This window comes from Ursus maritimus, unplaced genomic scaffold (assembly GCF_017311325.1).
Source record: "Ursus maritimus isolate PB19 unplaced genomic scaffold, ASM1731132v1 scaffold_14, whole genome shotgun sequence".
In the NCBI taxonomy this organism is placed as follows: Eukaryota; Metazoa; Chordata; class Mammalia; order Carnivora; family Ursidae; genus Ursus; species Ursus maritimus.
In genome coordinates, this window is record NW_024423786.1 from 62,737,735 (window position 1) to 62,878,193 (window position 140,459).

General features: G+C 48.4%; 4 protein-coding genes and 1 long non-coding RNA gene across 10 annotated transcripts; 2 read left to right on the top strand and 3 right to left on the bottom strand.

Moving 5' to 3' along the window:
- Window positions 1-10,839: 10,839 nt before the first annotated feature.
- Window positions 10,840-30,401, bottom strand: LOC103660505 (myosin-3). Its single transcript, XM_040630041.1, has 39 exons — window positions 30,034-30,401; window positions 28,784-28,927; window positions 28,240-28,396; window positions 27,744-27,771; window positions 27,079-27,187; window positions 26,414-26,506; window positions 25,645-25,708; window positions 25,468-25,566; window positions 24,623-24,726; window positions 24,399-24,537; window positions 23,908-24,026; window positions 23,675-23,824; window positions 22,777-22,947; window positions 22,371-22,677; window positions 22,190-22,260; window positions 21,511-21,598; window positions 21,305-21,422; window positions 20,780-20,903; window positions 20,554-20,690; window positions 20,214-20,469; window positions 19,787-20,029; window positions 19,520-19,696; window positions 19,264-19,409; window positions 19,093-19,183; window positions 18,273-18,662; window positions 18,044-18,170; window positions 16,861-16,979; window positions 16,492-16,688; window positions 15,925-16,108; window positions 15,083-15,248; window positions 14,676-14,800; window positions 13,814-14,122; window positions 13,490-13,693; window positions 13,281-13,406; window positions 12,225-12,395; window positions 12,028-12,132; window positions 11,769-11,864; window positions 11,523-11,660; window positions 10,840-10,991 (listed from the first exon to the last, which is right to left on the bottom strand). The coding sequence occupies exons 1-39, from the start codon at window positions 30,235-30,237 to the stop codon at window positions 10,965-10,967; spliced, it is 5,823 nt and encodes a 1,940-aa protein (XP_040485975.1). The 5' UTR covers window positions 30,238-30,401; the 3' UTR covers window positions 10,840-10,964.
- Window positions 30,402-49,890: 19,489 nt separating this feature from the next.
- LOC103660506 (protein SCO1 homolog, mitochondrial) lies at window positions 49,891-64,171 on the bottom strand. The gene is made up of 6 exons (XM_008688123.2): window positions 63,835-64,171; window positions 62,703-62,793; window positions 59,719-59,916; window positions 58,861-58,953; window positions 54,889-55,004; window positions 49,891-50,813 (listed from the first exon to the last, which is right to left on the bottom strand). Exons 1-6 carry the CDS (start codon window positions 64,117-64,119, stop codon window positions 50,679-50,681), a joined length of 918 nt encoding a protein of 305 aa, XP_008686345.2. The 5' UTR covers window positions 64,120-64,171; the 3' UTR covers window positions 49,891-50,678.
- Window positions 64,172-64,210: 39 nt separating this feature from the next.
- On the top strand, window positions 64,211-76,649 carry ADPRM (ADP-ribose/CDP-alcohol diphosphatase, manganese dependent). 4 transcript variants are annotated; one of them, XM_040630045.1, is made up of 5 exons: window positions 64,265-64,279; window positions 65,003-65,192; window positions 71,007-71,624; window positions 72,511-72,627; window positions 75,952-76,649. In XM_040630045.1, exons 3-5 carry the CDS (start codon window positions 71,024-71,026, stop codon window positions 76,260-76,262), a joined length of 1,029 nt encoding a protein of 342 aa, XP_040485979.1. In that variant the 5' UTR covers window positions 64,265-64,279; window positions 65,003-65,192; window positions 71,007-71,023; the 3' UTR covers window positions 76,263-76,649. The 4 variants fall into 4 exon arrangements, with proteins under 4 accessions (XP_040485978.1, XP_040485979.1, XP_008686244.1 ...); XM_008688022.2 differs by lacking the exon at window positions 64,265-64,279 and adding an exon at window positions 73,223-73,382 and having other exon boundaries at window positions 64,483-65,192; window positions 75,952-76,087; XM_040630044.1 differs by lacking the exon at window positions 65,003-65,192 and having other exon boundaries at window positions 64,211-64,279.
- A 2,027-nt stretch (window positions 76,650-78,676) lies between these two features.
- Window positions 78,677-91,178, bottom strand: TMEM220 (transmembrane protein 220). 3 transcript variants are annotated; one of them, XM_040630046.1, is made up of 6 exons: window positions 91,061-91,178; window positions 90,391-90,420; window positions 86,369-86,429; window positions 84,292-84,415; window positions 82,919-82,978; window positions 78,681-80,412 (listed from the first exon to the last, which is right to left on the bottom strand). In XM_040630046.1, exons 1-6 carry the CDS (start codon window positions 91,151-91,153, stop codon window positions 80,277-80,279), a joined length of 504 nt encoding a protein of 167 aa, XP_040485980.1. In that variant the 5' UTR covers window positions 91,154-91,178; the 3' UTR covers window positions 78,681-80,276. The 3 variants fall into 3 exon arrangements, with proteins under 3 accessions (XP_040485981.1, XP_040485980.1, XP_040485982.1); XM_040630047.1 differs by lacking the exon at window positions 82,919-82,978 and having other exon boundaries at window positions 78,677-80,412; XM_040630048.1 differs by lacking the exons at window positions 78,681-80,412; window positions 82,919-82,978; window positions 84,292-84,415; window positions 86,369-86,429 and adding an exon at window positions 87,921-88,420.
- Window positions 84,405-85,484, top strand: LOC121102623. Its single transcript, XR_005834744.1, has 2 exons — window positions 84,405-84,509; window positions 84,862-85,484. It is a non-coding gene; the product is annotated as an uncharacterized LOC121102623 (long non-coding RNA).
- Window positions 91,179-140,459: the final 49,281 nt, after the last annotated feature.

The following is a 140,459-nucleotide window of genomic DNA, read 5'->3' on the forward strand; positions in this document are numbered from 1 at the left end:
AAGACTGCTGAGGCAGGGAGACCGTCGGCCTCTAGATTCCGTGGTCCACTGCATGAATGGGACTTTGTCAACGCTCTGCAACCCAGGCCGTCAGGTGACCTCTCAAACATGTTGTCGTATGACCTTTGACTCTTATTTTAACAATCATGTCCTTTCTGATCCTCGCACTTGTGCAAATTAGTCCTCCATTAGTGCATAAACTGGATGAGACCCCAGGTCCCCATGGCTTCTCTTGCCCCAGGCTCCATGGAGCTCAACTGTGAACCTCTTTGGTGCATTTCTGTCCTTCTCCTGGAATGACTAAAAGGCCTGAAATCTTCCCTTCTTTTATTGCTGTCTTGAGTATCTCGTATCATTCCGTCAGCTAAATTCCATCTTAGAGATAAATCCCCCACAAGTATTTTATGATCTCTCTGGTTTAAGTGGCACTAAACCCTTTGATTCCTTGTATCCTTTCTCTCCCCTTTCTTAAAATAGTCTGCAGTTCTCAAGTCAAGGATTCTACTGACTCCCCTTTTCCTGAAGTCGTATAATTGTGAAAGAACACTTTCTCTTATTTCCCTCGAAGAGCAGTGAATAATCAAAGCATTCCCTAATGCAAACCTCCAGGCAGGGTGGGGCAGGGCAGCCCCTAAGTCAACAGGGCAGATGTCTGCCAAGTCCAAGAGCATTTGAATGTCTGGCTCAGAGAGAGGCTATTTGACATCTGAACTGTCCTGGAAAGTAGAGTCTCTGTAAGTGTTTCCTTTACCTTTTGGTAGGAATGGAGTGAAGGGGGAAGAGCCTCACGTCTGGGTGAGACTCTCATAAGGTTGTTTGAGGTTTGAGTCTGTTTGCAGGGAGGGAATGGTCGCCATTCTGAATTTAGCTAGAGGAACATGGCAGGGTCTGACCAGGAGTGTGTCCTGCAATTTAAGATTTTGGAGCTTGTCTTATGCTCAGTGTCAGGATAAGCCCAGAAGTTTGGGGCACCCTTGCCATGAGCAGCTCTGAGACGTTGTGGATCTGGAGACCCAAGAAAATTCATTCCATGTCAGGCAAACCACCCCTTCTTGGCCTGCCTTGGGGAGGGAAAGGTGGCAGGGAGGAGGGTGCCTGACACAGAGCAGATGGTAAATATCTGCTGAGTGACCAGATCTCTGGTGTGGAGCCTGAGCCGTTGGTAGCGACTCTTCCACGAGTTGCTGAGAAAGAGCTTCAGCGTAGGCTCGGCAGGAAATGCTGTAACTTAGGATTGATGGCCGCAGGTGCAGGTGAGCGAGTGGAGAGGAACAAAATGGACAAACAGAAGGGCAAGTCCTGCTAGGAGTGAGAACAGAGTCTGAACTCGAAGGCATTGAAGATGGCCCCAAATTGCCATTGGGCACCAGAGAAGAGCTTGGGTGCACCCTGTTCTGGATGCCCTGGTACCAGGGGGCTCGGCTGAGCGCAGATCTGGGCAGACTAGCAGACGGGGTACCCCAGCCTCACCTGGAGGCGGCCAGAATTGAGGCGGCCTCCCCAGCTGCTCTGCTCTGGGGTCAGCCTCTGACTGACGAGGAGCAAGCCCTCCATACATGGCCCGGCATTGCCCTCTGGTGGTCAAGTCGGTCAAATGCTGGCTGGCTTAGACGGAGCCTCCTTTGCTTACAACTTAGCAGATGCCCTGGGCATTTGGGCTTTGGGACTAATTTAACTAATCTACACGAGCCCAATCCTGCTGTGATGTGAGCATAATAAGCAGGGAAAAAACATACTTGGTGCATCTGTCTGGTTCCAGACAGTTCAGTTAGCCTTTCGGAACTACCGCACTAACACAGCGTGTGACAGGCGTTGTGCGAGGCCCTGTATTCGTGTCTTACTACTGATCTCTAGGCCAGGTGCTGTATTACTCAGGTTACAGATGAAGACTCTGGCTCAGAGAGGAAGTTGCCCTCTTGCTGCAAGAATATGACATTCGGTTCTAGGTGCAACTAACCTGTTAACAATGGTGTCGCCTCCCCCAGACCCCTGCCTCAGACCAGGGGAGTCAGAAGGGAGTGGAGGGAGCAGGGGCACTTCTGTTTTATTTTATGTTTTACAAATATATTTTAATAATGAATATGTATTATTGAGAGAGACAGAGAGACTGCCAGCAGGGAGGGGCAGAGGGAGAGGAAGAGAGAGAATCCCAAGCAGACTCCCCACTGAGCACAGAGCCTGACCTGGGGTCCCATCTCACGACCCGGACCCGGACCCGGCTCATGACTCCAGCCAAAATCAAGAGTCAGACGCCCACCCAACTGAGTCACCCTGGCACTCCCCCCCTTTTAAATTTAGACTAAGTTCTGGATGATGCAGGTGATGAAGGGATATCACCAGTCAAGCATATTTGGAAGAGGGTAACCGGGAAGGAAGGGCAGGGAACAGGAACTGGGGCTCTTCTCCCTCGGTAGACATGGTGTTATAGGAAAATGGTAGCTGCTTTATGACCCCCACAGAACCAGGGGAGCAGGGTTATGCTGCCTGTTTCTCCAGCGTGCAGACCCAGAGCCAGGGGAGCGGGTTTCTCGAGGTGGATTTCAGCTCCACGTCAAAGCATTTTGCTAGCCACTGGGGGCTGCCCCACCCCTGAAAATGGTGACTTGGCGGTGCAGCTTCTGGAAGGGCTTAGGCTGGAGGTCACTGGGAAGTTTGTACGGGGGAACCACTGCTGGGTAGAAGATGGGCTCTAAGTCCTTAAAGCCTCTGATGTCCCCTGCTCCCCCACCCTGTCATCTGACTCTCGCCTACAGGTGGCAGCCCTCGCTCAGTTGGGTCCCAGCCTGGTTGGGGCCTGGGTTCCCACCCTTGGCCAGCTGTCTTTGCACCTGAGGGGACTTAGGAGCTACTGAGGACTGAGGGGAGGGGGCAGGAGTGCTCCCCCAGCCGTTCGTTCTCGGGTGTCATTGGTCGTGGGTGTGGCCCGGGCCTGGGGAGGTTTGAGCTCCCAGTGCTTCTGGAGGGAGTGGCTGGCAAGTGGGCAGCTTGTTTCATGTTTTTTTTTTCTCTGAACCCTGCAGGGGGAGCTTGGGGACGGGGGTTGCCCCCAGATGCTGTAAAGAACACTGGCTTACCTGAGGGAGGGGAATGAAAAGGTTGCTCCCAAAACAAAAGGGAGAGAAGGCACAAGAGCCCAGCCAGCGCCCAGGAGTGGTAGGCCCTGATTCCCTCAGGAAACAAATTAAATCAAGCCATGCAGGGGGCAGGGGAATATTCTAGAAGGTAGGGTGATACCCAGGGTTGCTGTTCCATAAGGGCAGAAATGGCTATTTCCATAGGCCTAGGACACTGGGGCACAAACCACGTTGCTGTGGCCTCGGGCGAAGTGAGCCCAGAATTTGAGGGAACAACAAAATACTTGGTAATGAATAAAATTAGCGATATTTCAACGCAATATATTTTCAACCCAAATGAAGGCACAAGAATCCATGATGAACAGAATATCAACATTTTAAATTAAGACTGGATTGGTATTGGCGTGTTCTCCTTTTGCCTCGGCTTCCATATGCAGCACGGGGCCCTGCTCTGGACTCCTCGAGCAAAGTTCAGGCAAAGGACAGAGGGGGGTCCTCTCCCCCTCCCCCCAGCGCTCCGCCCGAGCCACCCAGGGTCTCCGGGGCACCTCGAGAGCGGTGGTCCCTTCCTCCCGCCAGGGCCTGAGGCGTCTGGCGGAGCAGTGGTGCCACCTAGTGGAGACTCTGGCACTAACGGGTGAAGGGTGAAGCCGGCCGCCGTGCAGGGGAGATCTGGGGCTTTGCATGGGCGGCGGTTGAGGCGGGGCAGCCAGGGACCGTGTGAACAGATGGGCCAGGAGATAGGGAAGTGTGAGGTAGTGTCACTGGGAGGGACCGGTACCCCCAGGGCAGAAAGTTCCCATGACACAGTCAGCCTGTGGGGGGGCCTCGAAGCACTCACATGCCCTGCCATTGTTCACGATTATGAAGGAAACGGAGCAAAGCTCACACCAGAACTCAGATTTCGTCACTGCTGGTCTGGCGTTCCTGCAATGACCAGGCTCTGCGTGTGCGTGTGCGTGCGTGTGTAAGTTAGAAAACGCAGGGTATTGGGGTAGGAACTGAGGTACGAAGGTAAGCAAGGCAGTTAACTCACAACTCCTACTTAGAGGGGGTCAAAGGAATAAGAACATGTCCCCAGAGATGTGTACAAGGGTCAGGGGGTGACCAGTGGTGGGTGTGGAGGACCAGCTCAGGCGTGTGGGGTGTCAGGTGGTTATCAGTCTGGGGCCTGTGGGCTCAGCCCAGGGGCAGAGGGGGCCATGGGTGGTGTCTGGGCAGAGCAGGGACAGATCGGAGTCGTGTTTCACATTGGCCTAAGGAGGACTAAGTTGTACGACCCAATTTGAATGGACTTGGCTGTGACGTTCATTGCCTCGAACCCTATACTCCTGGCCGAATGGCTTATGACCTGCGTGTACCCCAGATCACCACGTCCTCAAATCAGTAACCTTAAATGTCCAAAAAGGTCAAACCACACAAGGCAGGAAGAGCCTGGCAAATTCGCTTCTCCCTTTTGCTGTGGAGCAGTGAGGGACATCCACACTGTCTTTCTCTCAGGAGCTCAGAATGATTGAAAACACGGAACTATCGCTATTTCGTTACAGAGATGCCTAGAGCCGCACACAGACACAGAGCCCGTGTTCATCTTCAGCCCCAAATTTCAGGCAAGGAATCAAAGGCAGTAGATCACTCAGGATTACAAGGCAAAATGGAGCTTCAGGGAAGAAGGGTGGGCGGGAGCCAGGCCAAGGGAGCCCTGACTGTGTGCCCAGCACCAGGTCCCTCGGGCAGCAGAAATGCTCCCGGACCATAGTCAGGAATTCGAATCCCAGCCTGTGGAGCTGTCTGGGGTTCCGAAGTTTGGGGGCCCCTCATCGCTGACAGGACTGAGGGCAGCCCTGCTGGCGCTGCCGCTCTGATTCCTCCCTAAGTGGGCAGAGAGGAAGGGGGAAGAAGGAGGTGGCAGGAGACACTCTATTTAAGGCTCCCCCTGAGTACAGAGGACCTGCTGAGGTCACAGCTGACACTCTGCTCTTCCCGGAGGGGATGGCCTTCTTCTGCCATGTCCCACAGAACCCATTTCTCAGAAGGTGAGAATGAGCCTCATGGGGCTGCACACTTCCGGCCGTGGGAGATTATTGGTGGCCACAGATCTTATCAGGTGCATTTATTGATCATCCGTTACACTACACGTAAGACCCTGCTACAGTCTGTATTTACTGTGGGACTGAAAGCAAGTCACTTATTAGGTAAAAACTCGTGTCATTTTAACTTTCCAACAGCGATCATCCTGTATGCCTGCAGGCTGATGGTCTTTGCTGCCTCCTGGGGCAGCGGTGGAAACGATCTGGGTAGTGTATGTCATCGGGAACAGCGCCTCACACAGTGCCTGGCAGTTCTCCTGTCAGTCCTTCATCAACCTGGTCAGGCACCAGGTGCCAAGCCTCAGCGTGGGGGACGAGCGGGGCGCCCACTTCTCTCTGCCTCCTGACTTGACTCTGCTTGGTGGGCTTCCACTGGAGCTGCTTGTCACTGTGAGCAGAGCGTGTACCCCACCCTCCACAGCCCAGAGAGGGGCGCACATCCCAAACCTACCCCCCTCCCAGAAACCTGCAGGCCCTCCGGGCAAGGTCACAACCTGGCGGGCCCACGGGGAAACAAAAAAGGAGGAAATCTGAAGTTCCTAGCTGAGGGTGATTATTTGACAAGCTGGCATTTGCCCCGCGAATGGTGCCAGGATGCCCTCAAAATGGGCGCTCACGTGGCATGCCTTGCTCTTCAGGCCTCAACACCTGTTGCCCACGGGACAGAGACCCCAGGCCCAAAATAGACACAGCTGCTGCGGAGGCTAATGGCATCCAGAGCTGAGGCTGAGCCATATTTGGAAATGTATGCCCCTGCCCCCCGCCCCCGCGCTCCCCTGTCCTCCCCACTCTGAGCCTTGAGGCCTTAGAGGAGTTCTCCCTCCTGGTCCTGGTCTAGCCTTCTTGGGAACTGCTGCTTCTCCCTTTCCCGGTCCCTGGGCCCCCTGGAAGAAACTTCTAGCAGCAAAGTGTGGGGCTGATGGAGGCTCTGGCCCTAGGGCTCAGGAGCTGCCAGTCTCCAGCCTTCACACGGCAACACCTCACCCTCAAGGGCGTCCTCTTGGATACTTGATTCTCTCTGTAGGCTTAGGAGCTAGTGTGAACAGCAAACACCCATTGTTTCCGAAGGCCGAGAAAATCAGGTTCATGGTTAGGATGGCTCACAGATTTGTAAAGAGTCCCCCGCTGGGGAATCACCCTTTATTCCTGGTACTGGGAGGCAGAGAGTCAGTACAGAAGGAACGCTTTCCCCAAGGGCACACAGATTCCCAGCACTTTATTTTTCCTGCTGGGAACTCAGTTCAGCAGAGGCACTGAGCTCCTGCTGCGTACAGAGCTCTGCGCTCACGGCTAATGGGGTGGACTTTCTTACGATCCGTAAAAGCATGTCACCGCCTCATCTTCCTCCGTGTCCCATTACCCTGGGTTTTGTGTTGTTTCTCATCATTATTGCTTGAGTACTTCTACTTGCTTTCCTGTCCTCGGTCCGAGGTTCTGTCTTACTTTTATCTTTCTGTGCGAAGCTCACTGGGTAACCTGTGTTGGTGACAACTGTCCACTTTCTGTAAGCTGCCCCTACTCTCGGCAAGCTAGTGTCAGGTTTCTGGATGAAGGTGGTCTACGGGTGTCTGTCTCCTGCTCCCCTGACTCTCCTTAGGGCTCCTGAGCAAGGGCCATGTCTAATTTGGTAAAATACCGAGAAGGCCCGCAAATGCCCGGGTGGTGGGGCTTCTTGCTCCTCGCTGCCATGGAAAGCCTGAAACATCTTAACTAAAAATAATCCATGCCACCCTGGGCCCCTGGCTGCTAGAGGCCTGCCTCCAGGGTCAGGAGAGCCTCCGGAATGTCTCAGCATTGCTCAGGGTAACTAGATCCCGGCTGGGCACCAGCAGGCAGCCTTAGACGCTCTCGGCCTCAGCTGTCTTAACAGTGGGATTATTGGTAGGGGCAGAAATAGACTGCCGTGTTCTAGTGGCTTCCTCACCCCACATTCCTAGGCGCACCTTGCTTTATTAAGGCTCTCAGCTGTCGCGGTGATCCAGGCGTGGAGAAAGGAAAAGCAGCCCTCACCAGCTGCCAGCAGGCTGCAAAGCAACCAGTGTGCCCCCATAAGGGCATGTTACTCTTATTAGAAGCTGTGTCCCTCGCATGTCCTTAAGAAGGGGGCCACCTGCCAATCATAAATCAAGAGCTCATCTGTTCCAAATAAAGAAGGAGTCTACCGTCTTAGCCGGCAGTCCCTTTAGAGTTGACGGAGATTTATTTTTTAGTCCTGTGCTCAAGCATGTATTTCTTGTGTAATTAAAAATTATAAAAGGTAATGAGAAAGAGAAATCTGCTAAGAGATTTGAGGCTCAGTAAAGAATCCAGAGAGTCCAAGGTTTCTGGATAGTGTAAGGATTACAGGGCTGGGGGACGTAAATAAATTCTAAGCCCAGAGCCCAGAAGAAAAATAATGAAAGCGTGAGGCCATTTAGCAAAAGGAAAAGTAATTTGCAATGGCCCTTAATTTGGAGGTGGCAGGGTTCCTCCTAAAGAACTGAGCCAGAAGCGGAGGGACCCGTGCACCCTCTGTGGTCATCTGGGTAGGGGGCTCCTGTGCAGAAGAACCAGGAGATATCGCGAACGACTGAAGATCACCCGGGTTCCTGCTGGACGGTCGCATGGCCCGAGGGAAGGCTATCTGAGGACGGGGCGGGCTGAGTCGGTGGGCAAGAGAAGGGTTGTGGGGCAACGCCCCCACACGGTCAACAGTCAGGAACACAAAAAAATGCACCCTTTGGGTTTTATCTGCCCAGTCCTAACACCCCTCTGCCCCGAGCCCCATCCCGCAGTGTTTCTCAAGTGTGTTTTGCCAGATAGGTAGGCAGTGCTTTGTGGTCTAAGAGTCTTGGGATCTAGAGAGCTTCCCAGCCCTGCCATTTTGACCTCAAGCAAGTCACTCTGCTTGGGTGTCTTCATCTGTCAAGCAGGGCGCATGGCCTGGCTTGTCCTCACTGCGCTGTTCCGCTGAGGATGACATGGGGTGGTGCGTGCTGAGAGCCCACGGTGAGATTCAGTAAATAGCGCCTGAGATCATCTTCCTCCTCTCCATCCCCGGGCAAGGCTTCCCCTCTCCTGCCGGTGCTGCCGTCAGGTCCTTATTCGGAATTTGGAAGGAGCTCGTGTTTCATTTTCTAGAGTAACAAGGCTTATGTTTTCTATGGTCATGACTGTCCCTCGCTTCATGGGGCAGATAACATGAACTCTTAGAAAATGGTTTTTCCATTTTATCCTTCACAAAATGGGAGCCTGCTAGAGACAGTCATGGATAGCTTCCAGAACCAACCGCTCACCTTCCCCTTTGTGAGAAACACCACGCTTTGCTGGTAGGAGGACATTATCGGGTCCCACAGCCCCGGAAGTTTTCATGTGTGTAGCCCCTGGTCTGCGTAAAATACATCAGGGCCTCGTCTATCAATTCTTTAAGTCTGGAGTTCTATAGAATAAGTTTACCTCAAAGATGGCCCTTCCTTCCTGCCTTCTCCCTTTATCTGTATTTGAGTATGTATTTTATAAGGATTATTTCAGACAACATAATCATAATATCACACAATGACTTGAAAATGAACAAGAACCCTATAGGGCTATCAAATATTGAGTCAGTATTCAAATTTCACCAGCTGGGTGTGTGTGTGTGTGTGTGTGTGTGAGCACACCTGTGCCCTCGCAAGGCCCATGTAGAGCATTTGTGGGCAGGTCTGTTAAATATCTTTTAATCTATAGTTCCTCCTTCCATTTCTTTTGTATATTTTTCCTTGCAATTTATTTATTGAGAAAACTGGATTTTTTCTTTCTTTCTTTCTTTCTTTCTTTCTTTCTTTCTTTCTTTCTTTCTTTCTTTCTTTCTTTCTTTCTTTCTTCTTCCCCACATCCTGGAGTTTATTGGTTGACTCTCGGGCCCCTGTCCCCTGCCTTTCCTCTAAGTGGTCACCAGATCACGAGGTCAGGCTGAGGCAGGAATTCTTCGCGGACAACAGTGCATACTTCCGTCAGGAGGCATATGATGTCCAGTGGTCTATATTTTTGTGATCCTAGGAGCCAGAATTCATCAGGGGCTTGTAATTCATACCCCAATTGTGATGTTCCAGTTTCTTTCATTTCTTTATTTACCAGCTTGAGGACCCCTGTAACAAGAAACCGTTTGCTTTCTGTGTCTCCCACTTCCCACGGAAGGCAGCCCGTAGCAGTCCTTGTCATTCTGAGCGGCACTGAGCCACCGCCGCCCTTTTGGTCCAGCCTCAGGCCTGGGTCCTGGTCAGAATGTTCTCACCGTGACTCGTCTCAGCAGCAGCTGCCCCAGAGAGACATGCCACTGTTTAGTCCCGTGTGGCCAGGAAGTATTGAGAGCAGGTCAAAGAGACGTGGTCTTGGAAACAGAATTCTCTGAAACCATTGACAGGCCAAATCTGACATTGATGTTGGCCTCCTTTCTAGTGACAGATCCCAGGAGGTGCTAAACTCCACACTGGGTGCTGAGGAGAACTCCCCCTCCCCGGGTCCTGGATGCCCACTGAGTGTCTCCTCATCTCCTAAAATCGGACAAAGAAGGGAACCTGGCAACTATTTCTGATAAGTTTAATTATGACAAGAAAGGGATGATTCCAGATTAGCAGATGGTCTTTCCAATAGCCCATCGGCCAGAGAGTTACTGTGACTTCCTGCTATTTTTTTCTCTCCTAAGGTAAAGACAGGTTTACCCTGAGTGAAGGGTAAGGTTTCTGTTGTGGGGCTTGGAAATAGTGCAGACTGAGCCCGGGACTCACTAGTAGATTTTTTTTTTAAAAGATTTTATTTATTTATTTGTCAGAGATAGAGACAGCCAGCGAGAGAGGGAACACAAGCAGGGGGAGTGGGAGAGGAAGAAACAGGCTCCTAGCGGAGGAGCCTGATGTGGGTCTCGATCCTGTAACGCCGGGATCACGCCCTGAGCCGAAGGCAGATGCTTTAACCGCTGTGCCACCCAGGCGCCCCTCACTAGTAGATTTTGACACACTCTTGGAGGTACCTGATGCTACCTCATTTATTTGGGTATTTTTAATAGTTACCATGGCACTTGCATGGAGAGCTGCCCGACAAACATTTGCTGGACCCCAGGGGTCCTTCCTGATAGAGTGTGGAGGAGGGGAACCTGTCCCTTGCCCTATCACCCTGTTCAACTTGACGCACAGTTTTCCCGACCTGAGCCTTTGTGTTCCTTCACATCACACTGAGAGGCAACTCTTCCGACAAACTCCCCTACCCTCCTCCCCCTGCCAAAGCAGTGGTTCATCTAAAAGTATTTTTCCTTTACGATCTAATCCCACATTTAAAAGCCATCCCTCGGGGTGCCTGGGTGGCACAGTCGGTTAAGCGTTCAACTCTTGCTTTTGGCTCAGGTCATGATCTCAGGATCATGAGATCGAGCCCCACATTGGGCTCTGCGCTGAATGTGGCACCCGCTTAAGATTCTTTCTCTCCCTTTCCCTCTGCTCCTTCCTGCTTGTGCTCTCTCTCTAAAAACAACAACAACAACAACAACAACAACAAATTTTTAAAACTAAATACAATAAAAGCAATCTCTCCCTGTCCTCAAATACACTCATCAGAGGAATTTATCAAGCCATCTGCCGACGGAGATTTCAACATTAGGCACAAAAATCACCAAGCAGTGAACCATTTCCACACAGGGAAGAGAAAACAAATACAGCAACACAGCCTCAAGTTGAAAACAAAGCAAAGTTTAATGCATGTGAAGGAGTCACATGGAAATTCACGGTAATGGCCAGGAACCATGAAAATATACATTTTGCATATTTTCTGTCCTGCTCCAGAAGAGAATCACTCACTCTTCACTATCATGGACCACCATCTGGAAAGAAAGTGGGCGTTTTTCGTTACAGCAGATGGCAGAGACCCATTCCCTCCTGTCCCCTCTCCCTGCAAGCATCGGGGAGTTGCTCGCCTGTGTTTTTCAGTAGGACCCAGGATATTTTCTGGACCTCAGGAAGATACACGATTGCATACGTGGAGGGAGTCACCCCAAAACCTGAGGAACTGGCCCCCAGAGAGCAAGCCCCATCCTCAGGGACTTCCTACCTCCGGTTATCTACCGACACGCACAGTGACTGAAGACTAGCACCAGCAGAGGGCGTCGGAGAGATCGCGGCGGGAAAATGCTCCTTCCTTTTCAGGATGGTGTTCGCTTTACTGCAGCTTGCATAAGCAAACCCCTTCCTTTCCTGAGCCTGAGACTGACCGAGTCCTAAAGTACGGGGTTCTCCAAGGTTCTTTCCAGCTCAGAAGGGTCTGCGCCACTGTGGGCTCTTCCCAGCTGGCCCGGGAGCCACAACCCCTGCACGCACCTGCTTTTCTGCATCTAGGGCCCACGGGAGCCACCTACCCTGCTGGTGGTGAAGTCGCGGGTCTTAGCGCGCAGTTTATTGACTTGAGATTCTGCGATATCAGCACGCTCTTCTGCCTCCTCGAGCTCATGCTGAGCTTTGCGGAATTTGGTGAGGTGAGCGTTGGCCTGTTCGTCCTAAAACCAAAGAGGCCGGGCAGGTCAGGCGAGCGTGCGCCTGTCTCAGAGCTCCCAGTGAGGGCCAGGCCAGGCCGCTGTTCCAGAACCACAACGAGTCTGACTTACGGCCTCCTCAGCCTGCCTCTTGTAAGACTTGACTTTCACTTGGAGCTTATCCACCAGGTCCTGCAACCTCAGCACGTTCTTCCTGTCCTCTTCGCTCTAAAAGCAAGAACACAGCCTGTAGCTAGAGGAGGGGGCAGAGTTGCACGAGGTCGGGCCACCTTTCTGGGGCAATGGCTTTCTCCCCATGTTCTGGAGAGAGAACCCAGGGCGGGGTTTGCGCTTTGCATAGAACAGGCTTGTCGGGCTTTCTTTCTCTTACCTGGTAGGTTAGCTCCTTGACCCGCCGCTCATATTTCCTCAGGCCCTTGACAGACTCCGTGTTCTTCTTCTGCTCCCCTTCAAGCTCAAACTCCAGCTCCCGGATCTGGGGAAACAGTTGGGAAGTCGGTCCAGGGCTGGAGACGAGCGGCTGCGGCCGGAGGCCCTGCCTATGCCGGGGCTTCATCCCGCCAGTACCCGCGTCTCCAGTTTCTGGATCTGCTTCTTGCCGCCCTTTAGGGCCAGCTGCTCAGCCTCATCCAGACGGTGCTGCAGGTCCTTCACCGTCTGCTCCATGTTCTTCTTCATGCGCTCCAGGTGGGCGCTGGTGTCCTGCTCCTTCTTCAGCTCCTCGGCCATCATGGCCGCCTGGAAATGCAGACAAAGATCAGGTGCCCCTACTGTCAAACCTGGGCACCCAGAGGGCCACAGCCACGCTAGAGAAGGACAGCGGGTAAGGCAGTGACTGAGCCCACCTTTCCATAGTGGAACATAGAGCTACACCGGGTACGTAACAGAACCTAAGAAGTGCAGCGTCCAGGGACTGGAGGGAAAATGGTTTCTTCCCTTTCTTAAACTGGCCTCTTTGGGACCTTATCTCCCCCCTCCCCCCGCCCCCAGAAATTCTTTACTTCATTGTCCCCAATATGTTTTCAAAAGAACCTGAGACCTGGAGAAGACCGGTTGGTACCCCGCAGGGCAGGTTTGGGGGTAGTGAGTGAAGGGAAGGCCAGTAGGGCATTGAGGCCTGCAGACGCGCGAGAGCAGAAAAGCTGCAGTGGTCCCCATCAGGCAGCAGGTGGCGCTGTGGGAGCTGTGGCCGGCGGGGACCAGGCTGCTCAAGCCCAGGAGAGTCAGGTGCAGGTGGGAGGGAAGCCAGCTCTACACCAGGTGACATTGGGTGTGACGTCGACATCTAAGGGTCTCGTTTCCACGTTTGCAATAAGTCAGATGTTGAAGGACAGAGGGCCATACCTCTCAGTGGGCCTTAGAAACGGATTATAATCCTTTCCCTTCTTTTTTTTTCCTATGCTCCCTTATTTATTATATTGGCCTTTTAAATGTGCCGGAGGGGACGTGCTGAGTCCGATGCAGGGGAGGGGGGTTGCAGTTCGGGAGCAGAATGCACCCCAGTGTGCCCCCTGGGGAGGCCCTCACCCGTCTAGTGGGAACAATCTCAGGGTCGGGAGGAGGAGGGGCTTCAATGCAGTAGGAATTTGGCCAGCGCACAGGCACAGCAGGGGAGAGCCTTACATCTGTGATGGCCTTCTTCGCCTTCTCCTCCGCATTCCTTGCGTCCCTGCTGGCGTCTTCCACCTCGCTCTGGAGCTGCGTCAGGTCGGTCTCCAGCTTCTTCTTGGTGTGGATGAGGCTGGTGTTCTAGGGCAGGAGGAGCGGTGTTCCCGGGCGTGCCTCGGGCCGGGTCTTGCCCCCCACCCCCACCCCACCTGCCCGCCCCTCACCTGGGTGTGCAGCAGCTGCACTCTCTCGTTGGCATCCAGGAGCTCCTGCTCGGCGAGCTTTCGAGCCCTCTCCGTCTGCTCCAGAGACGCCCGCAGCTCCTCGACCTCGGCCTGCAGCAGGTTGGCTCTGCGCTCCACCATGGCCAGCTGCTCCTTCAGGTCCTCCTGGCCACGGAGGGCGTCATCCAGGTGGAGCTGGGTGTCCTAGCCAGACAAGCGAGGAGAAGTCGGGTTGGCGTGGGGGCGGGAGGGCCGCGAGTCTAGCCCGCGTCTCTGAGTGTTTGCGGGCTGGAGAGGTGTCCCCGCCCAGGAGCCGTCCCAGACCTTAAGCTGCCCCTGGACGCTGCGGAGGTGCTTGACGGTCTCTGCGGCCTGGCGGTTGGCGTGGCTCAGCTGGATCTCAATCTCGTTCAGGTCGCCCTCCATCTTCTTCTTGATCCTGATGGCCTCGTTCCGGCTGCGCACTTCGGCGTCCAGGGCGCTCTGCATGGTCTCTACTGTTCGCTGGTAGTTCCTCTTCAGCTGCTCGATCTCTTCGTCCTTCTCCGCGATCTTTCTGTCGATTTCTGATTTCACCTGCGTCAGTTCAAGCTGGATTCGGAGGATCTTGGCCTCTTCATGCTCAAGGGCGGCCTTTAGAGAACAAAGCAAAACAGAAATGGTGCCAATGAAGGGACAGAGCCTGCTATACCACCACCCTTTGTGGGGATAAAGCTTCAGTGGGCTATTCATACCTCTAACTCTACAATATTCAAAACGATCTTAAAAAATCCCTGATTTACCTTAAGGGCAAAAATAACATCTCTTGCATTGCTGTTTGTTTTTTATTTTACTATCGCATAATAATCACATTTAAATCATCCTATTTCTTAGGAGCATAAAGCACCTTATGGATACTTTAAATTCATCCACGGTTTTGTAAAATCTCATTTCTAGACCTCTTTTAATGGAATGCTTTTTCTTCAGTTAAGTCCAAGATACCCCACAGGTGTGATTTCATGCCATTGGATAGGAAAGGAGCCGGCCGCCTCCGGAGTGTGGCTTGACAGAGACAGAAGGCAGGAAAGCTGACACAGAGGGAGGCCAGCTAGCACCTCTCCCCGCCTTGCGCTGGGCTGCAGCTCCGTCTGGGTGGGGAGGCTGCGCCCAACCCCCTCCCGCGGCAGCCTGCTCGCATTCTGCTCACCTCTGCTTCCTCAAGAGCCAGCTGGATATCTGCCTTTTCCAGTTCGATCTGCTTTCTTGATTTCTCCAGTTCGTGGATGGTTTTACCATTCTCCGCAATTTGTTCGGTGAGGTCCGCGATCTCCTCTGCGAAGACACAAGTTCGGGTTGCATTTGAAGGCCTCTGCCCAGGCTTCCAACATGCTAAACACTTACTGAGTGCTTTGTAACTAGTTCACCGCCCTTCTAAGGTGGCTGTTTCTGAGAGATAACATTGTGTCCAGGCAGAGGCTCCGTAGTCCCCCCCTCGTCTGCCGGGCACCGTCCGCGCATGCATGCCCGAGCTGCGTGCAGGGATTTGCGTCCCGAAGCCATGCCCGCTCCGGCAACAGTGCCAAGGGGGAGGTCAGGCTGCCTCAAACTGCTTACGCTCCAGATTCTTATTTTCTCGTTTCACAGTTTCGAGTTGATCTAAGGCTTCCTCGTAGGCATTTTTCAGCTTGAAGAGCTCGGTGCTCAAGGAGCGGGACTCCTTCAGAGATGCCTCCAGCTCTGCCTGGCTCTCCTCACACTTGGTCTTCCATTCGGCCAGCACCTGGAACACGGGCAGGGGAGGTGTGCCCTTGATTAGCTCTGCTCCAAGCTCCTAACTGAGCATAAGCATTAAGAGAAATACTCCCAGAACTGGGGCAACCCTCGGCAGCGTCTCTTGCCTGGTGCCGTGATCTTGATGATTTCAGGAGCCCAGATTTCGTTCCATAAATTTACTCAAGATCAGTAACATATCAGCAACAGTTGCCATCTCTCAAAAGCACGTGGATCCTCTGAGAAGGCAGTCTCTGGGCCTGACTGCCCTTTTCTTAATATGAGAATGAATGGCCCTGCCTTTCTAAATTTTTCCTTAAAACGTTGGTTCAAATCAACCTTAATGTCATACTGAAAGGGAGGCTTTCAGAGAGTCTCTCAATGGGACCCAAGTTAGATTCCCACATGTCAGCCACCCAGACAGACCAGCAGTGCAGGGAAACAAAAATATTTGGAACTGAACACATGCTAGCAATTGGTTTGTCTCTGCTAACAGTGCTTGAAAGGGACCTCCACCCCCATCCCATGCCCGTTTCATTTTACACACAAGGAAACAACCGCCCCGTGAAGCTCAGGACTTGCCCAAGGCCACACGGCTGGTGGGGCAGAGGCAGGACTGGGACCCAGTCTCCTCCTTCCATGACTACTGGGAGCGCCGTTCAGCTTGCATGGAGCTGACCCCGCACCTTGTCAAAGTTCCTCTGCTTCTTGTCCAGAGCGGCGGCCAGAGAGTTGGCTCTTTCAACATCAACCATCAGATCCTCGACCTCCCCTTGCAGCCTCTGTTTGGTCTTCTCCAGGGAAGCACACTTAGCATTCACGGCCTCAACCTGTTCCTCTGAATCTTGGAGGCGCTGAGCGAGTTTTTTCCTTAAGGAATATGAAAGAGAAGCAGACGCTATTCAAATCTCAGTCCTCTTGAACATCACTGTTCATCAAGTTGGAGTCACTCATCTGTGTGACTCAAATACTCATTTACTTTCTTAAGCCCGGGAGAACTTCCTGTCTGCCAAAAACCAGTGATCGATAACCTGCCTTGTCTCTAACTGAGATCAAAGTTGTTTGTCTTAATGAAGTGTGTTAATGCCAGGTCCCTCTCACCGCGCACGCACAGCACTGCATTAAGAGACGAGGAGGTGGGGAAACACCTCGTAATGTAACAAAACCATTCCCAAGTAGCTCTAACCCACTGCCCTCTATCATCTCATCATCTGAGTCCTCTTGTTCTTCTACAGGCAAGTGGACTTGCATACTTGGCCTCCTCCAGCTCCTCCGTGCGCTGGATGGCGTCCGTCTCGTATTTGGTCCTCCACTGGGCCACCTCGCTGTTGGCCTTGGACAGCGCCCTCTGAAGCTCGGCCTTGGACTCCTGCTCCTCCTCATACTGTTCCCGCAGCAGGTCACAGTCGTGGCGGGAGGACTGCAGGGCGTGGGCCAGGGCGTTCTTGGCCTGTGGGAGTCAAGAAAGAGGAGAACCCCAATGGATGAGCGTTTCGGTGACATGTGCATGATATAGTCCAAGCATGTTCCTGCTATCATCACCTACTGAATAAAGTTGCCCTGTTCTACTGCAGGTGGTAATTGAAGGTTAGACCAAGAAAGCAGTCCCTCAAATGACCTACCTTGCTTTCTTCCTCTAACTGCCTCTTGAGCTCTTCTATTTGCTGGGTAAATGCTTGTTTGCTCCTGGAAAGTTGGGACACTATGCTTTCCTTTTCTTCCAGTTGACGACTCAGCTCCCCTGTGTCCAGAAGGAAATATTTTCATTTTATTCATGCACTTACCCATTCATCAAGTTCCTACTGTGTGTAAGGCACCGTCCTAAGATCCAGGGAGAGAGTAAATGACAGGGTTGGTCCTTTCTTGGGGGAGAAGGGAGGTGTCCATGAAAAAGAAACCAAAGACACAACTGATAGGGTATTGTTATAAACTATTAGAAGCTTGGAGTGACTTTTGTCGGTAAAACCCATCAGGACCAGCTGTAAATTTAAACATTACCATCTAAAAACACCCATCAGACCTTCCAGTGGCTGGTGTGTCCAGCTGCTTGTTGATTTGTCATTAAGAGAAACAGTGCCTTCCTTAGGACTTTCAGCTCATAATTTGAAGTTAGACTCTTGGGTAAATGTGGTGGGTTCATGTTTATATGCAAGAGGAAAAAGGTGGAGGGAGAGACCTTATGACTCCAGAGATGAATCCCCAAGATGATTATAGAGGGGGCAACTAAATCACTTTTCTTCGCTATCTTGGTTGTGGCTGCCAGCAAGGGATTGATTGATTCACTGGGATGATGGGTTGGCAGACCAGGGCTGGGCAGGGCCACGTTTTCTAGGTGAAAGCCCCAGATAATGTTCCCTTATGTTTCTCCTACACACCAGGAGCCTATCCAAATTGGCTGTGTTTCTTTATCTATTATCTAAAACACTTGATTGCAGACCACGAATCTGAATTTTTGTGCAGCAAGAAATAGAAAAGCCTTGGGAATTCGTTTCTAGTATCGTTTCTGCCATTTAGATTCTTTTCAATGCAAAGTATTATCGATGTTAAAGAGCTTGAACCAAGTGATATTCTGACTCCCCTCTTGTTCTGATCTGCTTTTCTCGCTCCTGTTTTTACTGAACTCTCAAGTTCCCTCCTTCACGATATTTTGAATAACTCTTTCTTGAGTTATTCTGATTGCTTCTCTCCGAAAATATGCTTTCCTAGAGATTCTCCCCCACACAGGGCTGCCCTTTGAGGTTGACCAGTTGCCCCCCACCACTGGAGGTGACCACGAGGTGTGGCCCCTCTCATCCCATCGCTCACCAGCCTCCGTCTGCAGACGGGACTTCTGTGTTGCCAGCTCACTCATGCTCCTCTGAATCTCCTCATTCTTGCCCCTGGCCTCGCTCAACTGATCCTCCAGAGTTCGGCATATTTTCTCCAGATTGGCCTAAAGGATTGAGAAGGGGGAGAACATTAAGTCCGTATTCAGACTGGAACGACCCAGAGGTATCTCTCCTCAAAAGCACTGGGCCACATCCTGCCTGAGCACCTTGGATTTCGACACGCTCTCCACGTTGCTGGACAGATCATCAATCTCCAGCTTGAACTCGCTCTTCTCCTTCTCCAGCTTCTGCTTGACCCTCTGCAGGTTGTCGATCTGCTCCCCAAGCTCAGCCATGCTGTCTGCATGCTTCTTCCTCAAGGTGGCCAGCATGGCTTCATGCTGTAAGGTGGCCTCTTCCAGGTCCCGGCGCATTTTCTGGAACTCAGCCTCCCGCTTCTTGTTCAGCTCGATCTGGGTGGAGGTGACTCCTCCCGCCTCTTCTAGCCTCTCACTCAGCTCCTCCAGTTCCCGGGCATAGTCGCTGCGCTGTTTCTCTGTCTTTGCACGGGTCGCCCGCTCTGCCTCAATCTCCTCTTCCAGTTCCTCAATCCGAGCCTGTGGAGGGCGACCATTCACCATGGGCAGTAGTTCCCCGGGGTGACTCACTCTGAACATCAAGTACAAGCTAGTTTCCATTCTCTTTAAACAAACCAATGGTTGGGATTCTCCCAGGGGAATAGGACTGTTGTTAATTTCCTTTACAATGAATGTGTCCTGCCCCAACATGGTCGTTACCCCTGCAGTGACCAACCTAGGACATTGTCCATTCAACTAAATGTTGACCCCCCCCGATACCTTCATTATGTATTTTATTTTAAGTTATGGAAAAATTGTTCATCTCTGCTATGTCAGCCGAGCAGAAAGTAAAGTGATGAGGCAGGCAGACCCATGGTCCTGCCCACTTGCTTGAAATGGCTTACAGCAAATGGCACCCAGCCCACATTCAAGACCTTCATGCGAAAGAAAAATGTGGGACACCTCCTACCTGTAGCTCTTTGATCTTCTTCTGAAACTGGAGGCCCAGAGTCTGCTCATCTTCCACTTTGCTTTGCAGCTGACTGTATTCAAAATCCTTCCTGTGAAGGGAAATGCAGAATGTGTGAAGACAGAATAGCCAGAGACTCGGAAGATTGAAATCAGTGGCTTTAGGACATACTTCTTGAGTCTTTCATCCAGCTGCTGCTTGTCGTTCTCCAGATCTAATATGGACTCTTGGGCAAGCTTCAAGTCTCCCTCGAGCTTCCTTTTGTTCCTTTCCAGATCAACACGGAGCTTCTTTTCTTGTTCTAGGGAGCTTTCCAGCTGAAAAGGGCACCGTATCCTTTTGAGAACAAATGCTTTGCACCCAAGGGTTCCTGAGGGTCTCTTCCCACCCTGAAGTTCTAGAACTCCCGTTAGCATTATTAACTTACATCATCGACTTGCTGTTCCAGTTTGCTCTTGATTTTGCTCAAAGAATTGACTTTGTCTTCTTCAGCTTGGAGGTCATCCAGGGCCTGCTGGTGGGCCTCTTGGAGGGCCTTCTTCTCCCTGGTCAGCTTTGCAATGGTTTCGTCCAACCCTGCGAGTTCCTCGGTAAGGTTTTTAACCTAAGAAGAGGCCACAAGCAAATTATAAGAAGAAATAAAGTCTGGTTCGCAATGACTACATGAAACCGGAGAGACCCGCGGAGAGAGTACCTTATTCTCCGTGGCATGCTTCTCCTTTTCAACCTTGGCCAGGGTCAGCTCAAGGTCGTCAATGTCTTTCTTAAGCTCTGAACACTCGTCCTCCAGTTTCCTCTTCTTGGCCGTCAGCTCAGCATTGATCTCCTCCTCATCCTCTGCTCTCTCAGTCACCTCCTTGATCTTGGCCTCCAGCTGGAATTTGGCTTTGATCAGCTGGTCACACCTCTCCTCTGCATCCAACAAGTTTTCACTTTCCTTTAAAAAACAAAAAAGAATCACTATTTCCTTTAATGAGATAAGGTTTGTTACATTCCATCACCTTGGTATAAATGAAGTCCTTTAGAAAGCATCCCAACTGCAAAGCAAAAACCCCACCCCAAATCCAGTCTTTCTAAATAATCAAATCTATAAGCAAAGGTAAACAATCCTAAACACATACGGCTTGCACTTGGAGCTGCAGGTCATTCTTCTCTTGTACTAGAGTCACCAGTTTTTCCTCCAGTTCCTTCCTTTTCGCCTCTGACTTGGCGAGCTCATCTTTGGTCTTCTGAAACTCTTCCTTCATGGTGGCCATCTCCTTCTCGGTCTCCGCGCTCTTGAGGAGTGGCTTGATCTTGAAGAAGAGTTTCATCCAGGGCCAGTGCTTGACATTCATGAAGGCGCGGATGTTGTACTGGATGCAGAAGATGGACTCCCTGAAAACAAAATATGGGTTATTTCCAGGAGAGACCCTCCACTCCCCCCAGAGAGCTCATATTTGAATAGAGACCCTGCTCGACCTTCTCTGCACCATCTTCTGGAATTCCACACGCATGAGGAACCCTCTGCACACCGCTTGCGTCCGGGTGATCAGTTTGGCCAGGCGGTCATCCCGCATTTCCTCCAGGGTTCCCAGCAAGCCAGCCTTAAAGAACACCTTCCAGGGGAGAAGGATGATATGAGTCCCTGTGATGAAGAAGTCCAGAAGGGACTGCAGGCCAGCATCTATCAGAACTGAGGCATTACCTTGGTATGTCCAAATTTGTACTGAGTATGGTCAATGTCAATGGAAGCCAGTAGCTTCTCACAAGCTTTCTTGCTGTCAATGAATTGTCCCTCAGGGATGGCACTGGCATTCAGCACTCGGTATCTGCCATTGTAGACACAGAAACAATCACAGACTATTAGCAAAGACATTAACCTTAGAGACCAACTAGTTTAGGCTCTCTTCTATCTAACAGGCAAGAAGGCCAGGGTCCAGAGAGGGAAAGAAACTTGTCCATCGTCACACTGCTAGGTGGTGGCATGGAATCTAAGCCTCCTGACGCTTAGGAATGGTCTTTTCCTCCGTACCATATATCAGACATGCTCTTGAGAAAACATGGGAGAAAGAAATATGTATACCTTGGCCGGGAGGTAGGTCAATCATTTTACATGAGAGTCCACAACTGCTCTGTTGAAGTGGGCCTTTTCATACCAGTATTTTTCCTTCTCAAATTCCAGCATCTATACACCGCAGCAAGCAGCATATAAAACATTTTTATCACACACCTTTGTTTAAAATCCCCATAGAGAATCCTGTTTGGGAATCCCTTCCTGCAGATGCGGATGCCCTCCAGCACCCCGTTACACCGCAGCTGGTGCAGGACAAGGCTGTGTTCCATAGCCCCTGAGAAGAGAAGCAAGAGACACCAGCTTCACGCGGGATTTCCCAGAAACTGAGCACCGCCTACGGCAAGCATCAGCAGGGCTCTTACCTGGGGTTTTGGTCTCATTGGGAATTATACAGCGCACAAAGTGAGGATGAGTCGTTCTTAAATTTGACATCAGCTTGTTCAGGTTTTCCTAAAAGATGAAATTTGACAGTCTGCTGTAGGCTTACAAAGACGGAGATATACTGTGATGAAAAATAAGATCTATATTTTCAACATATCATGAATTCTAATGAATGAAATTATTTAACTCTTTAATAGCTCAATGACCAGAGGTACACGCAAATAATGATATAATGGTCTTTTGCCTCATGGTGAGCCAGAGACTAATCATGTACAAAATGCTCTCTGAAACCAATTCCAGAAATGTGTCTGGCTCTGCTGGGAGCTTGAGATGCTATTGGCTGTGTCCCTCAGGCAAGTGGGAAAGTTTGTGCCGAGGACTCATCCCCCAGGCCAGCCAACCCTACTACCTGCAACACAAAATAACTGAATTCTGGACCAACATTTGTTAAACCTCATTTATATATTACATATATTTATATAGTTATTATATATTATATATTCATATATGTAAATTTTATTATACTGCTGTTCAGCCTCACTAAGTAACAGCAGATTAAGACATTACTATTCTTGAATAAACCAAGGTCAGAATCTCTACATTGCTCATTCTGAGATCTCTTAAACCAATTACAAGCAAATAAACCTGTATTTTTCTTACCCTGAAAAGGGCAGAGACAGTCTGGAAAGAAGAACCCTTCTTCTTGGCAACTTTCTTCTTTCCGCTGTCAGCTGAAAGATAAAGACGGCGTGCGCTGTTATCGGATCCCCAGGGGTTTTTCAGCCCTGTGAACTGAGTGGCAGGAGAAAGCATGAATACAAGGCAGTCTGTGGAGTCTTACCATCCGCTGTCGCGAAGGTGGCGTAGAGGTGCGCCAGGAGCCGGTTGGAGGACTTCTGGTACAGCCCCACCACGGTCTCGTTCAGCGGGTCCTTGTTCTTCTCCAGCCAGCCCGAGACACTGTAGTCCACGGTGCCCGCATAGTGGATCAGTGAGAAGTGCGCTTCGGCCCTGCCTTTGACCACCTTAGGCTTCTGGAAGTTGCTGGACTTGCCCAGGTGCTGATCATACAGCTTGTTCTTGAAGGAGGTGTCTGTGGCCTTGGGGAACATGCACTCCTCTTCCAGGATGGAGAAGATGCCCATGGGCTGGATGAAAGCAAAGCAAAATGCATACAGGGTAAATACGAGCTGCAGGATGAGCCAGAGTTTACGAGAAGAGGTTACTGAGTGGACAGATCAGGAGACCTTCTCGATGAGCTCGATGCAGGCGGCCAGGTCCATCCCGAAGTCGATGAATGTCCACTCGATGCCCTCCTTCTTGTACTCCTCCTGCTCCAGCACGAACATGTGGTGGTTGAAGAACTGTTGCAGCTTCTCGTTGGTGAAGTTGATGCACAGCTGCTCCAGGCTGTTATACTAATACCGAAACACAGTGTTCACACGCCAAGTCAGACTTCCTTCAAAATCAAAGACCCATCAACCTTCCTCCTCTTTGCCTCAGGCTCTGCCAGCTCATTTATTCCTTCAGATATGGGCACGTTCTTCAAGGTCTAGCCCAGATCTCGTCTCTTCCTTGGAGACTTCTCTGAACTTCCAGCTAGAAGGTGTTTCTCTGTCTCCTGCGTCCCTGTGGTCGGGGACTCTCCTATGCATCGACCACGGTCTGCCTTATTTTATAGTTACTCTTCCGTGTACCGTATATACCTTCCGTTTTCCTCTATAAACTACAAACTCATCTTTCATTCGCCGGCATGTCCTGTGTCTGGCACACATAAAATATATGCTCTTAAGAATGGCCATATGCTTCTAACCCAGAACCAGCAGGGTATTTATGTAAAGATGGAGTGATTGGCTTATCAGATTCTCAATATGCCTGCCTCTTCCTATGTCAATGATTGCATTTGAGTTCTTTCTTTTATCCAATTAACAATGTCCTTTATAAAATGCCACTTGTGCCATGTCTTCTGCTCTCTTGAAATTATACAACCCCCCTCCCTGCAAGGTGCTTCTCTTCTGCCTGATCTGCCCTACGATTTCCTACACGATGTGATGCTCTGACATGTTGCTCACCTTGACATCTTCCTATGGGATCATGATGACCAATCCCTCCCCACAAGAAAACACGGAACTAGGGAACCCAGACCTCAAAGATCTCAAATCCTGCGATGTCCAAAACACCGATGAAGTGTTGTCTTGGCAGCTTTGTATCCAGTTGTTGGTTGATGCGAGTGACCATCCACAAGAACAGCTTTTCATAAACTGATTTGGAAAGGGCATTCACGGCATGGTGAACCTGTTGGGGGAAAGATCACTGGAGTCAGAAGGCAGTGGCCATCGGGAGCCTGTGTCTCTTGCAGCCTCGAAGCAGTCGCTCACCTGATCCACGGTTTGACCTTTGGTAACGTACTCATTCCCGACTTTCACCCTGGGGAAGCACAAAGCTTTCAGGAGGTCCGACGAGTTCAGGCCCATCAGATATGCCGTTTTGTCGGCCACTGCCAAGAGAAGAAAGACGATCACAAAGGGGTACCCCTGATATTTCATGCAGATATTTCAAAGCTTGGCGAAGCTTGTCTTGGCTATTTGTACATCCCTTATCTTTAAACTGCTTGTATGTGGCCAGTGGAATCTAAGTCACTCCGAGAACATGATAGGTTTTATGGGAAAGCAGGACTGGGTTCCGGAAAGCCCTGGTCATGTCTCATTGCCTTTGAAACAGGCCCATCCCAGTGATTCAGCAAATGGGGCTGGTAATGCTAGAAATCGGAGCCTGGGAGAGGATTCATTGCTTTCAAAAGACGCACCAAATGGTCTCTACTGACCACCCACCCAGCTCTGGTGAATAGCCCGTTGTGGTTATTTCGTACCTTCGGTGCCGTCCGGCTCTGCCTGCTCCTCCCGCTGCTTCTGCTTGAACTTCATGTTCCCATAATGCATCACGGCCCCCGTGAGCTTGTAGAGCCCAGACTTCTCTTCTGGGGTGAAGCCCAGGATGTCAATGGCGCTCTGACATTCGAAGAGCAGCGTGTTAGTCGGTTGACCCTAGCGATGGAGGGGAAGCACCCCGCACCTTCCTCTTCGTTCTACTTACATCTGTGGCCAATAGCTCCTCCGCATCGTCAATGCTGGCCACCAGGATTTCACCCTGGCTGATGAACGGGTAGTCGTAAGGGTTGGTTGTAATAAGCAGCAGCTCTGAAGCGAGAAATTTCAAATAAAGAGGTCACACGGATACAAAGGAAACACCCAGCCAGTGAATCTGAGCTCCTAGATTCTGGGCTGAGACTTTCACCGCTGGAGCCCAAATCGAATTTAGAGTCAGAGATTGCTTTCCTGCAGCCTGCCCATGCCACGTGGATTAAGAGCCCCAGAGAGAACATTTAGGTTCTCTTGCTTTGCACGTGAATGGCGCATATCAGTGTAGGTTGGGGAAATTTAATATGGAAAGCTGGCTGAGTGAGTGCGGGTCAGAAGAGGAGCCCACACTGAGGGAAAGCACAGGTGCTCTGGTATCATCACAGCCTTTCCCAAAACCTGTTGAAGGGCTGCAGCCTGTTTCCAGGCTTTGGGACCAGAAGGCGGAGCAAGCCCCACCAGAGAGCAAAGCAGACCGCGTGCACATAGGCCTGTGTTGGGTGGGGGACTGGGGGCTGTTGGTCTGGTGGGAGGCTGCTTCCTGCTTCAGAACACTAGGGGGCGCTGAAGGACAATTAAATGCTTGGCTGTTCAGGTTTTCATGAACCCTTACTGAATTCAGTCGTGGTTTAATCTTGCTCCTGCCCAGGGGATTCAGTTTCTTCCAAATTGGCACATCGCTGTCAAAAATAGACCCCTCCCACTTCTAAAACAAACTTCCGCCGTGGGCTGCCGAGTCACCTATGTGCAGGCAGGTGCAACTCTCCTTGGTCCAGTGACGTCAGGGCCCAAATGCCTCACCTATGAGCTCAGGCTTCTTGTTGGAAAGGATCTGGTAGAAGATGTGGTAGCTTCTCTCAGCCTTCAGCTGGAAGGTCACTCTTGATTTTTCCAGCAGATCTATGGACACAAACACGGCACTGTTTTCCAAACTGCCCCACCCACCCTGAGATGCCATCTGCTCTGTAGCCGACTTACAAGTTTCAATATCCGCAGAGGCCAGCTTCCCAGTGGTTCCAAAGTGGATTCGGATGAACTTGCCCTGTGGGGGGAAAGGAACACCAGTGTCTACGTGGCTCCAAGTGCTCTTGCTAGTCTGCTGGGCAATGTGAACAGGAGCTTTCTTCCCCTACCTAAAATTCAGTGTGTCTTCCTTCTTCTCCCTTCTCTGCCCAGTGCGACGTGTCCCTTGCTTCCATGCCCTTTGCTCCACCATTCCTCCAATTCCCCAACCCCATCCCCTCGTAAAGTAACAGAGTGACTTTTTTCAAGATGCAAATCAAACCATATCACTTCTCGGCTTGCAGAATCCTTCAGGAGCTTCCTGAATAGAATCCACCCCCCTTCTCATGGCCTCCACGCTCCTACATGACCAGACCTCCGTCTACCCGCCTCCTGCCCGCCTTACTGCCGCCATGCAAACTCTCCCAGATCCCTTGACTACACGTGGCCCTTCCCCACCTCAGAGAGTGTGTGCTTGTTCTTCCCTTTGTCCCTCCTCGTCCTGCAGATCTTGGGGTTCATAGGCCACCCTAGACGCCTTTTCTGCCAACTGTGTCTAAAGGAGACCCAGCCTGCAGTTACTCCCTGTTTATTGAGCTTTTCATGAAGTTGTCTCGCTGCTGTGTTGTGTTTCATTACGTCACTGGCTAACCCCCCGCCCCGGCCTGCAGCCTCCGTGAGGACAGGAAACTCGCCAGTCTTTAGGGCCCCAGAGAAACCCCAGCGGAACTGAACTCAGACTCACAAAGCGGGAGGAGTTGTCGTTCCTCACGGTCTTGGCGTTCCCGAAGGCCTCCAGCAAGGGGTTGGCACTGATGATTTGATCTTCCAGTGTCCCCTAAGGCAAGACATCAGGGGAGGAGGCAGCCACGAATGACACTGGGAAATGCTCCCCAGCTCTGCCGCCTGCCCGCCCTTGCTGCCTGGCAGTCCATGGCAGAGCCCGTCCCCGTCCCCCTGGCTTTCCGGGACAAGTCCCAGTCAAATCCTCCGCAAGGCTCAGCTGAAACGCTTCCGTCCTTTTGTGACATTTGGGCGTCCGTGGGTGTCTTGCTGTAAAATCCCCTTAATGCTTCAGTGAGTTGGGTGTCTGCGTTCACTTCCTACCGGTTGTAACCTCTCTGTTTGAAAAGCAGGTACTGCTACAGTTCTCTTAAGTGGGTACATGTGATTCTGCCACAAAAGAACAAGCTCTCTGAGCTGCTCCCAAAATGACCTTCCTTAGTTAACCCTCAGAGCCTTGCTTTTTAGGAAATCAGAGGATCTGGTCCTGGAAGATCTACCACACCCTGGGTTGTCGGCAGTAACTGGCGCCCTCAGGACTTCAAGTCCTGACCTGCCCTCGCCCCTCGCTGTGAAGATAACACCAAGGTCGGAGATGGAAACAGCACTCTTTTCCCTTCCCTATACCTTCATTTTGGAGTCCTTCTTCTTGGCGAGGTCTCCAGTGGCTGCAATTGTTGCAAAGTACTGGATGACCCGTTTGGTGTTCACAGTCTTCCCTGCCCCGGATTCTCCGCTATTCGGAGTGATCAAAAGAGAGAGGGAGAGAGAAACGTGTCCCATTAGTATCAACACCCTCCCCGAGATGTCCCACAGAGGCCTGGACGTACTGCAAGCCACATCAGACACACACCTACCAAACAAATGTGAGAAACTACTTGGAGAGGCAGAGGCCCAAGGGAGACCCCCTCAGAGCTGAGCTGCCCTGGCAGTGGGTGATTCCAGGTTTCAAGCCTTATATATACCCTCCTGTGTGTGCATCCCCATCTCCGTCTTTTCATCACAGACTCTGCTCTAAGTACTTTTTTTTTAAAGAGGGAGGAGGGGCAGAGGGAGAGAGAGAACCTCAAGCAGACTCCCCGCTGAGTGCGGAGCCCCACGAAGGCCTCGATCTCACGACCTGAGATCATGCCCTGAGCTGCAATTAAGAGTCTGACGCTTCACCGAGTCACCCAGGCGCCCCTGCTCTAAGTACTTTCTAATCGACAGAATTGAGCAAACAGCGTCTTTGCCTCCTGCCTTGGAGACAGAGAGCCACAGCTTCGAAGCTGCTCGAGGTCTTGGATACTCACGTGATCAGAATGGACTGGTTCTCACGATCTGCCAAAGGAAGAACGAAGCAGAGGTGACAGCAGTATGAAGAGCTTCCCCAGCCCTCCGCCCTTTGTCAAGTAGTCACGGTTCCCTACACTGGGCCTTCCTCCCAACAGCATTTTGTGTGGCCCTGGGGCAGCTGGAAGAGCCTCCTTCTTGACAGTGACACTCCGAGGTGAAGCTTCTGCTTCAAACCAACCAGTCAGTGGCTTTGCATCCCACTGGGTTGAACCGTGTGAAATTATCAATCTTCATCTTCACCCCCCCCACCACCAAAATGTCGGTTTCATATGGTTTAACCAATGCTTACATTCAATCCAGATTTCCTAGCAGAGCCTGCAAGGCCCTAGAAGATCTGGCCTCTTCCAGCCTCTTTAACTACCCCTACCCTCCACCCCTTGTGCGGAGGGCACATGCCAGCCAGCAGCCCCAGCGCCGGCCCTCCACGGCAGCCCCCCCCCCCCAGAGACTCACCCGTCAGCATGAACTGGTAGGCGTTGTCGGAGATGGAGAAGATGTGGGGCGGGGCCTCCTGGCGCTTCTTGCCTCGGTAGCCTTCCACCACCTCGGGGTTGTACACCGGCAGCCACTTGTAGGGGTTCACGGTGACGCAGAAGAGACCCGAGTAGGTCTGTGGGAGTGGAAAAAACACATGCACGCGTGTGCATGTGTAAAACCCTTTGTCTCTGTTATTCTGTCTCTTTACGCTGAACTTGTAAAGGAGGGATGGATTTCTCTTTAGAGTTGAGGCACGGAGATGCAGAGGGGACCGGCCGGCCCTCCTGCGACTAGCAGGTGACCCTGCCCAGCCCCAGACCTCAGCTGGCTCTCCTGCCTCACTCCCTGATCCCCACTTCCGGCCTCTCTTCTTCCTAATCCCCCCTTCCACCCTCATCCCCTGCCTTTCCCCTTCCCCTCCTTCTTCTTTTCCTCCTGTCTCCCCTCTTTTGTTCGACAGCTTCGTCACCCCCTGGTCACCCCCACTGCACCGACCGCCCCGGGGACCCTGGGCACTGACGTAGATCATCCAGGACGTGTAGCGGTCCTTGAGGTTGTACAGCACGGCCGGCTCGTTCAGGTGCGTCAGCATGGCCATGTCCTCGATCCGGTCGAACTTGGGGGGGTTCATCGCATACACGTCCTCTGGTTTGACCACCAGGGTCTGTGTGGGAAGAGGTACGGTGACTACCTAGTGTCCTCTGTGTGTCTTGCCCCATTTTCATTTTTTGTCTGTTTCCCACGAAGAGCCTGAATCCCGAGGAGCAAGCCCTGGGAAAAAAGCCCTCGGACAGCGGGAGAAGACAGGGTTGGGGGGCGGCTCACGGGGGCGCCGAGAGTGTGTGATTGTCTCTGTCACTCAGGGATTTTGCCGTTTTTCTCTAAACAGCGCTCCCATCTCTGGGCAAGTTGGGTGGGAAACCTGCCTTCTCCTACCTTCAAGCAGGATTCATTTAAACCACCCCATGCAACTAGCCCCCCTTGTGATGGGTCTGGACCGTCTGGCTTCCACCTCCCCTACTGCTTTGCAGACCCACTCTCAGCCCTGACATCTGATGGGTACAGAGAGCCCTCCTCTAGGAGCCTCAGGGGCTGGTGGCCTCGAAGGGTGATTCTCACAGCCTGCTTTCTTCACACCCAACCCAATGACTATGTCTTCCTCCAGATTTTCTTTTTCTTCTTTTAAGCTTTTTTTTTTTTTTAAACTTTTCTCGGAACATTTCCAGATTCTTCTAGTCTCGATTCCAGAAACTAGTGAAGTCCAGGATTTCACTACCGTGTTCTGGGCCCGAATGTAGTAGGCTGCGTGGCTCATGGCCTTGATGAAATAGGAGGTTGCCATTTCACATGGAGCCTGTGGTCCACTAGGATCCCTTACCCACTTTTCCTTACTTCCTAAGCTAGACGGCTACTGCTAGAAGAGGTAGGGAAACCCAGGCTACCAAAGGAGAGTGTTTTACTGAAGGGGGTCTTCTCGCTGTTGGACTCCCAGCCCCACACCCTTGCGATGCCCCTAAAGTGACGTGAACATTGGCAAAGGCTCCTTCCTGAACACGGAGTGCTTTGAGTGGCCACAACTGGGTTCTTCTTCTACCCTGCAACCCGAGGCCAGCGTTCACTCTGCCATCTCCGAGGCCACCTGGGAAGCCAAGGCAGGGAAGCCATGCGAGGCATCCAGGTGGCAGAGCCGCATCTGGAAGTGGCAGGAGTGGGAAGGTGCACAGGCTCGGGGACCCTGCGGGGCAGCCAGAGGGTGTGCGCGAGGCTTACCCGGTTGTCTTCAGTTTCCACCGTGACCTTCCCATCGTGGCTACTCTTAATTCTCCCCTTGGCGTATTCCTCCTTTGAGTCGACCACAAAGCAGTAGGTCTTGGCATCAAAGGGCTGGTTCTGAGCCTCGATCCTCTCCTTTTCCGACTTCCGGAGGAAAGGAGCGGCAATGCCGAACACTTCCATTTCGGTGTCGCTACTCATGGTGCCGCTGGAAGGCAGACAGGCAGGTGAGCCCCGTAGCCACAGCACCGGCTCCAGGCCCGTGTCCCCGCCTGCTCTGCCTGCCTGCAGCGGCCCATGAGGCCCAGGGGCCGGCCGCCCTCCATCCCCTGGGGCTCCACCCACGGGACCCAAGTGCTACAAAAATCACATGTGCACATATTTGCCCCGTGGCTTTTCTGTGCAAAGGGCATGGAACACAGGTGATCCAAGGTTTGGATCTGATGGTGAAGCTCCTGGGACCTCACTTTCCTGTTCTGCAAAATCCCGCGGTTGCCGAGGAAAGCTTTACAAGGAAACACCATAAAAAAATAACTGTTCTTCAAAGAGAGTGTGCAAAGTGGCAAACAGCTAAGGAATTTTTGGACTATTCTGATTCAGGGTGGCTACCTCCTCACACAAGGAAACCAGCTTTGGCTTCCTTTAGCGGCTCAGACTAGAAGCAGCATTGGATGCCAGCATCTGTCTGGAAGGTTCCTCTCCTGCCTAAGTTGTGCTTGTCTGAGCTCTCTTAGACTCCGAGCCTTCAAGGCCATTGGGAGGTGGGAGGAACGGGGACCCTCGGATTACCTGGAGACTTCCAACAGCCCAGGGACCTGCTCTGCTTTCTCACCTGAATGGTCACACCGGCAGGATGGCAGCACAAAACAGCAGCCGTGGAAAAACCAGACCTGCAATAAATATGCAAAAGGCAGAGTCAGGATACAGGGGAGTGTCCGGTGCAGCTTCGAGACAGCCTTTGATGGGATAACTACATTACATAAGGACCAAGGCCGATAACTGAAGGAGAGCCTTGCCCCAGAGGCAATCTGGAGGAGCAGATGGGACACGACCCACAGGTAAGCCACTAAGGCAGGAAAAACCCCAGCTGCCCCCAAATCTGGCCCCGACCGGCAGTGCCTCCCATGTAGAACCAGGCAGTAAGGTCAGAATCCCCGGTAAGAAGCTTGTGGTTCCAGCCAGGGTGAGGTCTCCTAGTCTTTGGTGGACAGAAGTCTCTGACAGTGGGTCATTGCTGCACAGCCAGAGTGGTCTTGAGAGGATGGGGCACTGGACAGGCACACAGCCCAGGGGGGCCAGGAGAGGGCAGGGGAAGGCACGGAGTCCCTCCAGCCCTCTGCTCAGATCGGAGCAGCCAAGGGAGAACAGCAGTTCACTGTGGATAGGCCGCGGTCCATGGCGCACGCAGACAGATCTTACCCAAGAGGGGACCCAAAGATGAGGTCACGGGGAGAGTGGGGTGGGGGCAGGAGGGCCTGAAGGACCCTTGCTTCGGTGGGGTGCTGGAGGCAGAGAGGGGGGATGGCCATTTGGGCCAGAGAGATCCAGCCCCACATCTAAGTGATTCTTACTTACCAAAGCCAGGCAGGGCCATGCACTGCATGCCTGGCCCCACCAAGCCAGCGTCCTCCGAGGCACAGAGACAGAAAACACGAGAGGGGCGCTGTGACTTACCTCCGCCCAGGAGAGAGGAGCTACAGAGGGGCTGCGGCCGCCTGGGCTTTTATAGGCCCCCCGGCAACCCCACTGGCTCATTCCTTCTCTATATTTGGAAAGAGAGTGACCGACACCACAAGCTGAGAAGGAGCTCCTTCCTCACGTTTTTGGTCGTTGCCAAGGGAAAGGTATATATAGAAATGAGCAGGATCCATAACCATTTTCCAGCTGCAGAAGTGGGAAGTTTGAGATGCCTTTCTCTGGACTTGGGGCTGGCACCGCCTCGCTCGCTGTGCTGGGAGCAGCCTTCTGGCTGCTGAGGGCCTGATCCTGCAGGCGGCTGGGGCTTCGCAGCCAGTGTGAGCTGGGCCGCGGGTACAGGGCATGGTCCGTCCCAGCACACGGCACAGTGAATGCAACCCAGGAGGAAAAGTTAAAATCCCTGGGGGGGGTGAGCAAGACTGTTGTCCTAACACAGGGTTACGACAGGGCTGTGTGAGCGTGCAACGGTGCCAGGAACAATAGCAACAACAACACTGATAATAATAATGCCGCCTCCTCCTCCCCGTTTACCATGTAACTTTCTGTCTTATTTGTGTCATGATTAATTTAATCCGTTTTGAACCCCCAGTAGGACCGACAAGTACATGAGTGCCAGGGAGTTATTCCGGCAGCCAGTGTTCTCAGCAACAGCTGCTTGAGAGCCGGCTGTATTAAGATATATTACCAACCAGGGAGGACCAGCTGCCGGCCTGGGTGGGGGGCAAGGGGGAGCGGTGGGGCCCATAGGGAGAGGGAGGGTCAGGGTGCTGTCTGACCCATGTGGTTGTTTCCAAATCGAGATTGGAAAAATAAAACCCCAAAACAAGAGTAAGAGTAGATTTGAAGCTTTTGCCCATTCTCGTTCTACCTTTTTGTTTGTTTCTTTTCCCTCCCCCTGTTTTTTTTCCCTGGCCACATCCTTGGGAGGGTGGCCGGGTGGGCATCCTGTGGTTAACTGTGGCCAGACCTGTGGGTCAGCGTTCCCACTGGAGACCCTGGGGCCGCAGTCCCCGGATGGAGGGACACTAAGGAAACACCCACTGGATGCTGGTCCGTGCGTGGGGCACTTCAAGAAGGTACAAAGAAAATGAAATGTAGCCTTACTCGGAATAGTTTATACTCTAAATGATGAGTCCGTTGTTTTCAAAATTCAGGCAATTTCAGATGGATAGTAACGTATTTGTGAGTGGTTGCCAGGGCAGAAAGTTGCTACCCTGCCTGCCTGCCCCTCCAGCCTGCTGGGATGGCTGTGTTTCCCCGCTCTCCTCCTCCTCCTCCTCCTCCTTCTTCCTCTTTCTCTTAAAGATTCTATTTATTTAGTTATTTGAGAGAGAGAGAGATAGTGAGAGAGAGCCAAGCCTGGGGGCGGGGAAGGGGGAAGGCAGAGGGAGAAGCAGACTCTCCGCTGAGCCAGGAGCTGGATGTGGGACTCAGTCCTAGGACTCTGGGATCATGCCCTGAGCTGAGGACAGACGCTTAACTGATGGAGCCACCCAGGCACCCTTTTCCCTGCTCCTTCTCTTCCAGTTTGGACTAGGACTCCCTCCTCATGCAGGGAGGGAGAACTGGTGCTCCTGGTCTCCGTCCATGCTCCAAAATACAGTGGTCTTGCTGGAGCCTGTCCTGCCTGCTCGGTGACACGTCAGTCCAAATCCCTATGCTGTCAGCTGGCCATCTCCTCGGGAGGCCTGGTTAGGACCGTGTCCCCTGGGAGCAGGGGTGTTAGCAAGCACAAGGGGCCAAGCACCAGTGAGAGGGGCCCCGGCTGCCTCTGGTCGTGGGTAGGGAGGGCAGGCCGTGCTGGGGTGGTCCTTGCCGTTCCTTCTCAAGCACTGAGAGTGGTTGGGAGGGACTTTGTGGAACCCGTGTGCCCATCTCTCTGTCCAACCATATCCACACCCAGGAAATGGAGGGCACATATTCGGTACAGAATTCCTTTGAGTGCCTTGTAAAAGAGCACTTGTCACATGGCCACGCTCGACACCAGCTCTGAAATGTCAATGGCGTCCGACCCCCGTTTCTCCAGAATCACCAGCCTCTCTCCCTTCTCTCCATCACATTCGTGATTATAGGGTCTGGAGTGTCACCTGAATGGCTGGACAGGCCATTTGCTAACCAAGCCCCGTCTGCATGTGAGGACATGGAAGGAGGGGCCAGGGGCTCACCCAAGGCCCGAAGGGAGAGGATCCCAGGTGGGGATGGATTCTGCTCTCCAAAAGAAACCCCCAGGAAGACAGAAGAAAGGACAAGAACAACCTTCAAAGCGAAATACAGCTTAAAAACTAGACATCAGGAATCAAAAGATCTGGTTCTCTGAAAACGTATCTTCAGGAGAGGGAAGAATCCCTTGTAAATTGCTTGGGGGGGTGGGCTTGGGCCTTACTTCCCGGAGCGTCTGTGTTCCCACCTGTAAAATGGGGACAAGGTAGCTGCCTCCCAGACTACGTGTGTGCATTCAGCGGGATCTGAAACTGTCAGACACACCGAGCCAGGCGTGTGTAGGGCACATCGTAGACGTTTAAATCGTCTCATCCGAAGACTTCCTTGTGTCGCAGGACAGAGCGACTGGTTTTCTTGATGACCCGGAGTAAATTATAGCGACTGTTTATTGAGATGAAGAGGGGGAAAAGGACATATATAATATGAATATTTTAAAAAGATGTCCGAAGAGAGAGGAACCTTAAAGGAGACAACCTGTCACCGCATGAAGGGGCGGCTGGCTTTCAGGGGCTAAGCTAATGCTCTGCTGGTGTGGAATCTGTCCTCCAATCGGGAGGGACAGATGACTTATCAGTATATTATTAGCCACCTTTTTGGGAACAGGAGGCACCCTTGTTCCTTCAGCCGTCACCCGGCTAGAGTTAATCCCCACAGCCAGGGCAGAGAGCTGCCTTTATTCCTGGATTCCTCCAACTGTCTCGCAGTTGGAGACAAAACTGTATGGTGTCTCAAGAATGCTGTCTGGCTGGGGAGGCAGTAAAGGAGAGCTGCCGGACTCCCCTCTGCAGAGCCCGGCCGCTTCCTCCAGAGCTGGCCCCCTCTGCTTCTGTTTGATGTCCCCCTGTGCGAGGGGACACGGGGCTCCAGCTTCTCCAGCTTCACAGTGGCGCTGGCAGGCCCGCTCTCTGCCAGAGCATGAGAGCAGATGCCTCCTAGATCAAGGATCTTCTCCATGTCCCGCTGTGAGGGGTATTAGGTGTCACTGCAATCAAGGCACTTGCGTATGCTAAGCCAAGACCGCTCCTGGCACTGGGGTGAAGGGTGGGGGTCTGCGCCAGTGCCCGGAGCCCCAGGCAGAAATTCAAGCAGAGAGGGCCCATAGCTGTCTTTTAATCCAATTCAACAAACACCCACTCTTCCCAACTTTCCGTTATGAAAAACAGCAAATGTACAGCTAAGTTCAAAGCCGAGTAAAGGAACACACAGGACCACGATGCTGCTGGGTTTGAGGTCAAAGCTGTGCTGTGTATGAGCCACCTCACGGTGCGTGGCAGGAGCTCAGGGAATGGATGGGTCAGGAATGAGGACGTGAGCCAGGAGTCTGTGAAGTCGACCAGAGCAAACTGCTTGAAATGTCAACCCTGAATCCCTGCGGGAAAGCGGGAGCAGGTGCTCAAAGGTGAGGTGAGGAGCGGCCCCCACACTGCAAGCGTAAGGAGAGAACCTACAGAGATGAGCGAGAGAGGGGGTGAGTCCCGTACCTGCAGCGGGGCCGCCCTGCTCATGTCCCAAGCCTGCTTTAGATGCAGGTGATTGATGGGTCCGTGTGGTTGGGAGCGCGGAGCATGACTGAAGCAGGGAAGAATGCCTCGAGCTCGAGCTGGTTAGGAGAAGATGGGCATTCCAAGGGAAGGCACAGGCATGGCCCGGGGCCTTGCCAGGGGATTTGGGGACAGGAATGAGCAGTAACGCACGGGTCAGAACAACGCCATAGAGAAGGAAGCAAGTAAACCGGTCCCCAGGCCGCATGCGGGGCATGGAGCCAAAGGTCAGAGACCCCCCAGGAGCTTACCACTAGGAAGACAAGGAGGACAAGTGGCAGACAACAGAGAACCTGGAAGAAAGGTGGCCAGTTTGGGCGGTGGCAGTTGGTTAAAATTTAAAGCATAACCTTTTTTTTTGTTTTAAATACTGCTTTCTTTCTTTCTTTCTTTCTTTCTTTCTTTCTTTCTTTCTTTCTAGCAGGGGGGGAGGGGCAGAGAGAGAATCTCAAGCAGACACTACCGAGCGCAGAGCCCAATGTGGGGCTTGATCTCACAACCCTGAGATCATGACCTGAGCCGAAATCAAGAGACAGAGGCTGAACTTACTGAGCCAAGCAGGCGTCCCAAAGGCATAACCTTTGAATAGAAGGGTAACAGTGAATTTTCATTTTAAGATCGTGGTTTTCAAATTTAGCTATACCTTGGAGTTACCCGAGGAGCTGTTAAAAAAAAACAAACCCCGAAACTCTGCATAACCAATTGGAAGACATGACGTCGTATTGCAGGAGAGAGCCCATGGCAACAAAGACAAGATGCTGGAGCGTAAACTTAACGAGATATGTGCCAAAGCCTTGCCGTACTAGCGAAAGATGCAAAAGTGGATTTTCCTTGCTACTGGATAGGATGAGTCAACATCACAAAGATGCCGATTATGCCCACATTAATGTATAAATCCAGGGCAATCCCGATACAAATACCAACAATTTTTTTTTTTCTGGAGCTAGATAGTTAATGCTAGATTCCATGTATGCACAACCCTGAGAAGAGACGTCACAGGCAGGACATTCTACCAGATACTAAAACATACACGGTAAAGTCTACTTGTCGAAGACCGTCATCTTGGTGCCTGAAGAGGCAGACGGACCAAAGGAGCATCGTAGAAAAGTCAGAGAAAGGCCCAGGTTTATATGAAAATGTGCTTTAGGATGAAGGCGGCATCTCGAGTCAGTGGAGGAAAGATGGGGTCTCTAATAATAGAGTTTGAGGCCATTTGGAAAAAGATCCACACCTCATCGCACCCACCAGATGAAGTAACAGGTGTATGAGGTCCGAACGTAAAGATGAAGCAGGCACCACAAACTCATGAGCAAACATCCTTCCCAGTCCGGGAATGGGGAAGGCCTACCATGCCTCAGGATCCAGAGCGGTAAAATAAAAACGTACAGAGCTTCAGCCTCATAGCAGTTAAAGCTTGGTGAGTCAAAAGACAAAAAATTATTCACTGGAGGAAACGTAATAAATGCCTATCGAGGGCCCCAGGTTTATACAATGAAAAAAAAAAAAATTAGCAGAGTCAAAGACAAATGACAAATAAATAATAATTTAAAAAAGACAAATGACAAACTGGGAGAAAATATTTGCAATTCAAATCGCACAGGGCCCATCTCCTTAATATATGAATTCTTAAAAGTTGGGAAGAAAAGAAATTAGAAAAAAAACTCTTCAGAAACAAATGGCAAACAAACAAGCAGGCAATTCACAGGAAAAGTACGCATGTGGCATTTAAAGATAGGAAAAAACGTCTGTCTGTAGTTTATATGAAAATCGCACTTTCTTACCAGTGAGAGTGGAGAAAATCCAATGGGGGGGCAACAGATTCCCTTGATGAGCTGCGATGGAACAGGCACTCCCGGGCTTTTCTGGTGGGTGGAAAAGTGGGCACCTGCCATGGAGGAGAATTTTCGAAGATTCACAACATTAAATATGCAGGTTCCCTTTGGCCCAGCAGAACCATGTCTAGGAATCCACCCTGAAGATAGAGTCCACAAATAGTAAAACGTTGTAAACGCCAGATTATTTATTGTGGCACCATATGTAACAGTAAAAGACTGAAAGTAGCCCAAGGATTTATCGGTAGGATGCTTACTGATTAAATTATGCTAAACCCACATGAGAGACTCTGGATCCCTGGCTCTGCAGCCATAAAGAAAATTAGAAAGATCTCTATGAACTGATAGGGAGTAATTTCCAGGATACACTGTAAGTGAAAAAGGAAAGGTCCAGAACAATGTGTATAGAAAGGAGATAGAAGAATATCTATATGTATTTGCTCATTTTTGCAAAAGGGAACAGAAGAAGGAGACAACGAGACGCTAATAAAAATGGCTACTATTGAGGGGGATAGGAATCATGACACCCGTGCCTCTTTATATGATTTCGACTCTTGAGCCATGACAGGGGTTTATATATTCAAAAATCAATCTAAATTAAAAAGGAAGGAAAAAAGCAATTCCCAAAATTGAATAGAAACAAAACAAATAAACCTAATGTATATGAATTCATAGCAACCCACACATGGAAAAATCTTAATTCCTGCCAATTCTGAAAAATACTCTGTACATTCTTAGAGAGATGTATTCAAAGCATGAAAAGAACTGCAAAGAAATTGGGAATTCTCAGTAGGCTTATTATTAATTGTAATACTGGATTACAATTCAAAACAATTTATACATTTTTGGATAATGCAAATAACTAGATTATAAAATATTCATAAAATACTTTATGAGAAACCAAGATTTCACTCTAAGAGAAAAAGACACAAGTATAAGAGAAGGTGAGAAAAATCTAGTGATGTTAATTTGAATTGGACCTATTAGTATGAATCGATTGGAGTATCTGGAAGAATGATGACTTTATTTGAATATCAACAGATTGAACAGGAAATAATCCGTGAGTCCTAAGGTAGGACGGGGGAGGGTTGGGCATTCACAGAAGAATGCCACTAACAGACCAGACGGAATGAGAAAATGAGAAATAGCATCATTTTGCCACCACCATTATAATTGGTCCAAGCAAGGATCATTAGTGCTACTAAAAGCACTGGGTGAAGGCGTCAGGGAGAAGGATAGTGGCCACCCTAACCAGGCGATGGAACATAGCACCAGGAATCACATCCTGCCAGGACAACTTGGCGTCCCAACAAGGGGATCCAGGATGCACTATAAATACCGTCTACCAACCCGAATCTAATCAAGCCTCCGGCACTGCGTCACGCCTTCAGAAAGTAGAGAGAGGAACAGATGAGTGATGCCATGGAGAAGAAGCCGTCAGTCAGATGCAGAATGCGAGACATTCCACAAGAAAAAAAAAATTGGCCAAGATAGTTCAAAATGAGCCATTGTTATTGTCTTTTAAATCAGGGTTAGCTTAAAAGAGACCACGGAGATAGAACCAGATGCAGCTCGTGAACCTTGGTGAGATCCTAGATTGAAGAAAAGAAACAAAGGTTGGGAGAGAGGGAAGAAAGAACAATCTGGAACCATCTGGAAAGGCATTTTGGGGACAAACTGAGGAAATCTGAGCATAAGTTGGATATTAGATATGAGATACAAAATTATTGTGAATTTTCTTAGGTGTGAAGATGTGACTGTCGTGATGCGGGAGGCTCCAGCCAGAAGCATGAGTCCTCCAGGCCAGGGACCATCTCTCTAGCAGAATAATTTGTTCTACGAAGGCAGGTTCTGGGGTCCTCAGGAAACTGGGAGTGACAGTGAGTGAAGAGTTCATTTAGAAACGAGGTAGCAACCAGACCTTGTGGGAAAAGTTTCCCTTTGCCAAGGTGGTTTTCTGATAATAAAGTCAACGTTCATATGCATGTTTAAACTTTTATAGGAAAATATAAGACAATGACGGTAGATCGTAGTTTCCCCACTGAGACTAACAACCATTAGTATTATATATTACTTCCAAATATTTTTATGTGCATATCCATATTTGTCCTTTCAAAATAAACAGGGAGATGTGTACCTATTTTTTTTTTATTAAAGCAGCATATGCTCCCTGTAAAATTCAGATGATATCATGCAAAAATGTATTACAATCAACTTCATTTTTACACGATGTTGTTGTGGACATCCTTCTGTGTCAGGAACTCCGGGTTTGTGTCATCATTTGTAATGGTGCCATACAATTCCATTATGTAGGTGTACCGTAATTTATTTAATAAATCCCACTTATAAAAATACCATAGTGACGAACATCCTTGATCCCGAAGGGTCACATCTACTTACTGTCCACCCCCCGCCATGTAAAGGTTATTTCCCCACCTATTTGCCAACTCTGGGCATCATTGCTCTATTCTGTGCCAGTTTTATAGGCAAAACGTGTAACTTCCTGATGTCTTGGTGTGTTTTTCTTCTATTATGAGCAAGGTTGGACCTCATATGCTTTTGGTCATTTGTAGTTCTTCTTCTTCTTCTTCTTTTTTTTTTTTTTAAAGATTTTATTTATTTGACAGAGAGCGACAGATAGGCAGCGAGAGAGGGAACACAAGCAGGGGGAGTGGGAGAGGAAGACGCAGGCTCCCAGTGGAGAAGCCTGATGCGGGGCTCAATCCCATAACGCCGGGATCATGCCCTGAGCCGAAGGCAGACGCTTAACGACTGAGCCACCCAGGCGCCCCATTCGTAGTTCTTCTATAAATAGTCTTCATGTCTTTTGTCTTTTTCTTCTTGAGAGGTTAATATTCTTCTATTTTAAGAACTTTCATATGTCAAAGATTTTGGTAATCTCTTGTGTATATTGCAAATGTTTCTCTCATTTGTTCCTTATCTCATCTGAGCCTCACAGCAATCCCTGGGTTGGGGGGGGGAGGGTAGACAGAGCAGGTGGAATTATCCCCACTTAATTGATGTGGAAACTATGACTCAGTGAGGAATATTTGGGTTTCCTTGCTTGGAGCCTGCCATGCCAAGCTATCCTACTGCTCCAACAAGGTCCTGATGGCACCCTTCAGGATTCTGGGAGGAATAACTTTTCGCCTATACAAATCAAAATGTCTAAACTATTTGCTCCTGGGTTTCCTCTTCTGTGAAAAGAAAAAAGTATGGAGTCGAAGCAAATGACCCCTTGCATTCTCTTTAGCCCTGCTATCTTTTGCTTCTGTGATTTGAAGCACCAGAGAGATCCACTTGGTTGAGGGCGTTGTCTGTATCCTCAAAGCACGTACGTGGCTTGCGGGAGGCAGCTGGGTTGTCTTTCTCCACGTACCAAGTGTCCATGATGGTGAGTTACCAAGAGCGTTTCCTTCCTAGACCTCCCTGGGCTGGAACTGGGAACATGACTCTGGCCATGTCTCTCCCCAGTCAAAAGCAAGCCAAAACCCAAGGCCACATCGCTAAACTCCAGCGTTTCTGTGTCATGGCTGGAGGGTACTAGGTCGAGGAAGCTACTTCCTCTTCCCACAATCCCCGCAGACATCATTAGTGGATCACAGCACGCACCATCTGAGCCCGGCCACAGCTTCATAATCCTTGGAATTGTCTTCGAGGAAGCAATGACTATTTGACTAAAATTGACACGGGGATAGACTATTTATCTTCCTGAGACTAGGATATTTTTCCTAAAGATCACTTTCTTATTACGAAATTAAAATACGTTTGTTTAGGGGGGTTTAGGAAATAGATCCTGAAAAAAAAGAAAATAAAAATAATCCCTAATATCATCATTGTTAATATCACTTTGGTATGCATGTTTTGGGTTTATACAAAAAATGAGAGCAAGCTTTTGGAGCTTACTTAGTCACTTAAAGTATATATTGGATGTCTTTCCGTTTCATTAAACATTAATCAGCTGCTCCCTTTCAATGGTTCCTGGTGCTTCCCTTCAGAATGGACCATGGTTTATTTATCCCCTGTGGCTGGGCACCTTAAGATCCCCTAGAGCTGGTCTCCTAGGTTACTTTCTGTTATTTACACGTTCCATTGTCTACCGTTACAAAAATGTTGCAGTGACGAAATCTTTGTGCGTTATCTACGGTTCTTTCCGTGGATAAATGCATATAGATGGACTAGCAGTCTTGCTATACAAAGAAAAATTGCCATCCAGAGAGCCTGCCACACGTTATATTCCCCCGGTTCCACGGAAGGGTCCATTTCTCCATACCTTCACTCTCAGCGAGTAACGTTCTTCTTAGCATTTTGTCATCCCGAGAGACAGAAATTCCACTCCTTAAATATACATTGTTTGATCACTAGTAATGCTTTTTTTTTTTTGGGGGGGGTATGGCTATTAACTATTTGGTATTCTCCTTTCCTGAGCTGCCTGTTTATGTCCCTTGCTCAGCTTTCCCTTGGGATGTTATCTTCTATTTCCTTAGGGATCCGTAAATATTCCTTATATATTAGTGATGGTCACTCTTTGTTACATCTATTTCTGATCAAGCCCAACAGTGACTTACTCTGTGCTTTCTGCTTAGAGTCATATTTACAAAAGCTTTCTCTACTATCTTAGTTGGCCTTTGTATGCTTGCAAAAAACAGGGACTCATTCAGAACCTCCAGAGAAAGGAGGTGGGATGGGGAGGGCGGGCGTTGTAAGAACAAGCAGAGAGTCAACCTAAAACAGGAAACCCCAGGCATTCCAAAGCGCGGGTCTCCAGAGTCAGGAGCACACGAAGCAGTGAAGCAGTGGAATGTGGGAAGAAGATATTAGCCCCTCTACTTAGATGTCTATATGTGTTAAATTTTTATAGGAAAATAGAGCAAACATATCTGAGATATACAAACATGGACATGTGCAGTTTATAGAGTAATAAAATAATTACCCATGTATATATCACCCAGGCTAAAAATATTATTTATTTGCTATTTCAGCCTTTCATTTTTCTGTTTTTTTTGTTTTTTTTTGTTTTGTTTTGGTTAATGTGCTACACCTGGCAACCACTTGCATATTCATGCAGTGGTATGCGTAGATAATTTATAAATAATAAATGCGTGTATGTTGGAGGGTGCTTGTCACATTTTTTGTTTAAAAAAATTGTGAATCAAAAAGGTTGGAGGAAATCTCTCCGTTGGGGTCCCTGCTTGTCTCCGTCTGCCTGCTCCTTGCTCTGCCCGGACTCTGCTCACCGCTGTGCATGATGCGTGTGCACGTGGCTCAGTGGCTCAGGGCATCTCCCTGTGGCCTGGCTGGGTCTGTCTTCACCACAGCCTTGTGGCAGCTCCCATTGCCGACCAGCTCAGCCTTCCTCTGTTCATGTTCCTGAGGGAGGAGCGGAGCGGTCCAGCCTGTGAACCGCCGACTCTGGGCTGCGGTGGCTGTGACCACGTGGTACAGGAGACGGGCCACTGCTGCCATTAGGCGTGTGTGGGCAGGACGTGCGCCATGACCCCTGGGGCAAACCTACCCGCAGTAGGGTAACTATTCACACGTATTTCCTGCTAGTGCTTTTATTATTTTTTTATACCTAAATCCTTAATCTACCCACGTCCATTTGAATGGAGGGTATAGAATAACTATCTCCCTTTTCTCATTTCATTAAGTTCACTGAGTCCCGATACTAATTGTTAGTAATCTTCACCAATCCAATATACCACCTTTGTTAGGGAGTTTTGCAAAACGTGTCTCTGTTTCCATACTTCCATTTGCGATTCGATCTGGTAAATGCCGTGTACATAGTATAGTTTTTAAAAACTTGGGGCACAGCAATATATTTTAATAGTGGTAAGGCAAGTCCTTTCTCCTTGCTCTTATTTTTACTCCCTTCTTGTATTTCCTTGTATCTTTCCTATAACTATTCTTCACATTTTTTTCCGGATTGATTTCTGAATCTTTTTGTTGAGCTCCCCAAAAATGCCATTGCAATTTTTTAAAGTAAGGTTTATTGCGATACAGAGGTGAGATGTATGTCGTGTGTATATACCCAAATGATACACTAAACGCCGCCCCCTGTTGAGAAGGAAAGGTGATCCTTGCAGGCCCCGTGGCTCCACTGTCTTCTCTAACTAAGAGTCTTACCAGAGCCTGAGCTGACCAGGAGACAGGCAGTTTCAGCCTCTCCCAGTCCCACCTAATTACATCAGCTACGCTCGTCAGCCTCAGGCCGACCGGAGGGCAAACGGTCCTCAGTCTTGTTTCAGCCCAATGCTCCAAAAGGCCCCAGTGGAAATACTGCATTTTGCCCTGATAAGGCCTCCCCGGTTAACCAAACAGCATCTCTCTCTGCTTTTTGCTGTAATTCTATCAACCGCGAAACCCTTGGCATCCTGCACTGAGGAGAAGTTCTGACAGGGAGTGATCTATGTCTTTGATTAAAATTTGAAAAATGGAGCGATCAAACCATCACCAGAAAATGGAATTTGTTTACTTGAGAGATACTTTCAAGTGATGTGTTCCACCGAAGCCAAATTAATTAAAGAAAGAGCTTCCTGGCAGGGGGAAGATGAATTACTTTATTATTTTTTACTTTCTCTCTTCCCCGCCGGGGAGAAGTTAGTAGGCTCCGAAGTCAACGTGCCACGGAGCGCTGTTCTCAGACCTTCACGTGTGTAGGAATCACTCGGGGATCTTGTTAAAATGCAGATTCTGGTTCAGAGTCTGGGATGGAGCCAAGACCCTGCGTTTCTAGAAAGCCCCCAGGTGGTGCGACGCTGCTGGCCCCTGGGGCCACGCGTGGGCAGAAGGCTGGACAGGCGGTTCTAGCATTGGTTTTGCTGCAGACTTGCCGACGAGTTCCTTTCTCCCCTCCACGATGAGGACGTGCCGGACGGTCCGTGCCACAGCCAACAGCATGACAGCAGAGCAGCCTCAAGGCCACCACCGGGACCTGTCCGCCCAGCTGATGCAGAGCCCAAGGCTCTTGGTGCCACTTCTTGAGACCGGGGGCCCTCCCACGTCTGCAGAGCTCAGCTTGGCCCCTCGCCCTGGCGCCATCTTCAGTGGAAAACGGATAACGGGCTGCCAACTGCAGACCCGCCCAAGAATACTTGAGATGGCTCAAGTATAAGGGCAGTGTCCCTGGGTTAGTCCCTAAAAAGGGACTTGACCGGCACGGGAATCATCAGAGCGGCTCCCGGCTTGACTGACACGGCCAGCCGCTGCTCAGGGTGGCAGCCAGCAAGGAACATGCCTGCTCCCTCCTTCCGCTTGCTCCTGCTGTGTCCTGGGCCCAGAGAGCCTCCAGAAGCCTCTGGGCAAGTTTCTCTGCCTCTCTGCTAGCTCGGGGTGGGTGGGGGGAGTCACCGAGCTCCTTCTCGTACCGTTGGTGGCAGGAGGGCAATGACACTGCGTGTACGTGCACAGCGCGGTGGCCCTGCCTGCCTGCCCACGGGGTCCCGGCCCTGCTCTGACATTGCTCCTCTGGGTTTGCTGAAGCTCGCGGGGGGCTTCACCTTCCACGTGGTCTCTGTTCAGTCCACCGCCCCCTGGCCGCCTGGCGCTAGCCGTCAGCTTGTGTCACCGTCCCTGTGACAGGGAGCCACTTCTCTGCATCACGGTTTTCTCTTGAGCCTACCTTCACGGGAACTCTCCCTCCCTCCCTCCCTCCCTCCACGTTTTAAACTGTAGATTGTGTGCAGCTAAATGCCTACAACTTAAGTTTATAGCTTAGTACATTTTAGATATGGGATCGAGCTGTCCCCTTGCACTTTGCAATCAATAACCGCCCAGCTCCCGGCGATGACTGTCTGCTAGTCTTCCCTGTTCTCACAGCACCTCACTTCGTGCTCACAGTTATTCCCGTCGTACAAACAAAACAACTAAGATGGGGGTGGAGGTCTTTCTTATCTGGTCCAGCCCAAATACCGCCACTCCTGAGTGGGAACGGCGGAGAGGCTTGCAGGGGCTTGCGGGGCTCGTCTGAGGCTGAATGCAGACATGGACACAGAGTCCCATGTGCCACACGGACAGAACACGCCTCCAGGATGAACGGTGTCGTGGCTCCTTTCAGCAAAGGATCCAGTGGTAAACCTGATTGGGTATTTGCTAGTATTAAGTGAAAAACAAAACACACAGCTTGTTTGAGGTCATGATGGGATTGTGACTTTGTTTTGAGAAGAGAGAGCTGGTATCTTTCAGGGAGGAGTACACTTGTGGGATTGGGGTGGGTGGGAGTGGGTGCAGGTTTAGATGAAACAAGATCGGCCACACGGAGATGGGCATACCAAGGTCACTAAACTATTCTGTGCTTTGATTATGTTTTAAAATTTCCACGATAAAAAGAAAAAAGAAAATTCATTTTTTTTGTTTTTGTTTTTTTTTTTTGTTAAATGGCCAGGGATTTCTCCTGAAATAGTACACAGGCTGTGTGACTTTTACCACCCCCCCCCCATGAGGGGAGACATTAGCACCCTGCCTCCTCCATGAACCAAAGCAGCAATCACAGCGGGCCCTGCAGGAGTGGGTCAGGCCAGGCTCTTGCTCTCGGTCCTTCCAGGGCTCCCCCCGGCCCCCAGGCTCACAGTAGAGCCAGAGTCCTGGCCGTGCACAGGATGTGACCCCCGGCCCCTTCTCCAGCCTCTACCTCCCATTCTCCCCAACTCAGGGAGCTCCTGTGGCTCTGGGCTCCTTGCTGCTCGTGCTTGCCAAGCACACTCTGGGGTCAGGGTCCTGGTCCTGGAAGATCCCCCCACCCCCCAAGATACTCACGGGACTCACTCACACGGTTTCAGATGGTCACTCCCGAAGGACACTCCCTTGACCAATTAATGCCCATCGTCCCCATCACTCTCCAAACCTTTGTTTCTTCACAACAGTCTGATGCCATTGAACATATCTGTTTATAGTCTGTCTGCCGCACTAAAGATAAGGGGGCTTCATGGGGCCTCTGCGCCTACTGGCCCTAGAGAAGGAACCCCATAGGGCTGCTGGCTCTTTCCATACGATCGTGCCCTGGTGTTCCTGTGTCAAGACCAAATGCCCCAGGTTTCTGGTTCGAACCCTACGGTGTCTTTCAAGAAACTTGTCTCTAAATTCGAATGCCATTTAAGCAAGCAGGTGTGAACGTTTCATGAAGGCAACAGGACCACAGTTCCAGGCTTAGGTGTGTGTCGGGATGGGGGTGTGGGGGGCAGAACGGGCAGGAGCCTGTCAGAAGTCAGCATCCCCCAGGCAGGCTGAAGCGGAGCAGTGACCGAGGGAGGGCAGGAAGCACTTATAACCAAACCCACCTGTCGACACCATCTGTCAAGCAAGCCCCAAATTGGCACCTGCCCCGGGACCAGAATAACGGCAGCCCTCACCTGCTAGGCATGTGCTGGTGTCTGCACGGCTTCTCGGGGGGACCCTCCCATTGGCCCTGCACCGGCCGTGCTGGTAGTGTTCCCAGGTACTTGCAGGGTTCACCTAGCCCGCATGGTTTTTTCTTTTTTTAAAGATTTTATTTCTTTATTTGACAGAGAGAGAGAGAGAGAGCACTAGCAAGGGGAGGGGCAGAGGCAGAGGGAGAAGCACGCTCCTGTTGAGCGGAGAGCCCGGCACGGGGCTCGATCCCAGGACCCGGGGATCATGACCTGAGCCGAAGGCAGATACTTAACTGACTGAGCCACGCAGGCGCCCCCGCATTGTCAGTACTGAAACCCGGGTTGGTTTTAGTGCAACGTGTGCCTGAGGGGCAACGGTGCCACGCTTATGGTTGAGTACCCAGGCTGTGTGCACACCGCACACCTACCTGTGCGTGTGTGCGTGGGGGGGGGGGGTTGGGAGCTCTGAGAGTGAAGATCGCCCTGAAAACTATTTTTTCCCTAGCTAATCCACCACCTCACCTTGGCGGAAATACTGGGCCAATTTCAATATTTACCAAACTCAGTAATAAAACAAATAAGAACTTGAGCCCGACTGGACCCTGGGGGCTCTGGGAAGACGACCACTCAACACTAAGCAGCAGGTGCCCATGGGGTGGGGGGGAGAGGGGGCAATGGGCAAGAGGGGCTGGAGCTGGCTGTGTCCTGCCTCACTTTATAAAGGGATACACTTGGGAGTTTCTGGCGTAAGGAGAGATTTTAAAATGATGATTCAAGGGAAATGCATCCGAATATTGTTACTTCCTTCAACTTCTCTGTATATTCCAAATTTTCTTTACCGAGAATATAGTGTAATTGTGGAAGAACCAATCACCTTTAAAATACATTTTAAAAATGAATAGCAAATGATGACCTAAGTTCTAGAGGTGTTAAGGAATAAAAAATGGGTGGTGACTGCTCTTTTAAAGGTAGCTCTCACACAAGATTTAAATTGTACTGTATGAAAAAAGAAGACGTTATTTGAGGGATCATGGATGATTTGAGAAGTTTCATTGTTTACTCACACATTTAAAAGCAGTAAGAAATATTTTAAAATATTTTAATTAAATTAATCAAAATTATTAATATTTTATATATTTTATATTTATATTTATTTTATATAAATTTATATATAAAATATATTTATATAAAACATTTATATTATATTAATAATTATTAACTTGTTGATTAATAAAATTAAATATTTTAAATATGTCAGTGCATTTGCAACTTCAAATCACCTTACTGGGTTCAGATTAGCCTCCCAACTCATGGGTGTTTTACTGCGGACGGACCCAGCGGGTGGTTCAGCGAATCTCGGCGCCTAGACCTCAGGTGATCGGCCACCTCGTGGACAGCCGGATGCATTAAATACTTCCGTGCTTCCCGCACGCGCACGACTCTTAAGAATTTTCAAATAAACAATGGACATTTCTAAAAATTTAACTCCGTGGAAAGTCCAGCGCAAGCACCCTAAGTCACCCAAGTGATAGCTTTGTTGAGAGGCAGCCTCGATTTTGATTTCCCCGAATTCATGATTGAAAGGCTGCCCGCCCAGCACATGACACCCCCACGTTTGGTTGGATTCCTAGGGTCACTGTGAGCCCCCCCATGGCAGGGGAACACGCTGGGGCTTGACTGGACACGGGTGCCCAAGTTCTAATGTAGGTTCAGAAGGGCTGGGACTGTCCCCTCACGAGTAAAAAGAGACTTGGACGTCATCTCTGAGGCCCCTTTCCCTGCTTCTAACATCCTGATTCTAAGCCTTTGAACTTGACACTGGAATGAGGAGCAAAGACGTTTCTTCAAAAGCTGCTGTTCCCTTTCTGGATCATGACACCAGTTCTAACCTGGAACAGCTGAGAATGAGGACTGTGTTTTATCGGGAGCAAGCCTGCGGCAAAGTGATCCACAGAAATGTTCTGGGGCTTAAAACAGACCCTCTTTTCTGATGTCTGGCATTTTAGGTATTTAGTTTTTGTTTTTTTTTTCCTTTTAAAGTAAGCTCCACACCCAGGGTGGAGCCCGACAGCGGGGCCTGAACTCACAACCCTGAGATCAAGACGTGAGCTGAGATCAAGTCAGAGACACTCCACCTACGAGCCCCCCAGGCGCCCCTATTTAGTATCTTTTTTGTCACACGAGACTAGTCCTTTGGTGAAGTCCCTCGCCTTCTTGACAAGGTTCCTAGCAAAGGCATTCCAGCCTGGAGTTTCCATAAACTCAGTCTTGTGGCTGCTTCTCAGGGAGCCTGCCCCGAGGAGGGAGAATGGCCACTGGAGTGAAGCCCCGCACACCGGGGCTTAAACAGACGCCCCTCTTGCCAAGGCTCAAGCCTCCAAGCCCAAGAGCAAGGTGTCGGCAGAGGGGGCTTCTCGTGGACTTGGTGTCTCTTCTTCAGGGACGCCAGTCAGACGGGGCGAGGGCCCAGCTGCACGGCCTCATTTTCAGTCTGAAAAGACCCTCTGTCCCAATACCGTGACACCCTGAGGTACTGGGGGTCAGCACTTCACCATTCGAATCCTGGGGGGGGACACAATACAGCCCACAGAGCCATTGCAGAGTTTACGGTTTTTCTTTTTCACATACTTTGACATATTTTTAGTAAGTTTAATGTTAAGTATTGAGAGTTTAAAAACCAAGAGAGGCCTGTATCATGTGCGTGTGAAACCCAAGTGCTGTGTAAGGACCTATCGTCTGGCTAGAAACGATACTCGTTGCATTAGGATTTACTGAAAACCTTCCGGAGCTGCCCTGGGGAGCAGCTTCGACTGAAAAAAGGGGATGGTCAAGCCCAGACACCCAGGGAAGCTGAATTCACAAACAGAAGATTCGACAATCAACACCACTCAACAGTCATTTTCCTGGATGGCTGTGTGCAGAGCACTTTCAAGGGTCACACCAAAAGGTGGTCAAATTGTCACCTGCTCAGATCAAAACCTTGCTTCCCCAGAGTCCCTCCAGGCACGGTCCCCAGGCCGCCAGCACCTGAGGCACCTACAGGTTACTGGCGAGCGCAGGGGTCTGCGTCCCACCCTGGACCCCGAGAATTCAGCTCTGGCAGGGAACCTCGGCTTTAACAAGCACTCAAGAGGCCCCCAATCCTTGGGTCTCTGCTCCGAGGGCTGTGTGCTGCTGTGCGTGCACCCACGATTCACCCACAAGAAAGGTCATGACTGCAAAACTGAACACACCTTTATTTCACACTTGTTGCAACCCAGTCTAGGCAGACAAGTACCCTGTGTCACAGTCATGATCAAGATCCCCTTCTGTCCACTTGGTAGGTCACTGAAAACCCAGCGATTTAAATAAAAATCACATAAAAGATCTGTAGAGAAACTGATCTAGCGGTTTTCCCCAAACAACAGATTTCCTCTTCATTAGTAACCGCAGCAGGCGCTGACGGGAACACAGTGCAAACCTGACCGTGAGATGTGTTAACACGCAGCACTATACATACGTGCGCTTTCAAGTCCAAAGATTAACTACGAATGTCCAAGAGCCTGATTTGACTGTTACCAGCCACCAAGAACCCGAAGAGGAAAAGCAAGGGCACTATGGAAATTTCACTCTTCCTGGAAATTCAGCCTCACACACTGGACAAGGGTCCAGGGCACTGGAGAGGCAGCAACGCTGATCCAAGGGCCCTGCTGACGCGGGGAAATGCACCTGCCGTGCCTTTCCTGCTTCCCGGGGTCCGCTCCACCAGCTTCACACTAACTTGGTCCTCTGGGCTCAAGTGACTATTCGGTTGGAATCTTTATAGTTCCAAGAACTATCCTGGCTGAACCCAAGGGTAACACGCCCTGTCCAAAATACAGATGTTCTCGTGCAAAGGCCATTCTGTAGGTTGCATATGTGTGTGTGTGTGTGTGTGTGTGTGTGTGTGTATCTTGGCTCCTATGGGAGACAAAGCTTTTCTCCTCTTTCACAAGAGAATACTGCGGCCGGGACGGTGGCTCTGGCTAGCTCTTCTTCCTGTGTTCCCTCATGTGCGCGGCAATGGAACCAGCAATTTCTGCATTCTTCTTGTTCTGGCCAAAATAATCTAGGAATTGACCATCTGGTCCAATCAAGTACATGATTATTGTATGATCCACCTGCAGGGAAGGGGGGAGAGAGAAAGGACTCACAGATTACCAAAATACGCCGCTTATTTCACTGAGTAAATGCCGCAGAAGAGAATTTCACATTAATGCTTAAATAGCCTTTGTAATCTCTGTCATTTACAGAATGGGTCTAAGCCTATTATAACAAATTCACGGTGACAAGTACCTAAATCTTCTGTGTTCCAGGACTCCACACTGACTACTGCTTTAAACAGCAGCTAGAATTTGGAATTCTTGTTCCACCTGTAACGTGCGCATCCACACGATGTCTGAGAATCTACTTCCAAGAACCGGCTGCTGCTTTACGAAGAGCCAGGTAGCTCATGATGCCTAAATGCTGCCTACGTTTTAAGAATCCAGAAAACTCACCACTGGAGGAAGTAGAAGTAAGTATATAATTTATAAATTCCAGCACAGTAGTTGGTCCTGATATTAGTGATGCAAATGGAAATGTGAAAACAAGGGTTGTCTCCCTTAGGAAATTTGTATCTACTAGGTTGAATGATCCTACGAGAAGCAGATGACCTGGAAACACTCAGGAGCCGTAAATGCTACACCTCCAAGGACTCCTCTTCAGTTTATTATCTGTTTTCCAGGCAAAGCTCTGAAAACATTCCTAGCTCTAACTTAGGCTTACCTTAGTCATCCATTTTTTTACTTATATGCTTCCACCAAATCCAGTTTAAATGAGAAGACCTGGCGCCTAGAGTCCTTGGAATCTACTGCAGGCTTGACTGCTATTTGGCAAGACAAAAAGACAGACAGGCATGTGCTCACACATACCGAACGGGAGCCGCCCCCCGAATGTGCCCGTCGCACAGTATAGGTCTGTGAGGTCATTACTCCTTATAGACACACATTCGTACAGGGAGCGTGAACGGAAAGAGCCACTTGCCTGCGCACACAAGGAAGGAATGTACGCCAAGAGCTCCGACAGCTGGTGGTTTCATGTGTCTTGGAAGAGCCTAACGCGGGAGCAGGACGCGGAGCTGCACTTCCCCGCACATCTGACAGTCACGGAGGCGTCTCCGGCTCGCTCTTCGAGCCTGACTGTGGCCTGCATCGTTCTCCCTACTTCTTCCTTTTTCCCACTCCGTTCTCTCTCTCCCTTAAAAGACTAGAATTCCAGTGGATTTCTTCAACGAGTGTTCTTACTATAAGTTACTTTCTAGCACACAGTGAAAATACTGTTCTATCCGCATCCACCAAACTTGTCAGTGGTCACGTCTCCACGTGCGGCTGGCTTGCGGGCGAGCGAATCGCTGTCTGTCTCTAACACAGGGTGCTTTAAAGTGCTAGCAGTTTCTAGGATAGAAATAGGAAGTTGGTGTTGACGGACGTGCTCTTTCTCACTAGGTATCCTTCTCCTCTACAAACGACCCAAAGGGCTCGAGAGTAAGCTGAATCACTAAGTGCCAGACCGAAGCTTAAACCCGGGTCTGTCCACTTTCACAGTGCACTCCTTCCACCAGCTCATGGCCACGATCCCCGCTGGTGTTCTACTGCGGACCCCCAACGCGGCTTTTCGAACGTGTGAGTTTTCTAGACACATGTATATGTTCCTTATGTTTTGAAAAGGTAACACGTGCACAGAAAAATGAGCACAAGAACATAAACTTATGCAGTGGAACTGTGTCACTCGTTCCAGACGCCCAGCGTCCCTCTGTTGTGCTCAGAGGGAACCACTGCCGCCGTTCCTTCTGGATTCTTCCAGAGAACTGCTTGCACTTACTAGTGTGTCTGTTCCTGCCTACCTCCTTCACCACCAGCACTGCTTCCTTCTGTGTGGAAGCAACAAAACACTCTAGCTGCTTTCTCATTTTACAAGGGACTGGACACCGTTCTCTGACTACACACACAGTAGCTTTTAAAAATCGGTTGCCTGGTTTTCAGTCTTCTCCAAGAACGCTGCTATAGGGCACAGGTGTAGAAACAGTCCCCAAAGCAGAATCTCTGAAGTAAAAGGTATTCACTTTAAATGTGACACACTGCCCCCCGAAGAGGGTGTATCACTTAAATTCCTATCATCCACGCAGGGTGGTGCCTGTTCCTCCTAATTCAAGTGTATTCCCTCTTTTCCCAAACTAGATTTCGACAGTATTTCAAACTTTCAACCTCTGCGGATCTAACAGGTAGAAAGCAGCATCACATTGCATAATTCCCATTCTTTCATTCGGAGTGGAACCGAACATCTTTTCTTGGCTTTGAAAGCCAGTTATTTTTTTCTATTTTTTTTTTTTTTTTAGAGAGACAGAGAGAGACAGCATGGTGGGGGGCAGAGGGAGAGAACCTCAAGCAGACTCCCCGCTGAGCGCAGAGCCTGACGCAGGGCTCGATCCTGAGATCGTGACCTGAGCCAAAATCAAGAGTCGGATGCTTAATGGACTGAGCCACCCAGGCGCCCCAAGTTGTGGGGTTTTCAAAAACACTTCCCGCGTAACACAGACTAAGGTGGTAACACATATATAACGCAGTGAAGTCCACGCTTAGCTTCCGACGGAATCCCACGTGTCTGGTGTGCCCACTTTACACGTACTAACTGTCTGAAGACTCCACGGGCACTCGAAAGCCAGAGGCTTCCACTCTGCGGCTCCTGAGATTAAGAAAACCTCGCTCGGTTACATCTCAGCCTTTAAGACACTCCCTCACTCCCTGCAGGCCCGTAAGTCTTGCCAGAAGCTTCCCATACCATTTTGTGGATGAAGGTCTGTGGCTTCAAGGCACCGAAGGCGTACCAGTGAAAAACCCAGCCAGCTGGAGAGCACCTCCCCCTACTGGCTGATGTAGCAAACGTATAGCAACCACCTCATTGGTTCCTTTTTGTTGTTACTTTGATTCCAGGGCAGTTAATAGCACCCAGTGTTCATTAGCTTCAGGCGTACAGCTCACTGGTTCCGAACAAAAGGTCAAATTCTTAGGGCAGCAGACCAGTGTGTCGCAAGCATGAATTCCAGAGGGTCCAACTCTCTACGAGACTTAAATAGCCGCATTCTAATTTTTAAAATGGAAAGTCACCATTCCCATTCTGGATTCTGTGCAGGACTGCCTTATGACACAAATCTCGGCGCCCAAAGGCACCTTCATGTTTATGACCTGCAGGCAGGCTCCACGAAAATGATGTGTTCTCGTGAGTCAAGACCAACCCGTCAACGGAGACCACACAGGTGATGTTCCCAAGTGTTTTACGAAACACACGAAGGCCGGCGGATGGTAGAGTCGGGCATCTGTCTGACAGCGGTCCGACCCAAACCAGGGTCTGCAGACAGACTCTTATGACTAATCGCTTTGCTCAACCAATGTTACAGAGAAACCAGAGCATGAGGGGAAAAAACGTAACTACTACTACAAGGTTGACTAGTAACTGACAGGAAGAAATGTCCAGTTTGGGAAGAAAGCTGGGTGGGCGGGGCGGATGCCCTTTGTGGGTGCTTCGCTGTGAGAGCACAGGTAAGAGAAGGAGCAAGGCTCGTGGGGCGGCGTGGCTGAGTGCCAAGGCAGAGCTGTACAAACACCACCTCCTGTCTGTCCTTTATCAGCAGAAAGCAAATATAAACACAGAACTTTCTACAGTTCCTAGAACCATACCCCTCACAGACAGTCTACCTTCTCACGGCTTTCAGTCTTGTCTCTTGCTTTTCAGAACTCTTACGCATTCCAAAAATGCGGTTCCCAGGGCCTCACACTACTTCCTATGCCTCTTCCTGGGGACACAGGGAGAACCTACACAATGTTTTCAACTCAAAAAAGCGCTGTCCCCAAGTGATGGCTTTTTATTTCCAACGTGATATCCACTGAATCTAAAATACCACTCCCTGTGTATTTTCCCGTAATTTTATGGGCCACTAAAAAGGAAAACAGACAACGAAGTTATGAGAACAGTGAATATACATTAAACCAGCATCCTTAAAAAAATCGATGCTTCTATTGTCCTTTCAAATATCCCCTACTCCTGAGGAATTCCTGCTGATCTCAGCCTTTCTTTCATTTCTGAAGCCAGTTGTCTGAGCTGTACGACTGTGTGGGGCCTGAGAGCCGGCCCGTGGGCGACACCCGAGCATTTACTCACTATGTAGTCCTCATCCTCGTCCTTGGGGCCAGGGCTGTAATACACCCTGTATGCTCGGGCCACTTGATCAATCTCTTCTTTGCTGCCAGTCAGGCCAACCAGTTTGGGAGAAAATTCTGAATAAAAAATGAGAAACACAGTGAAAAAACAGAAGCAAGCGAATCCCCCGCCCCCCGCCCCATCGACTTTAAAAACCAGTCTCAGTTATAAAGCAGCTCTACTGCCACTTTCTTCTGCGGGTCCCTGAACACTCCCTCATGATTCGCAGGAAAAGATGCCCACAGAACAAATGCAAATTCTCCTTGGTAATAAAAAAGTCACATTCGCCAAGACAGGCCACGTCCTGGGCCATCAAATGCACCCTAACAGATTTAAAAGAACAGAAACTGTATGACATGTGCTCAGACCACAGCTGGGTAAGCGGAAAATCCCGAAACACGCGGAGATGAAAGTTCTGAATAATTCATGGATCAAAGAAATCTCGAGAGACTGAAAAGTACTTTGAACCAAGTGAAAATGAAAACACAACTTCTTGCCATTTGTGGCGTGCAGCCAAAGCAGTGCTTCAAGGCACATGTGTGGCACTGAATTTGTACACTGGAGAAGAGACTAAAATCAGGACTCTAGCTAGAAAAAGAAGAGCCAATTAAATCCAAAGTGAACAGAAGGAAAGAATGAGAGCAGAATCAATGAGACTGAAAACAGGAAATCAGTAGAGATAAAGCAACGAAACCCAAAGCTGTTTCTTTGTAACATGTAAATCAGATCCTTTCAAAACGATCTTGTAAAGATCTAGAGAGAATGGATTCTTATTATTTAAATCACATTTTTTTATTAGTTGTTTTTAAATACTTTGATTACTTCTGAGACTTGTGATGTTTACAGATATTGTCATGAATTAAGCAGTACAGTTTTTCATTGTATCGGTTTGCTTCCAGATTCAGTCATCCCACGCCAACAGCTGTACCTCATTTTCCAGCAAACAATCTCACGGCATGCATCCGCTGTTTGGTTTCTGGGATTCATGGAAATGAGCTGGTGGAGGTCACTAAAACACCTGGATTCATCAGACTACAGAGATGACAGTCCAACAGCTAACAGCAGGACCTTCTTCCAAAGGTGGAGGAAAAAAGCCTACTGTCATTTCTAATTCATCCTGAATTAAAAAACTGTTCAGATACTGAAAAAGCAGATGGCTTGTTTTTCTTCTCCACTCTGAGTAGAGAGAAAAAGTGAATGAGGTCTAAATTAGTTGCACGTCCAAACCTTTTTAAAAAAATTGTTGCAATCGCAATAAATTTTCTACACGTGAACTTAAATATTTTTAAATTTCCCCTGGCTCCAACTTGTAAAGATTATATTGTCACTCAGTGTATGTATGTACTGGTGAAGCATACTACTGTGAGGTTTTTGCATTTCAGTTACGAGAACTCAGATCTCTCATTTGGGGACATTTAGGATTTGGTTAACCTGCGCCAATAACCGCCAACATCACACCTCCAATAAACCTCACTGTCGCCCAGTGAGTCACACCGCTTCTCACTGCTTTAGGAAATACTATGTCGTTCAAATTCCTGCTAAACCTGCACCCTTGTGAACATAAATTCGCCTTAAATATCTAATAAAAACTCTAAAACTTCAAGAAAACATAAACCTTTCTCACCTTTGGCTGGGCAAAGATGTCTTAAAAATGAAACCAAAAGAATTATCTATAAAAGAACACACTAATAAACTGGATGTCATCAAAACTGAAAACTGCTCTTCAAACCACATTAAAAGACTGAGACGACAAGCCACAGACTGGGAGAAAAATGTCTGCGATCGTACAACTGATAAAAGACTCGTATCGGGAATATATGTAATGAACAAATACAAGTAAAACGAACAGCCCCCCCAAATGAGCAAAAGCTGTGAAAAGACACCAGAAAAGAAGACTTACAGATGGTAAATAAGAACATGAAAAGATGCTTAATATTTTTTTTCTGAAGATTTGAGAGAGCGAGAGAGAGAATGAGCGAGTAGGAGGAGGGGCAGTGGGAGATGGAAAGAGAAACCCAGGCAGACTCCCACTGAGCGCAGAGCCTGACACAGGGCTCGATCTCATGACCCCAAGACCAGGCCTGGAGCGAAACCAAGAGTCGGACACTTTAACCAACTGTGCAACGTGCCACCCAGGCGCCCCGATGCTTACCACCAAGGGTCATCAGGGCAAAGCACGTCAGATCCACGATGAGCTACCACCGAACACCTAGTGAAGTGGCTAAAATTAAAGGCTGACCACATCGAGTGTGGTGAGGCCGGGCAGGAGCTGGAGCTCTCACGCACGGCTGGTGGGAAGGTGAAAATGTACGACTGCTTTGGAAAACTGTTTATCAGTTTCTTGAAAAGAGGAAAACGCACCAACCACATGATCCCACAGCCTCCTCGTACGCATTTACTCAAGAGAAATGGAAAGTCCGTGTCTGTACGAAGACTTGGACGTGAACGCTCTGTAGCGGCCCCGAACTGAGGTAGCGCAGTGTCCGTCAACAGAACACTGCTCAGCAACAGCAGAGTGGCCTACTGACACAGGCGCAAACATGGATGAGTCTCCAAAGAATTCTGCTCAACGAAGCCATTAAAAGAAAAAAGTACACAGTGTAGAATTCTGTTTACGTAAACTTCTAGAAAATGCAAACTAACCTACGCTGACAGAAAGCACATCAGTGGGTGCCCGGAGACAGGAGTGGGGGCAGGGGGGAGGGAGGAGCAAGGGCGCAAGGAAACCGCTGGGGGTGATGGGAACGTCCAGTTTTCGACTGTGGTGATGGTGTCACAAGTGCAGACATACGATGAAAGATGATAAACTACAGACTTCATATCCCTACGTGTTAGTTTATGTTCATTATATCTCAATAAATACATCAAATAAAGGAAGATACAGCAGGTGCCCCACGAAACACACTTTAAAATAACCTCAAAGCTTTAGACGATACGTGTTTCAATGGGTCATACGTAAAATTAAATGTAAAACTATTCATTAGTCCCTTTGACCACGAGCCTAAACCAATTTCACTATAATCAAAATTAAAATTCCTGATTTTTCAGTACCCACGTGCCCATCATTCCTATAACAAAACAGATTTTTATTGTCATCATTTTTCAGCTGAGGAAACTTGAATCCCAAGAAATTATGCAATGTGCCCAAGCTCATGAGAACCTAAGCATTCATCCTTAATTCTACCATTACTTAGTCTGTAAAAGTGCATTCTCATAGGTTTTAACCGGCACGAGGAGATGCTTCCACTTTCCATGCAAAGTTATATATGTGTCTCTGTCATAATAAATGTTCTGGATTTATAAAAAATGTGTTAGGACCTCACACTGTAAAGAAAGTCTCTAATCTCCCAGTCTACACACTCCCAGGATGTACGTTTGTCCTAATTTTACAGAGAGAATGAGGTACAGAGCTGGAATTAGAAGCAATGTGTCCTCACTCTCTACTCAACGTTCTGTCAGCTTTGTTGATACATGAAGGCCAAGTCCAGTCCTTCCTGTGACAAAATAAACAGAGCTGTGCATTATTATTGGTGGTTATTTGCTTATCAGCCAAAGTCACAACTGAGCCTCGCCTTTTTATTTGCCTCTAAACCTAAGGATAGTATCATTTTTTGTCCTCCCTATTTCATGAGGCGTGTAAGGTCAAATGAGTTGATCTTTCAAAAACTCTAAGAGCTCAAACAGATGTAAAGTATTATTATCGTTTTAGTATTTTTATTTTATTTATTTACTTGAGAGAGACAGAAAGCATGTGTGTGAGCTGGCGAGGGAGGGGTGGCAGAGGGAAAGAGAATCCTTGAGCAGATTCCCCACCGAGCACAGAACCCGACCAGGACCCTGAGATCACGACCTGAGCTGAAGTCAAGGCTTGGATGCTTAACTGACTGCCCCACCCAGGCGCTCCGAGATGTAAATATTATTAATAAGACATACCTTTCACATAATTTGCGATGGCTTCTTTTGTGTCCCTTTCTGGGTCAATTGTGATGAAAAGCGGAGTTAAATTTGGCAGAGTCGGAATATTATCTGGAAGAAAGTTCTCACTGGTCAGTATTTGCACTCTAGGGGAAAAGAGGAACACCAGCAGTGACAGTGGACAGCAGTAAGTGCTACAGCAAGGCGTTCAGGAACAGAGGGACACCGAACATTCTAGCAGAGAGGACGGGCAGGGGATGGGACAGCCTGCAGGAGGAGCAGATGTCCACAGTATCTGTGGTGGAACCAGATAATTATCCTACCCAACACCTGCACCAGTGCATGCACGTTACCCAGATCACATCATGTGGTTATCTCGTGTCCTGATCCAACCCGATGTTTGCAGTTTGCCTCCCGCGCTGTATCTCAAGGGCAAGGTAGCTATCATTAAGGGCTGGATCCCCCGAAACAATCTATTTTAAGGATGTACCCTGCCTCCTCATTGGTAATAAATGCTGCTAATTGTACATCACAGACCGTACCAGTGATTTTCCAGTCTGTCTGTCATGGGGACGATGGCAGGGTCAGTGATGGGCGTCTACAATCAAGGAAGGGACACAACGCAGAGCTATGGGAAACCAGACCTCACGGCATTTTTAAGCAATCTGACTTTCAGCGTCAGAACAAGCTCCCTCTGGTAAAGAATACAGTCACAGGAATCCAAGCAGGGAACAAATGCGATGCTGAGATTTTATGTTCTCACAATGAGCCCAAATGATCACGACACCCAACCTGACAGTAATACGAGAACGTGAAAAGCGTGGTCACATTAAGGACATTAAGTAAACGTACTTTTTATAGTCGGTGATGGCTTACCTATCTCATCCACGACTTGAATCATTTTTTCGAGTTCTTCTGGACAGACATCAGGGCAATGAGTGAAACCAAAATAAATCAATACCCACTGACCCACGTAGTCCTTGTCGGTTTTGGGTTCTCCTGTATGCGTTGTGAGGGAAAACGGGCCCCCGAGCAAAGGCTTTCCCAGGCTCCGCTGCCGTTCCTTCTCCAGCTCTTGAAGAGATACAAACACACACATTACAAAGATCAATCTAACCACAGGCACCAAAATGCCTGATGTACGGTCAGTTCTATACTCACGACTGTGGGGGCACAGACTGGAAAACAGTCTGTTTCCAAGCAGCTTAAAAAATCTTTTAAGAAAAATAAGAATACGACAAGGAACAAGATCAAATCAAATGCTATGGTATTTAGTAAGTACTCTAAGAAAGCAAAATGGTAAAGAGATTGCTTCCTCTTCTGAACAATTCAGTCCGATCGCGAGGCGCAACCACGGCGGGGGTGAGGCAGGGGTTGCCACGGCCCAAAGCGGACTGTCCAGGCCTAAGTGCGGCAGGCTGCGCGGCCTGGAGTCTGGAATCTTAGCCTGAGTGTCCCGGGGAGGGCATCTGAATAGGGTGGGGACAGCGGCCATGGGACCTTAGTTACACATAAGGGATTGATCACAAATAAGTGTATTAAAGATAAGAGTCACACAAGGCAGGGGCGCCTGGGTGGTGCAGTCGTTAAGCGTCTGCCTTTGGCTCAGGGCGTGATCCCAGCGTTCTGGGATTGAGCCCCACATCAGGCTCCTCCGCTGGGAGCCTGCTTCTTCCTCTCCCACTCCCCCTGCTTGTGTTCCCTCTCTCGCTGGCTGTCTCTCTCTCTCTCTTAAATGAATAAATAAAATCTTTAAAAAAAAAAAGAGTCACACAAGGCAGAAGAGGTGGAAAGAGGGACTGAGAGAATCAGAACACACCCTGTAACATCGTTGTAGAGACTGCAGGTGCTGGTGTGAACTTGCGGCTGAGACATACAGATACAGACGTAAGCGGACATGTAAGGACATACGTCTAGTTTCTAGCTCCGTCCACGCAGAGCATCGAGGAGCAGACACAACCCAGCAGCGACGAGCCCATGTCCTGACTTCTAAATATCATCCTCCACTACAAGGAAATGGCTTTTTGGAGAAGTGGCTGGTTTCGGGGCCACGGCAGAGGAAGGACAAGATGAGCCAGATTTAAGGAAGAACTCAAAGAATGCTGGAGGCAGGTCAAAAGGAATGGGAAGTTGCTCAGACTCCCAGGGACCAACATGGAACAATTTGAGCATCAAAATAAAGAGAATATGGATTACAATTCTCAGAATACATAGGAAAGCACAAGTCAGTATGGACATACGTAAACGGAGAGTTTGGTGGAGACGGGAATATTTACGTTTGTAAATACACACCACAAAATACACGTTAACTACGTTTTCAGTAGAGAAGCCTGACAGACGCATGATGGACCTGAACATTATCAGTATGTTTAACAAAACGCAGTCACGTGGTACCAGACTAGAAGCAGCGAGAAAACAGCATCACTTTGGTGACATTCCTGCCGAAAAGACATGACCTGAATCTGAGGTCAAGGAGGAAATCAGACAAACCCAAACTAGGAGACATTTTACAAAATAACAAGGTTTTCAAGGTCATGAAAGTCACATGAAGACTGAGAAACTGCTACAGACGGATGGAGACTAAAGAGAGGGGTGGGTACAGGAATGGTTCTAACCCGGATCCTTCTGCAACACTTGAACGAGGTCTGAAGGCTGAATGACAGTTAACACGTTGATGTTAATTTTCTGATTTGATGGCTGCACTATGATTATGTTGGGAGAACGTACTTGTTTGTAAAAAGTACACAGTGATATATTTGATGAGGGCATCATGTCGGAAAATACTCTCAGATAATTTAGAAATACTTTTAATAGTTTCATAATAATTTTTTAAAGTAAAACAAATACTATTGCAGGCAAAATTCCAAACTAAAGTCAAAAGACTGCATATCCTAGAACTGTCTCTGCCACTACTTTCCTAGCTTCTCAGATCTGTTTCTTTGTGAAACTAAAAGAACTTCTCATGACAGCATGAAAATCACAGCAATAAAACACCAATAGTTGTTACACAAAAGAAACACGTCTATATATCGATACGGATCTGACACTGTGAAGATTCTAAAGCCTAGGAATTCTTACACACTTACACACATCCTTTGTGTCATGGCATCAAAAGAGACTCTAAAGAACCAAAACAGATTTAAATGATATTTTAAAGGTTTACTGGAAACTTCTAAACCAAGTTTAAAAGCCCGGAATATTCACTAAAATATAAAGTTCTTGCAAACAATTTCTAAACACTTTCCATGCTAATCCAGAGCCGTTCCTGGTACCTCCTGACCAGGTTCTCCCAATCTCTGTCCATCATCCATGGTCAGCCTCTGGCCTCTCCTCTGCTGATACTCAGCGGTTTGCAGTGCGGGCTGGCCCTTCTCTGGCCCTCCGCGCACCCTGGGCTTCCCCCTGGCTTGGCAGAGCCTCGTCTAGTGAAATCCTTTACTTCTGTGTCTGCTTCCCTGCCATGTGCACCTCAATGGCTGGACCGCATCTTAGTCGCCTTCGTACCCTCTGGGCTTCACCACCCACCTCCAAACCTGTCCACATAAGTCTTTTCATATTGTTAGACAATGGTATCTTGGACTGGATCCTGGACTAGATAAAAGACAATTTAAAAAACTGGTGAATTCCAAAACATTTAGTGAATAGTATTGCACCAATTTTAATGTTAGTTTTGATAAATAAGCCATGGTTATATAATTTGCTAACATAGGGGAAGCCAGGTGAAAAGTACATAGGAACTCTCCCTGCCATCTTTATAACTATTCTGTTCATCTAAAATTATTTCAAGATAAGTTTAAAAACAAAATAAAAGATGTTACAAAAGGATTTTATTCTGAGCCGGCCAGAGGATATCTACTTACTCTGTGTCTTTTCTTTCTTGAAGTACTTCATTCCAGCCAATAAAGCCCCACCAATTGCAAATGTGAATGCCAGAGACTTCCAGGAAACCGGCTACTGGGGCAGAGATTTCAAATAAAAATACTAGTAAGATGCAAACATTTAACCATATTCAATTTACTGTCATGGCTTTTAATATACACAAATACAGGTCTTGATCCTGTCTAGTATGTTGAATGTTTCCGGTTACTCTGGGGTGAGAAAGTACTGACAGCGTCTGGGAGCAGTTACATCTGGGATGTGATCCAATTACAGAAGCAATCATTTCCAAAGGGAAAGTCCTTAAGTGCATTTCATGTGAAAAACGACCCAAAGCTCAGGTCCCATAACCGTTACTAAGTGTGACCCTGACTCCAACTGCTGATTTCAAAACCGGTTAATTATGTGATTGTGTTGATACCGGGAACAAAAATAAATCAAATAAAATTCGGGAGGTTGACCTAATTCTGGCTTCCGGAAGTAACAAAGCCAAAGTAGAAATGGAGCTTCTTGCAAATTATTTCTTTGCACTCTTTTCCAAATCCCAAGGTAAGTAAGATGTCGACTACCTCGACCTCATTCATTAACCTTCCTCCCCCAGCTCCTAACGCCCACTTCTCTTACCCATCACTAGTGGGTAGCGGCTTTCAAGTTCTCCCGGTGTCAGAACTAGAACCTGAGAGAACCCAAAGAAAAAAGGCATACCCTGCACGCAACTACGACCCACATCTTGCTCAATTTCAACATATACACCGAACCTCTTAAGGGGGTTCAAGTGACAGAAATAAGCAGGCTCTGACTCTTCAATCCTGGTCAACTTAAGGCTGAGACCTCCAGGTAAACCCGAACCCTATTCTGGGGTATTATGGGGCGAGGAGGCGTAAAGTGCACTAAAACCCAAGCCCGAGAACCCAGCCTCATGGAGAAGGCGTCGGTTCTCACGTTCTCCCTTTCGGGCTGGACTACCAGCAAAGCAAGAAAAAGGCAGGAGGAGAGTCTGAGCGGGTAAGGCTGAGCTGGGGACCATTTCCGAGATCACCACCAAGTGGGCCGGGGAGGCCGCAGGGCGGTATGCAGGCGCGACGAGCAAAGGGAGGGCTGCATGTGTGCACTCACCCCGGGTTTGGAGGGGCGGGTGGGGTCCCTACGGCCCTTCGGCTCGGGGCCGGACGACCCCGGCGGGGGTGGCATCGCCGTGCTCAAGGGCCGGCTTCCCCGGCCGCTGCAAGCGAGCTCGGAGGTCCACCACGCCTCCTCTCGCCGCGCGCCGAGTTGCCTCAGCCAGACTCTGGCGGCCCCCTCCGCCGGGGCGCAGACCCCGAGCCCGTGAGGCACGAGCCACCAAAGTCGGCCCCCCGGAAGCCGCATGCTGAGGCGGGGGACCAGCCAGAGCCCCGCCATGCACTCGGGGGACCGCACCTTCTTTGACCCGCCCCCCGACTTCCGGCGCCGTTTCCACTTCCTCCGGAAGTCGCGGGGGCCGCTCTTTCCGCTCCACTCGTTGGTGGCGAGGTCACCCAGCCGGTAGCCAGGGAGCCCTTGGCTGTGGAGCCGACGCGCGGTAGGTGGTTCCTCGCGGCTGGAGGCGGGCCCGGTCGGGGCTGGGCGGAGGCTTCGCGGCGCGGGCTGGCTGTGCGGGCCGGCGGCAGGGCGGGCGCGGGAGTCTGCGGCGGGGGCCCGGCTGCGCGGCGGTCACCGTCGGGAGAGCCCCCCTCCCCCGTCTCCCCCCGCGTCCCCCAGTCGTCCGCCTGAGGCCGGCCCGGAGCCGCAGGGCGCGAACCCCGCTGCCTCCCTCCTGGGGTGCAGGCGGGCCCATTGCACTTGACGTAGTCTCGGACCGTTCGGGACTTGCTCACAGGGCTCATTGGAGTGGCTGGGGCGGTGAGCGTCGCGCTGTCACCTCGCTGGGAGCAGCGCCTCACGAAGTAGCCGGTTCTGCGCCGTGTCCCCTCCCTAAGTCAGTCGTTGGGCCCCCGCGTCCTAGGACGCTCTAGCGGGCTCTCTTCCGCGCTGGGGTTTCCAGGGTTCATATGTGGATGAGGTCCTCACCTGGGCCCGCGTCCCTCGTCCCTCGTCCGGGGACAGCCCCGTATTCGTGGGCCCAGAGCATCCGTGGGCTGCTTTTCCTGGCTGGCGAAGGTGCAGCCTGCACGCACATCCTCTTTGCTTGTGTTTTTCTCTCAGCACCCTTAACGCCTCCCCTCCCCTGCCCACGTCCGCGCCCGATTGGCAAAACACAGAAGGCGGGGGAGGAAAAAAGCCTAATTCTCTTCCCTAAACTCAGATTCCGGAGCTTCCCCGAGCAGAAGCAGCTTGAGCCCCAGTGCTTGTGGGACTGGAGCCGACTGTGTCTGCGAGCCGGCATAACTGGCCAAGTAGGTGTGCTCCTCCCTAACAGTCGAGCTGGACTCTGCTGATACCCACATTTCTTCATTCCCGAGTTGAACTGGAATTTTCTGGAAGTTCTGCTCCAAGTACGTGGTGCGCTTCACATTGCTCTCAGTCAAACTATTTTTTCTGTCCCAAGGTTACCCGTGGGTGAGATTTTTTTTTTACCCACTTATATCTGTGTATTTCTTTGGCCTGGGAGAAGTTTTTCCTCAAATCGCCAGAAAGACTCAAAAATACTTTCCTCGTTCAGGCAATGAGCATATAAATTTTTTCTTCCATCTTTCTTTTTTTTTTTAAAGATTTTATTTATCCATTCGACAGACATAGAGACAGCCAGCGAGAGGGAACACAAGCAGGGGGAGTGGGAGAGGAAGAAGCAGGCTCATAGCGGAGGAGCCTGATGTGGGGCTCGATCCTATCACGCTGGGATCACGCCCTGAGCCGAAGGCAGACGCCCAACCGCTGTGCCACCCAGGCGCCCCTGTTCCATCTTTCTGATTGCTCCGCTGCATGTTAATGATGTCAGTTATATAAATTAAAATTCAGTGTTGTTTTTAGCTGGTCTGTTAAATTTCATTTGCCAAAGTGATTCTTTTACCAGCTTTATCCTTAAATTTATTTACCCCAAAGGATTTTTATACAACATCTTCATATTAAGTTTATAATATTAGATACAATACTAGCTTCTAAAACTGTTCTTGACTCAAATTAGGTGTTTTGTAATGACACGTGAGATGAGTTGCTGGTAACACCTCTGAGCCTGATTTCCGGGACCAGTGAAATCTCGTGTTAAAAGATACCTAAAACATTGTCTAGCTTAAACCTATCACTTTTTTATTTTTTTTAAGATTTTATTTATTTATTTGACACAGGGAGGGAGGGAGAGAGAGAGAGAGAGAGAGAGAGAGAGAGAGAGAACACAAACAGGGACGAGGGAGAGGGAGAAGCAGGCTCCCTGCCAAGCAGGACCCTGGGATCATGACCTGGGCTGAAGGCAGGCACTTAACCAACTGAGCCACCCCGGGGCCCCATAAACCTATCATTTTTATTACTACTTTTAAACCATCGGGATCAGCAGATGAGTTTTTTCCCCTTCAATTTAGATACCTTTTTCGAAAGAGACAGGACATACATAGTATCATCTGATGTTTGTTCTACCTGTATTGACGAGGCCGGTCAGATTTTGTGCTGGAGGTAGCTTCAGGCTATCTTGACTGGGACAGCTAGGCCCTAACTTTGTGAGACCTTCCCAGTCCTGTAACTTGTCTGCTCCTGCCCCCTGTCCCTCGCCACAACCATTTCCAGCCTCAGCTTTTCTGTCATTGCAGTACTCAGCACAACTAAATGTCCACAGACTACTCCCACTTCCCCCACCTCCTTTTCTGTCCACGGCCATCTGTCCCATGGGCTCTGCATAGAAAGACTTTTCTTACCTGACCTGCCCTCTTCCCTGAGAGCTTTGTGGAGAGCGTCTCTGTTGCAATAGTTCTCCTTGACGGTCTCTCCTTACTAATGTCCTGACGTGCCCCCCCCCCTTCGTTTTCCTTTGACAATAGTGTAGGACTGTCTTCATTCACTAGTTGATCATAGAGGCTTGAGAGGTTTCTACAAGGAGCTTCGGCCTTCTGCCATCTTATTACAAAAGTTTTATTAGTATCATCTTGTAGGAAGTTTCCAGTAAATAAGCATCCCTGAATGTTTCTTCCTATTGTTAAACATTGTTGATGCCTAGAGAGGTTTTCACACCCTGCTGCCTGCTCAGCCTGCACCACAACCTTTTGTTGGAATTTTTGGAAATCTTTGTAAATTTCCGTAGGAGTTCATTAATAGCATTTTTGAAACTCTGGTAAAGTTTTCTACACTATTCTGTTCTATAAAATGCTGCAGGAGCCCCGGTTATCTGGGGGTTCGCTAGGCCGATAGATTTTCAGATATATAGTTAAAAGATTACCGTACAAGTATATGCTAGTTGAATCTCACAAGTGCCAATGAGTTATTTCCTTGTAGGTAAAACTGGGACTACAGTTCCCTTCCACGTCTTTAATTTCAAAGCTTTCAACAGCCGTCCCACTGCCTCTTAACTACAATTTAGGTAACTCCACGTTAAAATGGTGCACTCCAAACTTTCAGAACAAAGTTTGCTTAAAACTTGGGATTTTTCTTTCTTTTCAAAAACACATTATTTACTTAGGTCTTCTGACTTGTCCAGACTTTATCTTCTCTAAAAATACTTTTAAAAAACCTTGTATTATAGACATTTTGAAACCCACATAAAAGCAGAGAGAGTGAACCTTGTACCCATTCCTGGCTTCAACAGTTCTCTACTCACCCACTTCTGTGTGTATGTCTGGTGGAGGATGGAGGGTATTTTGAAAAGTTCATAGCATTGGCATGTTTATTAATTCTGTTTCCCCTCTGGAGGTGTCTGAGTTTTTTATCTCTGTCCACCAGGACCAGTCTTTTGGAGCTCCCTGGCATCTGCCAGAACCATAAAATAAAAAACTAGTTGGGAGAATCTGTTCCCTACTGACTTGGGTTTTTTTGGACCCGCGTAACTCACTTCTGATCCTAACGGTCTTTCCTTGCATGTGGCCTTGTCCCTCCTCCTTGCTTCATATCTTTCTCTTAACAGATGGCAGTATCGGTTTGCATTTGTTTTAAAAAACAATTTCTTTATTTCATAAAACTGTATATTCCCTGCCCTTAGCCTTATTTTTAAAAGCTGTATGTCTTCAACATTACAGATCTCTTTCCTACTCCAAAACACATTACTGTTTTGAAGTGTGTGGCCGTTGCTGCTTCTCTGCACATAGCTTAATTATCTTATAAAAAGTTGGCAAATCTTAGTTTACCCTTGAGTTTCTCTGAACTGTATTCCAGTGAAAGGTGTATCTGATGGCATTTTTTGTACAACACAACAGGAATCTTAGAGCCAGTTCAGTTTGGCTTGACTCAGAGGAGAGTTTGTTTATTTATTTGTTTATTTATTTATTTTTGATTTTATTTATTTGAGAGAGAGAGAACATGCAGGAGCACGAGGGGGAGGGGTGGGGCAGAGAGAGAGGGAGAGAGAATTCCAAGCAGACTCTGTGCTGAGCACTGAGCCTGGTGCAGGTCTTGATCTCACGACCCTGAGATCATGAGCTGAGCCAAAACCAAGAGTCGGATGCTTAACCGACTGAGCCACCCAGACGCCCCAGAGGAGAATTTAATGGCCCATGGAACTGAATGACCAAGAGGAGTTCTAGCAGAGACAGGTGGATCCAGGTGTCCAACTCATGTTTCTAGGATTTGACTTCTTTACATCATTCAAGTGTGCTTCCTTCCAGGTTGGGTTTCTCAGGTAATCTTCCCCAGCAGCTCCAGCCTTTGTCGTCAGCTTCGCACGAGTATTTGCAACAAAAGGCCCTGTGCTGATGTTCGCTGTCTCCGTGTGGGTTATATGCTTACCCCAAAATGACCAGAGGGAACTGGGCGCATATACGCCAGGCCGGGGTCACGTGTATGCCCATTGGGACACTTGCACAGCCAGGGGGGAAAGGTCATAGCACATGCACTGAGAGCGATGATTGTGTAGATGCCTACAGAGACCAGGGGGTGCTCTTACCAGAAGAACAGGAAATGAATACTGGCTAGGCAGGCACAAATAATAGCTTCTCCTAGAAGACCAAATTAATCGGGACTAAAAGCTCCCCCTCAGAGATCCGCAGTACAGATTATCACCTTAAAGCCTCTGAGTTTAAAGACAAAAACAAACAAGCTCATTTGGCAAAGGATAAAAGCCTCCCAGAAACTTGTTTTCTCTTAAGCTTTGGTAATAATGTTCCAGTGATATGTGTACCCAGTTATCTTCTGGCTGGTTCTCCTATTAATCTGTACTCTGAATCACAAACATTTGAAACGTAATAAGACTACAGATTTTCATCTAACTTAGATGAATCTTATGTTTATTTTGTCTGACTTCTTCACCTTTCAAATCAGATGATCTCACCCATCCTGCAGATGTTTTAGCTGGCTTGATATCTACCAGGGTTTTCAGGTGGGGACTGCAGGACAAAATGAGCAAATGAAAAAAAAAAAAACTGTCAGAACACGAAGCCATTTTTTCAAGATTTCCAGTCTTCCTGGTGCTGCTTTATACCTGTGTCCGAGCTAGTTATACCCAACCCGATTAAGGAAGAAAGGAAAGTCACTGAAGCTCATAATTGGGTGGATCCCAGAAAATGTGTGTCGTTAGTGACAACAGTTTCAGGATGAAAAGAGGCCTCTAATCCTCAAGGAAGTCAGATTGCTGACCGGCCTTCTGGCCGCCTGTGGAGTTGTCACCCCCGCCTGGGACAGCAGTGCTCTGTCCACTAGGACTTCACATATCTGTGGATGATTGAAGAGAACTCAGTAGCTGTAGTGGGCTACTGGAGACCAGCAGTCGGAAAGTAGTTTTAGAAATTCCACATGAAGTTGTTTTAGAAACAGCGAGTCTTTAATAAGCTTCGATCCCGCAACACAGTGTAGTACTGTAGACTTTATAATAAGAATAGTTCATCATTTAGGATCAGAGCCTTTGGTTTTTATTTCTAAAGATTTTATTTATTTGAGAGCAAGAGAGGGAGCATGAGCCGGGGGAGGGGTAGAGGCAGAGGGAGAAGCAGACTCCCTACTGAGCAGGGAACCCGAGGTGGGACTCAATCCCAGGACCCAGAGATCATGACCTGGGCCAAACGCAGATGCTTCACCAACTGAGCCACTCAGGTGCCCCTGGTTTTGTTTTGTTTTGTTTTTTTTTTTTTAAAGATTTTATTTATTTATTCGACAGAGATAGAGACAGCCAGCGAGAGAGGGAACACAAGCAGGGGGAGTGGGAGAGGAAGAAGCAGGCTCATAGTGGAGGAGCCTGATGTGGGGCTCGATCCCGTAACGCTGGGATCACGCCCTGAGCCGAAGGCAGACGCTTAACCGCTGTGCCACCCTGGCGCCCCGCCCCTGGTTTTTTTTTGAAATCTTTAGTGTTCTTGGCTCTTTTGAGGCAGTAGAAATGATTATAAATTTAGATTGTAAACAATCTAGTAAAATAATAGCTTTTCAGGTCTAAATCCCTTGTTCTTGGCTAGTGTAGCAGGGTGCAGATCATGTGTGAGAAGAAAAGATGATGTATTTTCCATTTTGGCTTTGGGGACAGGGTACTTAATATTCAGGTTAGAAAAAGCTGGTTCGGATGTGAATCCAACCACTGAAGAACCAGGAACCATGTGTCAGAAATGAAGATAGTCACATCAATATTCTAGTTAGTTTTTGTTTGTTTGTTTAAAACGATTCCGCTCCTTTCTTCATTTCTTCCCCCCATTATCCCAGATATAAAATATGAGGAAGTTCTTTCAAGTGACCTACCCACCAAAGAAGCCGAAAGATCCAGCCTGACACAAAATAATCCGTAGTGGGAAACTAATGTATAAAGAACAATGAATGAGTGTGATATGTTATTTTCTGTAAAAAGAATCCTAAAGTTTTGATAGAATTATTTTGGTGTTTGTGGAAGAAAGTACTATGTGTGTGTGTGTGTGTGTGTGTATAAAAAACTAGTGTATGTTTCTTAAAAATTAAAAGTTCTACCAGATGTGAATTTGACTTTCCTGGATTTAGAATGCCTATTCATTAATAGGATAATAACCTTTTGTAAATTACTCTTCTGAAGAATAGAGGTAATTTTACAGCTAAGAAAACTGAACTGTTCCTGGGACTTGGTGCTTTGGCCGTAGGACATTGGACTTCCAGGCCCATGTGCTTTTCTCTCTATCACGCTACCTGGCGAATTAACTATTAATACTTTACCATCCTCTTCAGCCCATTTGGAAAAGTAAGATGTTTATAGTGTAGTTATGTTCTTTATTTTGTCTATTTAGAAACCCGTTTGGAGGTTATGGATGATAAGCCCGACCCTGGAACGCCGACTGAGAATTCGGAAGTTCTCTTCTCCTTTGGGGTGATAGCGGATGTCCAGTACGCTGATTTAGAAGATGGCTATAACTTCCAAGGAAACAGACGGAGGTACTACAGGCACAGTCTGCTTCACTTGCGGGGCGCTATCGAACACTGGAATACGGAGAGCAGCCTGCCCCGCTGCGTGCTTCAGCTTGGAGATATCATTGACGGATATAATGCGCAGTACAAAGCATCCGAAAAGTCGCTCGAGCTTGTTATGAACACTTTCCAGATGCTTAAAGTCCCCGTTCATCACACGTGGGGGAACCACGAGTTCTATAACTTCAGCAGAAACTACCTAACAAATTCTAAACTTAACACAAAGTTTCTGGAAGACCACATTGTGCAGCATCCCGAGACTGTGCCTTCGGAGGATTACTATGCTTATCACTTTGTCCCATTCCCTCAATTCCGGTTCATTTTACTGGATGCTTACGACTTGAGCGTCTTAGGTGTGGACCAGTCCTCTCCAAAATACCAGCAGTGTCTGAAGATACTGAGGGAGCACAATCCAAATTCGGAGTTGAATAGTCCGCAAGGTGAATTATTCCTTTGAGCTGAGAGTCTAATACATTGTCTTTCCATTCTTCAGCTCCCTTTTATTCAACAGGAAGATGGATGATGAAGGTAAAAGTATATTGTCGCTGTTGTTCAGGGGCAGGATTGCTCACAGGCCTCACGGCGTGTGGATTGGTTGCAGTCGGTTCAAGATTCATTTATTTAGTTGGCATCTGACTGCCTGTTCTGGGCCGGGGCCCTTTGTCGAGGGCTAGCTCTTCAGCGCTGGAAGCAATGCTGACTGCATCACGTTTATTTATTTATTTATTTATTTTTTAAGGGACAGAGTGGAAGAAGCAAGAGAAGTAGGCGGGCAAGACAGACCATAAATGAAACAAATAGAATTACATCCATAGCAATAAATGTTACCGGGAAAATTATGTGTAATGTTAAAGAAAAGGACTCAGGGTAGGGTTTTAGCTTAGCTGGTCGGAGGTGGCCTCTCCAGGGAGAAAAACATTTAAATAGAAACCTAAATGATTGGGAGGAGTCGTTCTTGGGAAGCGCGGGGTGGGGGGGGCGCGGAGTGTTCAGGACGGAGAGGGGGGCAGATGGAAAGGTGCTGAGCAGGGGGGCACATTATCATCATTAAAGGACTCAGGAAAAGGCCAGTGGGGTGCCTTAGTATGGCCCCATGGACACGGTCAGGAGCCCGTGTTTTGTTTTCAGTGTAACACAGAGTTAGTGAGGTAAGCAGATGAGTGGGATACGGGCCGTTTGTCTGTTGCTCTAAATTCTTGTGGTTTCTTATTTGAAGTCAACTGCTACCACATATTTCTACAGAAAAGTACAGGTGTCCCCACATTAGCCAAGCACGCGTGCCCAAGGAGAAAAAAGCTGACATCTGATGTACTGCATTCATTTCAGGACTTTCTGAGCCCCAGTTTGTCCAGTTTAATGGAGGATTCAGCCAAGAGCAGCTGAACTGGTTGAATGAAGTTCTTACGTTCTCTGACACAAACCAGGAAAAGGTGGTGATTGTGAGTAAGTATTTAAATTACTTGGTTATGCCAGCCTTTTAGAGAATGGGAAAGTGAGGTTCGAAAGTGTAGTAATAGTATTTATGTCGTGATGTCCTCTTGCTGTCAAATGAATGTTTACCTTTCTTTATTGAGAACCTGAGTATAAGACTGACATTTACAGCTGAGTCAAGAAAGAGCCGTAAAATAGAAAAAACATCTTGGCACTTGTTAGTGCCTGTGAGTTTGGCCTTTTAGGTTTCCGAATAGAATTTCAGCACATGGGATCCTTTTACGTAGTATAGTTGACCCTTGAACAGTGTGGGGGTCAGGGGCGCTGCTCCCCCCCCCCCGCACAGTCGAAAAATCCACGTACAGCTTTTGACTCTCTAGAAACTTAACTACAGATGGCCTACTGTTGCCTAGAAGCCTTAGTGGTAACAGTTGATTGACGCATATTTTGTATGTTGTATGTATTATATGCTGTCTTCTTATAAAAGGTAAGCTTGAGAAAAGAAAATGTTATTAAGAAAATCATAAGGAAGAGAAAATACATTCGCTGCATTATTGTAAAAATGTGTGGATAAGTGGACCCACACAGTCCAAACCTTTGTTCACAGGTCAACTGTGGTATCTGATTGAGAAGTTCAGGCCAGGCCCCATGCCCAGCCTCGGGACAGGAGACCTGCTGGTCGGTGCGGTGGCCGCCAGCCAGGGGCCTCTGCTGTCTAGTTGGAAGCGCAGCTGGTAACGGGACGCGTGTTAGAGACTCACCTGGCAGTGAGTACTTCCGTTCTAGACTCTGCCACGTGTTCGCAAGGAAATAAGTTTGCTGTTACTTCCACCTAGAATCGTGTTTTACAGACACGCTGTCATCCCAGGTTGTAGGAATCTGGAGGTGCTTAATATACACTCAACTGCAGGTGTGTGCACACGTGTGCGCGTGTGCACGCGGGGGACTGAATTTGGATTCGCAGCGTGGCTGGTGTACTTGGTTTGGGCACTGAGTCTAGATCCTCGCTTTAGGACCGATGTGGTGTAATGGCTGAGAAGGCCGTGCCCGGGGTCGCACGGACGAGAGGCCGCTCTGCGCACATTTGTTTCCGTCAGCCGTGTGAGTCGGGGTAAACGTTGAACCTGCAAACTGTGGGGTTTCTTTGGATTTTACCAAATGGAATTAAGAACGTGAAAACCCCTTGAAAATGCAAGCTTTTCTGATAGTTGACGATCTAAACCATGAGTACTTGTGAATCCTTCCCCGACGTGGGAAAACGTGTAGATGGAGTCGGAGAGTGTGTGCTGCCGTGGGAATACTGTCATCCCAGGCTTGGAGAGCGCAGGGTGCCCGGGAGCTATCGGTGCGATGTGACCCTCTTTGGCTCTGCCGTAGGTGGCCTCAGACCCGGGACACTTCTCGACGACGTGTCTCTGCTGTTTGGCTTCCCGCTGCCAGGCTGTGCCTGTCACTTCAGAGACTACTGGAGCTGAAAGGGACTACAGGCCTTATTGTCAACCCATTCAGTTCAAAGATCAGGAGACTGAGAGATTAAACAACCTAGTTGTGTCAGTAGTGCATGATTTTGGCTGAGACTCAGGTCCCTCCCATCTCCTTTCCCACCCTGTCCTGGATTCCCGTTACCTGTTCCGTCAGGGCCCCTGTCTACATTAGCCACCTCTTGGATTCCTCCCTTTCACTGTGAGCTCAGAACCCGCGTGAACAAATCTTTGACAACGGAGTGCGTCAGGTTTTCTATAGCGAAGTTTTAAATGGCTAATAGCAATTTCCCTTTGTTTTAGTTTGCTCTTTGCCTTTGCATTTTGGGTACTGAGAGGTCGTTTCGCTTCCACCTCTGGGGTTTGGGCCATGCAGTTGGAAGACTAGCACGCTGTTTGCTGACGTTCGGGGCACTGCCGCAGGAGGGGGTGCGGGGTGGGGAGTTCAGGAGTTCGGCTGCGGAAAGCTGAAGTTTCAGACGCCTGTCAGGCATCCGTGGAGATGTTGAGTAAGCAGTTCGGATGTTTGAGTCTGAAATTCAGAGCGGAAGTCTGGACTGGGTATAAGCATGTGGGAGTGGAAGAATGCCGGGGACATTTGAGATTTTACTAGATCACCAGTCACTTTATTAGATTCGAGAAATTACTGGATCACCAAGCCATTAGGTATCAATAGGGAAGCCCAAGGACCAAGCATTCAGACGCTCCCAGTAGGAAGTGGGGAGATGAGGAGCCCGCGGAGGGGAGTGAGAATTCGTGGCCCTCGAGGTTGGAGGAAAACGAGGGGGACTAGTGGTGTCCTGGCAGCCCAGTGTTTCAAGGAGGAGAGCAGGTCACTGTGTCAGAGGAGTCCAGTGTGGCCTCTCGATCTGGAGAGTGACTGGCCTGTTTGGACTCTCAGCTGTCATCACAGCTACAAGAGTAGTCGTGTGTTTGCATGCACGTGTGTGTGTGTGTGTGTGTGTGTGTGTGTGTGCGCGCGCATACACGCACACTCGTAAGTTCTTCTGACTCCTTTGACTCTTTAGGGATCTCTTAACACCTCCCTTTTTAACTTGTATTACAAACTGATAGATATTAAACAATAAAAATCTTCATTAAGAAAATTCAGAATAAATTTCAGTAACAAGTAAATAGTAACAAAATAGGAAAGTGATTTAAGGGCAAGAAGCAAAGCTGAGGGAGCTTTTGTGTCTGCGCTCCAGAGTGAGATATGATGTGACCTCATGTGTCTTGGAGTCAGGAATTCGAAATCCTCCTGGCTCTACTTCCTGTGGGCCTGAATGTAAATACTCCCTGCTTTCCCTCACTTTTCTCATCTGTAAAATGGCTCCGACTGCCCGGATCTCATGGAGGTGTTTAAAGTGGCATGAATCAGTTTTTAAAGCACCGAGTGTCTATATAAATGACCTATAACCCATGATCCATCCCTAAACTGTTCTTAAATTTAGGGGTACCTCTTTCTGTGTACCTAGCGCTCGTGTTCAAGAGACTGGACCCCAGCAGGCATCTGCCTGGCTTCTGGCCGCCCTCGCCGACCGTTCTGCACAGGATGCCCTCGTATTTTCTCGACGTTTGCGCCTCTTCAGATGTTGTAGGCTGTAGGGGTCTCAGGGGTTCTGCCTGGACCGTGGCCGCTCCCCGTGTGTGGTGCCTCCCCCTTCTGTGTGCTGCAGAGATGTGGCTGTAGATGGTGTAATTCTTCCTGGACGCGGATTCTCTCTGGTCTTGGTCTATTTGAAATAAGTAACAATATCTTTTTTTTTACCCCCTGAGTACTAGTTTTTAGCCACTTATTTTGATGAAAGAGACATTTCCTAATTGGCTCATAACTCTTCTTCTCTTTAACTAACAGGCCATCTTCCCATTTACCCAGAGGCCTCTGACAGTGTGTGCCTGGCCTGGAATTACAGAGATGCCCTGGCAGTCATTTGGTCTCACAAGTGTGTGGTGTGTTTCTTCGCCGGTCACACTCACGATGGTGGCTACTCTGAGGATCCTTTCGGTGTGCACCACGTCAACCTAGAAGGGGTTATTGAAACGGCTCCGGACAGCCAGGCTTTTGGCACCGTCTATGTCTGTCCTGACAAAATGATGTTGAAAGGGAGAGGCAGAGTTCCAGACAGAATTATGAATTATAAGAAGGAAAACGCTTTCCAGTTTTAGTCTGATTTATCTCGTTTACCGTTACAGAAAGAGAGTGGTGGTTGAGCGTTGTGTTTGTGTCTATCTACCCCCCCAAATCCTCAGGCTCATTGTGTAGTATTCTATTTGCATAACAAAATGTATTTATGGCCTCAGTGTGCGTTAGCTCATGAGATACTCTGAAATGTCCTTTTTGGATAATCGATCCAGTGCTGAGGATTAGAAACAAAATGAATGAAAGCAGCCTCAATCAGCCAGGGAGGAGACTGAGGGGGGTGGTATAGTTCTCAAAACTGACTTCATTTAGCCTTACCTGACATTTTTTTACTTTTTACAAGGAGGATGTATTCATGTATTAACTGTGTAACTTAAAATTCGTAATAAAAAAATAAAATCAGCTCAGGTAAACTTTCTGTGTGTCTCCTCCCGTGTGAATGAACCTTGGACATTTTTTGCTCAGAATACCCGTCATGTTTGTACATTTATAGGCTTGTATCCCTATTCTGTAAACAACAAATAAGTTATTTCACAGGTGAATGTGTGGTCTCTCCTGCGTGAGGCCGTGAGAAGGGCGTCCCGAGAAGTCTCGTGGTGGCCTTGTGATTCTAAGCAAAGCAGGATCAAGGGCCAGTGCAGCTGTGTGCCTGCTGGGGTGGTGTCTCCGGGCAGCAGCTCGTCTCCAGCAGCTAGAGACCACGGGGCGGGGGTGGGGGTGGGTCAATGAATTTACTCTTGACTCCCTTCCTAGACAAATGGGGCACGTTAACTCGGTTGTCCTATGTGCTAAGGCTTATTTGTGGCAACATTGACTCGATAGCAAAGGGACGGTTGAAATGTAGAGAAAGTTTGATTCAGGGCCTAAAAATATCAAGAGAGAAAAAAGCAGTACTAGTCGGCGTCAGTGTGCCTGCCGGGTGCCCAGGCTCTGGGGTGCAGGGGTGTGTTCGCGTTCTGTGGCTGCGGTGGCAAATTCCCACCACGTTTGTGGCTTCCAACAGCACGTACGTGCTCTTACAGTGCGGGAGGCCAGAAGTCGGCACCACTTTACCTGAGCTCAGCTCAAGGCGCCTCCCCCCCCACCGCTGGCAGAATCTGCTTCCTTGCCCTTCCAGGCTTCCAGAGCCTGCTTCCTGCATTCCATTCCTGGCTCAAGGGGGCCTCTTCAAACCTCCCTCTGCCTGCCTTTTATCAGGACAGTTGTGATAGTTGTGATCAGCTCCAGCCTTATCTCCCCATCTCAAGATCTTTAACTTTATCGTATCTGCAAAGTCTGTTTTGTGATGCAAGGTAACGGTCCTAGGTTCTGGGGACCAGGACCTGGATATCCTTGAGGGCCATGATTCAGCCCAGCAGAGAGGCGACTGTCCCGTGTTCCCTGCATTCACTGACCTTACCATCCATAGATCCCAAATGCTTGAAGAAAGGCCTGGGAATGTGGAGGGGGAGTTTAATTTTGTTTAACGGGATGAGTGATGACTTGAAGGAGGGGGGAAATGGTTTTCGACAGTGGGCAGAATAGCCTCCGCAGAGGTTAAAGGGCACGCTGAGTTTAGGAGTGACAACGCTGGGAAGATTCACCGAAAGGCGCCTGGGGGTATGTCAAGAAGTAGTGCAGGAAGCGGACAGGGCTGCGTCATGAAGAGCCTTGAATGATGAGCCCACAGTTAGAACTGGGCTTGTCAGACAGCAAGGAGCCCTCGTTTCCGCGGGGAAGCTGTGATTAGATCTGTGTCTCAGTCCTGGCAGCGGATAATGAGAGGCTGACGGAGAGGAGTGCCAGAGGGAAGAAAAAAGACTGGTGGGAAGGCAGAGGCTTGGATAATAGAGACATCGAGCTTACGAAATTCAATTGAGAACTGGAGTTTACAACAATCTCAGTAACAGAGGCTCCTTTTAGGAGGTGGCGCCCATAGATACATAAAAGGAACTGCGTATAATCACAGTATTCATAGTGTGATGCCGGAGGTGCAGATAGCATGAAAGTATATTTTGACCATCACTTCTTTTTTGGTCGGAACATTTCTGTCTTTTAAGCACAGAATCAAGCATTACTTGGAGGATAGGTAGATCCCAGATAGAATTTGCAAATGAAACCGTTTTTTCCTGTGTGGTTTTAGTAGTTATATTAGGAAAGATGTAAAAACCATAAGCATCATGCAAGCTAAATGCACATTGGAGCAACGGAATCCTTTATCTGTATTTTATTCACCCTTAAAATAAGTTTCACGTTATTTGCTTTAATATCGACTGGATTTTTTCCCCTCATCTAAATCTTTTTTTTTTTTTTTAAAAGATTTTATTTATTTATGTGACAGAGAGACAGCCAGTGAGAGAGGGAACACAGGAGGGGAGAGGGAGAGGAAGAAGCAGGCTCCCAGCGGAGGAGCTTGATGTGGGACTCGATCTCGGAACGCCAGGATCACTCCCTGAGCCAAAGGCAGACGCTTAACGACTGCGCTACCCAGGCGCCCCCCCTCATCTAAATCTTAACAGAGAATTTTGCCTGTCCACCGGCCATTGTGTAAAACAAAAACCATACATACCTCCTTTAACAAATATTTATAGAATACTTAATATTGTGTTAAAGGCTGTAAAAACAGACAAATGGCCATACTTATTTCCACTCTCCCGATACATGGTTGTCTCCCAATATATGGTTGGTAGTAATATTTTTTGAGTGAAGTATTTCCTAAATCTCATGAAATGGAATCTTAACTCCAGAGTTTCGTGCTAGCAGATGCAAAAAAATCACCATCCAACAAAATACGACGTGAGCCACAGAAGTAATTTAAAAGCAGTCCTATTTTACAAAGTAAATAGAAACAGATAACAATTAATTTTAATGATAATATTTTATATTAACTCACATAGTATCTAAAATATCATTTCAACATGTAATCAGTATAAGAATATTTTACATTCTTTTTGTACTGTGTCTTTAAAATCCAGTATGTATTTTATACTTAATAACCCACGCATGGGACATTACATTTTCACTGGAAATACTTGATCTGTATTTAGATCTAAAACTTGCAGTTAAAGAAGTAGATTCACACATCCAGTCGTTCCAGACACATAAGTTTTCTAATGATTGAACTGACACGTTTTAAAATTAAAACAAAAAAAGTAGGATTGTACTTCCTCAATCTGGCCACATTTCAGGTGCTCAATGCAACATGTTATGGTTGTGTTATCATGTCACATAGTATGCACCGTCGTGATGTTCCCATGTTGTGTGTGTGTGTAGGCATCAAGGTTATGGAACTGTAGGCTATGACTTTGGAGAGTACAGCTCCAAAATGGTCTTCTCCCCCGGGTTACCTTTGACACTCATTTTTAAAAAGTGTACAGATTTTGGTCTTATTTTAAATTTACAGTGTAGTTGATATTCCCTCTTTTCTTTTGGTCCCAAATTCCTTTATCCTACCTAACCCTCCTTTCTTTCTAAGACACACGCATTCACTTGGCGTCCTCATTTAGTTAATGGCACTGCGCTGGTCCCATATAGTGAGTTCGGTGCAGGGGCACAGCCGTTTCTTGAGCGCTTTCTGTATCTGCCCTATCACCAAACCCTGCTTTCCTCTGTTTTAATCATGTGTAGCCCCTTATAAGCACCTGGTATTTTTGGAGTGCTTGCATATCCTCCAGCCTAATCCTTGCAACCGCACAAGTAGGAGATCCGGCATTAATCCTATTTTACAGATGAAGACATCCACCAGGAGGTTCACATATTTGCCCAAGTCATATAGGTAGTGAGAAGCTGAGTTAGAATTCATATTTCCGAACTTTCATTCTGGGCCTTTTCTACTACACTGTGACACAACTGAATGCCAGGCCCCCATCTCTTACCAGTCCCGTGCAAACCCATGCTGTGTCATAGGCATCCTCAGAAAGTCCTTAGGATTTTTTTTTTAATCACCACTAATATTAGCTCAAATTAGCAAAATAAACTCCTAGGAAATTGGCTTGTTACAACCATGTGTATAAACAATTGAATGACAATACTCATGTGAAGAAGAGGATTCTTGACTTCATTTAAATTACTGTCTTGCAGTGAGTTGGCCAGGAGGACCTCATCTCCTTGTTTATGTAGATGTAGACCCAAGAGATAAACGGGAGGAGAGCAATTATAATGGCAATAGCCAACTGAATTCTTCCACCAACTGGATTCCTATAAAGACATACAGGAACTATTATCAATAAAAATCCAATAAAAATTTTGGGTTGCTTTGGAAATAAGTACAAAGGTTGAATTTGGTGAACACATTTTTTTTTTCTTTTAGTAGGCTCCACGCCCAGCATGGAGCCCAAGGTGGGGCTCAACCCCCCGCCCCCCGAGATTGACACCTGAGCTGAAATCAAGAGCCTCAGACACTCAAGTGACTGAGCCACCCAGGTGCCCCCAGGATTTCTTCATTCTTAATGCAAATCTTTGTTGTTTCGATGTGTTGCAGATAGCTTTTCCCACTCACATAATGATGTCGTTTGAGGGACTGAAGTCACTGATTAATTAGGCAGTGTTAAAATTGATCTTTTCCTAATGATTTCTGTGTCGTGTTTAAGAAAGCTTTTCCTCCCCAAGGTGTTGGAGATTTGGGGTTATCTTCTCTAAAAGTCTTACTGTTGCTTCTCACGTTAGAGCTGTAATCCACCTGCAACTGATAGATATGGAAGTCGGCTAGGGAAGGTTTGTCCATATGGGCTTCCGTTGATCCAGCACTGTGTGTTGAGAAGTCGGCCTTTCTTTGCTGCACCTGCACTGCTACGTCTGTCGTAAGTCAAGGGTCTGCTTGTGTGTGGACCTGTTTCTAGATTCCACTCTTTCATTTGTTTATCCGTTTACCAGTACGGGTTTATCCCTCCACTTATTTAGATCTTCATTAATTTCTCCCACAGTGTTTTATGGTTTTATTTATAGAGATTTTGCCCATCTCTTTAGATTTACTCCTAGGGAGTTGATTTCTGGATGTTATTATTTATGATTAACCTCTTGTTTTTATCATTTTCTGTTACTTGTTGATAAAAATGTGGCTGGTTTCAGTACATTCACCTAGTGCCCAGCAGTCATGCTGAACTCACTCACTCTAGTAACTCTTTAGATTCTGTTTGCTTTTCTTTTTTTTGTATATGCAATCACGTCAGCCACGATAATGAACATTTTTCTTTTCCAATTGTTGCGCTTCTTATTTCTTTTTCTTGCCTTATTGGACTGGCTATGATCCTAGCTAGAGCAGTGTTGAGCAGAAGTGGAAGTGGTGGCTAACCCCTTCTGGATCCTGATCTCAGAAGGAAAGTTTTCAGTGGCTCTCCACTGAGCCTCAAGCTTTGGTGCTGATAACACTTATCAGCTTCTACACCTGTTTTCCAACAGCTCTTGTGAACAGATGATGAATCTTACCAAACACTCTTTCTGAATAGATTGAGGAGATGGTTTACTTTTTTCTTTTATTCTGTTAATGTGATAGAAAACATTGGTTGGCTTTTGAATGTTAAATTGTGTTGTGTTAACTTGGTGGTTGGGTTAAATATTGCAGGATTTGATTCCCTATTGCTTTGTTTAGAATTTTTCAATCTGCAGCCATGAGTGAGACTGCCCGGTAATTTCTTTGCTACCCCCACCCCCGCCCTTTTAAAAATGTTCTTGTCAAGTCTTGATATCAAGATTATTCTGTCCTTATAACATGAATTGTAAAGTGTTTCTTCTTTTTTTCTGTTCTCTGTGTTTGTTAAAGGTTGGCATTCTTTTTCCCTTAAATATTAGGTATAATTCTCCAGTTAGGCCATCTGGTCTAGAGTTTTTTTTTTTTTAGCAAAAACTTAAATTGAGGACTTAATTTCTTTAATAGCTATGGGACTATTCTGGAGAATTTCTTCTTGTGTCAGTTTTGCTAATTTGTATTTTTAAAGTAATTTATGCATTTTGTCTATATTTTCAAATTTATTGCCAAGGAGTTGTTCATGATATCCTATTGTGATTTTTGCAAGGTCTACTCCATATGTAGTAACATTTTCTTTTTCATTCCTGATATTCTCTATTTTTGCTTCCTCTTCCCTGCTCTCACTTTTATTGTTTTTTCCTTTTTAGTCTTGGCAGGGCTTATCGATGTTATGAATCATTTTATAAAGCCAGTATTTGGCCTTCTCAGTCCTCCATTTTTTATGTTGAGTTTTCATTTCATTGGTTTCTGCTTTTATGAGTATTTTCTTGTTTCTTTGGGTTTAATTTGCTGTTTCAAGGTTCTTAGAACACTTTCACTCTGTTTATCTCCTTCTGTGCTGCTATTGTCACGTATTTTTATTCTTTATATGTTTAAGCCCCATGAAACATTATTACTATTTTATAAAGTTAATATTCATCTGTATGTACCCACACTTTTATATTTTCTTTGCTCTTCATGCTTTCGTAAATCTCCAAGCTTCTCTGTGAGATCATATTCCCTCTCCCTAAAGAACACCCTTTTGGCTGACAGTTCCCTGTTACACTGGCCACGTCAGAAGCTGGCATTTATAAAAGTGTGCGTGATCGTGAACCTCTGATTCAACTACCATGGGCCTTCCTTAGGGAAAGGAAAGATTTCTTTCAAAGATTCTGGTTTGTATATGTATGTCAATACTTGCACTTGCCTATCTGACCTGACCCACCTTGAAGACATTTTAGCTATGAGTTGAGAACTTACTTTGATGAACTGTGACATAGGCCCATCCATACTGTGATAATCACCAGACCAAACAGCTCCCTATAAAATAGCACACATTTCAGATTTTTGAAGCAGCTACGAGTGAGATGCATATCATCCCATTCTCTCCATGACCACTAGCTTCTGCTGATTACTGGATGAACTTCCCCCAAGATACACAGCATCTACAGAATATTTTCAGGTCTAGCCAAGATTAAAAAGTTACTTTTTTTCAGATAGTTTAATGCCTTATATGAAAATAAGTTTCATCTTACGAGACAGATGTGAGCTCCATCCCTGTTCCCCAACTTCTAAGTGACCAAAAAACCCCAGCAAAACGAAAACACAAATAGATCACTTATTTCAGGTCACTGGGAGGAATATAATACAAGCAAGAAAACTATCGCAGATTTATCAGGCATCAATTTTGCATTGTTTTAGCGTGTTCAGTGTTAGGCGGGATGAACTCAGATCCGTAAATAATGGAGCACCTGCTGCAGGAGATTGGGTCACATCTTAGGGGAGAGGAATGATTTGTAGTATGAGTCAGACGAATGATTTTGGGGTGGGTCTATGCTTCTAGAAATATGTGTTAAAAGCACACATCTTTTACATAGAGTAGAAAAGTCATAGCTGGCCATGGTACCACTGGAAGCTCACCATAACTCATGGGCCTCAAGTTGGTAGAGGTGATTCAACCCATTGGGTTGACGATCCCACGGGCAGACCCAACCTGATTTGCTCTCCAGTTTCCCAAGGATTAGGGCCTATAACAAAGTAGCACCTCACCAGGGCTGGTTACCTTCTATGTCTCTAAATCTTAGTGTTAGCAGTAGGATGGACAGGAAGGAAAAGGGGCTATGCATGAGGCCAGGGAGTCAAGGGTGGGAGGAAGCAAAGGAAGAGGTGATGAAACAAGAACAAATGGCCTTTACAAAGGGAGGAGATGGGACGTAGCGGGGCAAGGCTGACAGAGGGTGACTTAACATACTGACCTCTTGTAGGGATGATTTTGGCCAGAACCACAACTAAATCAGAATGCCGATGGAGCTTTCACCTCGTGAGACTGGACTGAGTGTTACTGTATGGCGTCCTTGCTCGTTCATTGTAAGGGAGCCAAGGTCACCTGCCTGACGGTAACGTAATGCAGGTGTTGACTGCCTTTGGCCGTGGTTGCGGAACATAGTGCACGGTGCTAGGTGTGAATCCTGGCTCATTTCCTGCTTCTTCAGCTTATCAAGGAGATAATGCGTCCCCTGCTCCTCAGGGTGTAGTTGGGGAGCTGAGTCATCATGGTGCAGATAAGGGGTTACAGAGGAACAGATTTCTCAGTTCTACCCCACCCCTTCCGAGGAGCAAAAGTCACGGCTCACCTGCCTTCTTCCTCATGTAGGATGTTCTGTTGGGAGTGAAGCCAGAGGTGGCCCGCCAAGCTGCCAGCCCACGCCATACAAAGCAATATGTGTATTGCAGAGACACTCTTCCAGATGAAGTTGCCTAAAAATAGAGGTTCTGGTGCTGTTAATCATGGAATCACACCCCAGGGGAAACGACCTGTTCGTATCTGCGCTGCCATAGTATCTGCTTTCAGGTAAACCTTCCGAAAAAGCTGGGGTGGCGTCTGACTGGCTCAGTCAGTACAGCATGTGACTCTTGATCGTGGGTCCTAAGTTCAAGCCCCACGTGGGGTGTGGAACCTACTTTAAAAAAAAATAGAGCTGGGGCTTCTGCAAGTTTCGTTTTGTTTTGAGGGACATCACAGAGGTAAAAGCAGCAGCAATAAACTTAGGTGGACGTTTAGTGTCTTGGCTGTCCACTGTGTCCCCTTTCTACGACAACTACCGTTTGTTTTCTTTGGGGATCCGCCCTTCCCACATACCCAGGCCATGTGTCCCAGGCTACTGGACCTTAGCGTGATTAGTCAACACATTTCATCCCTTTAGCAGCCATGATCTGGTTCTGAACAGATGACAAATCAGGGCCTACAACTCAATTCTGAGGCTTCTGCGGAGCTATCTGGGAAGCAGATTGTATCTTCTGTCGGACAGAGCATCACGAAGAAGTGGTTACCACGAGGGGCCCAGGACTGAAGTCAGAGCAGTATATGGTGGGACTGTGAGGTGCAGAGAAGTTCAAGTTCTGAGCCACCAGCAGCACGTGAAGTCAGCACCATCCCTGATTTTCTCAGTCAAGTATCCCAGTACGTCTCCTTTTTAGTTCACAGCCCATTTGAGTTGAGTTTTTTTCCCTGCCTGCAACTAAAGGAGCACAAATAATACACCTTCCAGGTCCTGTACAAGGAGCCCGTGCATCCAGCGGACAAGAGTCTTCTCCACCCAGCTGGGAACCACTGGTCCTTATTCTAAGGCCCTGAGAACTCTGAAGGCCCCCTGGCCAAGAAGCTGTTTTCATGACAGTGAAGAACACCCCATCAGGACTGACAGTCCCTATTAATAAGAAAATGTTAGTACAGTAATCAGTAATGTAAAATATACTTTTTTTTTGGTTATAAGACACTGTTTTATATATAAAAACAGTTTTATGTGAATAAAACTGTCCAACTTAATGTTTGTTGAGAGTTTTTAGTGTCATTAAAAAGCAAAGCAACTATGTTTTGCCCAGGTAGGCAGCCTGTGGGTAAAACAAACCAGCTATATTAAGTGATTTTTTTTTTTACCTGTATACCCACCTGGAATGGATGGATATGTGTATATTCCTAGGAGCAGGTTACAAAATATATGGTAAAGCCTGTGTCTTAGAGCCATCCATTCACATTCAACAAGCATTAAGTACCTACCATCTTCCTGGCCGTATTTTAGCAAGGCTTGGGCAAAAATGGGCTAGAATGGTCCTACTTTTGAGAAGGGCTTACAGCCTAGCAGGGGAAAACATATAAAAGCACACAGTAAATCGCTGTTGGTACTATGACGGTACAGTGGGAGGTTAGGGAGAGCAAGATATATGAATGAAAAACCTAGACATTTGTATGGACATTATACACCATTTCCCTAAATAAGGAGCAGGCCGTATACACACGTGTTGAATGGATTCAAAATAAGAAAGTGGTTACTGGGAGTGGTACTGGACACTGACGGCCACTGACTACAGAGGCACGAGGTTTGCGCTCTGTTGCTGATTTTCCATTAGCGTGGTGGCGTAAGAAATCAGCGTGGTGACCAAAGCCCTTCTCTCTCGTGGGCTACACTGCAGAACCCCTGTTCCACACCAGCATTCGCAATCTCGGGTTCTGAGCTGATAAAAAGGCTGTCTTGGTGTGCCAGGTCCTTGTGAAGTTTGCCTGAAGATGGGTGAGGGGACCTGGATTAGAATTAGCCCCTCTTGTTCTCAGAAACGAGGAGACCTGGAGAGCCCCGTTTTCCTCCCGGGAGTCTGTCCTTACTGTCAGAAATCTGATTTGCTACATGTCCGTGCAGAATCTGGGGTCCATACCCGTGACGAGAGGGTTAAGTCCCACAAGCAGGCTCAGCACCGCAGGCATCAGGTACACCACCTGTTCACGAAGAGGGAGGAGATGACAGGGGTGAGGAAGTATGCCCCATTTAGATGTTCAGAGGGGTCTAGAAAGCACAGAAAGATGGTGAGACCATAGAAAGTTGACTGACAGTGTCTGCATCCACTAAGATCAGGCTCTTTATTCTGGAAACTGCTGACAAGCTCTTTTGGAGTTTGGAGGATGGGCCCCGAGGAGGCCCTGTCTTCAAGCCTCATGCTCAGCAGGTGACTCTAGCCAGACCCGCTCAGGCGTGTGTGTTGTGGGCAGAGGGCGAGTAGAACAGGCCTGCTTAGGCGTACGGGAGGCATGGTGGGTGTCCAAGAAACGTAGCTGCTTAACCGTCTCAACTGTGGTGTTCACGTCAGAAATCTTCCCTTATCAGAAGCTGTCAGAGCCGCACACGGGTAGTCATTTGTTTCCACCACAGAAACATGTCTGTCTTGATCCCGGGGCGAGAGGGCATCTGGATTACAGACCCCGTGTTCATCTTTCCTACTGCATCCCTAATGATGGCCAAGACTGACATTTGCACGTGTGGTTGTCTCTCCCAGGGAAGCATTCTTGCTACCGGGGGGAAGACCAGGGCTTCCCTAAGTTCCGTGTGTATACAAATCGCCTGGAAAACTTGTTAAAATGCAGATCTGATTCTAGAGGTCTGGGCTATGGCCCAAATTCTGCTTTTCTAACCAGCTCCCAGGGGATGCTGCCGCTGCGCTAAGGTCCACGCTTGGAGCAGTAAGGGGGTAGTTTTCTCCTAATGAAAACCTGCATGACTTAGCCACTGAGAAAGAGAGGAAGAAAGAGAAGTTACACACACACCATACAACATTTAACTGTGCCCTCTGTAAGAAATGTTCAGCAGAGAGTTTTTAATAAATGTACACTCAAATGTATCAGATACCTGTCATTAACAGATTAAGGGGTCTGAGACCTTCTTATTTCTTTATATTATAAACATATGAACAAAACCAGCCTTTGAACTAAACAGTGGTTTCTCATGGCAGTTGTGCCGTGTTAATCCTTAAGTGCTTTTCTCTATCTTGAATAAGATAAAAAAATTCTTTTTGAGGACCAAGAGACTGAAAATAATGGTTTCTAGTACACAAGGTAAAATAATACAGCATACTCAATAATGAACTCAGTAGAACCCATTGATAATGGTCTTTTATTTTTATGTTGGTGTATTTTTTTTAAACCCAGAGCATCATTTATTTACAATATTTAATTTACTATATAGTTCTTGAGTACAATGGCATTTGATTTTTTAAAGATTTTATTTTATTATTTTTTTAAAGATTGTATTTATTTGTCAGATAGAGAGTGCGAGCGAGAGTGTGCGCACAAGCAGGGGGAGCAGCAGGCAGAGGGAGAGGGAGAAGCAGGCTCCCTCCTGAGCAAGGAGCCTGATGGGGGACTCGATTCCAAGACCCTGGGATCATGACCTGAGCCTAAGGTAGATGCTTAACTGAGCCATTCAGGCATCCCAAGATTTTATTTTTTAACTAATCTCCACACCCAACATGGCGCTCAGACTCACAACCCTGAGATCAAGAGTCACAGGCTATACCAGCTGAGCCAGCCAGGTGCCCCCCGCCTCCCCACCGGCATTCATTCTTAACGTCTCTCTCCCTTGTCCAGCTGCCATTATAAAAGCTGAAAAAGCCAATTTGTTTTCCCAGCATCTTCAGCTAGGGGTGATCATGCTCCAGCCACGAAATGTAAGAAGTCTTGTAGGGGCAAAGCTGATACTCAGAGCATTTCAACAACCAGTATGCAGACACTGACCAAGCAGGATGGGTCCCAGACCATAAACCATATTGGTATGCACGCACTGAACAGCAGCCTGTCTGAAGGGCTTTTTGGGTAACATTTCCTGCCTGATCAAAGGGAAGAAAGCACAGGAGGAAAAATCGTTTTGCTGCTGTCTTGTTTCTTCCTACTTGGGATGCTCCTGTCTGGGCATGATGTTTGGAGCTGCAGCAGCCATTCTGTGGACATGAGAGGATATTGCAAGTGGCAGAGAAAAGACCCACAAAGCCCAGGTCTTTGATGACATTGTTGGTCATCAAGCAGCTGCCTCTGGACTTCTAAAGTGAGATACTCTATTGTTCTAACCTGATGCTAGTCAGATTTTCTATTTGCTCCTGTATGCATCCTGATACACACATCCTTCATGAGCAAGATGAAGTAGGGGACATGGAAATGAGTCAGGCACCGTACAAGCCCCCAAGGCCCAATTACCTAGTATTGGCTCATCTGTGCTGCTTTTATTCAAGAGTCAATACAGAAGGGTGGCCATAGGAAGGCTCTGTGTTAGGTTGCCTGAGGACTACCAAGAAGAAGGAAGAACTGGTTGCTGTTCTCCCAGGAGCTGGCATGTACAGAACCAACTCGAATGTAAAGCAGAATGTGTCAGCGTTAAAGGTCCAAAGGAAGGACGGTTGGAACCTATGGGAATGAGGCAGAGGGATTTTTTTTGAGGGACACAGCACTTGAGATAGACTCTGAAGTTTGGGTATGACATACAGGAATTCTAGGGGCAAGACACAGTAAGTATTATAGGTAGATCGGACTTCCAAGACATGCTTGGAAGGTGGATTGGACCCACACTGTGGGTGGCCTTGAGCGCCAACCTGGGGAGTTGTAACTCAGGGATCTTGGGAAATGAGGGACGTTTTTGAAGCAGGAAGTGATAATGTGGAAATTGTTCAAGGAGAGCAAGAGGTTAGAGGCAGCTCCAAGAATCAGGAAGCTATTGAAGGAGTCCACGTGGAAGGTGATGGAGGGTGAAACTGGCGAGGAGGGAGGATGTCTGTGGGGACTTGGTGTCTATTATTCTTCATGCTATGTCACCCAAGCAGGAAGTGGGAGGTGAAGTATACACATACCGGACAGACAAGCAGTTAGACCTAGATTGAGTTTTGCTGGATGCTTTGTTCTTCATTTTATTTTTTGAAAGATCTCAAAGGCAGTGGTAAGGAACCGAGAGATGTTAGAGATGCCTGTGGTTTGGAGCAAGGATGAGCCCGAGGATGATTCTGCCGTTGACAGAAATGAGTGAGTCAGGAGAGGAGGGGGGTTAGGAGGGAAAGATGCTGTAGGACTTTGGGGTGTTGGAGGAGTCAGTGTTGGAAATTCTACATTAAGCTGTGTATTGGAGACTTGTCTGCAGGGAAATAATATTTGGAACTCAGGATATGGGCCAGAGTGCTGAGGAAGAGGCAGCGTGATTCGATGCAAGGGTGCGTGAAACTGGACAATAAGCAGTGTCAGAATGAGTTCTGCACTCAAAACACTGACCAGAATTTTGCACGACAGAGCCAAATGCTTTCATTTGTTGCTGATCTGTACACAGTCAATATTATTCCAAAGCCCAAATCATCTCATTGGTGATACTGCAAAGTCTTATGTACCTGTTTTGAAAGAAACTGGGCAAAATCCAGATATTTCAGAAAATGTATGGAATGATTTCTCCACCTCCTCCAAATAGTTCAACCAGAGCATTGGTTAAATGTATTCTGTAGATTTTATGAGCTTTAATTATTTTTTATAAACATAACTCACTGAATTAGAAGACTGGCAAACCCTAGGCCTGCCATTTTCTGGTGAAATGTTTGTTGGAGTTTCTGGGTAGAAACGCATGAGGAATGGCTGTTGACCTTGGGAAGTCTACTGTGTGTCTTCAGAAAAGTGTCCTCAGTTGGCCCATTTTTATTCAAAGGGAATATTGCTGAAAGGCCCCTAATGTCTCTGGAAAATTCTGAATTCTTACACACACACACACACACACATTACATTACCACTCTGATCCCTCTTCCCTGATATTTTAGGAAAAAGGGCTTACAAATGATCTAAGTTTTCATGTACTTAAGGCAGGGAGGCACAGGACAAAGACAGAAAACCGTGTGCTGTGCCGTTCCGCGGTTCCTGGAAACGGAGGAAAGCAGCTCATACTCACCATCCATATTTCCGCATCCGGATCATTTACCTGGAATGCCAAAACATCAGGCATTAGCAGACACTCTGTGGCGCTCAGCCCTGCATTTGGTCTGCTCCGGGATCCATCGCAGTGGTGTGTTTCGTGCCAGACGCTGCACTAGGCAGCGAGGCTACAAAACGGGAATAAGACCTAGTCTAGCGGATCATGGTGGTCGTGGCAGCTGCTGGCTGAGCACAGCCACACGACTGCGTACAGGACCGCACAGACGTCTGACCGAGGTATTGTGAGGGCCTCCGGTCTTAAGATAAGGGCAACTCTTTGGAACGGGGTCCCAAAGCAGACTTGAGAGGGTACCCGCGCCACATCGGGTTCTGTCTGTCTCCTCGCCTCGGCCGTGAACCAGGCTGGGTCCCCATCACAGGCTGCGTCTGCTAGTCCGCTCCTCCCAGCACGTGGCACGGGAGAGGGGTCCGGCGGTCACGTGGACACACCTACCTCTCGGCCGGGGAATGGGGTGGGGGTCCCGGGGCGTAACCCCCAATCTCCGTCCTCCGCGTACACGGCCCGCCCGCCCCGTTAGTCTACCGTGCGCCAGGCCAGGGACGAAGCTCGAAGCTCAGCGCCCTGCAGAGCCCGAGGGCCCCTCGCCCGCCTCCCGCGTCCCGTGTCCCGGGGCAGGGGCGCTGACCTGCACCAAGGCCGCCAGCGCGAAGAACGCGGCCATGAGCCAGTTGCACGCCCGCCACAGGCCGGGGGCCCAGCGCCCCGCCGCAGGCGCCATGGACTCCGACAGCTCGGGGCGGGGCTTGGCACTGGGCGTGGCGTCGGGACGGAGCTGGCAGTCACACCGGGGCGTGGCTTGGCGTGGGGGCGAGGGCATGGGGCGTGGCAATGGCTTGGAGGCGGGGCGGGGGTGGTGTTGGGCGGTGCTTGGCGTGGGGGCGGGCGCCTGAGCGGGGCCCACCGGCTGAGCCCCTTGCTTCCCCTGGGACGTGATCTGTCCCGCGCCAGTTTCTCTAGTCCCCTGGTGTTGCCTGGCCACTGGCCGCCGCTCGCCGGGTAAGGAGGTGGCACTACTTGAGCCTTACTACTTCTCCCATTAGATTCTCCCCAAAACGTGGGGAAGGAAGGTGTGGTGTCCCCATGTCACAGGTGAGGAAAGCGGGTCCCAGAGCGACGGGATGACTTGGCCAAGATAGCAGTGTAGCAGGGCGCAGAGCACCTGGCTCCGGGGCCCCCAAACAGAGGAGATTTGGTCACTACTCCGCTGACAAACTCCAAAGGCAGGGAGCGGATTGGTGGGGAAACAAGAAAGGAATTTATTTCAGGGAGGCCGACACCGGGAAGACCACAGACGGCTGGCCGCTCAAAAACTGCCTCCAAAGTGCTGAAAGTACTTCCAGGTTTACATAAGGAAAACGAGGGGCAGGGACGCGTGTGTGCGCTGCTGACTGTGCAGGTGGGCGTGCAGGTCAGGTGGATCGAAGTTTTGGGGTCAGTCACGGGCGGGGTCTTGCTGGCCCAGGGCAGTCCTTACTGCCTTGAAGGGTGGTTCGGTTCCCATCACGGGGTGCTTTGCCCCAGTAGAGAGAGAAACTGGAAAGGAGAACACAATCAGTTGGGAAGTTTGAGGTCAGCCTGGAGGTGGTGAGTCCACTTTCAGCGCAGGTCTTGGGTGGTGGAAGGAGGTCCTATTTGAACCCTATAGGTCCATCTCTGCTGCCTGGTCACCAAGGCTGCCTTCCTCACATGAAAAAAAAGAGATCGGGGAGTGAGGGGGGTGGGGGGTGGTGGAGAAAGAAAGAGGCGCTGGGTCTGTGTGCATTTTCTGATTAGTATTTAGGCATTTCTTTCCAGAGCAGGAGGAACTTTCAGTGCCCCGTAAGCATTATGGTAATTTCTTTGTGGGGACAGTTAATTCTGGCATCTTACACAGCTCACAGCTTTTCTGCAGACACGCTCATTTATCTTTATGGGCTTTTATTATAAAAGGTATTTACATATTATACATATTTACAATTCTTTCCCACCACCAAAACCAACAAAATTTCCACACGCGTTGCTCATGAATTTCTTATGAACTAAAAGACACTGAAATATTCACTGTTCTCCCCTCTCACTTGTTTTAGGGTCTTTTTTTTTGTTTTGTAATTTACCCTCTGATTAGTCTTCCCCAGGCTCATTTACACATCCATAGGCCTCATCATTTTTGCTGTTCTAAGGAGTCTTTATCACTTCAAATCATGAGCACGTGCTCCTGTCCTGCTCTCCTTTTAGCTAAATCTCCTAAAATGCTTTAGGGATTTTTTTTTTTTTCTGTTTCATTCCTTTTAAGGAATGCTTATTTCAAGAACGTCACCTGCTGGGTGCCTGGCCCTGTGCTGAGCGCAGGGCCCAGGAGGGTGGATTTGCTGAGTGCTTTTCCGTCAGGGAGTGTGCAGGCTGGCCAAGGGCTAGCTACATGTTGGGGATAAAGGCCAGGCAGAGGACTTGGCTCCTTGGTGAGTTCCACCGCTGAATCAGCCCTGGGACTGGGGACAAGTCATGACCACCCTCACTGTCCTGTTCCTTACCTGAAGGAAAAAAAAAATGAAGGAAAGGATAGTGTTGTAGGCTGAATCACATCCCCATGCCAGTTCATATGTTGAAGTCATGACCCTAATTACAATTTGGGGGGCACAGTTTCGGGTAGCAGCCCAAATTGTGTCCCACGAGAGAACACAAGTCGATTTTCTAAAGACAAAAGGGTATGCTTGCATATGTCGTTTACAAAGAATTTTGATTGATGTTGGTGGCAGAAAGCAAATGTTGGCTAGACATAGTTGGTTGCCAAGGCTATCATAAGCAAAAGTCCCTCACTGTAGCAAGCTGCAGGTGTTCATGCAGAGTCCTTGGCATATTTGTGGTTTGGCCCAGTGCAGAAGTTCTACCCAGTGAGGATATGCTTGAGGCCCCCCTCCTTAACGGTCTTCTGGCTCCCTTTGTAAAACCCCTTGACAGGAGTGACTCCATTTTATTTCACCCTTCACTGGAGTGAGGGTCTTAAACGAGGTAATTAAGTTAAAATGAGGTCATTAGGGTGGGTCGTAATCCAATATGACCAGTGTCCTTCTAAGAAGAGGAGATTGGGACACAGACACAACGCACACAGCGGGAAGACCACGTGAAGACACAGCGAGAAGATGGCCATCCGCAAGCCTAAGAGAGAGAGGCCTTGAGGAAACCAGCCCTGTCCACACCTTGACCTTGGACTGCCAGCCTCCAGAATTATAGTCCTAACATAGCTGTCTGTTGCTGCAGCTCCCAGGCCGCGGTGCATTGTCATGGCGGCCGTAGCAGACTCATACAGGGAGGGATTCTCGTACCTGCTCTGCCAACCAGACAGGAGTGTGCGTGGCAGGGCAGGGACCGTGTGGAAAATGGTGTGCCGTAAAGCCACCGTGGAGTCTTATGCTTTTCCCTACTGTCTGCGACCTTCCAGATCACTGTGTGGACGTGGGTGGTTTTCACGTGTGCAGGCTTCATTCCCCTTCTTCTAGGGTTAGCATCCCAGTTATTCGGGAAGGGACCTGTCTCCCGCTATTGGGGCGTGGATACCCAGAGGGCTGACCGTGCTGCCCCCTTTCCAAAGATAGGGAGGTGACCCTGGCCTGCCGGTTGACATAACCCATCCTCCTGACCACAGCAACTGGGTCTGGGGTGGTATGTGCCTCAGACTGGCCAGCTTCTGTCCTGGGACCTGTGCTGCCCTGAGATTGCAGATAAAATACAGAATTTGCACTTCAGATCAACAAGGAATAATCTTTTTAGTATAAGTGTGTCCCCAGTATTTACGGAGACTGGTAACCCGAGCTGGACTATTAGAGAGGGGCTTTCTTTTATTGCTGATTATGTTGGGCTGATGGCACGTTTGCTGAGAAAGCCTTCCTGAGGGCGGATTCACATAGAAGTGTTTGAGCTCGGAGATAAAGAGGGCGGGCACCTGATGCCATCACTTCCAGAACCATCCACATCTGTCGCCGGGAACTGCCTCTCCACCCTTCAGTTTTGTCAGCCAATGAAGTCCCGCTTTTACATATAAGCCTGTGTGGGTTGGATTTTTGTTCCCGTGACACCAAATGGTGACTTGTAAAATCATGATTCAGTAATTAAGGTGATGCTTGAAATCCTGTTTGTCCAGATTTTGCAAAGATAGGAAAGAGAAGGCCTAGTCCGAAAAGTAATGAGAAACAAGTTTAAATGAATCCAGCCTCCCAGAGAGCTCTTCATGAAGAGTCACGTCGTCTTCCTTTTTAATTGCAATGTCACAGGGCTGCAGGGATGAGGCCATGTGGAAGAGAGCAGGGGCCTGTCCTGCTGGCTTCTGCCGAAGGGGTTCCAAAGGACTTCATCCTGCTGAGCTGGCCCCCAGCTGCCAGGTCAGTGAGAGCATCATGAGAGCAGTGAGAGTCACTGGTGTCGAGTGAGGGGGACTGGCCAGCACGCGGAGATCTGTCCTCTGACAATTTGCAAATAGAGGTGCTTGCTTGTTCTCTGCCAGCGAGATTATGAATTCAGTGCTAAGAGTCGGAGCAGAGACTGGCAAACTCGCAGACACAGCCGGCCTCCCGGGGCCATGGGATTGAGGGAGAGCTGATGAGTGCTCGAACAGGTCTCAAAGAAGAGCGTCAGCAGAGGGGGGTTGGCGCCCGTGGAAACCCGCAGAGTCAAGTCCATCCAGGAGGCTAGGGCAGGCCCAGGCCATCCTGGCACAGGCTGGAGAGGTGCTTTGCTCCCCTGGCCACGCACACTCACATTTCCTTGCCAGGGCTCCTTGTGGAGGCTGATGTGGACCGAGAGGCAGTTCATAAGCTCCGTTCCTCTTCTTGCTGTGACTCCAGAGCTCCAGGTCCGGGGAGCACGGCCTCGCACCATGGCCCCGCTCTCCAGAGTGGAGAATGAGCTAATGCGTCAACACCCACTCTCGGCTCCGTTTCTAAGTGCGCTGTAATCCTGAGAGTGCTGTTCTCTTGCACAGCCTCGTTGACCTTGTAGCCGTCCCCATCATCAGCCCTGCCAGCGGTGGCCAGCCACTCTGGGGTGGGGTGGAGCAGGAGAGACAGAGTCTGCGGCGGGATCCTCATCAGACCCAACGATAACCACACAGGCAGGTGATCCCAGCAGGGAATTGTGGGAAAGCGCGGCCCGCTGTGGGGACGTGTGCAACAAGGGCTTCGAGAAACTTCCTGCAGGTGGAATTTGAACAGTACCCTGAAAGATGAAGGGTGAGTGCCAGTGGAGAAATCGTGGGGGCAGTGCCTCACACAGACAGAGGAGCGTGTTGGAAGGCCTGGAATCCAGAAGCTCAGCAGGGCCCCGTGTGAGTGCAGGGGTGAAGCTGGAAGGGTGCAGGTTAAGGAGGTCGGTTTTCTCTCAAGTGCAGTGAAGAGCCCCCGGAATACTGAGCCAGGGGTGGCACGGTGGGAGGTGTGCTTGGGCAGAGGCTGGGAGAGCCCATAGCAGGCACAGCGATTGGCTAGGACCCACTTGCCATAGACCAGGACAGACGTGACGCTGGCTGGGCTGGGAGGGTAGGCAGTGGCCACAGGGAGAAAGAAGCTCATGTGAGTGACACTGAGGACATAAAGCCAATGGGGCTACATGGAATAAAACATGAGAACCCACTCTCTGGGCTGCAGCCAGATTCCCTTGAGGGTCAGCAACTGGGAGTAGTTTATGTGGCGTCCTCACGCGGGGCCAAACGTCCTTTTCTCTTGCTTCTCCGTACACTTTGCTCTTGTTGCTTTTAAAAGCACGGCTTAGTTTTGACCTTGCAGCCATCGTTCTGAGTGCGTGGGCACCGTTCTTGCCCCCGGACTATCCCATGCATTGTAGGAGGTAAGGACCATACCTCACTCATTTGCATTTCTCTCCCGCGGTACCTGGCTTACTTGGATGCTGGTGGTATCCAGCCATGAGTGGGGATACATCAAAGTGCTGTAAGAAAGTTGCTGAAAGCTTGGGTTTGTTAGAGTGTGTGTGTGTGTGTGTGTGTGTGTGTGTGTGTGCGTGTGTGTGGATTGTGATAGTTAACATTCACTGAGCCTTTGGGGTTAGGCAGTATTCTAAGCACTGTGTGCAGAGGAACTCATTTCACGCCAACAAAAGATCAATCAGGTAAGTACTGCTATTATCCCCATTGAATGGATGAAGACACGGAGGCACGTACTAGCGCTTAAATACAGTCCTTGAGAAAGACCCCAGCTTGTCTCACCTGTGCCTCAGAATGGGACTTCTCCAGGGGCATAGAGAGGCCTGTAGGCTTATGAAAGCAGAAAGGGAAGTAGGCCCAATGCTCTCTCTCCCACCAAGGAGCGGCTCCCGCCCCATTAACTGGAGGGGGGGGCGGCGCTTGAAGGATGGCCTGCGGACCCACCAGACGCTGAAGGGGCGATCCTTCCTGGCCTGCTTCGACGCCATTGTGCTTGCCTCTTCGTTCTTTTAAAGGCCAGAAAGATCGTTCCACCCAAACCCTTGACCTTTGGAGCCTGATTACGCGAAGCTGTACTTGGAGGCGGGAAAAGTGAAGGGACTTTGGGGCCCTCTTCTCGCTCATCCAGACCGATTTCGGACCAGGCTGTTAGGACAGTGGGTGTCCACAAGATGGCGGACTTCTGCCACCAATGGCCGCTCTGTGGGAGGAAGGAGGGAGGGAGGCCCGGGAGGGCTGACAGTTTCCATTGGCTCCGCCGGCCTGGTTGTGCCGTAAGACTTTCTGGGTGGGTGCGGAGCTGGGCTCAGCCCAGGTGAAGAGGTGCAAACAGAACTTTGTACCAGGAAATACTGGCGTCCGAAGGGGAGTGTTGCAGGGGAAGAGTCGAGCCCCGCTGAGTGGTGGTGGAATTTCAGATTGTTTGCCACCCCGAGATTCCGGGCACATCAGATATGTTCAAGGGGAGCGATCACTTCTTCCAACGCCAGCGCACTCTGAAAGTAAATAATAATGATAGTAGCCATCAGGGATTGTGTATTCACGGGGAGCCGGGCTGCTGCCCTTGGAGGCCCTTCACACCCTACAGTCACCACCCAGTCTGCATTTCCAGATCTAAACTCTCCCTCCCATCCTACAAGCCCTGGCCCTCCCAGCTCGGCCCCCCTCCCAGGTGACACCTTCACCCTGGATTCAGTCACTCTTTGGATTAGCTGCCTGGGGTTGCCTTAGCTAGTTATCACCAAACCGGTGACTTAAAACAACAGAAATGTGCTTTTTCAACATTCTGGAGACCGGGAGTCCAAAATCAAGGTGTGGGCAGGGACACAGTACCTGCTGAAGGCTCTGGGGAGACTCCTTTCTTGCCTCTTTCTTGCCTCTTTCAGCTTTGGGAGGGGGGGGACTCCCTGTGGTCACATGATTCCCGTCTCTATCTGTCCCTTCACAATGCCTTCTCTGGTCCCTGTCTTCATTCTTCTCTCTCTTATATGGAGACAGATGGACTGGATTATTGGATCTAGGGCCCCCCTGGGTAATCCGGGGTGATCTCACCTAGAGATCTGCAAAGACCCTTTTTCTAAATAAGGTCACATTAACAGGTCCTGGGGGTTAGGACGGGGACAGATCTTTTTGGGGGCCGCCATTCAATTCACTAACACCACTGCAGAAACCTACAAGTTCTCCTGGACACCTCCAACTCCTCCCTCCCTGTGAAAGTCCACCGCTGATGATGGCAGACTTTTCTGCTCAATGCCAACGCCTAACCCAAGCCATCAGCATTTCTTCCCTCACCTCCTAACCGGTTTCCCTGTGCCTGCCCTGCTGTGGCCTGAACTGTGGCCCTGCTCCCCAACTTATATATCAAAGCTCTAACCCCCAGTGGTGATTGCTCTGGAAGATGGGGACTCTCATGAGATAAAGTTAAATGAGGTCACAAGGGTGCGGCCCTAATCTGATAGGACCGACGTCCTTATAAGAAGAGATACCAGAGAGATCTCTCTTTCATGGCAGGACAGTGGAAAACCACATAATGACACAGTGAAAAGCTGGCCATCTACAAGCCAGGAGGAGAGATCGCTCTGGAAAGCCACCCTGATGGCCCCTTGGTCTTGGACTTCCCATCTACAGAAGTGTGAGAAAATACATTTCTGTGGCTGCAGCCACCGAGCCTGTGCCACTTTGTTAATGGCCACCCAAGCAGATGTGTGCGCATCGTGAGCCTCTTCCCACCCGGTCTCTGCAGTGCAGCCAGCGACCTGTGTCAGACAAATCCCAAACCTTGGCTTCAAATCAAGCCTCCCACTCTTCCTCCCTCCCTTCCCCAAATCGATCTGGGCACTGTTCTGAGCACTGGGGCTGTAACAGTGAACAAAGCAGACAGCTCCCACCTGACAGTCTTGTATGAAGGGTCCAGTCCAGCCTGCCCTCGCTGCCTATGGCTGTGAGCTTGGAACACTGACTACGAAACCCAGTCTGACCAGCCTCCCCTTACCCCTGCTCCTCTGCCTTCTCCTCCACCTCCCATATCTGCCCGTGCTCTCCTCTGACACAGCCTTCCAGTTCTTCCAACATGTGCTGCTCCATCCCTCCAGAGAGCCTGGAGCTCTGTGGCTCCTTCTGCCTGGAAGGTTTCCCCTTTGCTTACTTAGTCCTGGCTTCTCTTTCTGTCCTTGAGAAACCCTGTCACAGGCTCTCAGCAGCTGCCCCTTCTCCTCCTGCGGCGCTGGTAACAATGACAATTAAATCATTAACTGTGCAGCTAGCTGTCTGGTGTCTGTGTAACCCACCCGTCTGAAAGCCCCAAGGAGACCTGCCTCGTTTTATTTCCCAGAGCTTGCAGAGTCAGAGCAGAGCGGGCACCTGTTACTTAATTGTTACATGAAGAAGCAAAGGAATGAACTAGCTACTCTCATTCTGATAAGCATCTCACATCCTTTAGCTGTTTTCATGCCCAGTGTTCAGATGGGAAGAGTAAGGCACAGCGTGGTGGTGAGCTGACTGGCAAGAGGTCACCAGTTAGTAACGGTCGGCACTGAAATAGCAAATCCATAGCTTTGTGATGTCAGAGACACGGCTCCTAAAAGCCATGACTCAGACCCAGTTTGCTTTGAATGATGAGAGAATTCTTAACAGAAATCAGAAGCATCCCAACTAGAAATTCATTAAAGAATCATTTCCTTTATCAAAATAATTATTGCAGTGAACAGGAGAATGAATAAACTGTGATATAGTCACATAATGGAATGCTACTAGGAAAAAAACAAGAAATGAACTGCTAATAACACGCTATTGCATTAGTGAATTGCAAAAGCGTTGTGCTGAGCCAAGGAAGCCAGGCACAGAAGAGCACATGCTGGAGGATTCCATTTACGGGAAATTCTAGAATAGGCAAAATCATCTGTGGTGAAAAACATCAGATCAGCGGTTGCCTCTGGGGTGGGGGGGGGGAAGGGCATGAGGGAACTTTCTGGGGTGATGACAACGTTCTGTATCTTGATGGAGGTTTCAGTTACCCGGGTGTGTATGTATTTGTTCAAACTCAGCATACGTAAGTTTGAGATTTGTTAATTTCTCTGTTTGTAAACTTTATCTCAAAAAGGGAAAGCCGTAAGCAAATATTAAACTCTAGTTAATGATACACACATGTAAGTGTTTCCAGGTGAAGGGTCCTAACGTCTGCATCTTACTTAAAAACTCATCAAAAAAGTGACATATTGGGGCGCTTGGGTGGCTCAGTTGGTTAAGTGTCTGCCTTTGGCTCAGGTCCTGATCCCGGGGTCTTGGGATCGAGCCCCAAATTGGGCTCCCTGCTCAGCAGGGAGTCTCCTTTTCCTTGTCCCTCTGACCCTCCACCCTACTCCCGCTCTTGCTCTCGCTTTCTCTCTCTCTCAAATGAATAATTAAAAATCTTAAAAAAACATAAGACGGATTGATGATGGACAGAGGGAGGAATAGATGGAAAGCAGAACAAAATGTTAAATGTAGACTCGAGGTGATGGGATATGGGTGTTCACGGCACAATGCTTTCAACTCTGCTCTCTCTCTTTGAAGTTTTTCATCATAAAATATTGAAAAAATAAAGCATCATAAGCTGAAAAATGCATTTCCAAAGTAGCTACTCTTCACTGTAATCAGTAGGAAGATCTAGAGATGAAGGAATCGAAATGTACTCACTGTTGTTTTGCACTAGTTTCAAGGGCATGAGGGGAAAGGAGGACCCAGAGAAGGCTCTGAGCACGTTGGAAGCAGGTGGGGCTAAGTCTGGGCAGGACCCGGTGGGCTTCTCTCTGGGCTGGAGGGGTTATAGCATTTGGGACTGGGCGGTAGACAGCAGCCACCTCCTCCCCCAGGCTGCAAGGGCAGCAGACTTGGCCCTCAAAACTTGCTCACCTGTGGGTCCAGTGAGAATCAATGACATTTTTCTTAAGAGCTAAGCTGAGAGAAAGCCTAGTAAGTTCCAGGAATACAAACAACGCGAAGGAAACACCAGGCTTATGTTTCGAGCCGGATCAAGCTGCCGTCTAGAAGGACCTCATCCTGACCCTGCCCACTTGGCTGAAAATTCAAGGCCACCTTCGGGCACCGAGGTGGCTCAGTCAGTTGGGTGTCTGCCTTTGGCTTGGGTCATGATCTCAGGGTCCTGGGATCGAGTTCCACATCGGGCTGTCTGCTCGGCAGTGAGTCTGCTTCTCCTTCTCCCTCTGTGATTTCTCTCACTTTCGCTCTCTCTCAAATAAATACATAAAAATCTCAAAAAAAAAAAAAAAGGCCACGTTCTTAGGGGCTGCAGGGGTGAGGCGCCTGGATGGCCAGGATGAGACAACTCTGACAGAGGAGTGACATCAGATGCATGCATCTGCTCCCCTGCCTGTCCCCACTGCTCACTGGTTATGTGGGCCTCACCAGGCCCTTTCTGGCCTCAGCTTCCCTATCTGTAAAATGGAGACAGTAATGTTTAGCTGGCAGCCTGCACGTTAGCTTACAGATCATGACTTTGTCAAGGTCAGCTATCACCTCCATTTATGTCCGTCTTGTCGGTTCCAAGGTGGAGTCTCAGTTTCCCATCGCTCTGTTTACCAGCGGCTCTTGACCTTGTTGATCAGGCCCGCTCCTTGACATACTCGCTTTTCTCAGCCACAGAGCCCAGCCTCCCCGGCCACTCTCCCACAGCCTCTTTTGCTGGCTTCTCCTCATTTTCCCAGCACATGATGATCTGCTCCAGGGCTCGGTCTTCAGCCTCATTTTTTTAAAATAAAAATTGAGATAAAATTGATATATAGCATTTTATTAGTTCCCAGGGTACACCGTAATAATTCCATATTTGTTTATAATACTAGGTGATCACCACGCTAAATCTCATTACCATCTGTCACCATACATTGGACCCCCTTCGCCCTTTTTGCCCACCTCCCAATCCCCTACCGCTCTGATACCCACCAGTCTGTTCTCTGTGTCTGTGAGTTTTGTTTTGTCTGTTCCTTGTTGTTTTTCAGATTCTACGCATAAGTGAAATCATACAGTATTTGTCCTTCTCTCTCTGGCTTATTTCACTTAGCATAATACCCTTGAGAGGAGTTTGTTCAAAGTCTGCCCTCCCTCCCTACCCCCAGCCATGCTTACGGGCAAAACTCACAGGGGTCTGCACTTGGCCCTAACTTTGTTTTTCCAGGTCCTGCTGCCCTATGTTCTCGGAAAGTAGACCCCCAACTACAAGCATCTTCTTCTCTAGCCTGACCACAACCTGCATCCTGGTGGAGAGCCCTGGACAGAGCCCCTTGAAAACCTGCCATACCTCCTGTTCTCCCCTACCAAGAATGGGACCCCCTCCCGGCAAGCCCCTCCCCACAGATGCAGCTGCAACCCTCTCACATCCTTAAAAACCCCTTAAAAGGCCCAGCCTCACAGGAACTCGGGGCCGACATTTCTCCTAATGTCTGGCTCCTCTCCTCCCTTGGAGAGTGAATCAACTGTCCTGTTCGTTGGTCTACTCTCAGTGTAATTCTTTGCCACCTGTGTCTCCAGCCAACCTAACAACCCTCAAGGCCCATCTGTGTTGTTCTAAATGGCAAGGTTGTCTTCTTTTTTATGGCTAAGTAGTATTCCACTGTGTATGTATGTACCAAATCTTCTTTCCCATTCATCCATCAATGGATACTCTAGGTTATTTCCATATGTCGGTTATCGTGAATAATGCTGCAGTGAACATAGGGGTGCAGATATCTCTTTGAATTAGTGTTTGTATTTCCTTTGGATGGATACCCAGAAGTGGAATAGTTGGATCATATGGTAGTTTATTCCTTAATCTTTTGGGAACGTCCATACTGTTTTCCACAGTGGTTGCACCAACTTACGTTCCCACCAACAGTGCACAAGGGCTCCCTTTTCGCCACATCCTCATCAACACTTGTGATTTCTTGTCTTTTTGATGAAACCATTCTAACAGGTGGGAGGCAATACCTCATTGTGGTTTTCACTTGCATTTCCCTGATGATTCGTGATGTTGAACATTTTTTCAGGTACCTGTTGGCCATCTGTATCTGCTTTGGAAAAAATGTCTATTTAGATCCTCTGCCCATTTTTCAATCAGATTGTTTGTGGGGGTTTGTGCTATTGAGCTGTTTGAGGTCTTTATATGTTTTGGATATTAACCCCTTATTGGATGTATGATTGGCAAATAGTTTCTCCTATTCAGTAGGCTGCATTTTTGTTTCGTTGATGGTTCCTTTCGCTGTGCAGAAGCTTTTTGGCTTGTTTATTTCTGCTTTTGTTACCTTTGCTTTTGGAGTCAAACCTAAAAGTTCAACGCCAAGACTGATGCCAGGGAGCTCGCTGCCTGTGTTTTCTTCTAGGAGTTTTACGGTTTCAGGTCTTACATTCAAGTCTTGAATCCATTTTGAGTAAATTTTTGTGTATGACATAAGATAGTGGATTCCTTTCATGTGTTTGCTTGTGGCTGTCCAGTTTTCCCAACACCATGTATTGAAGGGACCACCCTTTCCCTGTTGTATATTCTTGGCTCCTTTGCTGCCAATTAATTGACCATATATGTGTGGGTTTATTCCTGGGCTCTCTTTTCTGTTCCATTGATCTATGTGTCTATTTTCATGCCAGTGCCATACTGTTTTGATTACTTCAGCTTTATAGAATAATTTGAAATCAGGGAGCGCGATACCTTGCATGTGGTTCCTCATTCTCAAGGTTGTTTTGGCTCTTCCAGGTCTTTTGTGGTTCCCTACAAATTTTAAAATTATTGGTTCTATTTTTGTTGAAAATGCCCCTGGAATTTTGATAGGGATTGCATTGAATCTGTAGATTGTTTCGGGCAATATGGACATTTAAACAATATTAATTCTTCCAATCTGTGAGCAGGAAATATCTTTCCATTTATTTGTGTCTTTGTTAATTTCTTTCATCGGTGGTTTAGAGTTTTCAGTGTATAGGTCTTTCCTCTCCTTGGCTAAATTTATTCTTAGGTATTTTATTTTTTTTGATGCAGTTATAAATGGGCTTGTTTTCTTAATTTCTCTTTTCAATAGCTCATTATTCGTTTATAGAAATGCACCAGATTTCTGTATATTGGTTTTTTTGTATCCTGCAACATCACTAAATACATTTATTCGTTCTAACAGGGTTTTCGTGTGTGTGTGTGTGTGTGTGTGTGTGTGTAGTGTTTAGGGTTCTCTGTATATAGTAACATGTGCATCATCTGCAAATAGTGGGTTTTCCTCCCCACGCCCCATTTGGATGCCTTTTATTTATTTTTCTTGCCTAATTGCCATGGCTAGGACTTCTAACACTATGTTGAATAAAAGCGATGAGAGTGGGCACCCTTCTTTTGTTCTTGGTCTTAGAGGGAAAGCTTTCAGCTTGTCATCATTGAATATGATGTTAGTTGTGGGTTTGTCATGTATGGCTTTTATTTCATGGAGGTACATTCCCTCTTACTAACTTGGTTGAGTGTTTTTATCATAAACGGTGTTGAATTGTGCCAAATGCTTTTTCTGCATCTATTGAGATGATCATATGATTTTTTTATCCCTTATTGTTTTAAGGTGGTATATTCCATTGATTTGCAGATGTTGAACCATTTTGCGGCCCTGGAATAAATCCCACTTGATCATGGTGTTTGATCCTTTCCATGTATTGTTGAATTCAGTTTGCTAATATTTTGCTGAGGATTTTCACATCCATGTTCGTCAGGGATGTTAGCCTATAATTTTCTTTTCTTATGGTTTCCTTATTTGGTTTTGGTATTAGGCTAATGCTGGCCTCAAAAAATGAGTTTAGAAGTATTCTCTCATTTTTAAATTTTTTTAGAATAGTTTAAGAAGGATAAGTATTCAATCATCTTTGAATGTGTGGTAGAATTCACCAGTAAAGATATCTGGTCTGGGACTTTTGCTTGTTGGGAGCTTTTGATTACTGATTGAATCTCTTTACTAGTAATTGGCCTATTCAGATCTTCTATTTCTTCATGATTCAGTCTTGGAAGAGCGCATGTTTCTAGGAGTTTATCCATTTGTTCTATGTTGTCCAGTCTGTTGGTATGTAATTGTTCATACTAGTCTCTTATGATCCTTCCTTCATATTTCTATGGTATCAGTTGTAATTCCTCTTCTTACATTTCATTTTATTTATTTGAGCTTTCTCTCTTTTTTTCTTGGTGAATCTAGCTAAAAGTTTGTCAATTTTGTTTATTCTTTCAAAGAACCAGTTCTTAGTTTCATTGATCCTTTCTATTGTTTTCTCTAAGTCTCTATTTCATTTATTTTTGCTCTGATCTTTATGATTACTTTCCTTCTACTAACTTTCGGCTTAGTTTGTTCTTTTTCTAGCTTCTTTAGGTTTAAAGCTACATTGTTTGAGTTTTTCTTGCTTCTGGAGGTAGGCCTGTATTGCTATGAATTTCCTTGTTAGAACTGCTCTTGCTGCATTCTATCAATTTTGGATTGTTTCTTTCCATTTCCATCTGTCTCTAGGTATTTTCTTTAAATTTCCCTTTTGGTTTCCTTATTGACTCATTGGTTTTTCAGTAGCATGTTGTTTAATCTCTACATATCTCTGATTTCTTCAGTTTTCTTATAATTGACTTCTAGTTTTATACCATCGTGGTTGGAAAAGATGCTTGATATGATTTCAGTTTTCTTCAATTTATGGAGATTTGTTTCATGGCCTAACATGTGATCGATCCTGGGGAATGTTGCATGTGCACTTGAGAAGAATATATTTTCCTGCTTTTGGATGGCATGTTCTGTATGTAACTATTAAGTCCATCTAGTATAAGGTGTCATTTAAGGCTGGTGTTTCCCTGTTGATTTTTCTCTTTGGATGATCTATCCATTGATGTAAGTGGAGTATTAAAGCCCCCTACTATCATTGGATTGCTGTGAATTTCTCCCTTTAGGTCTGTTAATATTTGCTTTGTATATTTAGGTCCTCCTGTGTTGGATGCATAAATATTTATAACTAAATCCTCTCATTGGATTGACCCTTTTATCATTATGTAATGCCCTTCTTTGTCTTTTATCACAGTCGTTGTTTTAAAGTCTATTTTGTCTGACACAAGTATAGCTACATCAGCTTTCTTTACATTTCCATTGCAGGGAATATCTTTTTCCATCCCTTCACTTTTGATCTATGTGCATCCTTAGATCTGAGATGAATCTTTTATAGGCAATAGGTAGATGAGTCTTTTTTGTTTGTTTTGTTTTTACTCAGTTCAGTCACTCTATGTCATTTGATTGGAGATTTTAGTCCATTTACATTTAAAGTAATTCTTTTCTGGGTGTTTTTGTAGTTCCTCTCTCTTCCTTTCTTCTTTTCTTCCTTTGTGGTTTGATGACTTTCTTTAGTGTTTATATTCCTTTCTTATTATCTTTTGTGTAGCTGCTATAGGTTTTTGCTTTGTGGTTTTTGCTTTTTTTTTTTTTTCCATGAGGTTCACATAGAGCGGCCTATATATATAGTTGATATTACATATTATTTATTCATAAAGTTGATATTATATATTATTTATTCATATGCTTTCTTAAGTTGATAGCAGCTTAAATTTGAATACATTGTAAAACCTCTACATTTTTACTTCCCCCCACACGTTTTATGTTTTTGATGTCATATTTTACATCTTTTTATTTTGTGTATCCCTAAACTAATTATTATAGTTAATTTTTACTACTTTATTCTTTCAACCTTTATTCTATCTTTATAAGCGGTTCATACCTTTACTATATATTCACCTTTACCAGTGACATTTTTACTTTAATATGTTTTCTTATTAATTTATTCTTTTCTACTTAAAAAAAGTCTCTTTAATATTTCTTATAAGGCCAGTGTGGTAGTAATGAACTTCTTTAGCTTTTGCTTGTCTGAAAAACTCTTATCTCCCCTTCAATTCTGAATGATAGTCTTAATGGTTAGAATATTCTTCGTTGAAAGTTTTTTCCTTTTTGCACTTTGACTATATCATGCCATTCTCTTCTGGCCTGCAAAGTTTCTACTGAAAAGTCAGCTGTTTTATGGTGATCCCTTTGTTAGTAACAAGTTGTTTTTCTCTTGCTGCTTTCAAGATTCTTTATCTTTAATTTTTGGTATTTTATTTATAATGTGTTTTGGTGTGGACCTCTTTTAGTTCATCTTATCTGGAACTCTCTTTGCTTCCTGGACCTGAATGTCTGTTTCCATCCCCAGACTTTCCTTCTACAGATTAGGGAAGTTTTCAGCCATTATTTCTTCAAGTAAATTTTCTGCTTCTTTCTCTCTCTTCCCCTATCATGTGAGTGTTATTCTGCTTGATGGTGTCCCAGTGATCTCTTAAGATATCTTTACTTTTTTTTTTTTAAGATTTTATTTATTTGTTAGAGAGAGAGAACAAGTCGGGGGGAGCAGCAGAGGGAGAGGGAGAAGCCAGCTGCCCACTGAGCAGAGAGCTCGACATGTGACTTGATCCCAGGACCCTGAGACCATGACCTGAGCCAAAGGCAGTCACTTAACTGACTGAGCCACCCAGGGGCCCCAAGATATCTTTACTTTTCAGAATTCTTTTTTTTTTTTTTTAAAGATTTTATTTATTTATTCGACAGGATAGAGACAGCCAGCGAGAGAGGGAACACAAGCAGGGGGAGTGGGAGAGGAAGAAGCAGGCTCACAGCAGAGGAGCCCGATGCGGGGCTCGATCCCACAACGCCGGGATCACGCCCTGAGCTGAAGGCAGACGCTCAACCGCTGTGCCACCCAGGCACCCCAGAATTCTTTTTCTTTTTGCTGCTCTGTTTGGGTGAGCTCCACTGTGCTGTCTTCCAGGTTGTTGATTTGTTCTTTTGTTTCATCTTCTGTTGAACCCCTCTAGTGTATTTTTCATTTCAGTATTTATATTCTTTTGCTCTGTGACTTCTGTTTAGTACTTTCTTATATTTTCTGTCTCTTTCTTGAAGTTCTCCCTGTGTGCATCCATACTCTCCTGAGTTTAGTGAGCATTTTTCTATTACTTTGAACTCTTTATCAGACAGATTACTTATCTCTGTTTTATTAAGGGTTTGTGTTTTGGTATCCCCCCCCGCCCCCGCTTGAGATTTTGTCTTGTTCTTTTGCTTGGAACATATTTTTTTGTTTTCTAATTTTGCTGGACTCTCTGTGTTTGTTTCTATGTATTATACAAAATAGCCACCTCTCCCAGTCCTGAAGGAGTGGGCTTGTGTAGGAGGGAAACTTATCTTTCAACCTTGCCCTAGCTCTTAGTTGTCTCTTGTATCTTTACTCTGGTCAAAGTAGTCTGATTTATTCTTGATAGGTTCCAATAGGTTCCAGTTGTTGAGGGTGTGCCAAGTGTGTTCCAGATGGAGTGATCTCAGTTAGCACCTAGTTTCAGGCTGACTGGAAGCCAGGTCCTTAGGCAGCAACTTTTAACACATGTAAGTATGCAGTCCTGTGGAACTAGAGATCTGGAGGTATCCCCTGGATATATATAAAGTATATAAGCTCTTTCCTGGGAGGTACCAGCAAGCTCTGGCAAGGCCACAGGACACTGTAAAAATGATATCTTTCTGCCTACATTCCCTGAGAGTGCCTTTGTAACCTCTAAATGTGTGGCCAACCTGAAGCCTATCCACAAGTAAATGGGCCTTTTTCACAGTCAGAGTGGGTGTGTGTTTCAGCCTCTGTGCATGAGCACCCTGAGTGTGCTCTAAACTGTCTTTCTGATTGTTACAGTCCCAGGGGGCCCAGGAACACTAGCCCCCTTTGGCCACCAGAGATAGGCGATCACTAGGTGTTTCCTGAGTGAATGACACTTTCCCAATAGCCTTAGCAGGGCTGTGGGAGAGTGTTGAGGGTGGGGCATGTCCACAGCTTTATTGATGCAAGGGGTGAGTGCTGGAGCAGTGCACACTCTTGGCTTTAGTGAGGCCAGCAAAGAGCACTGGGGGCAGGGCATACCGTGGTAAAGCCAAATTCTTGATCTTTCCCCACAAGCAACCCCTTCAAATCTTCATTTTGTAAGTGGCAACACCAATTCTCCCATTTGCTCAAGCCAAACTCCTTGGACTCATCTTTGACCTATTTTTATCTTCTAGAGGCAATTCAGCAACAAATCTGTTGCTGCCACTTTTGAAATCTGTTCACAGTGGGGCCACTCTTCTCCACCCTTGTGGTTAGCACTGAAGTCTCTCACCCTGACTGTTCCATTTGCTGCCTAAATGTCATCTCAGCTTCCACCGTTGTCCTCCTAAATTCTGTTATCCCCATAGTAGCCAGAACTGTTCTAAAGAAAAAAAAAATCTAGACTCTCCATTGGTGCTAGAATAAAGTGCCATGTCTGTATCCTTCCTACAAGGCCCATGACCTTGCTGATCTCATGTCCTACCTCTCTCCCCTCTGTTTGTTCTATACCACACCTGCTGACTTCCCAGCCATTCCTCCAACATGCCAAGCATACAGTCACCTTTCCCAGTGGTATTTCTTCTACTTGGACTATTCTCTCTCTCTCTCTATGGCCTGATGTCTCACTTTCTTTCTGTTGCTCTCAGATGATACCCTATCTTGAAGACTGTACTACTCTATCTGGCATAGTACCCCTCTTTACTTTCTACCCCTTTAGCTTGCTTTATTTTTCTCCTAAGTACTTCTCATTGCATAACATTGTATATTTATGTGCTTTTTTTTTTTTTAAGTAGACCCCATGCCCAGCATGGAGCCCAACACAGGGCTTGAACCCATAACCCTGAGATCAAGACCTGAGCCGAGATTAAGAATCAAATGCCTAACCAACTGAGCCACCCAGCTGCCCCTTTACTTGCTCATTTTAAAATTCTCTTCCCACCTGAATGTGAGCCCCATGAAAAGATGAACTTCCTATAGTTTACGCATCACTGTATCCCCAACACCCCAAATAGAGCCTGGCACACAGTAGGCTTAACAATAAAGATTTGTAGGATGGATGAACAAGTGAACAAACACCTAACTCAGTGCTAGCCTAGAAAATGCTTTCACAAAATGATTTTCATTACCATGATTATGGCCCTTTATGGAGAAAAAGGACCGAATTAGTGCGGGAAGACCTGATTCTGGTCCCAAATGAGACCTGAGTGGAAAAAACCTTAATCCCTTGGGCACTTCCATCGTCGGTGTGAGTCAGAAGTTGCTTTATTGACCTGGAAGCTGGTGTGTCACATGACCCAGAAATTACTGCCACCCCCTTCCTGGTAAATAGTTTTGTTCTCCTACCTAAGCCCCTTCCTCCTTTGGCTCCCTGTCCCTGTTTCTGCCTGGGGAGCATTTTTTTGAAATGACCCTAACGTACCATCACTCCGTAATTACACGCCAGAGAATAGGGCTTTCTTGTGTCTGCAAGACGGTGCTATTGCACATTTCAACAGAGTCTGTTAAAAGGCATTTATCACCGATCTGCTGGGCATGCTCTGAAATTAGTTCAGCTTGGATGTTGGCCCTTCTTATCTCTACAGACAAATAGATACAGCCCTGCATACGACCTGCAGGAAGTGGGGCCTTTGATCTCTGTGGAGAAACCTGCTTTATAGCTCTTTTAAAAATTGAATTATGTTCTGTGTAAATGTGTTTTTAAGACATCATAGTTTATGGAAAGAAGCAGGATTCATTTATCGGAAAGGACATTTTAAGTTCTACCATCAACACTTTCTCGGTTGATAATGTAGTACTTGTGTTTGATAAAAGTCCAAATACCTGATAGAAAGCAGCAAGACAAAGAGGGGAGATTGGGAAACACACACATACAGGGGGGCTAGGTAGGGCAAGGGGGAGGGAAGAAAGGAGGGAGGAAGGGGGAGAGGGAGAGAGTTAACCCTTCACATTTGAGAAGGAGTAATGCCAAAGGTTCAAGCCGATGACTGACATGGGTGGTACTATTGCTTCTGCACCCAGCTGGTGAGCTGAGAGCTAGGGGCAGAGTAAGCCTTGCTCTTTCCTTCCTTTATTTTCCTTTCTTTTGCTTCTAGCTGATCTGGGAAGAACATAATTTGCTAGAGAGGCTTTGGCAACAGCCTGGCCCAACTACCAAGCAGCAGCTTGGGATGGGTAGAAAGTTGGGTCCCCTTGTGAGTTACAGGTGTTACCCTGAAATCTGAGAGGTGATGTGACTTGTTGGGTCACAGAGTGCGTTGGGGGCAGAGCCCCCCTGGAAGCCTAGGTCCCAGATGCTTAGCTTCCCTCCCCCTGCCCACAAACACACACACTGGATATTTTCAAACCATTCTCTCTGTTGGGGAGGAGGGAGGAAGTGATTCTCCAGGGACCACTGCAAAGGGGCCAGGGGCATGGAAGGGGATCAGGTGGCCATGACTCTAGCTGCCCGGCCCCATCTTCAATCAGAGCAGCTCCACCCAGTTTTGTTTTCTATACTGTGGATCTGTGGAATATTTTAACTGAGAATAGAGGTTTGAAACAACCACAGAGTTAGGGTACATTAGAAAGGGTAGTTTGTACATTAGAAAGGGGACTGAAAACTAGAGGACTTCAGAACATGGGTTCTGGAACTGGGCTATGTGGGTTCGAATCCCAGCTCTACCTCCTACTAGTTGTATGTCCTTGTCTGAAAAGGGCTATATGAAAGCAGTAGGACCCCATAGCATATTAAACAAGTGGAAATATGTAAAGCACACAGAAAAGGCACATCCCATGGCAGACAGCCAATAAACGGTAGTTGTTTTTAACTCTGAGATGGGGAATCCATGTTAGATTAAGCAGCTGTTGCCAACTGCTTTTCAATCGGGAAGTCAGAATTCCATTTAATGACAAGTTCTTCCAACCTAACCACTTCATCCTTTAATATCGATGCTTGGTCAAATTAAAGAAGACATTGGATTGAGTTAGCCCTTCTGGTTGGAAGAGAGACAAAACACTGGCTAGTTCAAGAAATAAGTAAAATGGATGGGGGTGGAGTGGTTATTGTAAGAACGGCACAGGCAAAAAGAGAAAATGGAAATCCCAGAAATCCCAGGTTCTTGAACCTGGACTCAATCAGTATGGTATGATTCCCAGAGCCTGGAGGTAGAACATGGGGCTGGGATCCACATCCACTTCAGGGCTGGGTTTCCCGTCCTTAACGTGGCTCAGCTACTTCACTGTCCCTTCATTCTCATGCCCCTGCTGGCTTACTCACTCAGCTGCTCTGTGTTTCTTCTCTGCTATATTGGTCTGTCCATCTCTCACCCCATGCCCCACTCTCCTCCTTTTTTTTGCTCTCCTCCCATAGCTAATAGCAGCATCACCCCGATTAAATTCCTGAGAGAGTACATCTGACTGGTCCAGCTCCTTTTGCTGTCCCAGGCCACATCATATGTAGCTTGCCAGCCCAGGATTGGCTGTTTGTGGGTCACCTGACCACCATTGTCCAATCAGCTTTGGCAGAGCTGGGATGTTGAGGGGTGTGGGGGGAGGGAGGATGGGAAGTCACCTGGAACCAAATCTGCAGGCATAGCAATCAGCAGGGCTGTGGGTGGGGCACTTGTCCTTAGACCACCTGCAGGGCAGGCCACCCCAGACTGACTTCCCTAATGCAGAATTGCCTTTATTGTTAAGGATAATGAAGTGGGAAGGTCTGCAGTTCTCCTTCTAGGGAGGGATTCCTGTTTGAATCTCTTGCTGCCTCTTATGGGAAACCTCATTACTTCACTTCAAGCCAAGTGCTCTGGAGGAAATGAATGGCCCTGAGTGCGAGTTTTGCAAACCCAGACATCTGATGGCTCAATGAGGCAGCACTCCAGTTTCTTTTCTGACATAAAGGAAACCAGTTACCCAAGACAAATCCCTGAGAAAACAGAATTCCCAAGTTTTTAAACCAGCTAAATTTTTTTCTATTTACTCTTGAATGCCTCCGTTCAGATAGTATGGTAAAAGAATGAATAAATGAACAAAAAGGTTTATTTGACCTTAGCATACACAAAATTGCATAAATTAATTCCATAATTATCTTAGAGGTTCATCCTCACTTGGATGGCCTAATTTATTTCTCACCTGGTTGATAACAGACAAAAATCCCTTATTTCCCAAGCTTCAGGTTTCTAGTGGGTATTTGTGTTTTCCTTTCTCTTCCCTTTCAAAATTGGGATTTATCAAACTCATTTATTCTCTCTTCTTCCCCATGGGACTTGGGTGAGATTGACCCTGTGCCCAGCTCTAGCCATTCCCTTGACCACATGCGTGAGTTCAGAGAAAGGCATGTGCCCTGATACAGGCTAACGGGAGTGATCCTCTCCCTCCAGAACATATGCTACCGTTATTGGAAGTAACTTGCTTTCTTCTCCTGGACCATGTATTGTGAGGATGTGACATGTTGTCTAGCCAGAGTTTCTGGGCCACCAGGAGGAACCTAAAGATGACACTAACACCACACAAGACAGGAGAGAGAGACACAGTGACTGAGATTGATTAGGTCTTGGATGACTTACTCGATCAAGTCTTATTTGAAGTTAGAATTATTTCCAAACAGCCAAGATTTTTTAGCTAAAGTGTTCTTTTTTTTGCTTTAGCCAGTTTTAATTGGGTGCTTAATTGGGTACTTTAATTGGGTTGTTTGCAACCCAGAGAATCCTGACTGACACACCATTTCCCCAGTAGCATTTATGGAGTGACTGCCATGTGCTAGGCTCTCTGCCCAGTAAGCACCAGTGAACCTGGGGGAGTTGGGTATACAGGGGAGCAAAATTTGCTACCCTAAAATGTATTTTTTTGGCATGCAGATTTTTTTAGGCCATTTTGAAGAAACAGAAGACTCAATAGGTTCCCCCCCCCCCTTAACTGCCTAAAAGAATTTGGGTATTGGGCACCTGGGTGGCTCAGTTGGCTAAGTATCTGCCTTCTGCTCAGGTCATGATCTCCGGGTCCTGGGATCGAGTCCCACATCTGGCTCCCTGCTCAGTGGGGAGCTGCTTCTCTCTCTCTCTCTCTCTGTCCCTCCCCACCGCTTGTTCTCTCTCAAGTAAATAAAGAAAATCTTAAAAAAAAAAAAAAGAATTTGGATAGAAGACCTGCTCAGGGAAGGAAGCTATTATCATAGAATACTTTAGTATAATATGAACCTAGGTATGGTAGACTGGGAGGAACCTAGCAAGGCCAGTGTGATCAAAATCCTATGTTCCAGTGTTTCTGGATGGCCCAGCAAACATTTGTTTACCAAATATTCACCTTTTCCATTATGCTGTGAATAGCTTTTGTTCCCTTTGTAGCCCCAGATCCCTACCCCCTGCTCCTTAGTCCAGAATGACATATATACCTCATTTTGCCTGTCTTTGGAATCTCTAATGTTTACGTGGATTCCCTGTATGTACATAATTAAATTTTATTTTCTTTGGTTAATCTGTTCTTAGGGCAATTTAATGCTTAGACCAACCAGAGGAATCATGAGGGGTAGAAGAAAAATTTTTCCTCCCCAGAAGGTGCTAGCCACACTGCACCAAAGACTTATTGAAAAGGCAGATAGATTACATAAGCAGTTACAATAAAGTATGGCCATCCTATTGTTAAAAAACAGGGTGGGTGGTATGATTAAATGGTATTTTCAGATCTTTATGTGTGCCTATGCATGGAAAATATGTTAGAGATATGATCTTTGAGTACTGTGGTAATGCAATCTGTTTCCTCCTTTACACTTTGCTTCCCCCCCTCCCACCCAACGAGCCTTAATTACTCTAATAATCAAGATGGGAAATGCTATTAACATCAAAATGCTAAGCGTGATAAGTGTTACACTGGGAGAGGTGCTGGATGCTGTTAGAGCACTTAGCAGGAACTTGCCTTCAACAGCGGTATAACTGTGCAGGGAGCCCTAGAGAAGGCTCACGGAAGCTTTTTTGTGCACAGAGACCCACCTGCCTCTGCCTATATAGGCTGACCCTCGGTAAGCTGGGCAGGAAAGCCAGCCTCCCGCCCCTTCCTCGGGCTGTCTGGAGCCTGGGTCCCCTGGACCGGCCAGGACAGGCATTTCCCCAGCTCATTTTCCTGCATTGCCCAGTGCAGAGCTGGTTACTGGAAACACAAGACGCTTTCCTCTTAGGGCTCCAGAGGCTGAACATTAAGAAACCATTGCAAATAGAGTAATTGCTCAGAATGAGCATTAGTGTCCTATTAAAAAGAGGCAGCTGGTGGTGGCTGTAACCTCTGAGCAGCGTTTCCTGAGAACCACGTTAATGCGATTGGAGCTAATTCCTTCCTTGCTGCCTGGGGGCCGAGTCCAGGCTCCTGGCTCTCTGTCCCTACAGACACCCGAGAATCCTTCACTCTGTTTCCCGGCAGGGGTGTCCTGGAGGCCCAGGTCAGGCAGCGAGCGGGCAGCAAGCACTCAGCCAACTGTTGTTGATTACCCACTCCTGTGCTTGACATTGGACTAAGGGCTGAGGGGTGGGTGTGGGGGAGGGGAGGGGACGGATGCTTACTGGGTTTCAGTAAATGTCTTTGAGGCATTTGGCATTTGTCTAAAAATCCGGGACAACCATGTTAAGAAATGAAAGATTTGGAGAAGAGTACGATGCTGAACATATGTGCTCCTCATCAGTCTGTCCGTTCTGGGTGCTGGGGGTTACACCGTAAGATGGCTGCTGAGTGCAGGGTGCCCCGAGAGAGTAAAAGGGGAGTGGGGTGGCAGCTGACCCAGCCTGGGGGTGTTTCCGGAAAGGGTTCCTGGGCAAGAGGAGATCCTAAAAATGAGCAGGAATTAACAAAGAGAAGGAAGAGCCTCGTGGGCAGGGGGAAGAATGGTGCTGTTGGAGAAGTAGTGAGGCTGGACACAGAGAGAAAGTGGAGAGGTGGTGCCAGACAGAGCAGGCCCGTCTCCCTGCCTGCAACAGTGGCATTTCTCTGCTTCCCTCGGGGGCTTCACACCAAGGAACAAACGCCACCAAATGTCTCCCAGCGTCTCTGAGCTTGTAGCCTTGCCATCATCCTCTTGCCTCCCAGGTGGGCTGGAGTGCCCATCTCTCTCTCTCCCCTCTTCGGGGAGGGATCGGCGGCTATCTTTCTTTCCAGGACAACCTGGGCACCTCACTTTCCTGGATCTACAACCTGACTGGGCCTGGGAGAAAGCCCTCAGTGAGTGTAGGTGATGGTCCAGGTGAGGCCTCATCGGGTCCCACCACAAAGCCCTGGAGTGGGGAGCAGGGATGGGCCGCGGAGCCCTGGAGAGCACAGTTCCCCTCCCTTAGGTGCTCCCGGAGATGGTTCCTTAGCAACGGCACGGGCACAGGCAGCCCTGGGGGAGCGCGGGCTGTGCACAGAGGGCGGAGGAAACAAAGGGTCCTGCCACGCTCATTGTGGGGCACTGTGTGTTTGCTCCTGGGTTCCCTGGCCCCACTGTGGGCCCTCCCCTCTGGGGGACAGCAGCTGGCTTCTGCCCTTCCCACTAGGGCCGTTGCCCAGAGCTTCGGGCTACAGAGGCCCAAGGAAGGAGCCCGGGGAGATGTCCTGGGTTTGTCCTCGCAGGAAGATTTACTACAAGAGGATTTATTTATTTTTTTATTTTTATTTTTTAATGATTTTTTATTATATTATGTTAGTCACCATACAGTACATCCCCGGTTTCCGATGTAAAGCTCGATGATTCATTAGTTGCGTATAACACCCAGTGCATCATGCAATACGTGCCCTCCTCACTACCCATCACCTGTCTATCCCATTCCCCCACCCCTGTCCCCTCTGAGGCCCTCAGTTTACAAGAGGATTTAAATCCATTCGTTCACTCCCTCACTCCGTAGATATATTTGGTGCCTCTGCTGTGTATACTTATCAAGCCACGGATAGTGACTGTCTCTGGAAATACACGGGTCTCGTGTGCTACGCTGCACTGTGGAGTTTAAAACCCGCATCTTGACCTCCAGGTTTTGTTTAATCTGGTTGGTAAACCCTACGCTTACAGGAAAGCTAGAGAACAATCCGAGTATCCCCTAAAATAGGAGCACGCAGGAGGGATGACCAGGCAGTCTGGGATGCAGGTGGGTGGGGCGGAGGGGCAGCCTGGACCGCGTCCACGAGTGCGGGGGACACTTGCACCCGTACGGTCCCGTGCAGGACGATGTCCCACTGTTCAGATGCGGAGAGCGACGCTCAGAGAGGTAAACGAATGTGCCCAAGTACGTTTCTGCTGTGACAAGTCAAGGATTTGTCCCCCTTTTCTATCAGCCCGACTGGCTGCCTCCAGACACTCCCAGACCCCCGGCCTCTGAGTTGCTGACCTCAGGGTCTCCTCAAATACCTCCTCTCTCCTCCACTTTTCCAGATATGTGCTCCCCTGAGCACCAAGTCTGTAGCTGGGACCTGAACTTGGGACTGGCCTCACTGTGGGGCCCGTCCGATGTGCTGTTTCCCCGATGGCTGCACTCCGAGACCCACCTAAGGGACAGACTGGTTTGTGGCTGGGTGCAGCCGGGTGAGGGAGTGTGAGGGTGTGTGAGGGTGTGTGGGTCCCCTTGGTTAAAATAATCCTGGGGTGATCGGTTTGGGGACACCCATCGGTCGCCTCCTTTCCGACTGTTCATCCCTCTATGTCAGGTGCCCCCAGGAGATGTGCGTCTCTTTCCGAGGGGCTGGCCGGTGAGGCCGCTTCGGAGGCAGCTGCTGCTCCCCCTTTCTACACGTTTCTCCCACGAACTCAAAGCCACCCATTAAGGCAGCCATGCACTGCTTTCGTGGTTTCCTTCCCCCAAAGAGCAAATGGCATTTGCCCTGTCTGTTCTTATGATGCATCTGATAGACCCTCCTTTCTGGCTCATTTGGACCCCAATGAGGGGGGTGGATGGTACTGACGTGGTCCAGGCAATGGGGTGTGAGGGCTCCAGCAGCCGGAAGCGCACACATTCCCCACCCGCTTGGGCTGGGCAGCCAGGAGATCGATCCTTCAGAGGCCAGAGAAGGGCCTTTGAAGAGGTGTGAACAGCGGTGAAGCCTGTCTTTCTTAACCATTGAGCAAACACATTTTAAGTAAATCACAAAGATGAAAATCTCTGGTTCGCTCTTGAAATCCAGCAGAAAGTATGGCAGGAAGGAAAATTTAGCTGGGGAGAATATCTAATCTGGATATCTAATATCCAGACTAAGGATGGCACAGTTTAGAGGATGAATAGGGACAGAAGGGGTCGGGGACAAGTACAGGAGCGTTGTCTTTGCGTCCCTGTCCCCGGCCGTGTCTCTGGCAGAGAAAAGACTTCAAGAGGAATTCTCACCTCCCAGCGTTGGGCCTCTCTGAAACTTGTAACAGTTGCTTGCCTCAGTTGGCTGAGCCTCCTCTAACAGGAGAAAGGAAAGAGTGAGATGGGGAGGGAGTGGGGATGCCGCCGAACGGAGCAGGGTACGGAAGGCATTCCGGTTGCTGACATGAATGGGTCACCATCAGCTTGAACCGCAGGAGCCTGTGGGGAAAGCCAGGCTCTGTGTCCCCTCCTGATTTCTAGTCACTTCCATGTGCCCAGCCAAGGGCATGGGCTCCTTCCTGAGCTCTTGGAGTCTCAGCTTTGACACGTCCTTGCTGTGTGACCTTGGGTAAGTTCCCTAACCCCTCTGGACTGCAGTTTGCCCATCCATGAAACAGAGGCGATCGTCCACCCTATGTTACAGGATTGCTGTGAGGAGTAAATAAGATGGTACCAGATGCCTTTCTTCCCACTAAATGAGGGACGTGTGTCCAGGTCCAGGCTTCAGGGAGAGTCAAGGGCACAGGGAGGGAGTGGATGCGGAGCCCCGTTTTGTGGGTGGGATGGACTCCCGAATGGCCATCCAGAATGGCCATCCCTCTCCAGGCCTGGCTGTTCACTCCCTGGCTGGAGGTGAGCCCAGCTCCTCTTATTCCTTCCTGTCTTCTCCCTGCAGTGTCCTTAGGCCCCCAGCAGATGGGCAGTGGAGCTCTGCTGGCCTCTGCCTGCCAGCCCTGGGGCCCAGTCCCATCACCTACGAGCTCTGTGACTCTGTGCAAGCCTCCTGTCCTCGCTGAGCCTTGATGGTTTCATCTGTAACCCGGTGTTGGCGGGTGGGGGAGCCACAAAGCAGTGGCTGGAATGGCCTCCGGTGAGAGCTTCCCACCTCCTTCCTGTCACAGCCCTAACTCAGGTGCTCTGAGCCCCAGCTGTCCGGTGGCATCTCCTGAGAGCTGTAAACATCCAGTGGGCTCTGCGGGCCTCTCCTACCCCTTTCTGATCCTCGATCTTGAATGCAGCCTGGGCACCAGTATTTTTGAAAAGCCCCCCAGGTGACCCTTGGGTCCCCCCTGGGCTGAGAACCACCGCAGGCTGCTGGGCCAGCCACAATGCCCCCGTTATGGCCGTGGTTGCCTGTCCAGCTTCACGGCGCCCTCCTGCGCCCCCCACCTGCTAGCCATGTGCTGGGCGGCTGAGTGGCTGGCAGTGTCCCAGAGGGAAGGCACCCTCCGGGCCTCTGCCTTGACAGCCCCTCCTGCCCCTCCTGCTACAGCCCATCTCTTCCTCTGAGTCTTTCCTGAAGGGTTAGCACCCTCGTGCGCTCCTCACTTCCACTGGCTCCCATCCCTGCAGGTCATAAGGATGTAGGTCTCTGCACTCTGGAACCCCTGCCTCTCCCACCCCAGCCTGCTCTGCTCCCAGCTCTGCCCACCTGGCCCTGCCCTTCCTCACCTCTTCTCCAGTGCCTCCTGTTCCCTTTGCCCCAGCGGCTGTCCAGTTTCTGCACGCAGCCCGATCACCTGGAAGGCTTGTTCGTGTTTCTTTCCAGCTTTACTTGGTGCACAATTGGCAATTAAAAACGGTACATACTTAAGGCGTACCACTTGATGATTTGATATACTTATCCATTGTGAAATAATCATCACGGGCGAGCCGATTAGCATATTATCCATCACCTCACAAAGCTACCATTCCCCCCCCCCTTTTCCTTTTTTGGTGGTGAGGACACTTCAGATCTACCCTTACTACTTAACAAATTTCAAGTAGACGTACAGTATTGTTAACTATAGTCACGTTATCGTACCTTAATGCTCCAGAATTTATAAGGGGTTAATACACAAAACGTGTAAGGAACTCATACAGTTTGATAGGGGAAAAAAAAACAACAACAAAAAACCAAATAATTTAATTTAAAAGCAGGGCAAAGGACCTGCATAGACCTTTCCCCGAAGACACAAAGGGCAACAGGTCCAAGAACAGACGCTCAACATCGCTCACCATCAGGTGAGATGCAGATCACAACTGGAGTGAGATAGCACCTCACACCTGTTCGGCCGGCGCCTATCAGGAAGAGGAAAGCCACGTGTTGGTGACCACGCGGAGAAAATGGAGTGGGTATTAAAATACAGACATTAGGCCCCATCCCCAGTTGCTGATTCAGTAGGGAGAGGGGAGGGGCTGAAAGTGTGCAAATCGAACAGCTCCGCAGCTGATACTGGCCACACTTTGAAACCCCCTGCTTCAGAGCACAGTTTCTCAGGCTGGGGCCCCATGGAGATTGGAGGCTGGATGAGGCTTCATGGTTGCGGGGGACGGGAGGCCGTCCTGTGCGTTGCAGGAGCGGCCTCACTGGCCTCCATCCACCCGATGTCTCCAGGTGTTGCCCCTCGTCCCCTGGGGGACACGGTCACCTTGGGTGAGAACCACTGCTCTAGACTCTGCCCTGGGGGTGGGAGGGGTTGGGGGGGATTCTGCGGGAGTCTTGGCAGGTCTACTTCTCCCTACTTTGCTCCCTGTTTTTATAACTAAGGCCTTCCTAGAACGCAGCCCAGCCCATTCACCGGCCTGTTGCACGCTTCTTTCTTGCTCTAATAGCAAAGTTGAGTAGCTGTGACGTAGGCCGTCTGGTTTTGCAAAGTCTGAAACGTTTACTAGCTGGCCCTTAACAGGAAATGTTTGCCAACCCCTGTCCGGCCTTTGCAGGGGTCTGGTGGGTTGGGCTGAGGTAGAAGGCCCCGGGCCTGGGCCTTCCCCTGGGCCCGCGCTGCCAGATGTTAAAGAGGACGGGCGGGGGGAAGGTGAAGGGGGCTTCTGCTCACAGACGGCCCGCCCTCCAGGACGGCTGGAGAAGGGAGTCCCTGCTCCGAGCTCCCGCTCCGGGGTGTTTCCTGCAGCGGCCGGGCAAGCTGAGGGCTGGGCTGGGGATTTTCCACCGCTGCCTGCTTCGTGACCAGACCCGGCTTCTGCTTATCTCCCGGGTAAACAAGAGCTCTGCACGCAGCCCCAAGGGAAGGAACCAAGGCAGCAGATTCTGGGGGCGACAGGCCACGCGGGGCCGTGTGCACACAGCCTTCGGGTCTGACGCTTCAGTGGGAAGAGGGACCCTGGGGCCACTTGGCAGGAATAAGGATCCCTTATTCATTCATTCTCTTGACATTTGTGGAGCCTGCTGAGGGCGAAGCACCATATGAAGGACACGGTGCCGATACTGTGCTTGCCCTCTCGAGTCTGACAGCTTCTGGGGAGACAGTCAAGCAAGGATGATTACCCTGGGGAAGTCCAGGGCCGTAGTTGGGAACACAGAGGAGGCAACTAGCATAGCCCTGGGGTGGGGCCGGAGAGGACTCTGAGAATAGACACCCAGCGTCTACTTCAGAGCCTTGACTCCACCCGGCGACGGAGCTGGCCAGCAAAGTTGCAGCTTCTGTCCCTGTGCTTGGCCACTGTCCTCCCCCTTTCTCCTGCCCGTCACGAATGTGCTCCCGTCTGGAAAGGGTGGTGGTGCACAGCGCGGGTTGCAGCTGGTGTTCTGGTTGATTGCTCTGTGGGTGGGAGGTTAAGGACCATTAGGCATTCCTCCGCGAGTTCTTTACTGCTACCCTAGCCCTGAGCCGCGCCCCAGGTTCTCAGCAGGAGAGGTGGAGAAAGGAGGGGCATCCTAGCACTAGCGGAGGCGAGGGGCCTCAGGGAGATGTCATTCCTTACATCTGTCCAGCACTTCACAGTTTGCAACACCTTTGAAACTGTAGCACATTAATCCCGCGGACACAGTGAGGTCAGCAGAGCGGGTGCTGGTTATCAGTCGGAGCTCCTTGGTGGTAAGCAACAGAAGATGGCTTTGGCTAACCGAACCGAAAAGGACAGGTACAGGGAAGCTCACTGATTTAGCAGAAAACCGAAGGACCAGCTCTCTGGAAGGAACACGGCTCTGTCCAGGGCGACCCTACAGAATGGATGGTCCTGCGTGCCTCTGCCCATGGCTCCAATCCCAGAGACAGTATCGGATGGCTTAGTTTAGGGCAGGTGGCCCATGTCTCAGGCTAACCCCCATGAGGTTCCACAGGCCTCCCTGATCACAGTGTTCAGCCCTCGGCTCATTTTCTTTTTCTTTTCTTTTTTTTTAAAGATTTTATTTATTCATTTGACAGAGATAGAGACAGCCAGTGAGAAAGGGAACACAAGCAGGGGGAGTGGGAGAGGAAGAAGCAGGCTCCCAGAGGAGAAGCCTGATGTGGGGCTCGATCCCAGAACGCCGGGATTACGCCCTGAGCCGAAGGCAGACGCTTAACAACTGAGCCACCCAGGCGCCCCTCTCGGCTCATTTTCTGCACCTTCTCTGCTTCTGCTAACAGCCAAACCCGCATCTCCCCGCTGTTCCCCAACTCGGGTACTGGAACCCTCATCCTCCTCCTAGTCACCCACACTGGCAACAGGGAGCCTGTCCTCTTCTCGGTCGGGCCTCCAGCCAGCGCCGACCTTACTGATTTTGCCTGGAACCCTCCTCTCCATTCTGGTGAGGACCACTGATGTTCAGGCCTTCAGCATCTTTCCATGGACTGCAAGCTTCTCCCGCTGCGCCTGTCCTCTGCTCTCGTCCGCGTCCAACCAGCAGCAGAGGGGTCTTTGCCAATACTGCACATCTGATCCCACCATTCTCTTTAAAAAGCTTCAAACCACCTTTCTGCCCATGACTGTGGCTTCCAAACTTCTGTGACCTTGACCTGCAGTAAGAAATGTATTTTACATTGCAGTCGATTTTACAGTGCACTTATTTCTATACGTGACACAAAGTTTCCGAGAATTGGTAGTGGCCTGCATTTCTATTCTAGATCACTTTTTAAAGCCTTTGGCCAGGACCCACTAAACTGATTTCACGATCCATGATTGAGCCATGACTTGTTTGCAAACACTGGCTGAAAGTTAAAGCGGGACTCCCTTGGAATGGCGTGGAAGGCTGCTTGGTGACCCTGACCGCCTCCTGCTTTCCCGGCTCTGGATTCTTGTCAGTCTCTGTTTCTTCGAGTTCCTGTGTGCATCCCACACTGGTCCTCACTTTGTGCTTTGCGGCGTGTCCCATGTGCTCTGCCTGAACTGTCCTTCTCCCCTTCCTCACGCCCCCCCCCCTTGTTCTTCAAGACTCAGCTTATCTCTCTGGGTTAGATCCCAGTCTCCTGTGTGCCCTCGGAGCAACTTGGGCATGGTATTAGCGTTTGCTTAGGTGTCTACACCAGTGTGGGGACCACCTGCCTCAATATTGTGTCTATTTCCAGACCTCATGATCAGCCCAAGAAGTCAGAGTCTTTAAAGATGGCGTGGCATGGGGTGTCTGGGTGGCTCAGTCGGTTAAACATCTGACTCATGGTTTTGGCTCAGGTCATGATCTTGGGGTCATGAGACTGAGCCCCATGTCAGGCTCATGCTCAGCGTGGAGTCTGCTTAAGACTCTCTCTCTGCCCTTACCCCCTCTTACTCACTCTCAATAAATAATAAATAAATAAAATCTTAAAAAAAAAAGATGGCGTGGCAAATCTGCATCTTTACCTAACTACCCCAGTTGGTCCTTAGGTATGTTAACATAAATGTTTGACCTCGACTGGTCTGGAGGCTGTCAGTTCCTCCAGGCTATAGGCAATGCTGGTCATTCATGCACACCCTGGGGCAATGGCTGCCCACAGTCTCATTCCCTTCCCGTGTTTGGTGAATTCCCTGCCATCTTGTCCTGGTAGGAGACAAAGCCCACTTCCCCACAGAAGATGAAAGGTCTAGATGCTGCCCTCCCAGTCCCTGGGAGGCAGGGACATGGGCATGTGGCTTTGTCTCAGCCAAGCATTCCCACCCACCCGGGGCTTTGAATCAGGAGCTGGTAACCCAGAGAAGCAGGGACGGGGGAGAATGCATTTGGGTGATGGCACCTGCAGGATCAAGTTCCCAGAGGCAACCGTGTAGCAGAGTGAGCTGGGGACCCAGGATTTGGGTGGCAGAAGCCACATGACTGGCTCTTTGGCATGACTTTGTTTGGGCCTCCCTTGTAGCTGCCCATTTCCAGAACCCGACTTTCTAGTGTTTGTGGCCATTCTGGCACCCACTCGATGTCCTCCCAATGAATTACTTTTCTCCCCAAATCGACCAGAGTTGACTTCTCCCATGTGCACGTACACACCCTCACAGACACTCTGGTCCCTTGCAAGCAGTAAGCGTTCGCTGGTGCAGTGGACCAGCCACTCTGGGCTCAAAGCTGCTGTTCCGGCTTTTACCTTCTTCTCTGTCAAGCCCATGCTTGGTCCTTACCCTGAACACCCAGCAGCCACCTCCTGCCCTTGGCCATCTCCCCAGCCAGTAAAGCCTGAGGTGGGTAGAGACACAGCTGTGTTTCTTCCTTAAGGACACAGAGTTAATGCCAGCTGTCCTCAGTGATGGCCGTGGTTAGGGGGGTGACGAGCGGGCAGGCTGGTGGGGATGGGATGAGTGCTGCTCTCACTGGGACACGGGTAATGGATTCGGGCTTTCATTATTCCCATGCAAAGCACAGAAAAGCAGCAACCAGAATGTTCTCTGGCTTTGGCTTGCTAATGAAGTGTATCCAGCTGTCCTCTGGGGGCAGGGATTCTTGGGGAGAAAACGCATTTTCCCTTCACTGATGATCATTTTCCCACTTGTAAAGACCGCAACCAACCAGCTGAAGTCAGTGAATAAGACTTAGGGGTCCGTCAAAAAGAGAAAGCCAATGGGCCAGGGAGCCTAGAAGGCACCCGCACACCGTCCCATGGTAACCAGGGGTGTGTGTGTGTGTGTGTGTGGAATGAAACAGTGGCATAGCATGAACTCTGCCTGTCAGAGTCTGGCAGGAAATGGAAAGCACCCTCAAATGGATCGACTAAAGAGAACTTAATAAGAGACTCTTTATCAAGATGTGAGCCACAGTAAGAGAAGCCAGTTAGAACTGTCATCAGTGAAGCAACAGGACGGACAACAGGCAGGAGCAAATCCCTGCCTCCTCTAGGCCTGAGGGGCAAGGAGAGGGAGCTGCGACTAGAAACTAGAGAGGGTAGTTGTAACAGAGCTGCCTGGTGAGCCGTGGCCTTCGGCCGGGGGTGGGGGGACAACATGGCAGCCAGGCAGGGAGGGAGTGACCTCTTTCTCCTCCCGCCGTCCAGCTTCCAGTCAGTACTTCTCAGTGACTGAACCCAACTAGAAGCCAGAGGGCAAGTCAGGGGGTCATTGATGTATCCATAGGGGTCAAGCTTCTGGAAGACTGAGTGGGGTGGGAAAGAGTGGACAGTGGATCAGGAAGGACAGATAGGGAGTATTCAGCTTGGTAGCGTACGTCACACTTCCTATGGGCTCTTGGGGCACATAACATGCATAGCAACTCATGTAATTCTCAGAAGAGGCGCGGGTACTGGCATCATACCATTTTCTGGATAAGTACCGTGAGGTTAAATACCTCATCCGATGTCAGCGGAGGAGTGGCTGCAATTCAAACCCAGACAGTATGCATCCAGGCTCTGCATTCTTAACCGCTATGCTGAGCCATCCAATAAGGTAGCCACTAGCTACACATGGCTATTTAAATATGAATTAGTTGCTAGTAAACAACATTCAAATCCAGTAAGTCCCCTGAGCTAATTTCAAATGGCTCCCTACCTACATGTGGCGAGTGGCTACCATACTGGACAGCACAGAGAGAGGACGTGTCCATCCTCCCAGAGAGTTCTGCACAGCTCTGCAGTAGACCTGGACACTTTGCTCTGCACCATTTCGACCCCCTAACCCCTTGCAAGACACATGCACACGTGCTTCCATCAGTAGCTGTGGCGTTCCTGGGCTGAAAAGGACAAGGGTCAGTCTGATTTGAAGATTTCATTGCCCTCCTGATGGCTGCCAGATGATGTGGCCTCAAGCACAGCCCCAAAGAGATAAATCTGAGATGGTTTTATATAAGCCATGCCCTTTCTCACATTCTACAACCCCTTTGCGGTCCTGCCCCCTCCTATCGGAATAACAAGGATATCCCATAATAAGCAGCTGCATTTAGATCAAAAGAGACAGGAGAAAGGCTGGTACATCGGCAATCTCCTCTCCACCCCATTTCAGAGATACTTGTCCTCTGGGCTTATGAGATGCTGGCCATCCAGTGATGTATAACATCCTTCCATCAGCTCCCAGGAGACAGTTCTGAGTTGGATTTAATGATCCCCAAATCTTGACACCAATACATCATCTCCGAAATGTCCAGCATCAGTAGATGAGATAAACGCTGAAGACGATATAAATCCTACCTACCAGATAGGCTAAAGGTGAAGTCTGGCTCTGTCTAGACTGTCGGAACATCATAAAAAAAGAATGCGAGTCAATATCAGATGACCCTCCCTTCACATGAAGAGATGCAGTAATCTGTGAAAGCACTTTCTGGGAGAAGAAGCAAAAAGTTTTAACTCCACACCAGCTGTAATGCTACCTCCCAGCAAGCACGCGTGCTAGCATTTTATATACACCGTCTCACGTGCAATCTGTCATGCACTGACACGTGTATGATCCTACTGTGCGTGGTCTTCTCCGCCCAGTGCTTCTGTGAACGTTTTTGCATCTCATTGAACAATAATAGTAGCTGTCCTTTGTTGTGGCTTACTATGTGCCGAGCTCTGGGCTCGTTACATGTGTTATCTCATTTCTCACGCCAGTGATGATAGGAGGAAAGCATTATTATTCTTGTTTTACAGGCGAGGAAACCAGGGCACAGAGGGAGCAAGTATCTTGCCTAAGATCACACAGCTAGGTTTGTAGCAGAGCTAGGACTATAATTACATCTGTCGGACCTCCAGACCCACGCCTCTTCTGCCGTGGTGTTATTCAACACCAATGTTCTGCAAACTCTTAGCTCTAGCATGCATTCTAGTTTTTTTTTTTTTTTTTTTAGAGAAAGAGAGAGGGCACAAGTGGGAGAAGCAGAGGGAGAGGGAGAGAGAATCTTAAGCAGACTCCACTCTGAGCATGGAGCCCGACATGGGGCTCAATGCAGGGCTCGATCCCAGGACCCTAAGATCACAACCTGAGCCAAAGCCAAGAGTCGGGCGCTCAACCAACGGAGCCACCCAGGCGCCCCAACTAGCATGCATTCTTAAAGGGATTTTCCCCACCAGCCTAATATATAAAACAGATAGAAGTAGAGCTAGACTGGTTGAAATAGGGGTGGAAGCTCTTAGTCTTACCTGCTCTTTTCCCCTGGCTTTCTCCCTTCCTACAATTCTCCCCACCCCCAGCAGAGGCAAACAGTGAATCAGCTCAGGGAACACCTTGGACTTGGGAAGGGCCGGTTTGGAAAATACTGCCTACGCGTCCTTTTAACAGACGGCACCGTACCCACCTTTACGCATATGGCATCATTAATGCAGCCAACTGCCTCCTGCTCTGATAAGCAATCTTGATGATACATTTTGTACACATTCATGATTTTTTCCCTGGATAAAATTTCTGGAAGTGAAATGTTTGGGCCAAAAATGTGCCATTTTTAACACCAGATTCTTCTTCAGAAAGATACTACTACATAAATTCCCATCTGCAGAAAAAGGTTCTGTATGTTCTCCCCACAACTGGGGATATTACTATTTAAAAACCAATTTTTGTCAATGCAAGGTACATTGCAGATGTTTCATTGTACTTTTTTTTTTGGTTACCGAAAAACAGACATTTTGAAGTTTGCCAACTACTTGCCTTTCTTCTTTTATGCCTCTCCTTTGCAGTTCATACACTTTGCTTTATATTTTTCCTCCCCTGGGGCAGTAGCCGTTCTTTATCTATTTATAAACTTTATTTATAATGTAGGGTCATTAATCCCTTATGTATCATAATGAGTGTAGACTGTCATATATTCATATCTGTTATATGTCATGTAGAATAGTAACATTGAATTTTATCTTTTATTTATGGTGGTTTTGATTTACAGAGTCTTAAATTTGGACCATGGGCTCACATTCTCCTATCTTTTTAATTCTTTGATTCTTTTTAAATCTCAGTTCTTTAATCCATCTGAAATTTAATTGTGAACCAACAACTAAAATTGAAAACTTAAGAGTGAACTAACTTCCTTGTATAACTAACTTGATTTCATTTTCTTGTCTGATTGCAATGGCTTGAACTTACCAGAATGGTGTTAAGATGTAGCACGGTGGTTCTCACCCCTGGATGAGTTTTGCCCCTTGCCCCACCCCACCCCTGGCAGAGTTGGCAGTGTGTGGAGACATTTGTGGTTGTCACAACTTGTGGTGGGTGGGGAGATGTGTGTGCTGTGGGCATCTAACAGACAGAGTGATGTAGGTGATGCATAAAGAACATAGATGCCTGCGTCAACACGGAATAAAGAGAGGAAAGCAATGCGGACACAAATAACACATGAACAGCGTCTAGTGGTGTTTCCCATCTCGAGGCATCTGTGTTCCATTGACACAGAGGTGTAAGAGCCTCGTTGGCTACCCTCCTGTTGATTCTCTCCTGGGACTTAAGACCACCATCGGTTCAAGCATCACAAGACGTGTTCTGCAAGAGCATGAACGTTGGTATCATGAAGACCTAGGATCAGATCGAGGCCCGGTCACTCCCTGGCTGTGGGTGTGAGACCCCGGGCAGGGTCCGGAGCCTGCTCCCTTGTAGCAGACCCTGCCCTTGGGTGTCCTGACGTGAGTACCTCGCTCAGTATCTGGAACATGGTCAAGTGCTTACTGCATAGCCCCATGGAGTCCCGGGCATGTGCAGGCCCACTCAGGTCTGACGGGCAGCCGTTGCTCCCAAACAGCATGCGGGGAGCGTGAAACCCGAGAGAGAGGAGACCAGCCGCAAGCCCCTGGCCAGCGTTTCATGCCGGTTACTGAGATAGACAATTTTATTCTCACCGTTGTACAGATGAGGAAGCTGACGCACAGAGAGGTTAGTACCTTGCCCACGGTCACTCAGCCAGTAAGTGGTAGAAGTTGAGTTAGAGCCCTGCCCTTAGCTGCTTACTCACACCGCTTTCCCACCCTTCCAGCTTCCACCCCCACACCCCCAGCAAGTCAGCTGAGCGACCCTGGCCTGGCCACCCCCATCTCCAAGGCTCTTGCTGTCACTCCTCTCAGCGAGGGCACCAAGCCCCTGTTTTTGGCCCAAGGCCCTGGGCAGCACTGGCTGGCTGCTGAGGAGAAGGGGATGGCATCCCACCTGCAGCCCTGGCTCAGAGCACCTGCTGGGGCCCCCACCAGTTGACAGAAAGAGCTCTCGGCTCAAGGGCTGTCCCCAGAGGGCCTGACACTTTCCAGCATCCCGGAACTGTCCCCGAGGAGCCCTGATGGCGGCTTCGTGGTCTTGGGAAATGTACTTAACCTCTCCGTGCCTCAGCTGGCATCTGGGAAGAGATTCAATTGCATGGTAATGAGCCTGAATCCTGCAGGGCCTGCCTCTTAATCACCAGCTGGAAAATGCAACCATGTAAGGAGCAGGCAGGCCACCCGGCCACGACCTCATTAACCTAATCCTGTTAGACTCCTCCGCTCCCCTTAGCTCAGCGATGGCACTGCTGGGAAGGTGACCCTCTGGAGCAGAGGGCTCTTGGCGCAGGAATGCTGCATCTGGGCGAGCTGCACCGTGGGGATGCTACACGCGGGGTCTGGCCGTCTTGGGGCTGGGACAGAAGTCATCAGGGCTGTGTCCAGAGAGGGCCAGCGAGACACCTGTGTGCTGGCCATGCGGTGCCGCGTCCCTCTCTGTGGGAGCCCCACCACCGGCACCGTCCTTGGCAGCACGCCGGGCTGGCCCCTTCAGGGCTCTGACGCCAGGCACTAAACCTGCAGAACGTCATTTAATCCTGTAGTGACAGCTCTATATAGGCCGAGGAGCCTGAGGTTCAGAGTAGTCAGGTAGCTTTCCCAAAGACACACAGCAGCAGAACTGGCTTTGACCCAGCGTGGGCCAACCCCAAATTCCATACTTTTCGAATAGTTACAGAGATGTTGGGGTACATCCAAAACAGGTTCCTGCAATGTGTCCGTGCTTGTGGGCTAGAACTTGCAGTGTGCGTCAGGGAATTGCTAGAGACTTGAAGCCCTTGTCTGTCTGGGACAGAAGAATCCCCCCAGCATCGAGTGCTTAGTGGGCCTCTGGAAAGAGGGGGCCCACCTGGCTTTGTGGGCCAGACCGAGCAGAGCTGCCTCAATCACATTGCCTCTATCCCCAAAATGGCCACAGTACTCTTCCCAGTTCCACAGATGCTTCTAGAACCTTGCCACTCCCCCTGTGAGGAGGGGGAGTCCCTTTTCCCTCCCCTTGAAACTCTGTCAAGGACTAGACCGTGGGGGACAGATGCAATGTGGCCTCTAGCACCGGTTCTAAAAGGCAGCGGAGCTGCCCCCTGGCTCTTTCTCTCTCGGGCAGCGCGGCTCTGTAATGCAGGTGCGTTGCTGTGGGGAGGCCCGGGCCACATGGACAGGCAGCGCAGGTCCCAGCCCCTGCCTCCAGGCCACCCCAGCGACACGGAGCGGGGCACATGCACGCTATCTCTGTTGAGCCCTGCCCGGTTTGCGGACTGGTGAGCAAAATGAAGGATGGTGCGTTTTTTAAGCCACTAGGTTTTGGAGCGGCTACGAGGCCACGGTAACTGGAGCCTCCTGGACTCACTGCTTTCCAGGACAGCCTGTCATACTCACGCGTAGGGCTGCCCAACGAGGTCATGCATGTGTGGCCCACACAGGCGTGCACACAGCTCACCAGTCTTGGGCCCTAGCTCCGGGCTCTGTCCGCCTCCGGGTGCGCTTGCGTGAATGGTCTTGTCCCAGGGGGTCCCCCATTCCCCCCCCCCACAAGGGCACCATATGGGCTAGCTGCCTCCCTGCCCCCAGATCGTAAGTTTTTGGAACATTTTTCTTCACATCGGATAAAACCTGCACTTTCACATTTCTGCCCATTTGTCCTAATTCTATCATCTAGGTCCCTGCAGAGCTCATCTCGTTTCTTTCCGGTGTTTGGATGGTTGAAGACATCCCCCTCTCTTCCACTTGTCTGGCTAAACCTCATAGTCCTTATGGCCTTTCCTCCTAAAGAGGAAAGTTCTTAGATTCTTTGCTCTCCTGGCTCTTTATCCTTCGGGAGGTTTCGTGGCAAAGTCTGGCTCCACACTGGCCACCTTGCCCTTGGTAGGGTCTGGCCTGTGGCAGACACGCGCGCTCAGCAGGCTCTGTGGCTCTCTTGGAAGATTTAATCAGGGGTGGACCACAGGCTCCAGGGCTGTGGATAGGAACTCCTCGCTGCCCAGGGGACACAGACCCACTGCTGGGCCCGAAAGGCCAGGCCTGCATTTGCCTACAGGCCCTGACTCTGCATCCATTCAAAACATTGTCTTCATTGCCTGGAGGCCCCGTCCCCTTGAAGTGGTTACTCTCCATCCTGTGCTCCCTTGGCAACCGACAGTCTGCTTTCTGTCTCTGTGGACTTGCCTTTTCCGAATACTTCCTATCAATGCGATTGGTGATAAATATGGAACCCTTTGTGCCTGACTTCTTTCACTTGAATAAGTGTTTCGAGGTTCATCCATGTTGTAGCATTTAATGCTACCCCTGGTCCAGTCCCACATGCTGGCCCCAGTCAGTGGGTGGTCCCACCTGCTTCCCTTCTGCCCTGGGTGACCTTGGAACTGTTTGGATCCTGGACGTTGTGGGTCAGCAAATGTGGGACACTGTCAGGAGGTCCAGGGCCCAATGCATCCTTCCATTCATGGTGAGAGAGATGTATGGGGAGCGACTTTTCTGATTCTCTCTTGCTTCTTTTTCCTCTTCCCTCTAGACTCATCTCTTCACTGTTTCTTGAACTCCCCGGACCTGCAGCCACCACAGGACCTTTGCATATACTCCTTTTGTCTTCTCTCAAATATTTGCACGCTGCCCCTCTCATGCCAGACGTCACCTTCTCTCCCACTTATCTTAAATTCCCACACTTCATCCTGTCCTTTTTCTGACTTTATTCCTTAGCCTTAATTGCTAGCTCATGTGCATATGTATTGTTTTTTATCTTTTTTTTTTTTTTCCTGTCTGTCCATCCAACTAGAACAGAACCTTCCCGAGGGCGGGGGTCGTGTGTTTGGTCACTGCTATATATCCAGAGCCTGGCCCACAGCAAGCGCTTCATAAATATCAGTTGAAAGAGTGAATGATCGCTCTGCATCATGCCCAGAGGGCCTGAAGCCTTGTTGGGGGTGCTGTCTCTGGGTCCTGGGTGTGAAGTGGAGACTGGACTTGAACACGCAGCTGCCCCCGCTAACCCCGGCATCACTGGCTTCCATGCAGGGGCGGCCCGATGGCGGGGTGACAGGAGGCGACGGGTGTCCTTCAACCCAGTCTTCTCCTGGTACAGAAAATGCTGCATGACATACCCAAGTAAAACCCAAAGTTCAGGCAATCAAGTTGCTCCATTTTCTGTGTGGGCAGCTCCGGGGGCAACTGGTTGGTGTGGACCTGCTGACCTGAGACCTGTTGGGGTCCTCGGATCGGAGAAAGCGGGGGAATGGGCCAGGGCCTGGGCGATATTCCTGAGTTCTGATATCTGACATGGGTGATGAATAGAGTCCAGTAGACGCAAAGGGGTCCTCTAACCCTGGAGTGGTAGGAAACTGGTGATCCCCTGTTTAGGTCTGGGTGTGAAGGATTTAGAAAAGAGGGCCAGTCCTGCTCCCGCAAAGCATAACGTATCCTTTACGTATCATCAGGCTGTCATATGTGTGTGTGGGTGTGGCTCTGTGTGTGCGTGTCTACAGGTATGTCCGTGCGTATGTCTGGGCGTGTCGTGTGTATTGAGGACATGGGCGTCAGAAGGGCAGTGCTGGATTCTGCCTCTGTGACACTCCAGTCTCTGGTGTGGATGGTGTTTGACCGGCACTAAAGCTCCCTGAGACCTGCGTATAATTGCTTTATCTCCTTCTGTTAGATTTCTCTGGCACAGTGGTTTTCAACCCTGGCCGCACACTGGCCTTGTCTGCAGAGCCTTATAAAATACCGACGTCCAGGTATTACCCCACGCGGGTTAAATCAGCTTCTGGACGTGGGACCTGGACACGGGTCAGTCTGCGGAGCTCCTCAGATGACTCATGCAGCGGCCAGGCCTGTGCGTCCATCCTTCATCTCATGTGGGGCCTGCGTCCAGAGGGCGCAGCCCTGAACTTGGAGCAGGGAGGTTGCGGTGCGGGCTTCGACGTGAGATCGTCTTCGGCCTCGAGCAGGTTACTTTGTCTTCCTGGTTCTTCATTTCTTTTCTTAATAAGCTGGGAATCGCTGCGCCTTTCTGCCCACCTGCTGCCCATGGTTTGAGGTCATTTACAGGAAAAGAGTTCTGTACATTCTGAAAGGAAGACCACACGAATGTGAGAAAATATTATTAGCATTATTTGTGTCGGTCCCTTGTAGCCAAAAGAGGAGGCCAGAGGCGGTGTGTAATTACAGCAAGGTCGTAGTGAAAGAAAAGCTGTGGGGCCTGTAGTTTTTGTTCAATTCTATGAGTTAACGCTTTGCAAAAGAAGCCAAATCCAGTTAAGGCCTGTGCCTGTGATTCCAGAAGCTGCCACTGGGTGGCGCCAGATCCGTGGCCCGGGTGGCGAGGTCTCCTTAGAGAACCTGTTTTGCCCCCTTGGACTAAAATACATTATTTACTGACATAAGCAAGTATCTGTCAAGACAAGAGTTTCAGTGCCCTTCTTACACGGTCTTTGCCCGATCAGGTGGTGGTTTTCATTCTGCCCAGAGACCGGGTCTTAGCCTCCTCCTCTCCCGACACTTCTGGCGAGACACACCCGAACCCTCCTCTGGGGCCTGAAGTTGGCTCTGCCCACTCACATCTCACGGCAACTCTGGAAAGCTTTGCCTGCTGGCAGTGAACCCGGGAGCGGCCTGCTTGGCTGCTGCACAGACTTCGTGAGCTCCTGAGCTGCTCTTCTGTCAATCTGGCCTTCTCTGCTCCTCCCCCCACCTTGCATTTAAGGGGGGAGGGGGTGTAGAATCTGATTTTCTTCCCCCCAGGGGCCCATTCTTTGCCAGTCACTTTAGCTTTCTTTCCTTTCTGTGATCCGGAGATGTCTCCGCGGGTAATTGTAAGAGCTGATTGACATTTTTTTTTTTCTTCCTGCAATTAAGGACTAGAGACTTTGGTACGGAAGCTAAATCATTCATTCCCGCCGGCTTTGAAACTGAGCCCTGTGTACGAATTACTTTGCATAAAATCACACAGAACTTTCATACAGCCGACCCAGCAACGTTCATCAGGCTGGTTGGTTGTTTGAAATCCACAGTTGTGGCTGTTATGGTTCGATTCGTATAAACACACAAAATACTTGGAACACCACCCAAGAAACAATTCACAGTAATTGCTTCTGGGGAGGGACTAATGTTTGAGCTGGTCCATGTTCTTATGTAAAATCTTCTGTGGCAGGGGAGCCTCGGGGATTCTTTAGCTGACTCAGTACAGCCTTAATTCACTCGGTCGGACCCCAAAGAATGGATGCAGAGTGAAGGGATGCCCCCACCCTGCATCTCACTAACAGTCTAAGTCCCCAGCAGTCCTTTCTGAGGCTTAGGGGCACCCGGGGGCACAGAGAGTGGGTTTTCAAGGTGAAGTGCTCAAATAGGGACCAAGGAAAGAGGTCGCTGGGAAAACTGCGGACTGCTCTCAAAGCCAAGGCTTCACTGGCCCCAACGGGAGGATTAGCTTGAGTGGTGACTGAGTGTAGGCTGGGGGAGGCACCTGGTCTGAGTGGGTGCTGGGGCCTCTGCAGCTTCTGGTCTCTAGAGCAAGGTGCTTCTGTGGACCTCTGTCACCCTCCCCACCCCCAGCCCCTCCAGCTGCATGCCCTCCCCTCTGGTGGGCGCGTTCCCCAGGATCATCACCCAGCTCCCTGCCAATCCCCTCCTACAACACCTTCCTCTCTTCCCTTCTCTCTAGAATCTCCTTGTAAATTCCCAGGATACCCTTCCTTTCCACAGAGGCAAGACCTTCCTTCTCTCGCCTTCTGGTTCTTGCACTGTAGACCGTGATGGCCCATTAGACCCGATTCTCAGTCAACCGAAGACCACATTTCCCTCCTTCTAGGGCGGGCAGGTGTGGACCTCCCAACCTTCTCAGTAGGCAAAGAGAAGTAGCAAAAGCAAAAAACAGTTAAAATTTCATCCTTCCATGCCCTGACCATTGATAGCCCTTCCTGTTTAAATAAAAGCACATTTGAATTAAACAGAAGTGGGTTTTGTTTTGTTTTGGGTAGGCTCCACACCCAGTGCAGAGCCCAGCACAGGGCTTGAACTCATGACCCTGAGATCAAGACCTGAGCAGAGATTCAGAGTCAGATGCTTAACCAACTGAGCCACCCAGGCGCCCCTGAATAGAACCGAGGTTTTAAATGAAGATATACTAGCTTTGCCTTTTATTCCAGACCCAGTGAGCAGCTTCCTGGAGCAAGGGAGAAGGGTCATTAGGACTTTGCACATATCATTCCCTCTGCCTGGAGCACATTCCCCTTCACTGTCCCTTCACTTCTCTGACCCCTGTCTTCTTACAGGGCTCCACGTCTTCATCTCGCAAAAGCGTAACCCTCTGACCAAGTTATTTGTTAGGCCGTGTCCAACTTTCATTCTGCTTGAGTGAGGTGTGGTGAGCTGTTGCGGTAATGGCCCCCAATTTATCCACACCTCCCTGGATCTATACCTTTCCACCCAGCTCGGCCATGTGACATGCTGTGACCAATGGGACAGTAACAGATGAGATACAAGCCAGAAATCCTGCTTCTCCCTCTCCCTCTGCCTCTGCCTGCTGCTCCCCCTGCTTGTGCTCTCTCCCCTCTGCCAAATAAATAAATAAAATCTTAAAAAAAAAAAGAAAAAGAAAAATAGCTGGTTCACTAAAGATAGGCACAATTGGGATTTATGCAGTCAGTGGGAAAAAGAATGCTAGCATCAAAGTGTAAATCTTGATTAATATCCTACAGGGCAATAGAAAGTGACCTTTGGCGTTATCTTCTGTCAAAGACCCAGAGGATGGTAGCGTTTCGGAGATGAAAGAGAAAGTTTACCTTCAAAGAGTGTCAGGGAGTTAGACTTCTGAAGGGCTGGATTGCCCAATACAAAACACAATGACCGTTTAAAGAAAAAAAAAAAAACAACCCTGCAAAATCACCAAGATTATCAAATTTACGTTACGCTTTACATGGTCAAAAACATCAGCGTTTTCAGGCCGTTGTCATAATTCCAAAGGTCGTGGCATATCTTCAGATATCAGCTGATGAGGTTTTGGAATATAGGTGAGGTTCAGTGGGGTGGAGTCCAGAGCCGAGGACCAAGAAGGAATTCTTGAAACATCTTTGGTGCAAAATGGTGGTTTATTAAAGCACAGGGACAGGACCCGTGGGCGGAAAGAGCTGCTGCCCTGGGTTCTGAGGGGTGGCTGATTATATACTGTGGGGCTCGGGGAGGTAAGGAAAAAGGGAGGTTGAGAAAGTACTTTCTCATGTTAAAGAAGACTCATGGGATGCCAGAGGCTCTGCCATTGTCAATTTAAGGTTGTTTTTCTGTCTAGCAAGGCATTAACATGAAGGTAGTTGGGAACTTCCTGGAGGCTGCAGATTATAAGGACATTTAATTGTACCCACATTTCCTTCTGGAAGCTAGGTTATTGATAGAAATGCTTCGTTCCTGTAGATCGCTAAGACATTTGTAAACCGACGGAGACTCAGGTCTTGCAGGATTGTGGTCTCTATAGGTTAACTATTTCTTTGTCCGTTAGGGCAGCCAGGAGTGCCTGAGGAATGTCACATACATCCCATGGGGGGGGGGGTGCAGGGTGTCAGCTTGTGCTTTGTCTTCAGCTTGCCTTCTGTTCCCTCATCACCAGCATCGCAAAAATCAAGGATAAATGGATTTTTTTTTTGGCAAGTTAAAGTTTATGGGAAATAGCCTAGGTTTTATAATGTAGGGGGCCAGGGCCAGTCAAGGATCCCGTTATTTTTGCTTTAGTATTAATTTTCCTAGCTGTGGTATAAACTTAATCATGCTAGAATTGAAGTGTATCAGTGTCCATTTTTATTTCTATACTTATTTACTAGACAGAAAAAAAATCATCTCTCTTTTCAGTCTTCTACCTGTTGACTTCTAATTTTATGCCTGGGCTCTACTGACAAATTTGTCCAACAAAGATACATTTCCCGAGGGGGTCAGATGACCCTTTGCTGGGCTTTATAGAAAACACTCCAGCGTGGCATTCAATGGTCACACAATTATCTTTTTGTCTTAATTCCAAGTCATGGATAATTTTTCCAAGCAGATCTTTCCCTGACTCATGAGTCCAGAGGGGGTGGCCCTCCTTTGTGCTGTCACAGCTCCTGCACCCACTAATCACAGTCTGGTGTCCCTGGGGGTGGGGACGTGTGTCATTCACCTTTAGATTCCCCATGTGGAACTCGATGCCTTGTATAATCATTTGTGGAGTGCATGGATCATCTAATTGTTTCCTCATAGAACCAAGGGCAGTGGCTGCCGTACTTGGCAGAACCAAGGGTTTCCAGGGATGTTTTGCCAGGCAGCTTCCCAGATGATTCCCATAGAGCTATGGTGCTGGAATTGCCTGGTCCTGGCTGGTAGGAGCCAACTATGCCCCTCCTCTCAAGTCTCGCTCAGTGACATCACACTGGTGTTTGATATTGGGCTTGGTGGGAGCATTTACACCCAGGAAATCAGCACATGCTACAAATGAGAATTTTGTTTTGGTTTATGAGAGCCGGTTTGCCCACACGCCACAGAGTCTACTCATTTCTGATCCAAGGCTAACGTTTGAGAGTTGTTGACCTAGAGTGGTATCAGCAAAGTCCAGCCTGCAGGCCAAGTCCAGGCTGCGCCTGTTATTGTATTGCCCATAGGCTAGGAATAGTTTGTACATTTTTAAAGGATTATAGAAGAAGGAGGAGGAGAAGGAGGGAAAGGAGTCAGAGAAGTGAGAGAGATCTTGTGTGGCCTGCAAAACCTAAAATGTTTAATATCTGGCCTTTTATGGCAAAAGTGTGCAGACCCCTGACCTAGGGGAAGCTTCTTATCCCAGATTGCACCTTAAGATCACTTTGGAGAGCTTCTAATACATTCTAATGCTCGGACCCCATAATGCCTGAGGTGGGGGCTGGTGTATCTGTATATTTTAACAGCTCCCTGGGGGACTCACACTTTTCTGTCTGGGGGGCTCCCAGCTATCCTGGCTCCCACCCACCCTCACTGTTTCCCCAGCTTGCCTCTATTCCCATGTCCCACGTGATTCCAGCCACCTTTAGTGTTCCCTGTCCCAGAGCAAGGGTCCCTTTAGGGTTGCCTTGGATGTGAAAGGCATGTTTCACCTGGAATCAAGTGAAAAGATGAGCAGGGTCTCAAGGTGAGCTTACTGCAGACCAGGGGTACAAGGGGTTCTGACAGCTGAGCTGAGCCCTTACCCCCACTTCAAAACATGGAGCTCACCAAAGACACTGGTCCTTTCCTACTACTGATTTTCAGTTTAGTTCCATTATGATCAGAGAACATACATTGTATGATTTCAGTTCATTTGAATTTGTTAAGATTTGTTTTATAACCCAGCATATGGTTTGTCTTCATGAGTGTTCCACATGGGCTTGAAAAGAATGTCTATGCTGCTATTGTTGGGTGGAACACTCTATAAATGTTAATTAGATTCAGTTGGTTTATGGTTGTTCAGTTCTATCAGTTCTGAGCTGAGAGAAAGTTTCAACTTTATGGTTGAAACCTTGATGATTTTGTCTCTACTAGTTCTCTCAATTACTGAGAGAGGAGGTGAAGTCTCCTAACAAATTCTGAATGTGTCCATTTCTATTTCTCATTTCCATTCTGCAAGTTTTTGCTTTATATTTTTGGAAGCTCTGTTATTGGGTACATATACATTTATGATTATTCTGCCTTCTGGTGAACTGACCCTTTTATAATTATGTAATGTCTCTCTTCATCCCTGGTAATATTCTTTGCTGAAGTCTGCTTGTTCTAATTTAATATAACTTTATGATACATATAGCCGCTCCAACTTTTTGGGGGGCATGTTTGCATGTTGTGTATTTTCCCATCCATTTACTTTTAACATACCATATTTGAAGTGAGTTTCTTGTAGACAACATATAATTGGATAATTAAAACCAAATTCATTGGTACAATATCTTTTTGTTTATCTGTTGGATTTAGGTCTACCATTTTATTATTTGTTTACCCATCCTTTTAAAATTTTAAAAATTTGTTCCCTGGTTTCCACTTTCCTGCCTTTTTCAAATTCCACTTCAATTTTTCTTTAGTGTTTTTGACTATACCTTTTTTAAAAAAAAAAATAGTATTTTGAGCAGTTGCTCTAGGGATTACACTATAGATACTGTGCTTACCTGCTCTCGGCATACATAGAATCAGTATTGTACTGCTTCTCACGGAATGCGAAGACCTTCTCATAATGTAGGTGCCTCTGCCCTTCCCCTTATGTTGTAGTTATTGTATATCTTACACATTAAACTTGCCATCAAACTTGGAATTAATTTTGGTTACTTAGCTCTGCCACCACTCGGAGACCTGACCAAATATAAGGCTATAAACATGACATATGGAATGCGGGGAACATGTTTTTTAAATACAAGAAAAACATTTTTAGGACAGATTTTTATAGACATACACAAAGTTTGTGTTGGCAGTAGAATGCTACCATGTTGCAGCTGGTTTTGAACATTTGTAAGCAGAATGGGGGAACCTTGGAGAAGCAGGGAAGAAGATGTTGCTTCAGCTGAAATGTAGGTCACAAGAGTGAGGAAATAAGGTATCTGGGCAAGACTGGGGAGACGAAGAAACAGGATGGACTGAGGAGGAGAGAGTGTTCAAGAGCCACAGACCTCCTAATTTTTTCTGTTGGAGCAGAAAGACTTGGATGCCTGGGGTGGAATCCCAGCTCAGCCACTTAGAAGCCATTTGACCCTGTGTGAGTTACCTCTCCTCTTCCAGCCGTGATTTCTCTATAAGAAAGCTGTAAGGTGACAGGAGTTTATCTGCATAAGGGAACTCTCCAGTGGCACATGTGAGGCACTTCATAAATGGTGGTGATCTTACTGCCACCCAGGCCTCTCTGTGTATAGTCTGTGCCTTCACAGACATGTAAATCAGCTTGTTTTATTCTATTAAAAAGTTGACCTGAAGTTCACCCTCAGAAACTTTCCCTTACTGGTGGTTCTCAGCCCTGGCTGCACATTAGAGTCCCCTGGACTCTTTAAAATATGTCCAGGCCCCTCCCTCAGAGGTTCTGATTTAATTGATCCAAGAGTGATGGATGATAGATAAGAAGATAGGTAGGTGGATGGATGGATGGATGGATGGATGGATGGATGGATGGATGGTTAGATTAGATAGGTAGATAGGTGGATGGATAGATGATAGATGGATAGATAGACAGAATGAATGAATGGATCA

What these genes read in the sequence shown, in the direction of transcription:
- LOC103660505 (XM_040630041.1), bottom strand. Translation starts at nt 30,237, where the DNA reads ATGAGTAGCGACACCGAAATGGAAGTGTTCGGCATTGCCGCTCCTTTC. An exon ending in AGGAGCTATTGGCCACAGAT is followed by an intron (nt 24,538 to 24,622) that starts GTAAGTAGAACG and finishes TTCGAATGTCAG; the next exon opens with AGCGCCATTGACATCCTGGG. An exon ending in CAATGAGACCAAAACCCCAG is followed by an intron (nt 21,423 to 21,510) that starts GTAAGAGCCCTG and finishes TTCTCTTCTCAG; the next exon opens with GGGCTATGGAACACAGCCTT.
- TMEM220 (XM_040630046.1), bottom strand. Translation starts at nt 91,153, where the DNA reads ATGGCGCCTGCGGCGGGGCGCTGGGCCCCCGGCCTGTGGCGGGCGTGC. An exon ending in ACTTAACCCTCTCGTCACGG is followed by an intron (nt 84,416 to 86,368) that starts GTATGGACCCCA and finishes CTCTATTTTTAG; the next exon opens with GCAACTTCATCTGGAAGAGT. An exon ending in CTATGTCACAGTTCATCAAA is followed by an intron (nt 80,413 to 82,918) that starts GTAAGTTCTCAA and finishes ATGTCTTTATAG; the next exon opens with GAATCCAGTTGGTGGAAGAA.
- LOC103660506 (XM_008688123.2), bottom strand. Translation starts at nt 64,119, where the DNA reads ATGGCGGGGCTCTGGCTGGTCCCCCGCCTCAGCATGCGGCTTCCGGGG. An exon ending in CCCGCCCCTCCAAACCCGGG is followed by an intron (nt 62,794 to 63,834) that starts GTGAGTGCACAC and finishes CTGCCCCAGTAG; the next exon opens with CCGGTTTCCTGGAAGTCTCT. An exon ending in TCAAGTCGTGGATGAGATAG is followed by an intron (nt 58,954 to 59,718) that starts GTAAGCCATCAC and finishes ACTTTCTTCCAG; the next exon opens with ATAATATTCCGACTCTGCCA.
- ADPRM (XM_040630044.1), top strand. Translation starts at nt 71,024, where the DNA reads ATGGATGATAAGCCCGACCCTGGAACGCCGACTGAGAATTCGGAAGTT. An exon ending in GGAGTTGAATAGTCCGCAAG is followed by an intron (nt 71,625 to 72,510) that starts GTGAATTATTCC and finishes CATTCATTTCAG; the next exon opens with GACTTTCTGAGCCCCAGTTT. An exon ending in GGAAAAGGTGGTGATTGTGA is followed by an intron (nt 72,628 to 75,951) that starts GTAAGTATTTAA and finishes TTTAACTAACAG; the next exon opens with GCCATCTTCCCATTTACCCA.